General features: G+C 47.4%; 6 protein-coding genes and 1 long non-coding RNA gene across 10 annotated transcripts; 4 read left to right on the top strand and 3 right to left on the bottom strand.

The window, feature by feature from the left end:
* The first annotated feature begins 3498 nt into the window (after positions 1 to 3498).
* Positions 3499 to 35427, top strand: Adora1 (adenosine A1 receptor). Of its 3 annotated transcripts, none has more exons than XM_046463699.2 (3): positions 3499 to 3670; positions 4517 to 4914; positions 33640 to 35427. In XM_046463699.2, exons 2-3 carry the CDS (start codon positions 4574 to 4576, stop codon positions 34277 to 34279), a joined length of 981 nt encoding a protein of 326 aa, XP_046319655.1. In that variant the 5' UTR covers positions 3499 to 3670; positions 4517 to 4573; the 3' UTR covers positions 34280 to 35427. The 3 variants fall into 3 exon arrangements, with proteins under 3 accessions (XP_046319655.1, XP_046319646.1, XP_046319640.1); XM_046463690.2 differs by lacking the exon at positions 3499 to 3670 and adding an exon at positions 3689 to 3837; XM_046463684.2 differs by lacking the exon at positions 3499 to 3670 and adding an exon at positions 3913 to 4183.
* Positions 35428 to 35746: 319 nt separating this feature from the next.
* On the bottom strand, positions 35747 to 43580 carry Mybph (myosin binding protein H). The gene is made up of 10 exons (XM_046463719.2): positions 43209 to 43580; positions 42980 to 43114; positions 42176 to 42343; positions 39744 to 39832; positions 39172 to 39367; positions 38861 to 39000; positions 38156 to 38315; positions 37114 to 37250; positions 36500 to 36986; positions 35747 to 36018 (listed from the first exon to the last, which is right to left on the bottom strand). Exons 1-9 carry the CDS (start codon positions 43426 to 43428, stop codon positions 36702 to 36704), a joined length of 1530 nt encoding a protein of 509 aa, XP_046319675.1. The 5' UTR covers positions 43429 to 43580; the 3' UTR covers positions 35747 to 36018; positions 36500 to 36701.
* Positions 43581 to 47134: 3554 nt separating this feature from the next.
* Positions 47135 to 54412, bottom strand: Chi3l1 (chitinase 3 like 1). The gene is made up of 10 exons (XM_046463673.2): positions 54273 to 54412; positions 53975 to 54004; positions 52876 to 53077; positions 52140 to 52196; positions 51356 to 51506; positions 50512 to 50633; positions 49305 to 49428; positions 48605 to 48784; positions 47707 to 47823; positions 47135 to 47521 (listed from the first exon to the last, which is right to left on the bottom strand). Exons 1-10 carry the CDS (start codon positions 54295 to 54297, stop codon positions 47381 to 47383), a joined length of 1149 nt encoding a protein of 382 aa, XP_046319629.1. The 5' UTR covers positions 54298 to 54412; the 3' UTR covers positions 47135 to 47380.
* A 10322-nt stretch (positions 54413 to 64734) lies between these two features.
* LOC124106103 (uncharacterized) lies at positions 64735 to 86912 on the top strand. Its single transcript, XR_006855989.2, has 2 exons — positions 64735 to 65088; positions 83885 to 86912. It is a non-coding gene; the product is annotated as an uncharacterized LOC124106103 (long non-coding RNA).
* Chit1 (chitinase 1) lies at positions 86558 to 103309 on the bottom strand. Its single transcript, XM_046463656.2, has 11 exons — positions 103171 to 103309; positions 102514 to 102543; positions 99428 to 99629; positions 98816 to 98872; positions 97165 to 97330; positions 96848 to 96972; positions 96026 to 96149; positions 89246 to 89431; positions 88804 to 88911; positions 87547 to 87673; positions 86558 to 86988 (listed from the first exon to the last, which is right to left on the bottom strand). The coding sequence occupies exons 1-11, from the start codon at positions 103193 to 103195 to the stop codon at positions 86744 to 86746; spliced, it is 1395 nt and encodes a 464-aa protein (XP_046319612.1). The 5' UTR covers positions 103196 to 103309; the 3' UTR covers positions 86558 to 86743.
* LOC124106083 (SEC14-like protein 1) lies at positions 91166 to 93536 on the top strand. The gene is given in 1 exon segment (XM_046463647.2): positions 91166 to 93536. A coding segment is annotated over 1 exon segment (2148 nt). The 5' UTR covers positions 91166 to 91388.
* Positions 103310 to 113504: 10195 nt separating the features above from the next.
* On the top strand, positions 113505 to 124960 carry LOC124106063 (uncharacterized). 2 transcript variants are annotated; one of them, XM_058585755.1, is made up of 2 exons: positions 113505 to 114016; positions 118526 to 124960. In XM_058585755.1, exon 2 carries the CDS (start codon positions 118956 to 118958, stop codon positions 123528 to 123530), a length of 4575 nt encoding a protein of 1524 aa, XP_058441738.1. In that variant the 5' UTR covers positions 113505 to 114016; positions 118526 to 118955; the 3' UTR covers positions 123531 to 124960. The 2 variants fall into 2 exon arrangements, with proteins under 2 accessions (XP_058441738.1, XP_046319578.1); XM_046463622.2 differs by lacking the exon at positions 113505 to 114016 and having other exon boundaries at positions 118956 to 123573; positions 124101 to 124960.
* Positions 124961 to 141371: the final 16411 nt, after the last annotated feature.

The raw sequence follows: 141371 nt of genomic DNA, 5'->3' as shown, positions 1-141371 counted from the left end.
GGACAGACAGGTGACAGCCCTTTGGAGGAAGGGCCCCAGGCTTCCTTGCCATCCAGAATCTTTTTTTGGAGGAGGTTATAGGGAATTGAACTCAGGGGCACTCAACCACATCCCCAGCCCTACTTTGTATTTTATTTAGAGACAGGGTCTCACTGAGTTGCTTAGCACCTCGCTTTTGCTGAGGCTGGCTTTGAACTGGAGATCCTCCTGCCTCAGCCCCCTGCTGGGATTACAGGTGGCATGTGCCACCACGCCATCGTCCTCCAGAATCTTTTTGTCCTAAATGCCTGCTCTTGCCTAACAGTTCTCCTCCTGCACTGCCCAGAAAAAGGCTGAGAAGTGAGATGGAGTCTAAAATGTTTCCTGCCTGCTTCTGGAAAGAGATGGAGAATTTCTTTTTCTTCGGGTGCTGGGGATGGAGCCCAAGGCAACATGCGCGCTAGGCAAGTGCTCTCCCACGGAGCCATATCCCCAGCCCCAGAGGAAATTCTTCAAATCTCTTCCATTTGCTGGGAGTCCCCTCAGGAGCTCAGCTAAGCCCCCTTGCTGGAGTCCTGGGGTGTGCAGGGATGACTTCAGGCTCCCGGAGAGGTCCTTCCTGACTCGGGCTGTCTAGTCCCATGTGGGGAGCACCAGGAAGCAGGCAGTACAGGGCTGCTCAGCAGGGTTGCCCCCCACCCCAAGTGTCTTCCCCACACACCAGGTGGTGAGGCTGCTGGTGTGAGGAGCCTGAGAAAGCCAGGATGGGCCTTTGGAAGGAAAGAAATAGGACCCAGAGGTAAAGGGGGTGGGCTATGCTTTCTGTGTTGTTCTCTTGCCTCCAGAGTCATATGCATAATAAAAGCTTTTCATTAGGAGTCCTTCAGGGCACTTAAACCTGGCACCTTTGAGATCCGCCCTCAACTTTAGTGCCACTGACTGTACCGAGCAGATTTCATAATTCTGAATTTTTCACTGGCTTTCCCTTTCCCCCCTGCCCCCTCTAGTAGTCCTGGTGTCTACCTGCCTTTTAGATTAAATGTCTGTGCCACATACCCTCCCCACCAAGCCCATGGGTTAAGTCTCACAGCCCTCCTGTGAGGCGGCACTGATTGTACAGAGGAGGAAACCAAGACTCGGCTGCAGGAGGCAGGGTAAAGCATGGAGGGTCACACGGCTGTGGGCACAAGTGGACCCTGGTGTGGGGATGGTCATCTAGTTGGAGGGTCCTGGGACAGAGAGTTTGGGGCTCGGCATCAGTGCCAGTCACTTTGGCTCCACCGTCCCACCTCTCCCTTCCCACAGTGTCCTCTGCCCATGGCAGACTCTCACCTCCTCTCTTCCCCTCCTTTTCTTCCCCCACAAACCTCCTCTGCAGCCCTGATGTCTGCCCCATAAAGAACCAGGATTTGGGAGGTTTCCAGGGGGAAAGACCCAGTCTCCATCATAGCCTGGCCCTCCCAGCTTGGAATGGATTTTCCAGCCACTGGGGCAGGAAAGGATGAGAGACGTTGCTGGAATGGTGAGTAAACAGACCCGGAGAGGGAAAATGACTCCAGAGGCCACACAGTGAGTGGCAAAGCAGGGCCTAGAAGCCAGCTTTCAGCCCTGCAACTCGCAGTCAAGTGAGTGCTCTTTCCACTACACCAAATGGAGAAAGCTGTGCTCAGCTCTGACCCACCCACTTCCAGCTACAGGCTCTGGGGAGACAACGTGCTCTTCCCATAGCTGCCCTCTGAGAGGGTCCCTGTCTTGTCAGCTCTGTTCTCAAACAGGCTGGTCTGACCCTACAGAAGGCCTGGCCTGGAAACACTGCGGGGGAGGAGGCAGGGAGGGAAGAGAGGCAGTTTGGGGCTTATTTTCCCAGAAGTAGGGAACAGACGAATCACCTACAGGTATGACGCAAATACTTCTACTACACATTGACAATCCAGGGTGAGAACTGGGGGTGGGTGTGTGTATGTGTGTCCACGGGGCTCGGGTCCCCTTCAGAGCTGAAGATGCTGCTGAGAGTTAAGAAGAGTGACCCCTATCACCCACCCGTGACCCAAGCTGGGCCCTCCTGGGTCTTTCTGAAAGCTAGATGAGTGACCTTTCGGAAACTAAGTGAAAACTTAGGAGCAAGCCTTGAGTCACAGAGGACTTGAGTCAAGGGAAGGTTTGAGAGGCGCGGGTGGGTGCAGAAGCCTGTGCTTCTGGGTAGTGGTGGGGGTGGGCTGGCCTGGGTTAGCAGTGTGAGGGAATCTGGAGGGGAGCCTTCTCCAGCCAGACTCTGGGGAATACTGCAGTTTTGTTATCTGAGGCACAGATTCCTTGCTCCCCCTGAAGGCTGAAGTGAAAGTTGTCTTTTCCACATTGGGCTTCTTCTGCCTCCAAGGAAGATTCAATTATGTTTGCTCCCTCCTCCCAGAGGCCCAGGTCTCAGCCCACCCAGGTCCTCACTGCGATCCACCACAACCCCCAGCAGAAACAGCTGGCTCACCCTCATCTGGTCAGAATGCCTCTCTTGGCATCCTGAGGTCCCACATTGGGGCAGTGTGGCACTGGGGACCTCCAGCTGTACTCCCACCCTCTTAGGGTCCCTTACCAATGTGCACAAACAAGGATTTTGGAGTTTTAAATCTCTGCAGGGCACCATGATGAGCGAGGGTTTGCCTGGGTAGGTATTAGACAGCACCAATGGGCTACCTAAACTGGGAGGAGGTGGCAGGGACAGTGGAGAGAGCAGAGTGGGGAACCAGGATCCTGAGTTTTTTTTACGCTGGTCATCTTAGGATTTGTCTTGTGACCTTTTGGAAGTCCCCTCCATTCCTGAGCCTGCTTCTTTATCTGTAAATACCAGGGGACTGCACTAGATATCTTATGGCTTAGGTGTTGTGCTCTGAAGAGGGAAGAGGAGGAAAGAAACGCAGCATGGAGTGGGTGACCCGGGCAGGGATGCTCTTGGAAAGCCAGGTCACTTTCCTGAGCCTCAGCATCCTCATCTGCAAAATGGTAATTGCTAATAGGCTCTGAAAGATGGATGAGAAAGGAATTTAGTGACTCAGTACAGAGTCTGCGGAGTAATGTGTGCAGGAGGATGTGAGTTCCTAAGAATAAGCAGAGACTGGTTTAACTGGGAGAGCAGTTTGAGGATTAGGGGAGAGTGCCAGGGCTGCCAACCCATGGCCGGGCGGGGGGTTGGGGTGGAGGGGCATTCTGGAGCCCTGCAGGTGAGATGTTGCGCTGGGAGGGATGGAGGGGTCTCTGGAGACAGGACTAGGGCTCCCAGCGTGTCGCATTGAGAAAGAAGCGAGTGGTCTTTCGGTCCGGTCCCGAGACTGCGTTCCCATATCAGACCCTTCGAAAAACTCAGGTTTTCCCAGCTTTTCTCACATAGAATCACATTCTTTGTTTAGAGGAGGGGGTGGGGGAGGAGACGGAGGGAGGGGCCCGCGGGTGCCGCCGCCGCCCCCGCCCCCTCCGGTGTGCGGAGCCCGATTGTCACTCAGCTCCCGCGCCGGGGGCGAAGGAGGCGCCGGCGCCCCAATCGAGTCCCCCCTCGCTCCCATCCCCCTGGACCTAACAGGCCAGCCCTGGATTCTCCGGGCATTCCTGGAGCGAGTGGCTGCTGAAGGCGTAGAGGTGTGGGGACACTTGGACAGCAGAGTTCAGGTGGGCGGGAGCTCTGTCAGCTCTGGTGTGACCTTGGGTAAGTCTGTGCTTCAGTTCGTCCCTGAGGCTTCCAAGTGAGGGTCTAGGAGAGGGCTGAATGAAGCGCCTGGAATGCCCCCTTGGGGCAGGCGGTGGGCACGGGTTCCCGGCAGAGCTGGAGCAGGACCAGGAGAATGCTAAGAACGGGCACTGGCAATATCTCAGGTGGGTGGCCGCAGGCAGATGTGCGTGCGCGCTAGGAAGTCGGGAGCCCGCGCTCGGGCACGGTCCTGGCCTCAGTCCCTCAGCCCCACGCCTGCCACCCCAGTCCCAGGTGCGAAACAGGGGCACTACCTCTTTAAAAGCGCCCGGGGCCAGCCTCTGCCGCACCATGTGATTGCTTGAAAGGCCGGGCTGGGAGCGCTGCGGCGGGAGCCGGAGGACGATGAGCTGCCGCGCGGTGCCCAGAGCCCAGCCCTGCCTGGCGCGGCCCCGGAACTCTAGGCGGCACGGCGTGCCGGGAACTTTGGGCACCACCTCTGGGACCCCCTGCTGGCCAGCAGGCAGGATGGTGAGCTCCCCGCATCCTGTTCTGTGGACAGGGGTGGGCAGAGCGGGCAGGGGGACCCGGGCGGAGTGCGTGTGCTGGGAGCTCTCACACCTGATACAAAAGCCAGTGGCAGAGAGAGCGCTGCTATTTTAAGTTGCTGAATAGAACCTCTGGGGATGATAAAGGGAGGGGACAAAGGCTAGGCATAAAAGGGCCTGGGTACATTGGCCAGCCCGGACAGGCACTGGATGTGCCAAGTAGGGCGCATCTCTGCGGGGCAGTGGGAGTTGCGGGGCTGCCTGGCTCCCCTCCTCCTCTAGGCGGGCCTCCCCACCCCAGGCTTCCTGATTACAGGTGCCTGCCTCGTGCCCCGTGGTGCCTGTCTGCTGATGTGCCCAGCCTGTGCCGGCCATGCCGCACTCCATCTCGGCCTTCCAGGCCGCCTACATCGGAATCGAGGTGCTCATCGCTCTTGTCTCCGTGCCCGGGAATGTGCTGGTGATCTGGGCAGTGAAGGTGAACCAGGCGTTGCGGGATGCCACCTTCTGCTTCATCGTGTCTCTGGCGGTGGCTGATGTGGCAGTGGGTGCCTTGGTTATCCCACTGGCCATCCTCATCAACATTGGGCCACAGACTTACTTCCACACCTGCCTCATGGTGGCCTGTCCTGTCCTCATCCTCACCCAGAGTTCCATTCTGGCTCTGCTGGCAATTGCTGTGGACCGTTACCTCCGTGTCAAGATCCCTCTCCGGTGAGTTCACAGCAGTGAAAGGTACTGGCAGCAGCACCCCATCTGCCTGGCTTGAGGGCCATCTAGAGAGGATGAAAGGTAGAACATAAGATCCCAAGCAAGGCAGGTATTCTCTGGGTCATTGCACCCCAGCTCTCACTCTGCCTTTCTGTGTTCTGTGCCGTGGTGTTAGGCTGAGCTGTGGTTGGAGAAGCACGAAGGGGTTGGATGGCTGGAGAATTGTTAACCTGGTAGTGCCCAGGATCCCAGTATGGAAGATGCTGCAGCCAGGGAACCCAAGGCTGCCTGTCAGACTTGAAATGGAGGTGGAGGATTTGGAGGGTACACCAAGACAGGGCAGCAGTGAGTGCTGGGGGTGGGGGTACTAGTTGAATTACACCAGTCCTGGGGAAAAAGAAGAGGAAAGCTCAAAGCTAAGGTGGGGGTGAGGATGTGTGAGGGGGGCACACTAGGGCCAGCTGTGTTGCTGCTTCTCCAACCAGACCCAGGCTGTCTCCCTGAAGGCATTCTTCAGCTTTCACATTCTCCAGGTGTCTCTGTGCCAGCCGGCTCCACCCTCTGGGGCTGTCCTGCTGAACCCAGCAGTCTGATTACCTCTGTCCAACTCCCACTAATGGGATCTCTATTGCGGGCAGGAGGAGGGGAAAATGCCAGCGCCTGCTCCTAATGTTCCTCCTGTTCTGCTGCAAAACTCTCTCTCTCTCTCTCTCTCTCTCTCTCTCTCTCTCTCTCTCTCTGTTGGTTACAGCAGAGGCCCTTGTGCTGCTTCCAGGCTGCAGAGTGGGGAGCCTGATGGTAGCAGTCCTCAGTGTGGGCGTCCAATCTACATTGGGTCTCCCTACCCAGGCCTGCCAGACCATAATCTCGTCACCAGGCAGTGCCTGGGCCACCAAGTGCCAGCAAGTGCCTGGGCACACTGCCAGGAACTGGCCTTGCTAGGGTACCCTTGTGTGCTTGCCCCCTCTTTACATTCTTGTAACCAATAGATTCCTTTTCTAATGGGAAACTCTGGCCATCTCCGGCACCTGCTGTCCCCAGCGTAGCTTCCTAGACGCTCATATCTGGGACATGGGGCCTCTGGTCTCACTTGGCAACTTGCCTGGGCAGGCTTGGGCACTCACCGTGCTCCCTCTGGTCACATTGTACACGTTTAACTTTTCCAAGCCTCTTTTTTGTGCTACTTTTTTTTCCCCTGTTCTCACCATGGTCCTATAAGGGAGGTAGGGCAGGAGCTGGGAAAGGGGAAGCAGGCTGGGGACTTGATCCAATCATCCTGCCCTCCTGCCCTCCTGCCTCCATGCCCAGCACCATGATACCAATCTCTCTGCCCTCTCTACCTCCCTCACCATCACCAGTTTTCTCCAGGAAGGTGGGGTAAAGACTGCTGCTCAGGGGAGACAGGAATGCAGCCCCAAGGCCCCATGAGTTCAGTCTCTGAGGGGCCTGTCCAGATGACGCTGGAAGTTAGATGGGCTGACCCTTGCAGCCCGACTGTTATAACTAAGTGTGGTGCATTAGGAAATGTTTGCAGATGTAGAAAGGCCATTCCTCAATTCTGTCTGCTGCGTGGGTGCCAAGGCAGATCAAAGGCCCTGTCCTGATGTGACAGATGTCACGGACTGTAGAATGTGCCCTGTTTGCCCTGTGGGGCTGGGCCTGGGGATGGCTGTGTTCTTTTAGGGGATAGCTGCTATTGCTTTAGAGCTTGGGGTCTTGCAGGGCTGTCTTCTGAGGGCTGAGACATGGATATGCATAGAATCTAACACAGGTCTGGGCTTGAATCCTTGCTATAAATGTCTGCCTCTGTGACCTTGAGAAAGTCACTAATTTAACCTCTTTAAACTTTAATTTCCTCATCTACAAGAGGGGACATTAATAATAGTACCTACTGCTACATTATGGGAATAATATGAACTCATACATATAAATCACTCGAGACTAGGGATGTAGCTTAGTGGTAGTATGTTTGTCCAGCAGGCTCAAGGCCCAGGGTTTGATCACAACACTGCAAAACAAAAGCAAAACCAAACAAGCAAACCCTTAGTACTATGCCTGACATATTATATGCAAGCCATAAATGGAAGGTTTATGTTAGTAGTTTTATTATCATTATGAATAGGTGGCTCAAAGTGGGACTGGATAGGAAAGCCCTGTCTCCCTACCCCAAATTCTCGTACTCTTATGCAGCAACACACACACACACACACACACACACACACACACACACACACTCTTCCAAGGAGGTGTGAAAGTACTGTTACCTTATATCTATACCTCTTTCTTCTCCCCTGGTGAATCACTGGTGTCTCTAGGGCAGTGACCCTGGCAGTGACAATGTCTTGTCTACTTCTATGAATTGTCCAGAATGTCCACCCAGCTCAGTGTCTAGCCCCTGGCAGACATTTCATAAATGGTGGTTGAATTGTCTGTTTCCAGAACACATTCAGGTGAGCCTCAAGCAAGCCTCTCAGGTATCTAACCTGTAGCTGTCTTGCTGTGGATTAGGTCTGCCCCCCATTCTATCTCAGGGCCTGACCACAGCTGCCCCCCCAGCTCAGCGTGGCTCTTCCACTGCTGTTCACCAGCAGTGCCTGGGAGTGCCCTATCCCATGGAGAGCAAGCAGAGCTCCTGGCAGTGGTGTTGGCCTACTCTAGATCTTTGCCTGACACTGCCCAGGTGTTGTGTAGAACATACAGTGTGCTCTGTTCCCCTCTGGGCAGCTGGAGTCAGTAAGCTGCCAGGTCTGTGAGACCCCTCTCAACCAGAGATCCCCAGGCATCCTGCTCCCTGCCCTGACATGTCAGTCAAAAGTAGATGTGGCCTTGGGCACTAAGAAATAATCCTGCCAGGCACAGGTGGGCATGTCTGGATCATCTGGGTACAGGAGTCGGTGGGTTCTTCCGGAGCAGGGCATGGGTTGGTCAGTCAGCCACAAATCTTATTTTCTTCCACTTGGCAGAAAGCCAGGGGAGAAGAGAGATTCACATCATGTGGTGTGAGCTCCATTTACAAATACAAAAAAAAAACAAAAACGTTTGAGTTGTTGAATCATCAATAACCTGTGGTCATTTGCATGTGCTTTACATGTTATTTGTATAGTGCCTCCATATGTTTGGTAATCGATACCTTATTCCCCTCACTCCTACTTCTAGGGAATCTTCATCATTCATTATTTTCTCACCAAGAGATTTCTTGGTGGCATTCTGTGGCAATGTGGTGCCTACTCCAGGGACCTCCCTGACCAAAGCCCTCTCAGTGAGAAAGAGACCCTAGCAAAGGCTGCCCATGACTAGATGGGTTGGAGTAAAGTGAAGGGATGGTGGCTGTTTGGACTCAGTCAGACTTGAGTTTGAACCTTGCTGTTACCAGTTAGAAGTGCAACCTTGGACAAATTATTCAACCTCTTTCCTGCCATATGTTAAATGAAGGGATTGGATTCAAGGTCACTAAGCTCCTTTTGATTCTTAACTTTGTGGGTTCTTCCTTATCCTGATTCTTGCCAGTGCTGCTTGGGATCCTGGGAGGGCTTTTTATTGTGTTTGCAGCTCCTAGTGAGGCATAATGCTGTCTTTATATGTTCTATCTCATTTGATGTTCGTCATCTCTCAGGAGTGGAGTTTATTGTTATCCCCATTCAATAGACAATCCTGTAGATGAACTGAGGTCTGAAGCTCTGGAGGTTCAGCGGTTTTCCCAGACAAACAGCAGAGGAGTAGAGGCAGGCTTGAACCCAGGCCTATCTACAGATGCCTTTAACCTTCAGCCTCAGTGATCTTGCATCAGCCCCAGAAGCTGAAGGATTTATAGATGAGCTTCCCCCAAGCTGTCTGTGGGGTGATTTTTTTTCCACTGACTTTTGCCAATGGTCTCTGCACTCTGCTCAGCCCACATTCAGCTCCTCCCCTCCTTCTCCACCTTCACTCCAGTGGGCAGTTGAACCCCTGGCAACCTTGCTTCTGTCCACAGCTGGAAGCCTTCCCAACTGGGAGGCAGGGAATCAGGGAGTCTGGGCTTGCTGGGCTGAGTTTGGGCAAGGAAAGAAATCTGGTAGATGAGGGTGTGTTTGCTCTTAGGCACCAATTTAGCCTGGGATTTCTTGGCAACTAAAGTGCCTCATATGCCATTGCACCCCAGCAGGTATCTATGGCCTCTGGGTCCCAGTTGCTCTGAGGTCTCCATCTGCTTCCAGGAGAGATAGACTGTCTCTAGATCCTCTGTCTAAGGATGTATTAGTCATAGGCCTAGAGTGTCTGAGATGAAACAACGGCGGAGAAAGCCCTGGAGCCCAACCCCTTACACTTGCAGACTGACGAGGAAACCGCTCCCCAGGGAGAGTGGGAGCTCTTGCCTCCTCCCAATCCAGACTCTTGTCCTCCTACTTGTGATGTAAGAGGCTAGAGCAGGAAGAGAAATCACAAGCTGCTGGAGGTACAGAAAGAAAAATGAGTGAGATCTGCAAATCAGCCTTAGGCTTGGAGGGGGAATGTGATGGAGGGAAGTCACTTTGTGATGATGATGATGATGATGATGATGATGATGATGGCGGCACTGGGGACTGAACCCATGGGAGTTTTACCACTGAGCTACACTCTCAGTCCTTTTTATTTTTTAATTTTGAGACAGGGTCTCCCTAAGTTGCCCAGGCTGGCATTGAACTTACCATCCTGCCTCAGTCTCTCAAGTAGCTGGGATTATATTATAGGCTTGTGCCACCACCATTAACTGTTCACTTTGTGATTTAAAAGGCCATTTTTTTCTCTGAATTGGGGTATTCTTCGGGTGGGTTATGCCTAGGAGCACAGGTGCTGTGGAATCATCTGGATCCCTTCCCCCACGCATCAGATGGCTTATGGAAAGTCTCTGAGAGCCTAAGGGGCAACCTGGCCAGGTGTCAGCTGCTTGGAAGCAGAGGAATGGCCAAGATGCTCTGGAAACCTCCTTCTACCCGTGGGTCATAGGGGCTGCACCCTGACATTTGATGTTTGTTTCTGAGCATCAAAGCAATCCGTGTGGATAATGAGAAGTATAGAAAGAACAGGGATGATAAAATCACCAGCAATCTGCCACCTACAGAGAACTACTGTTAACATTTTGATGTTCCAGAAAATTTTCCACACACATGAATGTAGATATAGATACATTACTTTTACGTATTGACAGAATCTATCTAAAAATGGTTTTATAAGCCAGGCGTGGTGGTACATGCCTGTAATCCCAGCAGCTTGGGAGGCTGAGGCAGTAGGACTATGAGTTGAAAGCCAGCTTCAGCAACTTAGCAAGGCCCTAAACAACTCAGTGAGACCCTGTTTCAAAAATAAAAACATTAAAAAATGGTTTTATATTCCTTTTTATTCACTTACCATTTCCTTGTGTCAATTAAAATTATTTTTAAGGACTTTATGATGATATAACACTGGATTGTATGATTACTTATCTTTTAGATCTCGTCTGAAATAGCTCCTCTCTAGGGAATCCTTCCCTCACCTCTCTCTGACCAGATTCATTTTCTGTTAGATGCTGGGATTGGGTTTATTCCTTCCATGGTTTACTCCTTCCATGTTACTCACGGCCCAGGGAGTTTCTGGGCTTCATAAGGCCCACAGAGCCAAGGCCAAGTCTGCTTACATACCTATGTATCCCCCATGCCTGGTGCAGAAACTACAAACATTTCTGGAACAAATGAATATTTTAATATTGTATTTATTCATTCTTAAATTGGTGGCTATTTAGATTGTGATCATTTATTATTATTATTATTATTATTATTATTATTATTATTACCAAAAACACTTTGATGATTCCCATTGTTTGTGGGGTCAGAGTCAAGGTCAAGCACGGTGGTTTGTGCCTCCTGGTACACAGCACAGTCTCTCTGAGGATGTTCTTCTGAGACTGTTTCCCAATTCCTTTCACCCCATCACCCCAATTCCTTGCCCACACCCTCCACACTGCAAATCCCTGAGGGGCACTTGATGTTCTTCACCCCAGCTGCCCTTCGGAGCTGGGGAGGACAGGGCAGAGCAGGTCCAAGATCTGGCCCTTATTGCCTGCTCTCTGTTCCCCGAGGCCTTGGCCTCTTCTTGAGGAGAGTAGCCTCCAGACTGGAGGGCCAGTTCTTGGTTGGCCCCATTTGGCAGGGGCACAGATGTATGGAGCAGAGACAAAGGAGGTTGAAGCACACACCACCTCTCCTTGGGCTGCATGAATCACTCCTTCAACCTTGGCCTTGTTAACTCAAGCCCAGGAGAGGTTGCCAGTTGAAAGGATGGAGAGTGGGGGTGGAGAAGGGGAGAGGAATAGGAGGCGGGAAGGTGGGCCTTGGCACTTGTGTCTTCTTAGAAACACTGATTTGAAGGTGGGCAAGGAGATGGGCTTCCCTAACCCTGAAGGAGAAGAGGTGAGGCACCTTCTCTGTCTTGCCCCATGCCCTGACAACTTTTCTATAGTAGGAAAAGAGGTATGGGGCTGGGGACTAGTGACACCCATTTATCTATTTCATGTGCCTGGCATGGCCTGGTAAGGGAGATTCACAGCCTGGTTTAGTCGCTACCTCTGTGAGCTCTTAGCCACTATAGAGATTATGGATGTCTGCAGACCAAGGTGGCCAAGGAGACCTTCCTGGCCCGCCTGTGGTAGGAGTAGGGGACATAGGAGACTGGTACCTGGCAGGTTGCAGTGCTGAACCCCAATCCACATTCACTATCTGAAGCCCAAGTCACGAGGGAGAGGCTCTTGGGGACTGTCTTCCTGCTATCTGCTTCCAGAATTTCTCTGCCTTTTGGGAAAAGAGGGCAACTGATCACCTTCGCTTATCCCCACCCAAGACCTATTGTAGACAGATCTATTTGTTCATTCATTTGAAAAGTATTTTTTTGAGTGCCACATATGTGCTGGGCACTGGTATGGATCCTTGGGAGTCATTCCTTAACAAAACAGATCCTCGTGGAGCCTGCATTGTCACGGGCTGGGGGACAGATGCCAAATAATAAACACAATGCTCAAATTATGTAGAATGCTAGAAGGTTGGGGTATTGAAACAGGCAAGAAGAGCAGGGAAAATGGGATTGGGAGTGCAAGGCCAGGGGGGAGAAAGGGTTGCCACTTTAAATAGGATGGTCAGGGAGGCTCCATGGAGAAGGTACCATTTGAGCAAAACCTGGAAGGTGAGGGCATAGGCCATGCAGACATCAGGAGAATGTGCCTGGCGGGAGAGATAGCTAGAACAAAGGCCCTAGGGTAGGAATGTACTTGAAGTGTTCGGTGACCAGCATGGAGTCCTGTGCCTCTGGAATGGGGTGATAAAAGAGGAGAGTGGCTGAAGATAATGAGCCATTGGTTGGCCCACATATGACCTGGAGACCTCTGGAAGGACATGGGCTTTTATTACGAGGGAAATGGGAGCCATGGCAAGGCTTAGAGCAGAGAAGGGGCAGGGTCTGCCCTAGGTTTTAGAGGATTGCTTCTGTGCTAAGAACATGCTCAGGGCAGAGGTGCAAGCAGGAGACCAGCGAGGAGCCATTACAGCCATTACAGACAATGGGGGCTTGAATCTGAACCATGGCAGAGGAGGTGGTAGTAAGTGGTTAATTCTGGATGTGCATTTTTAAATTTTACCTTTTTATTGAAGTGAGATTTTCATGCAGTAATGTAAATGTACATACATCTTAAGTGTGTAGCTCAATGATTTTTTGTTATATGGATATACCTATATAGCCACCACTGGATTAATACTTACAATATATTCTATACCCGAAAGGGTCCCTTGTGCCCCTTTCAGTCAGCGCTCTCCAAAGGGTAGGCACTATTCTGACATTTATTCCCATAGATCGATTTTGCCTGTTATGAACATTTATAAATGGAATTGAGCAGCAGGTACCCTTCTGTGTCTGGCTCCTGAAGCCCAAATTTAGGGCTGAGACTCATCCCTGTTATGTGAAACAGCAGGCTTCTCCACCCCACTCCTGCTAGAATTCAGCATATGAATGCACTATGATTTGTTTAAATGCTGGATCTATTTTGAAGAAAGAGCCAGAGACTTTGCTTCTGGCTTGGATGTGGGAACGAACCTATAGATTGAATATGAGAAAGAAGAGTCAACGTGACCACTTTCAATCCGAAGCAACTGGGAGGATGGAGTTGGCATCATCCAAGATGAGAAAGGCTGCAGATGGTGCAGGTTTGGGAAGCAAGCAAAGGAGTTCAGACTTAGCTATGTTGCACTTGGAGTCTCACAGATCCCTTAGTGGTGTGTTGAGCAGACAGTGGGATATAGGAGGAGAGAATTCAGGAGAGAGGCCTGGGCTGGGGGATATAAATGTAAGAGCCACTAACATGTACCTGGGGTTGAAATTCACAAGGCTGGGTGAGATCCCCAAAGAGACACAGTACAGATGAAGAAGAGAACCAAGGACCAGGCATTGAGAAGTTGGCAGGAAGAGGATGCCCCAACACATTGAAGACGAACCCCAGATGTAGGAGGAAACCCCAGAGACAAGTGTGGTCCTGGAAGCCAAGTGCAGAAAGTACATCAAAATGGCGTGAGAACTCAGCTATTTCCAATGCCACCAACAGGGAAGTGAGATGAGGACTCAGAGGTACCACTGAGGGAGGCCAGGCCATGAGTGACTTAGATAAGGGCAATGTCAATGTCAATGCGTGTGAGGGCCACAAAGTCTGATTGGAGAAGGTTCAGGAGAGAAGAGGAATAGATTGAAGGCCACTGGTTTAGATGACTCTCTCAAGGAACTTCGTTGTAGAGAGCCAAGTATCAGGGCAGTGGCAGTCAGGACCAGTGGGGAGCAAGCATTTTGCTTTGTGTGTTTTTTTTTTTTTTTTTAAAACATAGAAGAGTGTTTCATATGTTTGTGTGCTGGCTGAAATATCCAGAGGACAGTGGAACACTAATGATGGAACAATAGAGAATTTCTAGAGTGACGTGTAACCTAGCAGGGTGGGGAGCTAAGGTGTACATGGTGGGGTTGGCCTTGGATGGACCCCAGAGGCTCTTCTGTGTGCATAAGTCGAGGTGCAGATGCTGGAGGTGAAGTTCTCTTCTGACTGTTGTGGCTTCCTCAGTGAAGAGGGAAGCAGGGTCATCAGCTGAGAGGGAGGGTGCCGAAGGAGGTATTGGGGGGAGGAGCAAGTGTGAAATAATTCTGTAGGAAGTGGGGAGTGACTAGTCTCGGGACATCTACTCTAATTGGGCGCAGCATGAAGGGCCCACCTGAAGCTCACAGCGGTGAGTTGGAAGTGAGACTCAGCCACACGGCTGTGTGTTTATCACCGGCCATGTTCAACTATGCAGGTGCAGGCGTGGAGAGGGCAGGGGGCTCGTCCATCCTTTGTCGGTTCAGAAGTACCAGATTCCTGCTGCCATTAGGTATCTTATCATGGTCTAGAAGTTGGCTTTGGTCCCTGCATTCATGGAACTTAAAGACTAGTTAAGAGACAGTAAATAGACCTGTCAACAAGCAGGTAGGCACAATTATCATTTGGGAAGAATTTGAGGGAGGAAACCACCTTGGTATTCTCTGTGTCAGTTCTTTGCTGGTGTCTCCAAAACCCTCTGTTGACATCCGGAGGGACCCATAAGGGCTCAGGGCTCAGGTAGGGCCTTGTAGGGCCATGTGGTTCATGGTCAAGAGTTTAGATTTTATTCTAAGTGTACTGAAGCCTCTGAGTGCTTTAAGCAGGGAATGTCATAATTCAAATTACATTTTAAAAAGGCCAAAATTCCTTAACAAAATATTAGCAAATTAAATCAAGTGATATAAAAATGATAATATATCACCGCCAAAATGGCTCTTCCGTGTATGCAAGAGTGACTTCACATTTGAAAAAAAATCAATCAGGGTAATTCACCGCATTCGCATGAGAAGATCAGCCTGCCCGTGTGTGAGGACTGACCGCAGCGGCTAGGAGAGGACCAGAGGGAGGTGGGTTGGGACTGGGGCAGCCGGGGGGGGGGGGCAGTGGCGAGTGACAGAGATGGAGAGGACAGGCAAGGTTTCATACGTGGTAGAGTGAGAGCCAGCTGGGAATGAATGCACTGGCTGTGCGGAGCAGGGAAGGACTCACAGGTGACTCTCTGGTTAGTGGGACAGCCCCTGGTGGAGGACGGTGCCATTTCTGGAGATGGGGAAGGAAGAAGAAATTGAGAGATTTGGAACCTGTGAGGTTCACAATGGAGGTGAGGTAACGGCAGGGTCACTGGCGGTCGTCTTCCTTCCTTCTCCTGCGGGGTCGGGCAGATGGACCCCTCCTGCCTCACATGGTCTCAAGGACAGTGTCCTTCAAACCTCCAGCAACCTTCCTGGGCACCTCCAGCTGTTCCATCTGCTCTCCTCCCCCTCACTTCTCAGGAGGCCATTGGCTTCCTTAGACTGGGGTGGGAGGTCAGGATGTGTGACTCTGGGCTCCACCAAACAAAGGAGACTGCAGAGTTGGGGGTCCTGCCCTCTGAGGGGCTCCAGTCAGCCTGGGAGACAGTGGTTTCTGGGACAGCGAGGGCCCACTCCCTAACCCAAGCCTCCACTCATCCTCAGTAGCCCAGTCCTGGACAGTGTGCCTCATTTCCTCCTGTCCCTGGAACCCACCTGATGGCCTGCGTTGGGGGTTGTGTTCACCCCTGTACAGTGGTTGTCCCTCCCAGCAATCAAGGTCCCCTCACAGCTGCCATGGGACACTGAGTGGCCCAGTTTCTGCTAGTGTAGCAGAGAGGGTGGTCTGGCACTAAGCAGGCAGCTGGAATACCAGCCCTAGTCCATCCCAACGGCATGGCAGGCAGCATGGGGACCCCAAGCCTGGCCTGGGGACACGCTGTGTCCCTGTCACTCCAGCCTCCTTGTAAGCAGCCCTTTCACACAGAAACCACCTCCTTTGCCTTGTGGAGCAGAGAGCTTTGCAGTGCAGTTGGCAGCAGTGGCGTGGGCACCGCCTGCGCTCACCGCCTCCTGGCTTCCAGTTCTCAGCTCCCCGCCCCTGGCCAAGAGCGGCTTCCCAGCCCTTTCTCTGTCCCCATGGAACCCAGGGCTCTGGCAGGCAGGACCAGTAGCTCCCCAGAGATCCTCCTGGGGACAGGAGAGAGGAAGGTCTGTTTAAGAAAACTCCTGTACTCAGATATTTTTAATGATCTGCCTTCCAGAAAAAGCATCTCCCTCCCCCTGTCTTACGAGGGTGTCTAAGTGACATGAGGAGTAAGAGCAGTCTCTCCAGACAGACAGACCTGCAGCAAAATCCTACTTCAGGCACTTAGAGCTGTGTTCTCTCGGATAAGTTACTTAGCACTGTGTGCTTCCATTTCCTCTTCCGTAAAATAGGTTTCTTAATACTTCCTTTCCTCGGCCTGCTGTGAAGCTTAGAGATGATGATGTCCAGGGGCTAGTGCATAGTAGGCGCTCAGTACAGGGGCCATTACTATTGTTAAATAATGCAAAGCTTATTTTTTATTTACCATTTGATGTTCTGTGACTCAACGTTATGTGGCTGTTGTGATCCCCCTGGGTTCAGGTCAGTGTCAAAACAAGGTTGCGTGCACTAGAAGGCTGGGTGGGGTCCGTCCCACTGTCCTGCTCACCAGGACCAGCGGTTAACACATACCTGGCTGGCACTTAGTAAGTATCTTAATTAATGCAGGAAGGAGAAGAGGCTCATCTGGAGGAGGGAGGTAGTAGAGGGGAAGAATGGGGCCAGGTCGGAAAGTCAGTTGGGTCTTCACATTTGCCCACACGGGGCAAGGGCAGGTGACGAAAGGCCACTCGGTGAACATGTCCCTGTGAGTTAGAGGTTGGAGTACAGAAGGCGAAGGGCTCCCCAGGCTCACCCAGCCAGCTAGAGGGTGAGGATCCTGGCCTCCTGGTCCCCAGCTCAGCTTCCCTGTCCCCTGTCATCCCATGATGACTGCTTGTATGAGGCAAAGGGTGGTGAGGGTCCTCTGCCCTCCCCGGTGCCCTCGTGCCCCCAGGAACTCATCCTGGGCAGCTTCTATGGGTGCGGACCTCTGAAGTTGCTGAAGCAAGCGCTCCCTTGGGGTCTGGCAGCTCTAACTTGTCTTGGGCAGGAAATCATTCAGTGTGTTTGGGGACTGGCTGGGCTCCACAGACACACCTGCCAATGGTCCCCTATAAACAACAGTGCCCCACCCCCGCATTAGGGACTGTGATACAGCAAGGCAGACAGGGTGCAGGGCACTGTCGGCCCCCAGGGCTGACCGTAGTCTGGGAGCGAGGGGTATGCAGGTATGAAGCCCCACCATCACCCCGACCTCTGACTACTCCCAGGTGTGTGTTCACACAGGCTCACGTGAGCGTATGTGAGAGTGCACACATGCATGTGCAGGGGGCTACTGCTGTTGGTTTTATGTCAAAGAGTAACTCTAGGCTTCTAGGCCGCCTGTTCAGTCTGTTCACCCACTTCTCTGCCCACCCAGTAACTTGCTCCCTCATTTCCAGGGTCCCAACAAGAGTCCCTGCCAAGCCAATTTGCTTGTGCCCACCCAGCGCTCACCCTCCTCCCTGACACAGAGACACAGTTTGCATGTCCAAGTCCATGAGTACTTCTGATGACTCCGGTCCTGTCCTCAAGGGCCCAGGCCCTAAGTCTAATAGAGGAGACTGACAGGTGCTAGCAGGAGGCACACAGGCCAGTCGGATGCTCAGTCCCACGCCTCCTTCTACCTGTGATCCAGGCTCACTTCCCTGTCCCCTGGCCAGCCACTTCTTAGCCTATCCAGGCCTTGGAGTTGAGAAGAATGAGAAAAGTCTAATTCCTCCTCCTTCTTGAACATGCGCCTCCTCTAGGAAGCCCTCCTGGTTTGTCTTGAAGTTCCCACTCCTCCCTGTGCTCCTCTTTAACACAGCTCTTCCTGCCAGGGACAGTGGTGCACGCCTGTAATCCCAGCTACTCTTGAGAGGCTGAGGCAGGAGGATTGCAAGTTTAAACTCAGCCTGGGCAATTTAGCAAGATCCTGTTCCAGCATAAAATAAAAGGGCTGGGGATATAGCTCAGGGGTAGAGCACACCTGGGTTCCATCTCCAGTACCAGAAACAAAACAAAACGAACAAGAAAAAAAACATGCCTCTCTCAAACTGAGCTGACCTGTGAGCCATGTGAGCTATTCATCTCCGAATCCAGTCCGTTGCTTAGTGCGTTTGGTATTCAGTGAATCCCTGAGTGATATAGGGTGGCTCTCAGCACCCAGGACTTGCTGGGCCTGTGCAGAACACTTGCATGAATGGTCTTGTTTCAGTCCTTGCACAATTTTATGAAGAGGCACTAGAAGTATTTTATATGAATAGTATAACATATCCCCGTTTCCACACATAAATCTGAGGCCCAGGGAGGTTTAACAACTCGCTAACGGTAACGCTGCTGAGTGTGACCAGAATTGGCGAATGAATAACTGCGTGATTGAATGAAAGAACCTGTATTTGAGCCTTGACTTCAACACCTGCTGGGTGACCTTGGGTAAATCACTTACCTCCTTGGGTCTTGGATCTGTGTTTATACAATGGGCATAATTCCAATCCCTGCCACTAAGAGTTGTCTGGGAACAGGAAGGAAGGGTGAATGGCCTCCCTGTTCAGCACTGGCTCTGGGGGTGTGTGTGTTTGGGGGTGGGGTGGGGGGTATGAATCAGGCCTGCAGCCCAGGCACTGCCCATGGGCTGGCCTGATGGCCTGGCACTGAGGGGACAGCAGGAGCTGATGTGGGCCACAGGACTGGGGACATGTGAGTGGAGGAGAGACCTGAAAGACAGAGGAGCTGTTCTGGGAAGATAGGAGGGGAGGGTCCGGAAGCAGATGGCGCTGCCTGCTTGGCAGGGGAGTCGGTGTTTGAGGAGAAAGCTCTTCCCTCGCGTGCCACGCTGCTCACCACCTGCGGCAGCTGTGGACGGCTCCCAGCTGCAGGGAGAGGAGCCATCACGACCAGTGAGCATGGGACCTACAGAAGGACAGTCCTGCCCCGGCGACCTGCACACAGGAGCAGGAGACTGCTGGGGTGGGGAGGCCGCCACTGTGGTGGCCAGGGCAGGCTGGCACTATGCTGTCAAGGACCCTGCAGCTCCGGGACCTCCGTGTAGGGGCTGGGTGTGAGGAGGAAGTCCGCCCTGCAGGGAGGGGAACTTCCCTAGGCCCTGAGCGTCCTGTCGCCGTGTGGCTGGGTCTGCCCTCAGCCCACAGTCAAGACCCCAAGAAAAATGATCAAGAGAAACCCCTGTGAGGAGAATCACAGATAGGGAGCCCCCACCCAAACTGGGGAGGGTCACTTCTCTCCTTGGTACAGGGAGACTTGTGGCTGGGAACCAGGAGGCCTGAATCTGGTCCTGGACTGGCCACCTCGCCTTCTCTGGACCTGCATCCTCATCAGTAAACAGGACTCACTGTCTCTGGATGACTTCTCTGGGTGGATGCTGGCCAGAATCTAATGATGGGGACACGCAGGGTCTGACAGAGGGAGGGAGGCGCAGTGCATCTGGGGGCGGGGGCAACACATGGGCTGTGGATTCGGGCTGGCTGAGCTCGTCCCCTGATCCTGGCTCTGCCATTACTCGATCATTCTTTTGGAGCCTCAGTTTCCACATCTGCCCAATGGAACCGATGACATCTGCTTCATAGGATCATGGAGAGAAATGTGTGTGAGAACAGACGTGTCACCCATCATCTCCCTCCAGTACCATGGAGCTCGTTCCTTCCTCTTCCTGCTGTTCAGTGGGAGGGAGGGGATGGCTGGGTGGTGGTGTGCAGGTGTGTGTCTGTCTCTCTTGTGGTTGGGGTGGACAGTGTGGCTTTGGGAGTTCCTGATCCAGCACGCCAAGCCTGCCATTGGTAGGCTGGCCTTGGGGAAGTGACTTTGGTAGGGCCAGGAGGTGCAGAAAGCCCTAGGAATAGATGACAGTGTGGTCTGCCACTGTTCTGGGTACAATGCCTGGGGCACCTGCCTCCGAAATATCAGGTGGACACCTCCCTTCCAGTAACTGCTCCCTTCAAGCAGGTTGCTGCTTCCAGCAATTCTGGGGGCCCTGAGGCTGGCACCAGCGGGTCTCTAGGAAGGAAGCCTTATGGTCTTGCGGAAGAGGGAGTCCTAGTGTGTTGAGTAGCTCCTTGATGTCAGGTGCAGCGTTGGGTGACCTCTTTGGTAGCATATCTAATTTTACTTAGTCCTGCAAGCCTGGTGCCAACACCCCATTACAAATATAATCATAGAGAACCAGGGATATAAGGTAATTTCAAAGTCATTACCCATTAGTAAGTAGCCAAACTGAGATTTGAATGTGTCCCTGCCACATAACCAGGTGGATGCTATTTGTGCTAGGCCACTGTCCGCAGGGCTTTCCAGATTGTGGAGAACCAGAGCCCCTGTCCTTAGGGATCTTCTAGGCCAAAAGTAAAATCATACAAAATCTTGCAGATAGCAAGAGAAATTGGTGCCCCTAAAGAAGGCTGAGATTTCTGAGAAGTCTGGCCTGGCCTGCTGCCTGGTTTCTTTTAGGCCCTGCCTACTTTCTTTCTAGCCCTAGAGCCTGCGTGTGCTCATTTACACAGCTGCCTCAGTCACAGGTGCAGGAAAAGCTAAATCAGGAGGTGTTGCTAGCCTCACAGAAATAATCCCACGAGGCCCACGGGGCTGAGTGGTGGGGTGGGCTGAAGGGGCAGCCCAGCAGGGTCTTGGGATGGTGCAGCGCAGGTCTCAGGGACACCATGTCCACAGGAGGGAGACTGGGCTCAGTCTTAGCTCAAACACAACCAGACAAGCCATAGCCTTGGGCCTCAATTCTCCTGCCTGTGAAATGGGGAGCACACAACCTGCCCTCCTCACCTTGCCAGCTGATGGGGACTCCAGCAGGAGCATGGTTTGGTAGTGCTTTGCCAGTGGTACTGAGATATGCACTCTAGAGCTGGGGGGCAGCCTCTTGGCCCTCTCTCTTCTGCTGCCCAGCTCCCAGACTCTCTCTCCCCATGTGGGGAGGTGTGAGGGGTTGCCCTGAACAGGAGCTATGCACACACCTTTAAGTCCTGAGTAAAGAGGTCCTGGACTGGTATTGCACCCATTGCAACGCAAGTGGACTTGACCTCCGCTCGGATAGGAAAGGTGCAGCCTGGGAGTGGGCGGTACCCGATGGCGTTGAATTACACCCACCTGTTTCTCATAATCCTACCCTTTTGCCCTTTTATGGATAGAATGTTCCATGGATTAGCTCCCCCGGGAAATAAAAGCCGAGCCTCAGAACGCGCCCCCTCTCTCTCGCCAGCCTCTCGTTTTTCTCTTACCCCCCCTCATCTTTGTGGGAGCTTGAGGCCAGGAGCCGGGAAAGCCATCCTGATGCCCAGAAAAAGGTATCCCGTGTCTGCGTGGTCATTTCGTGTGACCCCAAATTCACCCGACTGACCCTGGTTCAGTAGCCCTCGATGGATGGGGGCTCCAGGGAGGTATTTCTCCATTGGGGCAGTAGGTCACATGGATGGATGTGTGATGGACGCTGCGGGACTCTGCTGTGTTCCTGTTTCCTGCACGATCCGGGACAATGCTGTTGTTTTTCTGGGCTTCCTCCTTCACCCTCCTCCCCAAACAAGGGTTGAGAGAGCTACTTTTGTGCAGATATTGGGCTGTGTGCCACTGGATCTGGCTACTCTGTGTGTGTGGTCAAGGACGAGCAGCCTTGGCATTTCCTAGGAGCTTGTTGGAATTGCAGAATCCCAGCCCCACCCCTTCCTAGGCTTGTTGACTCATAATCTGAATTTTTAAAGGACCCAAGGTGATTCATATGGACACTAGAGTTTGGGAAACTCAGGCCGTAAAGGACACTGGGGAATGGACCCTCAGCTTCCTCACAGCCCCTTGGGAACATCAATGCATGAACACAAAACACCTGCTTTAGGATTCACTTGAACAGTTTCAAATGCAGAGACTTGCTTGTTGCAGAATGCATTCATATATCAAAGATCAGTCGATGGATGCCGTGGCATAATCCCAGCAGTTTGGGAGGCTGAGGCAGGAGGATCGCAAGTTCAAAGCCAGCCTCAGCAAAAATGAGGTGCTAAGTAACTCAGTGAGACACTGACTCTAAATAAAATACAAAATAGGGCTGGGCATGGGGCTCAGTGGTTGAGCGCCCCTGAATTCAATTCAATCCCTGGTTATATATATATATATATATATATATATATATATATATATATGTATCTCCATATACAACCATTGTCAATAAAACTAAAATAAAATAAAGATCATGAGACAAGCTAAAAATACAACAGGAGGTTGGCCTGGGCTGCAGTTGCTGGGCTCCAACTCCAGCCCCTAGGTGCCTGCGCTTGGGCAAGGCCCCAGGTACCTCTGTGCAGAGGAGATGGAGACCTTCATCTGAGGATGGTGGTGAAGAGTGGAGGGGAGACAGTATAAAAGCCACGGCCAGTGGTACCCGTGGAATCACTGGGAGGTGGGTGGGGCCCAGAGCAGCTCTATAGCTGAGGAAACTGAGATTCTTAGAGGCGACGTGATTTGCAGACACGTCAGTGTGAGTCATGCCCAGGCCATCTCTGCCAGTCAAAAGCCGGTGGCAGTATTTTGTTGCCCTGAGCCGTGCCTCCCTGGCCCACCAGTGTGCCATGTTGGAGACCGTGGGTGCCAGCCACATAGGACGGGGACGGGTGGGAGAAGCGTGGAAGGTCAGGTCTTTGTGCAACTTGAAAGCTGGGGCCTTCCAAATGGCCCAGATTGTGATGTTTGTATCCGCTGGGGAGGGTAGCCTCGGCCTGTGTCCCCTGCTGCCACTGTTCACGTGTCCGCCCTCTCCCGTGGCTGTGGCGCGTGTCCTGCTTGAGTCCCCCAAGGCCCATTACTGCTGGCTGTCCGCATTTTCTTTTTCCAGCTCTGAGCACGACACTTTGAAGTTTTCGTGAATGGTGGATGGAAAAAAAAAGCTCTGATTTAATAAGCTTCCTCCTCCCCCACGCACATCATAATGTGAGATTCCCCCATCCAGGGTCGCGGCAGGTGGGTGTGATTTATGGGGCTGTGCAGAAGTGGAAGAAGTGCCTGAAAATGAATTTATTGATCAGCCCTTAGAGAAATTGCCCTGCCAGGCCCCTGCTCTGGGATGCCGCCAGCAGCTACCACGCGGCTCCATTCTCTCAGTTCAAATGACAGGGTACCTCTGAGAAAGGAAAGAAGGAGGAGAAGGACTAGGAGGAGAAGGAAGAGGTGTCGGGTAGGCTGCTCCCTATGGAACCACCCACCCTGGCAATGAGGAGAGGGGCTGGTCCTGCAGCAGGAAGAAGTGTGGTTAGATTCTTGCTAACTGCTTGATAAAATGGCTTGAGATCCTGGGGCTGGGCAAAAGGGCAGGATCTCAAATGGAACTCTCTAGAATTCTATAGCAGGTGCCTCATCTGTGAGGGCTGGGCTGGGGCTCCTCTACCTGATGAGAGGGATATTGTTCAGATGAAGGAGAAGCCTCAGACCGGCTTCCCCTTGCCCTCCCTCCTACCTTATGCACATGGAAAGGGATTGTTGATATAGTTGGCTTAATATCCGCCATGTTTGTAACTGATTTTGATTCATGGTGCTTTTTCTTTGTTTTTTCTCCTCTTTTACTGCCTCTTTGATCCTGATTGAACATTTTATATGATTGTTTCGGGTGCTTACTGTGTGCCAGGCTCTGTGGGAGTGCTAAGAAGATGACACTGAACTGGGCTTTGTCCTTGTCCTGAGGTATTGGCAGTTGTACCCTCAGGGAGGGAAACAGCATTTTTTCTCTGATTGTCCGGTGTTGGGAGGAGGAAGGAGTCGGTCCCCACCACAGTCCAGGGCTCTACTGTGCCATCTCCTGCTGCCGGCTGCCCTGGGAAGAGGGTCCTGAGCCTTGCCTGCATCCACCTGGGTGAGCCTGGGTGTCTTCCCACCTGTTGCTGCATCTGTGCATCTGGGCCCCTCCACCCCTGGAGCTGAGGGCGGGGCTTGAGAAGATGCAGTGGCTGGTGGGGCCCAAGGCCACAGCTGCATGCTTCCATGTGCTCGCCCTGGGTGGCTGCTGGCTGGGAAGAGCTGGTTTCTGGATTGGGCCTAGCCTGGGCTTCATGTAAATGCCTGTCCCTTGTGGGGCTGGGTAAGTGTGCATGGGACACAAGGTAGAGAAAGTATCAGGAGGACTTCACAAGGACAAAACAATCAGAAATTGCTGGGGACCAGGGTTCAGGGGCTGTTGGTTTGTTTGCAGTGTTAGGGGTGGAACCCAGGGGTTTGCCCATGCTAGGCAAGGGTTCTCCTACTGGGCTATGCCCCCAGCCCCCAACTGCTATTATTTGAGTTCTGAACCCCACTGACCTGGCGGCAAGTTGGGGAGAACGGCCAGAAGCTGGGAGAATAAGACTGCACTTTTTCTATGTCCCAGGACTGGTCTCTCCTTGGGTTCAGATGCAGCAGAAGGGACTGGATTTAGATTCTGGGAAGGACTTTCCAATGTAGAAGTATAAGGTCCGGATTGGAGATCCGAGGATGGGTGTGGATTCTTTCTTTGGAATGATTTCCAGGGTGGAGAGCTCTCTCTGTCCTTTCTGTCCTCCTCCCACATCCTGCCATCTGTCAAATTTTTTCCGGAACAGAGGGCTAGATGCTGTGAGCTTTAGGGAGCCTGACAGCCCAGGGCAGTGAGAACAGAGAAAGAAACAAGTCCTGTGAGAGCAGTTGCCTCCTCGCAGTAGAGCAGCCCTGCCTCCCAGGGCCTCCACCCCGGCTGGACTGACTGCTGGGAGTGGGTGGGTTACAGTCCCGTGGTGGGAAAGGGCCTCCAGATGCTCAGGGGGGAGGTGGGGGAAGGACCTGGCTTCCCCTGAGTCTGCCCCCCACCTCCATCCTCCATCCTCCATGCTGGCCACTGCACAAGAGAGATTCCCAGAAGGTGCAGCTGCTTTGGGACGCCTTGGTGCGGGGCGGGGGTCCCAGTGCTGTGCTGAGTAAGTTCTCAAACCTCCACCCGCTGCCACCCTGGACTTCAGTAAGACAGATCAGGGAACTGGCTGAAGCCATAGCCAGCTGGGTGGAAGACCCGGCTGCAAAACAGAAACGAAAGTCCCGAGACTGGCCTTCCAAAGTGCAGCACAAGTCATTTTTGTTTATCTGTGTCCTGTAACCCGTTTGGTGTCTCTTTAAGAGCTGACGGTGTTTCCCAGAGAATCAGAGGCGCCCTTCTGTTGTAATAACCTGGGTCCCTGGCGCTATTTGCTGAGCGCCTGGATAAACTAACAATGCCCCTCCCCCTCTTCTTTTCCCAGTGTGCCCTGGACAAAGCCCAGGCAGGGAGACTCATTCCATGACCAAGGCCACAGCTGCTAATGGGGGGAGCCTTGGTGTGGACTTGAAGCTTCCTCCACAGCACACTTCATTCATCCTTTGTTCACTCAACAGATGTCCAGTTCTCTTTTCTTTCCATCTTGCTCCCCATCTTCCTCATGTGGGACACGACGCATTCCAGAGAGCAGGGGATCCCTGGAGGAGCGCCTGCCTCCTGGGGAGCAGCCCCAAGCTGCACAGTGGTGAGGGGAGCTTCTCTGTGATCCTCCCTCTGCCTGTGCTGAGCTCAGCCCTCCCTGGAGGAGGGCCCACACATCCCAGAATAAGGACAGGTGACCTGCCAGAACCAGGAAAATGTCCTGTCCGATCCCTCATCCTGCAGATGGACAAAGCCCAGGCAGATGACCCCAGATGGGAAGGGTCTCGCCTAAGGCCAGCTCACTGCTGGCAGCACCTGGATCAGAAAGTGTCTCCCACCTGGGCACGATGGTGCACATCTGTAACCCCAGCAGCTTGGGAGGCTGAGGCAGGAAGATGGCAAGTTCAAAGCCAGCCTCAGCGCTTTAGCGATGCCCCAAGCAACTTAGTGAGACCCTGTCTCAAAATAAAACATTAAAAAAAAGGGCTGGGGATGTGGCTCAGTGGTTAAGTGGCCCTGGGTTCAATCCCCAGTACCAAAAAAAAAAAAAAAAAAAAAAAGAATATAGAAAGTATCCTGACTCCTGCCACATTGAGGTGTCCCACGGTAGGATTGCCCTCATTTGGATGTCCTAACTTTGGCAGCAATGGGCCCCCTCTGCTTTGTGAGCTGGGAGAATTCTGCCTCTTTAGTTCCTTCCTGCCCTGGTCTCCCCATGTGCCATCTGGGCTCCAGGATTCTTTGCTGCCTCTTGTAAGAGACTGTACTCAGCCAAAGCCAGAGAGGCCTCCGGGAAGCCAAATGACCCGGCCCACTCCCTCCCCGACGGTGACAGGCCTTTCCACTGTGCTGGAAAAGGAATTTTGCCCTTCTCACCAGCGTGGTCATCCTAGAGAGACCTCGCTGCACCAGCTGCTCACAGGTCACTAAGTCCGTGTGCAGATGAGATGGTTTTTTCCGCCCACTAGATGAGTCAGAAACGGGTCCCCATGGCAGGTGAAACCATTTGGCCTTGATTCTTTCTGCTTCCCAGCCACATCCTGAGAGCTGGAGGCCCGCAGTACTGAAGTCTGGGTCCAATTCTTGAATTTACTGTGCAGGTCAGACACCTCCTCTTCAAGGACCACCCCCACCAGGAGTGGGGATGGTACTTGGCCTTGGGGAAGGAGGTGGTTGCATCTCAGCATCACCTAGGGTTCTCTCTTGACGGTGCCATCCTGGAACATTCTGGTATGTTCTAGACCAGGGGAAAGGAAGGGGGTCATAAGCTATTATACCTGGAAAATGTGCCTTCCCCTTTGAGGTCCCTTTCCCTACACCCTGTCCCTGGTGGCCTCCTCTGAATCAGAACCACTCAGCAAGCCCAAACCTGTTTTTGTGGGGTGGCAGGGCACACCTGGAGAGGAGAGGTGCTTCACCCCAAGGTTTTGCGGCAGAACTCAGGACTTGCTGTGTGAGCTTGGAGTCTGGGGTTTGCTGGTGGCTGCTGGAAACGTGTCACCTCATATGTCACTCGCATGTCAGGCTGGGCCTCCCCCACAGAGTTCCTTTAGGGCTGGGGCTGTGTTTCTTCTTTGTACTCTCAGCACCCAGAGAGGGGCTCTGAATGGGAAGGAGGGAGGACACAGGAGGTTCCTCAGAAAACAGGCCATTTTGGCATCATGTACATAAATTTAATTATATTTCCCACCAGGCTGTGGGGTTGTGTGCCCTCAGCAAGTGACCAGGAGCTCTTTCCAAGGCCCATTACACTAATGACCTAATCAGTTTATTCAGCTCTTTTCTTTCAAGTGGCTCAGAATGCACCCCTCCTCTCAGTGGCCCTGTGGGCTTGCCCTGGCCATGTTGGCCTGACCCCTCTTTGGGGGATCAGTGGACACCAATGTTCGAGATGACGGGTGACGTCACAGGGTCAGGAGTGAGCAGGGTTCTTAGGCCCCAGATATCCTGCCCCCAGCCCTGGGCCCCTGAGCCAGACTCCCCTGGGCAACGTTACTATTAAACATTTGGCCCCTGGAGTGTGCCGAGCGCCTTTGATTGTATCTGGTTTCCTGTTCTCCTTTGGGAGGAAGAATTTCTCTGCAGGAAGTAGTTTAATAGTCTGAAAGCCTTACTTCCGTGGTGTTGAGATCCAAGTTTCCAGTTTCAAGTGGCTAGATCCTTGATAAGAGAGCAGGAAGGAGGGGGACTAATACTGCTCCCTCTCAGCCAAGGGCGAGGGAAGGGAAGATGGAGGCTCTGGTCTCTGACTATCCCGACTGCAGGAAGATCAAGACCCTCTGCCCCGCCCAGGACCTGAGTGAGGAGCACATGGTAGCAAACAGGGGCTATCACCCCAGCCTGGTCTCAGCAGCCAATGGGGCACATTAACCTACTGTCTTCTTCACACACCCACTGTACCATTTCTCTCCTCTGCATCTAGGGGGTTGGTCACCTTGCTCACAGCTCACCCACAGGTCTTTGGAACACCTGGGTCAATTCTTCTGCTGTGACTTCATTCCTGAACTTCCAGGGTCAAACAAGGAACACAGAAATCATTTTAGGTGTTCACAACTTTGATACCAGGAACTGGCTGCAGGGGATGGAGCAGCTGAGATACCAGTTTGGGCAGGGAGGTTCCGTAGAGCCGGACCCCAACAGGAATCTGCCCCTGGGCTGAAGGACCAAAGGAGGCGTGTTGTTCCTGGAGCCTGGATCCATGGTGGGACTGTCTGGTGGGAGGTCAAGTCAATGAGAGGTCCCTCCCTGTTCCTCTAGTGCTTCAATGTTTCCCACGGACTCAGCTGACCCAGGGGCTTGGAAGTGCACCTGCAGGGGTCAGCCTTTCCGTGATATAGTGCAGGGCAGAGCTAGGAAGGAAAGCCGAGGGCAGACAGCTTCAGGACCAGCGTGTTCCAGTCTTGTTCAAGTAGCGACACAGTGGCTCCACTCATTAAGGCCTCCATGCCCACCCTTTCCCAGGGCACCCCCCTCTTTTCCCAATCAAATACCTCTTCACCAGCCTGGGTCCTGTGGTACATTCATCATCTGATGTCCTGTGAGCTTTTCCTATTCTAAGGAAGCTTATTGCTCATGTTCTCAGAGTCAGCCTAAAAATCAGTCCCCAGTGGTGTCCAGGAAGAGCCCTCCTCTGAGGCTATAGACAGGGAGAGGCCACCCCTCTGTGCACAGTTGGGCCTCCAAATGGAAGTGATCTTATTCATGAAAGGGGACTATTCATGAGGCAAAGGACCAATGAGGAGCTGGGGCGGTCTCATTGCTGCTGGGATCTAGCAGGACACAGAGATGTGGCTTCTCTAGGCTGCAGGCTGGAAGACTGGGGAGCCCCTCTGCTGATCTCTCAATATGCTAGGGCTCACAGCTGCTGTAACATGTTGGTGGCTGGCTGCTAGACTGGTGGCACTTGCATACATCTCTCATCAGAGGTCCTCATCACTGCAGCCATAGGTCACAGGACCTAAGCAGGGGACCAGGAGTTATTTGATTCAGCATGAGATCCCCTGCAGCTCCCAGCTCAGTGGGGAATGAGCGAGGGAACTAGCGTCCTCATCCAGCACACTGTAATTGCCTCCGGGGTCAAGACCATGCCCATCTAGCTGACCATCTCCAATTGAGCAGCTATCATTTAGTCCTTTTCTCTGACTCTCTGAGCTGTATCACGTGGCAGAACCTCAGTCAATCATTTCTGAATAAAGGGATGTTTGCATTCATTAATCCATTTTTACAAGTATTTATTCGTTCAACAAATAGCTACTGGGATGCTGAGTTGATTATGCAAAATAAAAGCTCTATCCTAATTGAGCTTTTACACTCTAGTGGAGAGAAACAGATACAAATGCATCAATACACATATAGCGAGCCAGAAAGTGAGATCATCTCTATCAGGAAAATTAAACATGGCATGAAGCCACGGGGTGATGGGGATCAGTTTTACAGGGTGGTTTGGGAACTCTGAGGAGGTGGCATCTGTGCTGAGACCTGAATGAGGGGAGAACTAGCCTCCCAGACACCCTAGGAGATGTGCAGGAGGTGCCAAGGTCCTGAGCGGGGAGAGTGTCCCCTATATGCACACACAGGAGTGTCTGCGTGGACAGTGTGTGTTCCCTGGGAGAGGAATGGGGTTCCACACAAGGGGATGAGGGCAGGGAGACTTGCTTAGTGGTCAGGATAAAAACCCCAGACGACTTGGTTCTTTCCTCTCCTAGGCATTCACACTCAAAGCAAGTCTTATTTCTCCTGATCCCAAATATGTTCCAAAGCCACACCCTTCTCCCTGCTGTCTGTTGTGCCCACTGGGGCTCCTGGCCCTTGTCTCCTGCCTGTGTGGCTAAAATGGCCTGCGTTGGCTTTCTTCCTCTCATTCCCTGCTACCACACATTCTCCATGTGGCACCTTGAGTTTTGTTTTTAAAGCAGAAATTAGATTATATCCCTCCTTTGCTGAAAACAGCTTTCTCCTGCACTCAGAACCTTTTCTGTGGCCCTCGGTGACCATTTCTGCCCAGGTCTCTGGCTAAGACAGCCTCTCTCTTGCCCTTACCCCTGGGCCTTGTCCCCACCAGCCCTCTCTTCCTTCCTCAGCACCTTCACCTGGCGGGAACGTCTGGAAGGCTCTGCCCCGGCTCTCTGCCCGGCTGCTCACTGGTGATCATTTAGCTCTCGGCTCTTGTCTTCTCCTCAGCGAGGAGGGCTGGCTCTCCCAGCCCAAGTTGGCGGCACACTCTGTCTGTCACTCCCTCTCAGTGCCTTGCGGAGCCACTTGATAGATCTTCTCACTCTGGAATGTTCTGGTGCGTCTGTTTGCATGTCTATTGTCTGTCTCTCTGCCTTCAGAATGGTACTTTTATTAGAACCTGTTCTCTTCTGTATTCCCAAACCCTAGCGCCGAGTTCCTGGGCCTGAAAGGTGTTTAAGGAGTATCAGTTTAATGATTGAAAGGGAGAGAGCCCAAACTGCCTGGTTGCCCCAGTGGGAATAGAACAGGTGGCTGAACACCTGGGCAGGAAGTGTGCCTGATGGCTTTGGGGAGGAGGAGGCTCCAGGGCAGGGTATGGTGGCATCCTCAGAACTACTTGGTCCGGGAGGTTCCCTGGAGCAGGCTGGGTTTGCCTTCCCACCCTCACCATGGCTCCCTCCACAGTGTACACCTCCCTCATCTTCCATCTTCCAGAGAGGCAGAGCTGGCTGCCTGGACATGGACACGCCTCAGTCTTAGAAATCCCATCTCTGCTTCTTCCCGACGGAGTAGCCTTGGACACACTTCCCCATCCCTCTGAGTCTCAGCTGTTGTTCTGGGCTGTGCTGAAGAATCTGTGAAATCATGTCTACATGGTCCCCGCCCAGCATATGGAAGGCAGCAAGGAACGTTCTCTGTCATCGGCATGTTATTGATACCTACCAGCTGACTATTGCCTTTCAGCACCCCCCATCCCCATCACTTAGCCTCAGAATCTCCCTCCTCTCATGGCAGCCTGGCCAGAGCTCAGGGAAGAAGCAGTGACCTACAGATCTCATCATAGAGAGTTTCAACAGGAAGCTTCCTTCCACTTCCTTCCTCAGTGGTCCTTTTCCTACTTGGGGTCTTTGCAACCCTATTGCTCCAGGGACCCAACTTTTCATGTTACCCTCAGCAATAAGAAGATACTCACTAATTTCCTATGGTGTTATCTTGCTTTTTTAAAATATGCCTGGAGAAGGCAAGTCTTACCCTAAAGGGACATTTTGTAATGGTGGGACTCTGCATCTCGAGGAAGACGCCTGTATCTTTCTGTCATAGCTTTAAGGAGCTGTCTGCCCTGCTGGCCTGAGGATTGGCCCACTTGGTGTTTTCCTGTCTCTATGGTCTGAGATTGAGCCCTCCTGGGGTGGCCCTCTCTCTGGTTGGTTCCTAGCACAGTACCTGGGATGGGGAAGACTTGGGCCTCACTGGGAAGGGATATCCCCAAGTATTGGAGTCACTTCCACACCCCCCCCACCTCATGGATGCTTCTGCTTCCCTTTCCCACATGTAAGGAGAGGTGAGTGTCTCCCCCGATCCTGGGAGGCAGCCCCCGTGAGAACCTGCCCCACTGAAGCCAAGGTCCTGGGCTCAGCCTTTCCCACCAAGGAGAAAATAGCAAGAAAAACAGATGAGAACTGATACCCTGTGCACAGGGTCGGCTGGGACCTGGTTCTGGAGGAGCCCCAGGAAAGCTTTAACCCCGGGGGCTCTGAGCAGTCGGGGAGGGTGGGGGATGGGGGTGCAGCTCTCCAGCCAGAAGTGGTCGCTTCCCTCCCCCAATCTGGGACACTGTCCAGGTACTCCTCCCCTCTTTCCGTAGGTCATCATTGAGGTCACTGGGCCCACCCTCTGTCTCTCGGTGGTATCTACCTTCAACAGGGTCCAGTGGTTCTCATTTTAAACCTCTTAGGCAAGGAATATTCTGAATCTGTCCATCTTATGGATCAAAATGACCCACAATCAGCCTGGACCCTGGAGGAGAGCTGGGCTTGGAGTCAGGAGCCCCGAGTGAGTGGAGCTTTTAATCTGTTCCACGGGATCCATTATCTGCTGGGCTCGTGGCAGGCTGGTTCCTGGGCTCACCTGAGCCGTGACTGTTAAAGGGCTGCATAAACAATAAACGTGATGTAAACCATAGATGTAAACGGGACAGCACCTCTGGCCTCACTCTTGCAAAGGCTCACCCTGGGGATGTGGCCCTACACTCTACCGGGGGGGACAGACAAGACAATTTTTCCCACAGAATGATCCCTGTTCCTTTGATCTTTGCTCAGAGACTCATGCTTAGAACTTCTTTCACTGCCCCTGAGAGGACATGCAGGGGACAGTGAGATCATCGGGAGCCAGGCCTGAGTAAGACGTTTTGCAGTCCTTAGGCTGGGCTTGCTGAGCATCTAGAGACACTGGAGTTTTTCATGTGCATGTTTGTCTAGTAGCTTGGAGGGGTAAGAACTCAGGCTAAGGATATTGGCAAGATGTTTACAGACATTTGCACATAGAGTATCTCATTCCATCCCCTCCCTCTGAAGTAGGTCTCATTGTACAAAGGAGGAATTGAGGTAGCACACTGCAGACTTGGGTGGACTAGAAGCCCACACATTTGGGACTTCTGATCCAGCGTCTGCCTCAGGCCTGGCCATTCTGCTGAGGATTCAAGGAGGAGGGAATGGGATTCCCTTACTGCAAGAGAGTTAGGCACAATTGAACTGATCAGTCAAGACCCCTGAATGGTTTGGGGACACAAGGATCCTAGGATCACAGAGGAGGGAAGGGGCAGTGCTGCAAAGCCATTGGAGTCATCTAGGGTCCTCAGTTTCTCCACTGGAATGCTGCAGAGATCAGATGAGGTCCCAACAGTCCCTTTTAGTGTTTATTTTCTAGATGGGACAGGGAGGAGGCATCTGGCTTCTCCTGCTCTCCTAATGGTCCCCCTTCCCATCCCCATAGCCTGCACAGAGCAGGAGGGCTTTAGCACATAGTAAGAGGTCTAGAAGAATCATTGCCCAGGGTGAGGGGGCAATCGTCCTGAGAAGGCAAGAGCTGCAGATTCCATAGACACAGGACAGAAAGAAACAATCAGAGGTCCCCCTCCTACCCCAGATTTCAGGAGCTGTTTACGTGCTTAGGAGGGCACTCCATCCCTCTCAGATGCTGCACTGGAAAATAACAACTGGGCAGGCTGCTGCTGCTCGGGCAGCCTCGGCACAGAGCTGGGCGGGCCCCAGCCCTTGGCACTTGTTCCAAGGCCAGTGTGTGGGCAGATGATACGATGACTGGCTGCTGGTTGGGATGGTTTAGAGGCAAGTGGGGAGCCCCCAAGATATTCAAACCCTACCCTCAGTATTGGGTTGGGGACAGGCCATCACGTCTGGACCATGTCTCCACATATCATCCTGATGTTTTACATGCTCTGTGTGTCACAAGGTGAGAAAGGTTGGAAAGCACTATCCCTTGTCATCATCCTGTTCGTATCCTTTAAGGCTCCTATCATGATCTGTAGTGGTCCTGTTTATTGGGTCATTCCCTTAGAACTCCTAAAAGAGGTCCTTTGTTATTTTTTTGATCATTAATCAGAATTCCCTCCTTCTGCAGGAGAAACAAGCCAGTGCCTTGCCAACTTTGCCCTGAATTTTAGATACTGAAGACTCGGCCCTTGGGCAAAAGATCCATCCTTTTCTACTTTCTCTGGACCCTCCTGTAGGAGCCCGCCCTGCCGCCCCCAAGGGGCTGGGTGAGTCTCAGAGGGATCTTCATGGCAGCTAGGAAGCAGTTCCTCATACCCTTCCCTCTTCTCCCACAGGTACAAGACGGTGGTGACCCCACGGAGGGCAGCAGTGGCCATTGCTGGCTGCTGGCTTCTCTCCCTGGTGGTTGGCCTGACACCCTTGTTCGGCTGGAACAACCTGCAGGAGGTGGAGCGGGCCTGGGTGGCCAACGGCAGTGTGGGGGAGCCCGTGATCAAGTGCGAGTTTGAGAAGGTCATTAGCATGGAGTACATGGTCTACTTCAACTTCTTCGTCTGGGTGCTGCCTCCGCTGCTCCTCATGGTCCTCATCTACCTGGAGGTCTTCTACCTGATCCGCAAGCAACTCAGCAAGAAAGTGTCAGCCTCCTCCGGCGACCCGCAGAAGTACTATGGGAAGGAGCTGAAGATCGCCAAGTCGCTGGCCCTCATCCTCTTTCTCTTTGCCCTCAGCTGGCTGCCCCTGCACATCCTGAACTGCATCACCCTCTTCTGCCCCAGCTGCCACAAGCCCAGCATCCTCATCTACGTCGCCATCTTCCTTACTCACGGCAACTCAGCCATGAACCCCATCGTCTATGCCTTCCGCATCCAGAAGTTCCGGGTCACCTTCCTGAAGATCTGGAACGACCATTTCCGCTGCCAGTCGGAGCCCCCCACTGATGAGGACCTCCCTGAAGACAAGGCTGATGACTAGCTCTGCCTTCTGCTCCCACCAACCCATACCCAATGGGGTCCCACCAGCCCTCACCTCCCCGCTGTCCCACTGGTCTTCCTGAGCCCTTCCCCAGCTGGGCTGTGGGCTGTGGCAGTGGGGAGGGTCTGAAGAGATGCCCACGGAGCAGGGGGCCCCTCCACAGGGAGTTAGCCGCCCTGCACCGAGGGGTCCTGGCGGAGATTTGGGAGGGCAGCCCAAGGGAAGGATCTTGTGCCCTGAGGCCAGAGAAAAGTGTCTTGAGCGCCCCCTGCCTGATAGCCCATGAGGCGTCTAGCTGAGCAGGTCCTAGGGGCCAACTGTGGAGGAGCCATTGGGGGCTAGGAGAGGAAGCGCTGGCTCCTTCAGTGAAGCAGAGGAGTCTACTGGTGTAGAGGGTTGGTGGCATGTCCTGGGACCAAGCTTGAGGATAGGAGAGAATCCCCTCTGAGATGGAGATAAGCAGAGAAGGGGCGGGGGGGGGGGGGTGTCCTGGCCTGCTTTCTGTCCTGTACTGTAGGAGAAGGTGGCCAGGAGCAGGAATCCAGGAGCCTTAATCTCTGCCTCCTAGGACTCTGTGCCTGACATGCTGGGCACCGGGCGCCTGTTCTCTTTGTCCTGGGAAACCCAGGATTATACTTGGAAGAGGCAGAAAGAGGGGTCCAGAAGTCATTTCCCAGTTTGTGTATTCCCCACTGGCCGTCCTTTTGGCCCCTCAATGGGGCCTCTGAGCCCCGAGGGTGGTGTGGTAGGTGCCAGCCATGGGCAGCCACCAGGTGGCAGCATCAAGCCCTCTAGGGTCTTGCCCCAAGCTTCCAAGGAGCCTGGATATTGTAACTTCCCATCATGGGTGGCCAAGCTCCAACAGTCCTTAATGAAGATCTGGACCCTCCTAGGTGACACCATCTCTGCTGCTTCTGGGCCCAATAAAGAGAAGAACCCCAGAGACACCACTCTTAGGAGCGTTATGCCTGCCTAGGGAGGATGTGAGAAGCATCTGGGGGGACCCAGGGCTGACTGTGGGCACTCCTGGGGTGGGGTGTGGCAGGCTGGAACAGGCCAGAGAGGGCCACTGTCCTGAGAGGCCTCCAGGGAGGGCCTTGCTGGCATTGAAATATCCCTGGTGACTAATAAAAAACTGTGAACCCTCATGGAGAACACACTGCTGGCACCACCCACCACTGTCCTGGGGGAAACAAGACAGACTTCGCAATAAAGACACAGCGGTGGGGGATGTGGGAGCAAGCAAGGTTCCAGAGAAGGTGTGTCTGTTTCTATAGTTACATACTTGGGACAGCAAGCCCTGAGTCACAAAACAAGGTCCGACCATTCCCATGTCCAGAAAATGCCCTGGGACATTTTGAGACCCTTCCTGCTGGCTCCTTCCTCAGGGTGGTGGATCCACCCACACATGGGGACACAGTACCTCCCCTTCGTGGTGACGCTCACTGCCACAGAGGCCACAAACTGTAACATCACACACCTTTATTTGAGTGCTTCTTGCTCAGGGTACAACTCTGCAGGGTGTTCCAGTCTCTGTTCCTTCCGGGCTCCCTGGTGCCCAGAATGCCTGAGCTGGGGCCTGCCAGGCCCTCTCCTGAGTTCTGAACTCCAGCCTCCGGGGACAGGAGGTCATCAGGTAGGGGCGGTTCCATCAGTTGTTGCTATGGAAATGCAGGTCATTTGGTATCTGCTGAGCTAGATTTTGGACCTGGGGGACGGACCCCTCAGGCCTGCAGGACCTGGCAGAGAACATACTTCTGAGCCCCGGTGGTAGGAGGCAGAGCTGGGCTTCAGAGCTGCAGAGGGGGGTGGGGAAGCAGCCCCTTGTCCCTTCCTAGGCTGCCCCCCCTCCTGTTCCAGGGCTGAACTCTGCCCATCACAGTTCTAGATATTTCCTTACTTATCCAGAGCCTTAGACACACCAGGGGAAAGAGTGCGGGGGCTGTTGTCCCCACTTTCATGTTGAGGAGACAAGCCCCAAGAGACTGCCCCTGCTTGTGGCTCAAAGCCAGGGTTAGACCCCTGTCTAGCGGACCACCGGCATCACCCCCTTGCGGGCCTCACAGCATCACAGCGCCCTGCACCACTTATGCATGTCTCTGGGCAGGCATCAGAGCTGCCTGGGACTGCAGATTTGTTCCCAGAGCTGACTTCTGCCTTCCCTCTTGTCTCCACCCCCTGTCCCCAGAGGTAGCAGAGGGAGTGGGTCCAGTCCTTTACCTGTCTCCTCACACCAGCCTCCTCCATTGCTCCTCAGTGTGTGGCTGAGGCTAGAAGAGATCCTGCAGGTTAGAGCTTAGGGGAGGAGAGGAGGGAACATCGAGGTTCAAGGTCACGTGCTCCCCCCCACTGGGTCATCTTCCCCCTTGGAAAGTCATTCAGAAGGCCTGATCTGATCCTCACTGTCTCCTTCTCTCCTGCTTTAATCTTCAGCTCTCAGTGGCATCCAATCCAACTCCAAAGAGGGAATGTCTCCTATTGTCCCATCCATGGTGTGGTCCCCAGAGAGCAATCCCTTACCTTTGACTTCCAGCCGGCAATCCACGGATGCCTCCCCCAGCACGTTGATGGCCTTGCAGGTGTAGACCCCGGAATCAAAGGGGCTGGGTTTCCTGATCTCCAGGGTGCAGACCCCTTGCTCAGAGAGGGCACGATATTTGGGGTCCCCCTGGATGTTCATTTTGTTTTTCATCCAGATGATCTTGGGCTGGGTGGCATAATCAGAGGAGAGCTGGGAAGGATGCTCTCAAAGGGCCATTCTCAGGCCCCTGGGGAGACACTGGGATCTCCCAACCCTACACTGCCCCCTGTCCCACCAGCCCCGGGCCCCTCACCTTGGGCGATGCTCTGACGCTGCAGAAGAGCTGAGTGCTGTAGCCGGGGGTGGAGGTGTGGTCAGCCAGGGGCTGGGTGAACGAGGGGGCTTCCGAGAAGTCTCGCTCAATGAACCCTTTAGGTTTGGCAGCAATATCTGGGTTCGAGGGAAAATTTGAGATTACAGAATTTGAGGAGAATACATAAGGTTGACTTTATCCAGGATTTTTGAGAAGCCTTGCTTTTTTGTGGGAGCTTAGAGAAGAAAAGTCAAAGAAGCCAAGGAAAGCCAAGAGGGAGTCAGGTGGGTTGGGGTGGTAAGCAGAGAGAAGAGTGGGCAGCAACACAGAGCAGGGGAGCAGATCTCAGCGGAAGGCGGAGACCAGTGACACGGAGTTACCGTGTTTCATTCCTGTCTTTGGAGACCTCATTAGTTTTCCTTTTTAAAACAGAAACTTTCTCCTAATTTTGTGCAGGTCAGGCTGGTGTCAAAAAGACTGTGCCTTCTGGAGCCCACACACACCCTGGGTGGGGAAAAGGCCTTGGACATAGAGGGTGACAGGGAGAAGGGCCTGGGATTTAGCATTTGACCCAAGAGGGCCAGGCGCCCTGCGGAGATGCTGTAGTGATCTCGTCCATCTGTGTGACGTTCTCGTTAGGCGGTGAGTTTGCTGCTTTTACGAACTCGCTGGAGTCTACAAATCACGTACATATTGCCCTTCAGGGTAGGTCCCTTGGGACGCTGTGCATGAGACCTAATGGCTGCTGTGACGTTCACAGCCACACACATCTTTAGAATAAGTACACAGCCTCCCAAGGGGCAGTGCTCATTTGCATGGGTTTGCTCTGATGTGTTTGTTAAAGCCCATCAGCCACATCCCTTACTTTATAGCCACTCTGTGTGTGCACACACACTCATGCACACACACACAGCGGTGGAGTCAAAGGAGGGCAGAGAATGGTCCAGGAAACAGGCACCCAGGAGAAGTCCAGAGGGAGGGATGCAGGGACGCGGAGGTAGAGGTAGAGAGAGACAGGGTTTTGGGCCTGAACCAAACCTACCCGCCTTCCGGATGTGGGCGAGCTCCTTGGTGGAGGTGGCTGAGTCGCTGAGGCCACACAGGTTTTCTGAGAAGACCCGGAAGTAGTACGAGTTGCCAACGATGAGGTGGGAGATGGTGCAGGTGGTTGGGTGGTAGCGCTCCAACACTGTGAACCATTGCTGTGGGGACCCCGGCCCCGTCACACTCACCCCTCACCTTAGTCCTCACCCTCCCGGTGGCTGCCTCCCCAGAAGGGTTCATTCTATGTCTCCAACCCTGGGAGGTGAAACCATCCAGCTTTGGGTCCCAAAGGACTTTGAAGTGGGAGAAGGGGCACCTGGGTCACTCAAGTGAGCTCTCTGGGACCTCAGAGAATTCTAGAGCCTTTCTATTTTGGATGTGATTGCAACCTCATTATCACCTGGGGACTTCAGGATTCAGTCCCAGCCAGGATCTACTGAATCAGAATCTGCATCTTAGCAAGATTTCTAGGTAACTAATATGCTCATGAAGATTCCAGAAACACAGCTCCAGAGTTTGAAAGGCCTCTGACAGCGCGGGCCAGCCCTCCTTGCTGTCTTAATGGGGAAGAGTCCTGCCAAGGGTCACATAGGGAGTCAACAGTCACTGCACTGAAACTGATCCTGAGACTCTTGGTGGGATGGGCCTTTGCAGCCACCTTAGGCACTTCCTCCCCACCCCACTCTGTCCCGGCAGGCCTCACCCCTGTCTTTTTGTCTGCCTTCTGCACCGTGTAGCCCAGGAGCTCTGTGTTGCCCGTGTCCTGGGGTGGTGTCCACTCAAGGGCAGCATTGCAACCCCACACGTCCAGTAGCTTGATGCTGCTGGGGGGCCCAGGCTTCTCTGCAGGACCACAGTGGAGGGGAGTGAGCATGAGGCTGAGCCTGCCACAAAGTCCCCACACCCGAGTTTTGGTTCCTGCCGTGCTTCCTCAGCCTGCCCCCACCAGCCATCAGCTCCACGGGGATGTTTCTACGTCCCTGAGGACCAATCCTGTCTCCCCTGGCCCCTTACCAATCACCAGGATGTCGATGGCTGCCTTGGCCTCCAGACCTTCCAGCCTCACAGTGAGTTCATAGCGGCCTGAGTCAGAGCGCTGGGCTGAGCGGATGAAGAGGATGGAATCCTGGTCCCCGCTGTGCACGTTTACCCGCTTGCCGTCCAAGACTTGGCCATTGTGTGTCCATGAGGCCTGAGGCTTGGGCTTCCCCTGATGGGAGGGAGCCCTCAGGGTGAGTGCAGGTCAGGCTGGCACCCCCACTCCCTCCAGCTCCGGGGTATCTGGAACTGTGTCCTTGGAAGCCTGTCCCTTGGTCCTTCTCAGGAGGGGCAGCAGGGGCTGGAGCCATAGGTGCTGCCCCAGCCTTGTCCTCCAGATGTCCAGCTGCACTGGGGATCCACCTGCTAGTCCACAGGCTGGGGGTCACAACTGAGTCATGTGTGTGATCAAGGAAGGACGAGGCCTTCTTGGTGGATCCTAGTCAGAGCCCTTGGGGGAATCCTGATTTTTCCTGGGCTTCTGCTGTGGACCTGGCTGGGACTCTGGTTTCCACCCAGACTCTCCCTCTAGGTAGAGGCATACCCACCTGGAAGGGGATTTGAAGGTTGATCGACTCTCCCACCTGGCGGATGTAAGTCTGCCGAAGGTGGCGGGGGACACGGATCTTGGGGGGCTCTGCATGAAAGCAAGAGTCTAGGCTTAGCACAGCAGAGGGATAGCTGAATGGGGGCTTCTGACACAGGGATAGGGGACAGCTGGCTCTGGCCAGACAGCAGCGCTCCTGGGTATGTTCTGGCTGCTTCCTTGTGGGAGAGGCAAAGCTCTTACTCGTGAGATCGTGGGGCTCAAATCCTATAAGGCCCTTGGGGAGCTGAAAGCCGGGAGGTTCCAGAGAGGTCAGGGCCTCCATGGTGTGAAGTGGTAGGCATCCCAGGCACTCTCTTGGCACCTTGACCCTGCCAGGCTGGGATTTGCCCTGCAGCCCAAGCATTCGAAATCTCCAGATGGGCCCTGCTGGCTCTCTGGCTCCCCCTGGAGGGGAGCAGGCGCTGCACCTGTCAGACTGTACTCCCAGGACAGAAGGCAGTACTTCTTCCTGCACACCCTGCATCCCGCACCCCCCAACAGCCTAGGATTTTCAGAGAAGCCCTTCCTTGTTCGGTCCTAGGCCTCTCGACCCAACCCGGGGGACTAGGGTCTTTCTCTGCTCAAATGAGGCCAGAGCAAGTATATCCCTTCTCTCTTTGTGGCCCCTCTCTTTAAACCTCATGGTTGGAAAGTCCTTCCCGAAGTCCTGCCTCTGCCCCGCTATGGCTTGTAACTACCTTCCCAACCTTCCTCTAATCAGGTGCAACCAAGGGAATCACTGGACATTCCAAGGGAAGTTGCCACAACCTTGTCCCTGGGGTGGAGGTGGGGGTGCATGTGCTGGGCCTGGGACGGAGGCTCCTCAGCAGCAAACAGGTGGCAGCAGTTGGTCGGTGGCATGAAGGGTGGCAGAGAAGGAGGAGACAGCCAGAAGGAACACTGTGTCTCCAAGGATTAGCTGAGCGGGCATTTGGCTTGGGAGCAGCAGGCGAGGAATGCTCTAGGGGCAGCTGCAGGAGGTCAGGAATGCTTGGCAGCTCCAGGTGGCCAAGGAAGGACAGCTGAGCAGCTGAGGATCCTGGACAGGGTCCCCACCCCAGCCTGCTCTCCCATAAGAAGCCTGGCTGTCCCCTACTTGTTTGTGGCCTTCTCCTCCTCCTTTTCTCTCCAGGAAATTCCCTCCTCTCCCGCCAGTGGAATTTTAATGGAGAAGCAGGTCTGAGTCTGGCTGAGTCTGGCTGGCTCCTGAGACACCAGGCCTCAGAGGCCTCTGAGTCTGACCTCCTTGGGGCCCTGGGGGAAGGTCGGGACTCCCCCAGGCAGGAGGCCTTCCTGGCACCTCGGGGCTAGAGTCAAACAGCTATCCTGTAGTTGCCACGTAGGGCCACGTCTCATCCAGACTCAAAGGCTGGGAATGTCCCCTGTAGCTTGGTGGGGCATGAATGGCCTCCTGTGGGCATCAGTATCTGGGAGCACCATTGAACAGTTGGGTGACCTCCAGATTGTCCCTAGGTCCCTTGGGATCTGCTTGGCTTGGATATGTGAACCATGACAGTCTGGTTCTATTTCTTTGAATCCAAACTTGACCCGTCCTGTGGCCTTGATACCCTTTCCTTCTGAATGCTTGGTCTAGAAGGGTGGAGTTCTGCTCTCAGCCTCCACCAGGAACCACTGTCCGCCTGGTGGAAGAACTAGAAGGAAGATGGAGAAGGCCTCAGGCCACCTGTTTGCCTGCCTGTTTCTCCACCCTGGGGCCCTGCTCTGTCCCCAGGGACCTGAGATCAGACCAAATGACTCATTGCCATTAACAGACTGAAACATGATCAGCTCTGGGAGGGTAGTGAGGGTAGGATTGGGCTAATGCACCCTGCAAATAGAAATATTAGCAATGGGGACAGCAGCTGGCCTTCAGGTCCCTAGTGAGGCACTGCCCCTTGGGGATGGAGAAGCCCTCACAGGCCTTTTGTGGACCCCCTTCCCCTTCCCACTAGGGCTCTGGGAGAACAGGGGCAGCAGGCTTTCTCTCTGTTCCAGAACCTTTGGGGGAGATCTGGAACCCAGGCTTAGGAAATGGGCAGAAATTGAGCCTCCATGGCCACTGGAGGGATTAAGATTGGCTAGAAGGAAATCAGGTGGTATCTTAGCACTGGGACTCTGAGACAGGTGACCCAGGGACCTGAGCTTTCCTTTCTGGACATCAGGAAACCTCTCCCCAAAGCTTTGGGGCTGGACTACTCAGGGAAGTGACTTCTTTGACACCCCCAGAGACCCCTGGAAGCTAAGAAGCCCGGAACTTTCTCAAGTCAAGATGGCAGGAGCACGTGGCTTGTGCATGTGAGTGTGGGGTGGGGAGAGGGCTTCGTGGATCTCACTGCCCATGGCTTCATTTCCTCCATTAGATGGGGCTGGGGAGCAAGAGGTGAGGTTTACCTATGATCTCCTGGATGTGGACAGGCTGGTCCAGCACTGCAGGTGGACCAGCCCCCGCGGAGCTCACTGCGGCCACACGCAGGAAGAACTTGTCTCCTAGAGCCAGGTTCCGCAAGATCTGCTGGGTCACCATCATGGGCCGGGCGTTCACAGGGACCCACTCTGAGGCTGCGAGGAACCGAGAACCTGTGAGATCTTGGGACATGGTCAGGGCCACCCTTTTCAATGGGGTGTCCCTTCTCAATGGTGGTCTGGGGACGTTGACCTCCCTCTCTGGGCTCATTTTCCAGTTGCTCCACTTTCCTGAATTCTTCATGTCCAGTGTGGCATCAAAAACATGGAGCGGGGGAGGGTTAGACCACTGGAATGGTGACCAGAGATGGGGTTGCTGAAGCCCAGTGAGGGGTAGACACCTTTACAAAGTCACACAGCAAGGTGGGGGCAGAAGTAGAGGCCCAGATGAGGGTGACTGATGTGGAGGGGTACGGAGGCAGCAGGAATGGAGCCCAACACTCCCCATTCTCTGTTTCTCCTCATCACCTCCCTCTCTGCACGGCACCTCTCTCCTCCCCAGAGCAGTGCTCTGTTCTGTTATTCAGAGGCTCCTTGGAGCTGAAAGGTGAGGCTCCTGAGGTCCCTGCCATCCCCCTGCCTTCAGAGGGCCCCAGTGCAGCTAGAAGTGGGGGCGGGTTAAGGAAACTACTACCTGTCCTCCTCCCTCCCATGCCCCCAGACTGGGACTGGAGGTGTCCCTGCTGCCCTCCTGGCCACTCATGTGGGGCGTCTGCTGGGCTGAGAACTTACTTCCCTCTCTGCAGGTCTCCACCACGTAGCCCTGGAGCCCCAGCCTCCCCAGCTTCTCCGGGGGCTCCCAGCTCACAGTCACAGAGCTGCTGCTCACATCCTCCACGGTCAGCAGCAGCGGTGCGCTGGGGACATCTGAAGAGAAGCCAGGATGAGATGAAGAGGTTCGTGGCCATAAGGCCCCCCGGCACGCCTGCTGCCCTCCTCCACCTGCCTGGCCTCGGCTCACCTTCGCTTGGGGGTGCAGGCTTAGTGACTGTGGGAGCTGTGGGGGCCAGTGCCTGAGAAGCAGGGTCCTGGGGCTCCTGGGGCTCCTCCGCCTGATCTTCTCCTTTGGACTCCGATGCTGCCACTTCTCCAGAAGGCTCTGTGATGGGAACACTGACAGACTCAGATGCCGTCTCCTCTGGACCAGAGGCAGTGGCCTCGGAGGTGGCCTCTCCTGTCATTGTTGGGCTGTAGAGGGTGAGGCTGGGGTGTGCAGGGGTCAGCAGTGGAGGGTCTGAGCCTCCAGGGTGTCTGGGACACCTAGGACCAGGCTTATATAGCCAGGGGCTGCCCCGCCCCCAGCCAACGATTCCCAGCTGTGGGGTCAGGTCAGGCAGGGGGTGGGGGGTGGGGAGGGGAGGTGCCCAGTCCAGGAATAGCTCTGGGGGAAGAACCACGGGGCCCCTTGAGGAGTGCACTACCTTGCCGTCACCCTGTTTGGACCTCACAGGGTGCTAGTGCTTGGCTAGGAGCAGGCACAGATAGGTGAGCTGGGACACCATTAGGACCAGTGCCCAGGTTTGGGGCAACGGGAGACAGCTGCTGTTTAGAGAAGGAAGTCTGGTCAGCTCTGGGAGTCTGGCTTCCGTGAGCCACTTAGATGCAGGTCTTTTCAGACCGGGGTCTGGGGCCCAGACAGCCTGCTCCAGCCTCCCTGGTGAGCACTCACTCCTGGCTTTGCCCCTGGGGTCCTCTCTGCCCTGGGAACTCTCCCTTGTGCTATGTGAGGTCAGGGCCCTACCTAGGCAGGGAGTTGAGATGCTCAAGACGGAGCTGGCCAGAGAAGGTCCTCCAGCATTGGGACTCCAGGAAGAAGAACTGTCCCTGTCTATTTTCTTGTGCTCTAACAGAATATCACAGAGGGGTAAATTATGGATAGATGTTTATCTGCTCACAGTTCTGCAGGCTGGGAAGTCCAAGAGCATGGCACCCACATTGGTGAGGGGCTTTATGCTGTCATCACGGGGCAGGTGGGCAAGCGAGACAGTGAGAGGAACTTGGCTGAACCCATCCTTTTTATCAGGGACCCATTTTGAGATAACTAACCTGCTCCCACAATAATGACATTAATCCATGGGTGAGGGCAGTGCCCTGGTGGCCTGATCTCCCCACCTCTCATAAAGACCCCTCCACTTATACTGTGACAATGGCGGTTGAATCTCAATGTGAGTTTGGGGGAGGCATTCAAACTGTAGCAGGGACTAAGCCCTTCAGTTCCTGTCTCTGCTGGGAGGTTGATACAGATCCGCCTTCCCTCCCTGCCTGGGGCTTCCGTTTTCCATGACCAAGTTGGGTGTGGGATGAAGTTGTGGGCAGACTCAAAGGAACCCTTCTGGAGGGCATCTCCGAAACTTCCAGCCTCTCAGAACAGTACGTGGGCATGGACCTGCCCAGTGTGGGAAATGATGAAGGTATGGCCCAATTCCTAGTCACTCACTGAATAAAATGTTGGTAATAATTTAAATGCCGTGTGCAGGAGCGGGAAATAGTGACTTCCATTGCTGCAGGTGGGATAGTTGGGAGCAACTTTGGGAAGAGTGGCACAGAACCTGGAGATATGAACAAAGCGCCTGCTCAGTGACCCTGATGTTCCACTCCTGGAAACACTCACCCGGGAGGCCAGGGAGGCCCGGATGAGAATGTTCACAGCAGTATTACTTGTACTAGCCCAAATCTGGGGTGGGGGTGGGGGACAGCTCTCCTTCAGCAGTGGGACAGATAAACCACTGGAGAACATTTATGCAATTCAAAAGCAAAATCCGGAATAAAATGAACAAACTTCAGTCTCAGACAACACCATGGCTGCTCTCACAGACCTAATGGTGAGGAAGGGAGCCAGGCACACAGAAATGGGGCCATCTCAAATGCTCTAAATCCAAACACAGGCCACACCAAGCTACTTCTTCAAGGTGCACCCATAGGTGGTAAAGCATGCAGGAAAGCAGAACACAGTTAGCATGGAAGTCCAGGTAGTGGGTCAGGGTTGCATGTGATTGGGAAGGTCCTGGGGTGCCATCAAGGTTTCATTTCCTGCCCTTGGTAGTGGTTACGGGAGTTTTCATAGTTTTCATGCATAGTGACTGTAAATTAAACAAATACATTTATACACTGTTTACTGTGTATGATGTATCCCACAATTTAAAAATAAGCAAGCATGTTATTTTTTGAGGGCCCTCATCAACATGCAGACTGTACCCCTTCCTCAGAACAGGGGGCATTAGAGTGTGGCCGCCTCTCAGCCCTGGCTGTCCTTGTGGGGAGTGGAAGTGGAGAACCCAGGGTGCCTTGGATGCAGTCCTGTCTGGGTGCTCATGTCCTCTGCCAGTTGATTCAGTGTCCTTCTGGGCAGGGAGCAGGCCCTGGAGACCCGATCTCCATCCTTGGCCTCTGACTGTGCAGCTATAAGCGAATGTGACTAACCCTGCAGGACCCTGAGTCAGCCCTGCCGAGCCGTCCCAAGCTGGGGGGAGGGTTGCCCTTGGGGCTGCTGTGTGGCTGCCCAGAGAGCCCCTCAGCCCTGGGGTTTCAAATACCTTTGTGTGACAGGGCAAGCAGTGGCAGGGTTGAGGGAATGCTTGGCCACTGGCCAGCCCTGAAATGCTAGGTACCCCCTAAGGCTCTGGCCAAGTTCTTTGCCTTTAGCAGAGCTGTGACCTTGGAATCAGCTGCATCTGCCCTGCTCTGCTTGGTTCGGATTTCAGGGCCACAGATAAGTATTTTCTTCCCTACACCTGAAATCAGAGTCACAAACCATCAGGCCAACTCGTGATTATCCCAAGTCACAGATAATCCAAACATGAGGAAATCCATGAATAAATTCTCTTTAGTTTTGGAGGATGTATCTGGACTCTCTTTGGATAAAGTCATTCCAGGGCCCTGGAAATTCACAGAAGGCTGGTGAGGGCATCTCCCCCTCGTAAAGCATGGGAAACTGGCTGCTCTTCTGGGTATCTGATTCCCTCAGCCTCCACTGGCACCACGGCCCCAGACCAGCTAGGCAGAGGTCAAGGGATGAGTGTGAGAGGAGGGACTGCAAGGACCCTGGGCTACAGACAAGGTCATCCTTTGGACAGACACGGCTTTCAGCGCAGCAGTGCCCCTGGGTTACTGACATGCAGGTCACTGAGAATGTCAGAGGCTAAAGGCCATCCTTCAAAGCCCTGCAGAGAGAGGCTCCTGCCCTGGAAGGCAGGGAAGGTACATGAGAGGACACGTGTGTTTCCTTCTGGCGCTGAGGGTCTAGGGTTCAGGGCTCTCCAACCCCATCCTATGATGGGATCCTACCACCTTCCCGGGAGCCAGGAGAGATGAAAAGCTGGGATTAAAAGCATTCCTTCCTGGTGTCTGCTAGTCTTCAGGAAACAAAAATGGTTTCTTTCAACAGAAACTTAATTTGGAAGTCTGGATGGCAATGGCTTTCGTATCTGAAAAGCCATCAGCCACGCTTGGGTGAAGTCCAAGGCAGGAGAATCTAAGGAAGCTACCTTCCGCTGGGGTTTCCTGCATCCTGGTGGTGAGGACGTGGTAGCTTCATCTCTGCAAACTCAGGGCTCCCAAGCCTCAGGGAGAGGAATCCAGAAAAGATAGGGGGAAGTGAGCGCGATGGTCCAAGGTGCCACCAAGACAGACCAAGCAAGTGCGATGCACCGCTAAGCTCTTGTACTTTACTGAGCAGCTGTGGGATTAGGAAAGGGAAATGGCATAGGAGATACGATTATGGATTATGTTCCTAAACGAAGGTTTCAAATTGAGCTTTGCAGAGGGTATAATTAGTATGGTAACTGACTCTTAGGATGTTTGGCTACTTGGTGCTAGAGCTTGCCAAAATGGTGTCCTTTCATTAGGAGGGTCGGGGGTAAGCAAGTTGAAGAATTCCCCTTGCCAGGCTTGGGGGTCTATGAGCAGTTTTATTCATCAGCAGGTATGAATTGATACTGGGTCTGACATTGTGCTGGTTCCTAGACCCTCACTGACCCCACAGCCCCATCTCTGGTGTTGCCCGTGGCGCAGGCTGTGGGGAAGAAGACGGAGGCTCAGATGGGAGATCAGCAGTACAGGTGCTCAGGCTCCCGGCCAGCTGGAGTCAGAGGGTGTGGGGCGTCCTTGGACCCCACGGTATACAGAAAGACAGGGCTAAGCGGCTGAGAGTGCATCCTTGATGGCATTGATGAGAGGGAAGGGTAGATTCTGGCCACAGAAGGAGCCCCGGAAGTCATCCAAATCCAGGGCCCACACCGCGGCACCCGCCAGTTGCTTCTGTTTCAGGTACTGCACCTGGGGAGGGAGGTCCAGAGGGGGAAGGGTTGGGTTCTCCAGGGCAGAGTGCGTATGGGGATACCAGGTACCTGAGACTGACCCCCCACCAGCAGCCCAGACCTCAGGGCAGGAGGCTGACTCTGGCTGCTTGGAGCAGGTCCCCCCTCCCTCTTTGTCCTGGGGGGGTGGCCCGGTGAACTTACCTTGCTTCTGACGCTCTCCTGGTCATCGTATCCCACCCATTGGTTGCCCTTGGTGGCGTAGGGAACCAGCTGGCTGGGAATTCTATGGACTGTGGCTCCGTGGAGGAATTCACAGATCTGAGCAGAGAATAGGACATGGGTAGAACAGGGAGACTTTGCAGGACACCAGGAGAAGTCACTCCCCAAGTCTCTGTCAGCCCCTCATTTCATCTTGCAGCCTCATTCTCAGGGGCTTTTCGAGCTGTAGGCTTCATGCAAATTTATGTAAAACAGATGCAAATGTCCCCCCCAGTTCAGCTGCCATAGTCTGAGGGCTTTAAGGGATTCTGATTGGCTCCTCCATCTTTTTATTTTTTGGAGATTGAACCCGAACCCAAGGGTACCCTAGCACTGGGCCACATCCCCATCTCTTTTTATTTTATTTTGAGACAAGTTTGTGCCCATCGCCCAGGCTGGCCTTGAACTTGCCATCTCCTGCCTCAGCCTCCCAAGTAGCTGGTATTATAAGCATGTGCCATCGTTTGCCTTCTCCATCTGAAACAGGGATTTGAGAAGGCGTGGGTGGACACCGAGTACTAGCCCCTGGCCACAAGAACATCAGATGCTAGACTGGAGACCCTGCCTCTTAGCCATTGCACTTTGCTGGGCTGGAAGGAAGACCCCAGCTCTGTAGCCAAAGGAATGTTCCAGGGGTTGGTGGTGCAGACTCATGCCTGCTGGAGACTTTGGTAGCAACAGGCCTGACTTGTCTCTTCCTCCTCCTCAGGGATGTGAGGTCAGCTGGATCTGATTTTATTCCCAAATGAGAGAAAAAGTGGGGGTGGGGTGGAAGGACCCCCCTCCCCCATGGCTGTAGATAGCTTTGGGACAATCTTAGCTTCTCCCCCAATTCTATTACCTCATAGTAGGCGAGGAACCCTTCTTCCTTGGTGAATCGGCCTGGTATTCCCGGCCCTGAGATGGGGGCTCCAACACCCGTCTCGGAAGAGGACAGAGTGAAACTCCTCCCAAAGATGGGAATGCTCATCACCAGCTTGTCGGCTGGGGCCTGCCTCAGCATGTACCCCACAGCATAGTCCTGGGTGGGGATAGAGCGGGGACAGGAGGAGCAGTTAGCTGGGCTGGTGGCGCAGGGATCTGAAAGGGTTACAGTGAACACTGCACTGCGACAGGCAAGGTTGCGGTGGCACGGTGCGTCTGGGATTCCCCATTCCTCTGGGAACTGATCATGTCAGTTTAAAACGAATTTTAAAGTTCCATTCTTGAAAAGCTCCCTTTACACATAGGAAGGGATCATTATTATTTGACAGATGCAGAAATCAGGTGCCTGGCTCAGACTGCACAGCTAGCAAATGGCAACTTGAAGACAGACACCCACCTCCTAGCCTCTAGCCTCTCTCTATTCTGCACCTGCCTTCACTCAGTCCACCCCACAGCCATGAGGATGAAGGATTTGGGCCTCAGGGTTCTCATCTATAAAATGGGTCTTATAACCCCTGCCTTGTGGGATTCTACTGAAGATTGGAGGGGTTGGTGTGTGAGCCCTGGCAGGTGGCAGGACTTTGTGACCCCCTCCTTCCCTCCTTCTGGGTACCCACAGTGTTGCTGTATCTGTAAGAACGGGTATCCTTCTGGCCTCGAAACAGTGGGCTGTGATGTCCTGTGGACCCGCGCCAGGCTCCATGGAAATCGTAGGTCAGGGTGCTAATGAAATCCAGGTGTCTAGAAGGAAGGGGATGGAGGGTGAGGTGGGAAATTAGAAAAGCTCTTGGCCTCACATCCAAAGCCCCAGCAGGATGTGATCGGGGAAGCAGGCAATTGACAGACAGACCATTAACCCAAAGCCCAGGAGTTCCTGGTGACCACTGTCCTGGCTGCTGGCCCACCTCCCCTGGGCCATGCCAAGGTGTGAGCTCAGGGTCCCAGGAGTGTACTCAGGGCCAGAACAGTCCTCTCTGTTACCTCCCGCCCCAGCACATGGCTGGCCTCTATCTCACCCCAGCCTCTGCTCTCCTGCCAGGCTCACGTGGGTGAAGCAGGGAAAGAGCCCAGTGGGGAAAGAAAGAGGCCCCACCCAAGGAGCCCTGGAGGGAGGAGGAAGTCCCCTGCAGGCATGCTGGTGAGGGAACTGTAAGTGGATGACAAGAATATGAGCTTCAGAAATTTGGGACAAATTGTTGAAAGCCACCTCTTTCCCACCAAGTGATCACTTGAGACACCAAGTCTACACTTGTAAGATTCTAAGGGAGATTCTAAAAGTGGCTGGAGAGTCACTTTTCTTTCCTGCTGGGTTTGCCACTATCCTGCCTGGGCTCTGGGGAGAGATCGCGCGAGGCTTCCTATGCGGACAGGATGGAGGGGCGGCAACAGGAAAGGGGGCCGCCTGTGTGCACAGGCACGGGGGTACCTGGAGACTCCCAGCATTCTAGAAACAGGGTATTGCTGCTGCAGGGCCTCCTCCCCCAGGCCCAGCACCCTGCTCTGCTGGCCACGGGAAAATACTCTGTAATGGTTGGTGGCTTTGTATATTTTTTCCTATTGCCTTTCCCAAATACACCTAGAGAAATGCTCTCAACTGGTTAGCAACATGCCAAGTGAAAAAAGAAGGTCAGAACTCATGTTCCATTTGACAGATGGGGACATTGAAGCACAGGGTGGGAAGGTGACTGGCTCAAGTTCACATATCCAGATTTGGAAAGAACTGGGTCTAGAAGCCTGGTCTCCTGGGTCTTCATTGAATTCTAGGGTAGAGGAAGGAGTGGTGTGGGCAGAGGCCTCTGGGGGCTGGCTGGGCAGGAGACTCACTGGGATATCTGGTTGATGTCATAGCCGCTGTCAATGTCAATCTTCCCCGGGGACACAGCTGCGCTGAGCAGGAGCTCTTGTGCTCCGGACTGGGCTTCCTTTGCAAATTCGGCCTTCAACTCCTGGATGGGAGATGGGTGGGTGAGTGAAAGAGACCCAGGCGGCAGGAGGGGGAGACTTGTGGAGGGACGCCAAGCTCTCTCGGCACCTCATGGACCTTCCCTATCTGCTGGGACCACCTATCTGGCTAAGAGGCCCATCATGGGGCCACCCATCTTTTTTCTAAAAAACTGGACCAATCTCATCCTCAAACCCCATGCCCACCCAACAACACTCCATCACTGCCTGTCCTGGGGGGACCATCAGAACAGTGGGTGATGTGGTTGGCAGGCGTGTTTGCCTTTCAGTCTGTGCTTTGTTTTAGCCGGTCTGTGAGATCCTAGGATCAGGTGGTGTGGACCATCGCTCTGCCCCTGGGAACTGGAGATGCTTGGGCTGCCCCAGGTGGAGCTGAGTGCCCCTGGCTGCAGTGAATGCTGGGTAGTGGGGGGCATCCGTTTGGGACTGAACCATGGACAATGGATGCTCCATGTTCACTGACAGTGGCAGTGAGGGGTGGAGACCCTGCTCAGTCATGGCCTTCTGCCTCTTAGGACCCCACGCCCACCTCCCACTGGGGTCACAAAGTGTCTTGCTTATTCTCTAAGAGTTCCAGGGCTCAGAGGCCTTGGATCCTAGCCAGGAGGCTGAAGTCCCCCTGCCTGTCCTCAGGAGATCCTCTGTGGTGGACGGAACGGACCCACCCCTGACACCCCCCCCCGCCCCCGGCCAACCTGACCAGGACCTTGATTAGGGTGGTGTGAAGCTGCTTGTTTCTTCGTCCGGGGGACAGCCAGGCTATGTCCAGCCCATCAAAGCCATGCTCCCGCAGAAATGGCGGCACTGACTTGATGAAAGTGCGGCGCTTCTCCACGTTAGAGGCTATTTCCGAAAATCTGGGACGAAATTCACCCCCCCCAACCGTGTGTTCTCAGCATGAATAGGTCAAGTGCTCCCGGTTTCTACTGGGGCTCCTGGGGCCTGGGGAGCAGGGAGCCTGGACTGACGCAGCCCTAGGAGGGCCTGGCTGGGACAGTGTGCACCTCCAGCATTAGAAAGAGCCAGGCGCCCCTGGTTTCCAAGCCACTTACTCACCAGCCACTTCAGACAGGGCACAGCCCAAGTCTCAGTTTCCCCATCTATAAAATGGGATCATTATAATACCTCCTGGTGCTGTCATGAGGGTCACATGTGACGGAGGTGGGAAAGGGTACCTGACCCCGTGAGCATTAGGTTCCTTCCAGGCCTCGTGGCAGTAGCCCCCAGAAGTTCTTTGCTTTCAGGTCAGAAAGGTAATAAAAAGAGGTAGGGAACCAGGAGGTATACTGTGAACATGCTGTGTGACTTCTGGTAAGTCCCTCTCTCTAGACTCTGGTTTCTTGGCTATACATGAGGCAGGTCCCTGACAACAATTTAGGCCTCTCTGCCTAACCCGTCTGGGGCCACTGTACCCTCCCCCCCATAGTGGGTGGAGAGAGCCAGGCCTCCCCACTCCCATCCCTTCCTCATGCTCCAGTAGTAGGTCCTACCTTTGAGAGCCAAAGTTCCATCCTCCAACAGACAGAAGGGTCTTCAGTTTGGGGTTCCTGTGGGGCAAAGAGGAGGGATGATGGTGTGGAGTGAAATCTTGGTGACACTGAGGATCTCTGTGTCTCTATCTTTGAGTGAGGGGCTGCACTGGGCCTCTGATGACCTCCTGCCCCTGAGACTCAATATTCTTTTATGTTTTGTTTTTTGGTACCAGGGATTGAGCCCAGGGGCATTTAATCACTGATCCACATCCCCAGTCCTATTTAAAAATATTATTTAGAGATAGGGTCTCACTGAGTTGCTTAGGGCCTTGCTAAATTGCTGAGGCTGGCTTTGAACTTGTGATCCTCCTGCATCAGCCTCCCAAGATGCAGGGATTATAGGCTAGAGGTCATAGACTTGGTGGCCATTACTCTGAGATAATGCTGTCCCTTCTCGTTGCCCCTGATGGAGAAGCCAGAGAATGGCCAAGTAGGGTCACAAGCACTTTCCAAGCTCCCTGGATAGGCACCCCTAGGGGAGAGAGAGAAGGCCCCTTTCCCAGGGGAGCTACAGTCTGCCCGTCATCACCCAAATACTGCCCAACCCCACTTCACACCTCCGCTCACTGAAGCTGAGGACCCTTTGCTCTCCATCCAGAGGTGGTCCTGGGGGCCTTCACCATTCTCTTGAGCAGAGTAGCCCTACCCTGGAGCCAGCCGGCTACTCCCCCATCTTCCTCCTGCCCTGGCCAACCTGATTTTGAGTGCGTTCAACATGCCATAGAGTGTCTCGTCGTTCCATTCGAAGATGTCAATCTCATTGTTGCTTATGTTGGCAAAGCTGTAGATGATGTGGGTGCAGAGGGAGGGGCCAATGGCATCTGGGAAGCAGCTCCCGTCACCTTCCCGGTACTGGGACCAGTTCGTGTAGTAGCAGACCAGTTTGTATGCAAAGCCTGAAGGAGAAATCTAGGGTGGGACCTGGGCCGGGATTTAGCCAGAGACACTCCCGTTGAGCTCAGAGTTGAGCACCAATGGGGCGTGGGAATGGGTGGGGGGAATGGGCCAGAATCCTGAGCAGAATGAAAATTCTGACATAAAAGAGCTGGTGCACGCCCCTGCCTCTGGGGGGTTCCCTATGTGATAAAAACGAGGCCCGTTTTGAAGGCACTTGGAACAGGTCAAGTGCAGCACAAGACCACACTGCAGGCAGAAACAGGCCACGTGGAGGTCAAGGTGAAATGGGCCTCCTGTGCAGTGCAGGTCCAGGCTTCCTGGAAGCAGTGGCCTTGAGGGAGGGCAGGGACCCGGCTCAAGACAGCCAGTGTCAGAAGACACCCTGGCCTTCCTGCCAGGACCCTCCATGAGTCTTTAATGCCAAAGGGGCTCTGACTGTCTCTTCTCTCTGTCCAGATGGAAGTGTCCCTAATTGTAACCCACCCAGAAGGGCGGTCCCCAAACTGGTGTACAATATCACAATGTCCTCTCATTCTAATGACCCCTACAGCAAATGATGTCCTTTCTGGCCACTTGGTTATGGAAGACAGTGGGCATCGCTTGTCCACGTGGTCCCTGGGCCCCTGACAGTGGTGGGTCCCTCTGTCTCCTAATCACTGAACGTGAGCTTTTTAAAGTTTGTTGTTTTGAAAAAGTTCAAATCTATTGAAGAGTAAATAGTACATATCCATAACCCCAGCCCCTTGGTTTAACGAATGCAAATAGTTCTAAGCCTTTGGGGTCACTGAAGAAACTGCAAGAATGTTCTCTGGCCCAAGACCTCCTTCTCATGGGTGCTACACCTTCACCAAATGCTAGGACACAAGGTAGGGGTGGGGTGGGGGCGGGGTACTTACAGCACTGCAGCAGCACCAGGACCGCAAAGCCTGAAGGGAAATTCAGGGTCAGACTCCCTGCAAGTACATCTGAACCTTCCTCCTGCCCCCTCCCCAGACAACCAAGGCCCTACCATGAGCCTCCACACTCGATCCCCACCCCCCCACACCCCGGCTCTGCTTTGTCCCTGCTGGTCTCCCCCACCCCAGAGACAGGAGGCTGGGACCCTGTGCAATGGCTCTGTGGGGTGTCTGGGCCCTCCCACCTGAAAACCCACAATCCCCACTTGATCCAATCCCCCTTGGCTGGACCAGAGACCTGTCTGAACCACCCTCAGACCCATCCTGGCTGCAGCAGAGTAGGACAGGGGTGGCCTCTTCCCAGTGCTCAGCAGCTCCTGGTGCCCAGCTGCCCAGACAGAGCCTCTTTCCCAGGATTCACACTTCCTATTTATACTGGTCCTACTCTACTCCCCACACCCCCAAACCATCCCCTTTACAGGAACTAAGCTTGTATCAATGACGGAAGCATCAGGCTCGTGAGTGGGGGTGGGGGAGCCTGCCCGCTACTAGAGGAAGATTGAGAAACTGTGGACTTTTGAAAACTTTGCACCAGTTCTTCAAGATGCACCTGCCAACAGAAGAGCCACCCTGGAGATGACTGGGGGTTCCCAGGGTGTGACTCAGCTGCCTTTCCAAAGCCTGCTTCCTGTTATCCTGCCACAACTCGCTTCTTTCCAGCAGTTTCCGGGCTCTTCTGGCAGCTTCTACCTCTGACCAGGCCCTTGGCCAGGTTGAAACAGGGCACAACTGCATTGTGTGAGCCTCAGCAGCAGAACAAGACTGTGTTATCACCTTGCCTGACCTCCCCCCTCAAACTTTCTGTCTCCTGGCTGTACCCACAGCTGACCCAAGTCTAGGCCAAGGCCAGAAAGCCTTGAGGGTAGGTGGGGAGGGGGTCCCCCACCTCTTCCTTTTAAGCAATTTATATGCTGTTTGTTGAATGGGGGAGCCAGGAGAAAAGAGAGACATTTCTGAGAATGCTCTGAGCCCTGACACTAATTTTTTTTTTTTCCCTTTCTGAAATGCCAACAGTGATGTCTGCCAAGGGCCTTTGTAAGCCTGCGGGAAGTACTGTGGAGTAAGCACGGGAGTAACTGTGGGCCACTCGTGATGTCCCCCAGGAGCAGCGGCTCAGAGACTCTCAGAGAATCAATAATCTCTGCTCCTCTCTCAGTGATGCTTTTGAAATCCCAGCCCAGTGAGGCGGCTCCTCTCTAAATCCTTCAGTGACTTCCCATCACTTTCAGCAAAAGAACAAGTGTAGCTGGGTAGTCAGATGCTGTGTTAGCATGCCCCAGGGCCTGATTTCCACACTCGAGCCACCCAGAACAAAACAGAACAGAACCACAACACTCACTGCTTAGTGAGGCTCTGCATGGTTCAGCCACTGTTTTTTGGTCAAAGATGCAAGACAACTGCACTCTTTGCAGACTAGAACTTAGTTAATAGGCAGCCAGTGGAGAAAAGTTCAGAATTCTAGGAGTCAGAATGGGTCCGAGAGCTTCCCAACCCAGTCCTTCTATTTTTACCATACCTTTAGGTAACTGTCAAATGCCATCCACTTGGCCCCGCAGCCTCCCGGGGAGAGGCCTCTCCCCATCCCTGCCTCTCGTTTCTCTTCCTTGGAAACTCCAACAGCCCCTCCCGTTTGCTGTTGAGTCCATTAGCAGTGGATGTTCTGCATGGTACTTGGTGAGTACTAAAAAGTCACCACCTCTTCCTCTAAGGTGACTGGCTTCTTTTGTACTGATGATTGACAGCAATGACAGACCATGAGAACTTTTCCCTGTTCTTTTGGAAGCACGGACGCGGGGACTTCCTTGCATCTCTGATGGAGATAGTATACAGCAGACTGGGCAGGCAGACATTTCCCCCACAGAGGATAGGATGTGAAAAGAGCATCTTCTACCATTACTCTCTGCTTTTGTTAAAAATCATCTCATATGTTCCACTGGCCATTCCTGTTGTCCTGTGGGCCTTCGGGCTCAGTTTGTTGATTCCACATTCTCCATGGAAATAGCATTGTCACAACCAAGAGTCCAGACACTCCTTGGCCTGCCGCAGCAGGACTGGCCAAGGGTCCCATAGTATATCACCTGCTACTTCATCTCAAGCCATGCTCCCCCAACCCCTGTACTCCTCCAAGCATGGCTCCTTCTCAAGCCGTGTGCTTTTTCTTCTTTCTCCCACCACAAGGCCTTTGTGTATACCACCAACTTGCCTGTGCATAACTATGAAGGGCCTGAGATTTTATGCTCTTGCAAATTAATGAAATAGGCAGCCACAGTTTTATGAATGCTGACAGATTCTGCTCCAGGGACAAAGGACTTTTTAATCCTTTGGCAGAGCAAGCAGATGAACTTCATGTTTGGGCCACTTGCCCTTGGCCCCCAAGTCCCACGAGCGTGACGCTGGAGCAGCCGGGAGGATGCTGTGCTTGCAGCGGTTCCGTGACAGCAGAGGGACCCATAGTTTAAGGAACTTAGATCTACAGCGAGCAGGAAGCCTGCCTCACCTTGACTTTGGAAAGAGATATTATCTTTATTATTCTAGACAGGAAACAACTCCAGAGGGAGATACTGTTTCCATCTCCAAGGCTGTTTGCTCTGCAGACATCATTGAGAAGAGCTTGCTCGGCAGACAGTGCCCTGTGGGGGACACCTGCACTAATGCAGGCAGCCCTGGAGATGCCCCCAGTACCTGCCCTTCTTCAGCCAGTTTATCCTCTTCATCCTTCAGACTGAAGCTTGGCCACTCCTCCGGAGAGGGTGGACTCCCCTGGAGCTGTCAGATGCTTCCTGCCTCGATCACTAATACCCAGCCCAGCCCAGCCCAGCTCTAATCATACCCCCACCCCATTTTTTTTTTTTTGGTGTGTGTGTGGCAGGAGGAATAGAAAAAATCTTGGGCAGGAAGAGACTGTCATGGAAGAATTCAAGAGAGGTTGAGACGCCAAGCTTGGGGCACGGTGCTTGATGCAGGATCAGGAAGGAACTTGTAGGTGGACATTGCCACCCCTCACAGGACATGTTCCCGGGACCCCTGACATGGCTTCCCAGGCATAATCATTTTGAGGCTCTCTTCCTCTTGTAAGGGGTGTCATTGCAAACAGGTAGAGTTAATGCTCCCCCAAATACCTGAGCAGGGAGGTCTCTTTTCTGCATGGAGTTCTCTCCTTCCAAGTGGGGAGTAGCTGCCAAGTAGGAATTGAAATTCATTTCTAAGTCCTCAGCTCCATCTTGGTGTCGGCCCAGAGTAGATGCTGTCACAGACTCAGAGGCAGAAATATTTGGATGAGAAAACAATGATTTAGGAAGGGTGAAGGGGAGTGACATTTCCTGAAGACAGGCTCATCAAAAGCAGAACAGCAAATACTTAGAGGGAAAAAAATGATGACCAAGGTTACCTTGCTCATAGCGGAAATCTGTAGCCTTCTTATGTGTTCCTTATAGTCAGCCAGCGTGGCAAAAATCAGGATAAAACCGTTTTTGTCAATGACTCCATACTTATAAGAAATAGTCAAGGCTTGTGATTTTGGAGTCCATACCCCACCTAACAGCCTAACCTGTTATTTTTGGGTTTTCTCCAGTTTCGGGTTGTCCCACCTCCTCCCTGCAGTGGTTCTTAGTCATGAGTGAAAGAGACCAAAGTGTCAGGTTTTGCTTTTACTAATCCCTCTTCCCGGTGGGCAAATTCTTGTCTTTGATTCATGGATTTGACCATGTAAGTTGCTTAACAATTTTCTGACTCAGTTCTATCCAATTGATATTTTTGTTTGTTTGGCCAAGATTTATTTCAATTGGCATAAATGTATTGTCCATTCATATGTAAATATTTTCTTTTAATATGGTTAGCAAAACCAGAGTCAAATGCTAGTTAAAGCTTTACAGTGGGGCTGTGGCTGTGGCTCAGTGGTAGAATGCTTGCCTCACATGTGTGAGGCACTGGGTTCAATTCTCAGCACACATAAAAATAAATGAGTAAAATAAAGGTCCATCGACAAATAAAAAAAATATATAGTTTAAAAAAGACTTTAAAAAAGCATTACAGTGAACTTCTGTCTGGAAAGCCCTTATGATTGGGAATTATAATAATAATTATTATTTTGTAGTACTGGCTATTGAACCCAGTGGCACTCTACCATTAAGCTACATCCCCCCAACCATTTCTCAATATTTCTTAATATTATTTAAATATTTTTCTTAATATCTCTCAATATTTTTTAAATTTTGAGAGAGGGTCTTGCTAACATGCCCAGGCTGGCCTCCAACTTGTTGGAGGCCTCCTGCCTCAGCCTCCAGGGTAGCTGGGATTACAGGTATGCATCTCTGGGCCTAGCTGGGAATTTTATGTGTGAAGTATGGGAAGTCCTTATCAACACTACTTTCTCTAAGATCTTCATGTTCATTAATATTTCTGGCCAGACAAGAAGTGAAATTGTCTGTAACCCATAAGACTGGAATTTCATAAGTCATATAGCTATACCAGTGTCTTCTCAAATTTCATAGGTGTTCTTTTGACATGTAAAGTGTGGCCTTTCTTTTTTAACCTTGAGCTTATCCTATGACAGTAGATTCTTTGCTTAACCAAACTGTAGTCAGGCTTCCGAACCTCCTCCCTTCTGTATTCCCTTGTAAAATCCAGTTTTAGCAAAAATCCCTGCCAAGTCAGTTAGCAAGAACCCCCCACCCCATCCTCACTACCTATCCAGGATTCTCCTTCTCCACTACCCCCCAGGTAACATCTGATCACCCTGACAAGTCAGAATCCCCCAACCCCTGCCATTTCCTTAAGTCATTTCCCTCCACAGACCCCCACCCTGACCCTTGGCTATAAATCCCCTCTTGATCATGCTCTATTCAGAGCAGAGCCCACTCTGTCCCCCCCACTGCAAGACCCTGCAGCTGTGGTCCCCATACCCATTGTCATGGTCCTGAATAATGTCTGCCTACCCGTGCTTTAGTAAGTGTCACTGGATATTTTTTTTCTTTAACACATATTTAATTAAATGGAATTTTTGGCACAGTCAATATCTAATTATATTCTGGTAGTAAAAATGACAGTTTCTATATAAATAACCTACGTGATCACAGTCATTGGTTCCATCTAGAGGTGGATAAATTACACCAGCTTATATAGTTACATTTTCCCTTTTGAATTTATAGAACCATGCATTTGGGCATAAAAAATAAAGAAACTTGTGAAGGTACTTTCCTTTTATACTTGGTTGTCATCGGTTTGTAAATAAGACCCATCCATGTGAGTTATTATAATGTGCACAATTAATTGTTTTTAATGTTCTTATCCTGATGATATATTAACTTATAAGCTATATTAAGATCTCATGGATTTTCTTTTTAATTCTGAAATTTGAAAGTTCCACTTAAAGGGCATTTCAGTGTGCTATAAGTATAAAAATAAACACTAGAGAGCTGGGGCTGTAGCTCAGTGGCAGAGTGCTGGCCTAGCATGTGTGAGGCACTGGGTTTGATCCTTAGCACCACATTTAAAATAACCAAATAAAATAAAGCCATGCTGTCATACACAACTACAAAATTTAAAAAAAAATAAACACTGGATTTAAAGAAATAAAATGAAAAAGGTAAAATATCTGACTAAAATATTTAATTGAAATATTAATCTTGTAGATAAATTGGGTTAAATAAGATATTGTTAAAAGTTTTGAAAATTTTATTCCAGTTTGTATAGATATGTTAATTGATGTGAATCATAAAGAATTCCATTTATTTCATCCATTTAGTCCTAAGATGTTAATTTTTATTTTGTTGGTCTTGCATAAGGTATTCCACTCCTACAAAGTTGTATGCTTTTTGATCAGTCTCTTGTTCAACTCTGTCCTTGTAGCAGGAAAGCAGTCATAGATAATAGTGACCCAAAGAACATGATTGCGTTCCAATTAATTTTCATTTAAAAAACCTGACAGCCAGTTGGATTTGTCCTAAGAGCCACAGTTTGCTGATTTTTGTTCTCGAATCCAGACTACAACCACTCTAGAATTCTGACTCAGTCACTTGGTCTTGCGTAAGGTATTCTTGCGTAAGGTTCAATCTAAGGTCCATGGTCAGCTCACAGGGCAACCTGGACCCGGGGTGCATATCCTGGTATACTATAGTCAAGACACCAGATTCAGCTCTTTGTTGATGTTCTGTTGTTATTTCTTCCAGAAGACTGCATTCCTGATCTTTAGCTTGGAGTCGATGCAAGGCAAAAAGAAATGTCATCTGTGTATAATGAGATCAAATGGTTCTAGTTAATCAACAAGAATGGAGGAGAGTGGAGTCTTTTACTAAGGTATAATTTGCAGTCAATTTGTGTGAGGGAAAGAGGACATTAATAAATCTCCAGGGCCTTCATTGTCTCCCAGTCAGAATCCAACCAACTGTTTTTTAAGCCTAGAGACAAAATTTAAATGAATGAACATCTTGAAAATTATTGTGTCAGTCTTTGCACATGAACATTTGAAAAACGTTTCTTTTCAAAGTGAAATGTGAGTATGACTATTTTTCAATAGAATCATTGAGAGATTTAAGTTAATACATTTTGCTTATAAATACTTGGTAAAGCTGAATGTTTCTTCATAAATAGGATGGCACTTATAATTGTGTTGAGATAATCAATCATTTGAAGAATGTCAAACATAGCTGGTTATTTTTAAATCTCTCTCCTTTTATAGGGTGAAAGAATAAATCTCCGTGTTACCCATGGCTATCTAAACAATCTGTAGCAGCTGGGGGTATGGCTCAGTGGTAGAGGCTTACCCAGCATGCATGAGGCCCTGAGCCCCAGCACTGCAACATAAAATAAAATTAAAAATCTGTCGATTGCTGCAAAAAGCATCTTTAAAGTCTTACTATTCTGAATATGGGGCCTGAATTTGGGCAAGGTAAAACTCGAGATGTAAGATGATATAAGATATGCATATACATAAGTATTAAAAGGTAAGAAAAAAGAAATATTTATAAATATTATTATAAATAATATTTTTGAAACATATAATAATAAAAAGCAATAATTAATAAAAATTAACTTTATCTAAAAAATAAATTTTTGTTAAAATATAAAAATATGCCAGACAGAATGCAGTAATGAATCATAATACAAAATTTTTTAAAAATCTAATAGAATATACTCCTGTTGTTTCAAATGGCTTTTTTTCTAAATGTGGTATTGTCATTTAAGTATTTACACAAATGTAAAAAAAATTAAATTTCTAAAACATTTTTTTCCATTTTCATTCTTTAAATCTGTTGATTTAAAAATAAAAATTGTTTCTCTTGCTAAAACTATAATTTGGGGTTGGGAAAGGATAAGGCTTTTGACTGCAGATTTAATTAATGAACTTGGTGATTAGGTTACATGATAAGAGGAAAACGGGATTGCTAAACAACTTCAGAGTTTTGGGCCAGGTGTGGAAGTGACTCTTGATGACTTGGGAGGCTGAGGCAGGAGGATCACAAGTTCGAGTACAGTGTCAGCATCTTAAGCAGTCCCTATCTCAAAATAAAAAATGTAGGCCTGGGGCTGTAGCTCAATGGTGGAGTGCTTGCCTCACATGTGTGAGGCACTGGGTTCGATCCTCAGCACCACATAAAAATAAAATAAAGGTATACAAAAAAGTGTTTAAAGGGCTGGGGAATGTACCTCAGTGGTCAAGGTCCCCCTGGGTTCAAACCCCAGTAATTAAAAATAAACAAACATCCCAACTAATGTGTAATTGTATAAGAAGAAATATTTATATATTTGTAACTGAGATGACTGTTTGGAAAAATTAAACTGATTTAATAATTTTGGTTTAAAAACAAGTCTATGCCTTCTTGAGTTTAGCACCTGCTGACGTGAGCACCATGTTCTAGTTTATACAACTCTTTATTTTGTCATGAAAAGCTCAATTATTTTGAATTGCCTAAATTTCACTTACTGTTTTTGCTGATCATATAACCTAACACTAATTTATTAGACATTTTGAAATTTCAAAATAAAGTATCCAGCTAAATTAATTATCATAATCAATATCTTATATAGGAGACACATTTTTAATAATACTAAAGATCACATGGACTTAATGTGTCAGCGAAAATTATAATTTCTTTTTATATATATATTTTTAATTGTTGATGGACATTTATCTATTTACTTACTTATATGTGGTGCTGAGGTTTGATCCCAGTGGCTCATACATGCTAGGCCAGCACTCTACCACTGAGCTACAACTCCAGCCCTAAAATTGTAATTTCTAAGATAGGCACTGTGGTGCATGCTCATAATCCCAGCTACTTAGGAGGCTGAGGCAGGAGGATCGTCAGTCTCTGAGACTCAGATGCTGTCTCAAAAGGAAAAACATTTTAAAAAGGGCTGAGGATGTAGCTCAGTGATAGCTCTGGGTTCAATCCCCACTGCTGAGAAAAAATTGAGATTTTCAGATCTTTAGTTAACTTTAAGAATTTAAACTAACATTTATTTGGGTAAATAATCAATAATGTTTGGATATTTGAGCAACATAGTTCTAAAATACCCCTGCTATTACTTAATAACATATAGCAGAGGGACCAGTAATAGGCTGGATAGCTTCTATAGAAACCTCTGGATTACGTTAGTGTATATACTAAATTTTTTCTAGAAAGGTGGGCACATATGCAAGATAATCAATGTTTTGTTTATGAAAGGGAAAATGGAATAATTTTGTCTTAAACTAAAAATGTTCTTGGTAAGCCAAAACATAAGAGAAAATAATAAAAGACAAATTTGAAGTTGTACCATAAGTTCAGGTGGCCTAAAGAGACGTAAACTTTAAAATAGCTACAAATAGTGAGTTTAAAAGGAACAATGATCTGCTCCCTGGTGCCATGTCCTGAGCTGCTTTCCTCTGCCACATCCTTCCCCTTGATGTTCTGCCTCACTCAGGCCCCAAGGAATGGAGTCAGCCATCTACAGACTGAGACCTCTGAATAAACTTTCCCTCCTCTAAGGAAAAAAAAAAAAAAGAAAGAAGCAATGACATATGTCAAATTAGTTTAATAAAGTTGGCTGGACATTGATGAATTTATTCATTCGTATTATATTCCTTTCTACAATCATTAGTATTAGATTCTTTATATCATTTGCACAAATGATTTACACCAAGAGTCGAAATTGAGCTCTGGTTGTTTATAGAACCTCTTCTCAATTAACATAAGACCCTTTTATCATCCACATACATGATTCCCTCCAGAAATGGATCAATTGTATCAATTGATTTGCTCAAAGTCATTTCATTTTTGGAGAAGAGGTAATTTTATCACTTCTTGTGCCTTTTTGGAGGAGCTACGATGGAGCAAAAGAATCTAAGGCAGAAGTGGGCACCACCTGCATCTGTTCAGAAGGTTGATCCAGGCCTGGACTGTCGCTCAGTGCTAGACCACTTGGCCAGCATGTCCAGGGCCCTGGGTTTGATCCCCAACAGGTGTATCCTAACCCCAAGAAAACCCCAATACTTGATTAGTGAAGACAGATAATTAAACACTATTAGGTCTTTTTATTTTATTTTAGTTCTACTTAGTTATACATGACAGCAGAAACACCATGAGGTCTTTTGGAGGGAAGTATCACTTGAACATCTGAGTAATTTGGAGATTTTCTTTTTAATTTAGCAAGACAATCCCTTAATATCCCTAATGCTTCCTAACACAATGTCTCCTTTTTAACTTTATATTTAAAAAAAAAAAATCCACAGGGACATTACTGCTTGAATCATTTGATTAGGGAAATTAAATAAAAGCTGATTTGTCTCCTTTCATCTTTGGTACAGGAATTTCACCTCTGTAACTATCAACAGCTATTGGGACCACAGGGACTTTAAAAATGAGAACTTTGGGCTGAGGAAGGAAGCTCTGAGCTGAGAATAAAAGGAAAGCTCCTGTTGGCCACGAGACATGTAATGCAGAGAATTCTATGAATTATCCTAAAGACACCAAACAAACTTTTAACCTTGTATTCTTAGATGCAGAGAAGTATCAGAATTCTCAGAAAAATACATTCACCCATAAAGACTACTCAGGGGAATCAGATTCCAGAAACTTGGCCCGCTGCCCCTGACGGAAGTCACTTAAAGCCTGGTCATTGCCTCAAGCCCAGGTTCCACTCTTGATGCTACCCACGTGGGCCCCTTGGCCATGTGCCACCAGAGCCATCACCAGGAGCAGACTTGAAAATCATTGGATGAGCTGTCCTCAGAGGAGTGAGAGGAGGGTGAGCAGGGCTTCCCAGGGGCCCAAACATAGAAGGGTGCACTGTGGGTTCCATGTGTCTGTTGACTGCATTGGTAGGTGCCAGGTGGCCCATAGCTAAGAAATAAGCTATCAGAGGAGGACCAGGGACTAGTGCATTTAGAAAAGGAAAGAAAACATTCACTCACAAAGTGTGAACACAAGGAGTCAGTGGGCTTTCAGATGGAACTAGTTTCAAGTACAAAGAACAAGTATTTAAAGGGAAAAATCCAAAATGGCCACGATTGTCATGTTTACATTAGTAACGCTCTTTGGGGTGGAAAACAGCAACTCGTTCCCGTGCTCCTCCTATCCACTACATATCCTCAGACTACAGCATAGCTAAACTCAGGTCAAACTGCTTTTGTTAAGGAATCACATTTCTGGGAAATATTCAAGTCTTCTCATTTGGGGGACTAGAACCAGTCAGGATTGGTATAAAGTGATTGACACGTATTATGCCAGCACCTCATGCTGCATCCTGGAATGGAAATATTGGTCGTTTCTCTTAGGAACAACAAACTTAACTTGGAGAAGACTAAGAACTTGCCCAAAGCCATGCAGATTTCACGTGGTAGAACAAGACTTGAGCCAGACTCGGTTCTTTCCACACTGAACAAGTGGGTTGCATAAGAAAGGCTGCCCTCGTGGGGAAGATAGAGGAGGAGAAGAGGGACAGAAAGACTATATTCGAGCGAGATTCACAAGGCCCAGTCAGACAATGGAACTCAAGAGTTGAAATCGCTGCTGTCCCAGATAACTGTAGAGATCTTGCCAAGAAAGGAAGTCAGGAGCTAACTATAGATCAAGGTAGGAAATCGGTGGGTCTCTGGACTCTGCCTCTTCTGGTCAGTTATCTTCCATTCTTCCTATTGTTTCCCTGCAGTGCCTGGTGCTTAAACCCCAAAACGGAAAGGGACAGGTAGGAAGTGGGTCGCCAGCCTCTGTCCAGTTCTGCAACTAGTTCAGGAGGAGAAAGAAATACCACAATATGGTGTTGGTGTGGGTAGTTTTGAGAAAATTTAAAAATAAGGGAGGAGGTGGATAAATTCCTGCTGCCATTAAAAAAAAGGAGAAAAAAATGTTCTTAGAGCTGCCTGAGACCAAGGGCTGCCACACAGATTCTTCCAGGAAAGGGTTACTGAGCCCCCATTAGGTACCAGATGCTGGGCTACGCCATGTCTGGTGAGAAGAGGGCAGGAGGACCCGCTTTAGTTTGGAGGGTCAGGGGACCTCTCCGAGGAAGTAGGCTTAAGCTGAAGTCTGATGAGGGGGAGCGAGGCAGGCCAAGAAGCGGGAGTCATCTAAATGGAGGATATCACGTGCAAGGTCCCAGGGAGGGCCAAGCAATGTGGCTAGAGTAGACTGAGTCAGGCAGAGAGAGGCAACAGGCGGGTGCAGAGAGTGGTAGGGTGCCGCAGTCTGGCTGGGCACAATCAGGAGCCACTTGTCAAAAGAAACTAACTTTATTTTTAGAACCACACACGACAAAGAAAATAGTCTCTCAGGAAAAACCCTCAGAGCCTCAACTGCCACCACCGGCTTTCCCCAAGCCTCTCTCTCCCACACAAGCTTCTCACCACCTCCCACAATCCTCCTGCTCTTGAGGCCGATTGGCTGGGTCACGTGGGCGGAGCCAAAAAAGTCCCCCAATGAGCAGCTCCGTGGTCTGAAAGGGCAGGGAAACAGTCCAATGAGCATCACCGCAGAGGAGCCAATCAGCTAGATGTTGCTGGGGCTGCTGTGAGCCAATCGTCAGCCGGCAGCTGGAAGTTTGCTGGCAGCTGGAAGTTTGCTGGGGCCCCTTCGGCTGTGGCTCTCAACATCTCCCCCTCTCTGTTTAAACAACAAGCATGTGGCTTAGGGACCGTGCCTGTTAGGCAGTCCAATTCAACATATGGTCCTTACCCGTCATCGGATGAACTGACCTCTAGGCGTCAGCCTCCTGTCTTAGGTTGGTACCACTGCAATTGGATCATACCCGTCACTGACTACCGGTCCAGCATACAGCCATACTTGTGGATAAGCCTTTGCACCTGTGGGGGGGTGAGGTTCTTTGCCTCACCTCTGTTGGCCCCCAAATTTTAGACCATCACTAGTAGAGGAGGATGCAAAATGCCATGACATTAAGCCAATTGAGGGCTCCTTTGAAAAATTGTACCACCGGTGACATCATCAGCAAAAATACCCCAACACTACCATAAGTCGCTGCACCAACAGATAGTTCACAATGCATACAGGTGAGCTCACAATGTGTCTAGGCAAGTTCTGCAAGCAGTTCAGTGATGGCTATTGTAGAAGCTGTAGATTGGTTTTATCTTTGACTTCACCAGCACTGGGATGAAGATAGGAATTCTGGCAATAATGGCTAAAGAAAAAATTATGTAACATTTCAGAAGGCACTAAAAGAAAACAATTTTCTTAACAATTTACATTGTCTTCACCGGCACTGGGATGAAGATAGGAATTCTGGCAATAATGGCTAAAGAAAAAATTATGTAACACTACAGAAGGCACTAAAAGAAAACAATTTTCTTAACAATTTACATTATCTTTAAGAGAATTATTAAATATAATGAAAAGGAAAGGTAAAAGTAAACAAACAGATCTGTTAACCTTCTTTTTTGTTTACATATTAAAACAATCCTCAACAGTTGTTTACCCAATTTAAATTAAACCATATAAATCACGTGAAAAAAAAATATTTGGATCCATTTTATCATGAGCGCTCATCATATATGATATATGGACATACGTACATTCAAACATATAACACAAAACACAAGTGTGCACACATAATATAATACATACAACACATAACATTATAGTAAAGGCCTTATAACATTTTACAGGTGAAATCTCCATTGCAATGTTTAAAAACTCTATAGTCAAAAAATAGAACTGATCAGCAAAACATTAACCTAGGTCTGTATGAGCTCAAAAAACAAAATAGAACTTCATGATATGGCAAAGGGCAATAATAAAATAGATATTGAAAAAAGCATCCTGGTTCTGTTGCAGATGTAAGAATAGCCAAACTGGAGTTTTGGATATCAGTTGTTATGGATTTGAGCCAAATCATCTTCTTTTTGGTCTGTAGAAATCGCTTTAGTTAATCTTTCTGGAATCCAAATCGGCTGCTGTTCTCCCTGTGGAAACACATAAACAGACCCCCGACTCCAGACAATCACTGGGTCAGGACCTTGGTTAATCTCTCTGGAATCCAAATCGGCTGCTGTTCTCCCTGTGGAAACACACAAACAGACCCTCGACTCCAGACAATTACTGGGTCAGGACCTTTCCATTGTCCTGTTAGAATATCCTTCCAAAGTACCTTGGGCTTATGTACATTTTTTGGACATATATGCCTTTCCGCAGCACTAAGTCCTGATGAATCCAAATTTAAAAAGTTTAGAGTAAAAAGGGTTATTTTACATTTATCTTTGGGCAATATATACCCCTTCCCAATTCCTTCTTTTTGCTTTAATAAGTACATTTTAATAGTTTGATGAGCTCTTTCAACTATGCCTTGTCCCTGTGGATTGTATGGGATTCCTGTTATATGAGTAATGCCAAATGTTGAGCAAAATTGTTTAAAAGAGGTAGAAGTATAACCAGGGGCATTATCTGTTTTTAACTGTTTTGGAACACCCACAGTGGCAAAATTTTGTAAGCAATGAGCTATAACATCTTTAGTTTTTTCTCCGGCATGAAGGGAGCCCATCAAAAATCCAGAAGAAGTATCAACTGTAACATGCAAATATTTTAATTTTCCAAATTCTGGCAAGTGTGTGACGTCCATCTGCCAAATATGGTTAGGTATCAATCCTCTAGGATTGACTCCAAGATTAACTTGTGGTAAAAAGGTCACACAATTTTGACATTGTTTTATTATTTGTCTAGCTCGTTCCTTAGTTATTTTAAAACGCTTTTGTAAAGTATTAGCATTGACATGGAACTTTTAATGAAAATTTATAGCTTCTTCTAGTGTAGAGAAAATATGTATGTCATGTGTAGTTTTATCTGCTAAATCATTGCCCAAACTAAGGGCTCCAGGCAATCCTGTATGTGCCCTGATATGTCCTATAAAGAATGGATCTTTTCTGTCCCAGATTAGACTTTGTATAGTGGAAAGCAAAGAGAAAACAGTAGAAGAAGGGGAAATCCTACCAGCATCTTCAAGAGATACTATAGCATTAACTACATACTGACTATCAGAAAATAAATTAAATACAGAATCTTTAAACATCACAAAAGCTTGTAAAACTGCATTAAGCTCTACCTTTTGAGCTGATTGTTTGGGTACTAAAAATGTAAAAGTTTGATCAGGGGTAACTACTGCTGCTGTACCATTATTTGACCCATCAGTGAATATATTTGGAGCATTTATGATAGGTGTTTTTCTTGTCATTTTTGGAAAAATTACAGGATGCAATGACCAAAAAGACAATAAAGGATTAGATGGTAAGTGGTTATCAAATGAAACATTAGATTTACACATGATTATTGCCCAAGTACTTAACTCATTAGCTAACTCATCAATTTGATTCATAGTATATGGAGTAATAATTTTATTGGGAGAAATTCCAAACACTCCCTTTGCTGCTTTTATTCCTTTGAGTATTAATTGTCCTACAGCCTCAGGATACCTAGTAAGAATAGTGTTAGGAGAATAAGATAAATGTATCCATAATAATGGACCTTCTTGCCAAAATACTCCTGTAGGAATATTTTTTGTTGGTAGTACAATAAATAATAAAGGCAAACTTATATCAATTCTATCCAAATGCATATTTTCCATATATGTTTCAATGATTTTTAATGCCTTTCTTGCTTCAGGCGTTAACATTCGGGGTGAATTTGGATCTGATGGACCTTTTAGGATATCAAATAAAGGTCCCAACTCTCCTGTTGGTATACCTAAATAAGGCCTTATCCAATTTATGTCTCCTAATAACTTTTGAAAGTCATTAAGTGATTTGAGTTGATCTACTCGTATTTGAATTTTTGGTGGACGGACCATGGTTGAGGATAATAGAACTCCTAAATAATTAATTGGAAAATTTAATTGTACTTTATCTATTGCTATCTCTAGATTATAATTTTTTAATAAGTTTGTAAGTGTGGCATAACATTCTAGCAATGTGTTTTTATCTTTGTGTGCTAATAATACATCATCCATATAGTGAAATATTTGTAGTTCAGGATTTTGATTTCTAAGTGGCTGGATTACTTTGTTAACATAAATTTGACACATAGTTGGGCTGTTAGCCATCCCTTGAGGGAGTACTTTCCATTCATATCTCTGATCAGGACCTTCATGATTCAGTGCAGGGATAGTAAATGCAAAACGTGGACTATCCTCAGGATGAATTGGAATTGAAAAAAAACAATCTTTAATATCTATAACTAAAACATACCAGGTTTTTGGCAAAGCAGACAACTGAGGAATCCCTGATTGAGCAGGTCCCATAATAACCATCTCATTATTAATGGCTCTTAAATCTTGCAATAATCTCCATTTACCAGATTTCTTTTTGATGACAAAAATGGGAGTATTATGGGGAGATACAGAAGGTTGTATATGTCCTTCTGCTAATTGTTGTTTGACCAGGTCGTGGGCTGCTTGTATCTTTTCTTTAGTCAGGGGCCACTGAGGAACCCATACTGGTCTTTCTGATTTCCAAGTAATTTTTATTGTCTCAGTGGCCCTTTCTGAAAATCCAACCCATGTCTGTCTGTTCCTTGATCTATTTGTATTGGTGCTGCTATACCTTGTTCTTGTTTTTCTAATCTTTTTCCTTTCCTAAAACCTTGTCTAGTCATAATAGTGGGTGCATTTTGGTTGATGTTATTTGTTAATGTCAAACCTAATTGATCTAGGACATCTCGTCCCCATAAATTTACGGGAAGATGATCCAATACATATGGCTGTATAGTTCCTTCACATCCTTCAGGATCCTTCCAATCTAATACCATTGCACTTCTATGGGGATTAGTCGCCACTCCTAGGCCTCGAAGCGTTTGAGTGGCTTCTTGTAATGGCCAATGTTTTGGCCATTCTTGACGAGAGATGATGCTAAGGTCTGCACCTGTATCCAGTAGCCCATTAAATTCATGTCCTTGAATATTTAGTTTTAGCATGGGGCGAGAATCTAAATTTAAAGAAAGCATAGCCCAATCTACACCTGTGGAGCCTAATCCCTTGGAACCTCTTTCTACAGTACGACTGGAAAATTTATCATGTAGGCTGGGTATTATTAGTAACTGTGCTATTCTATCTCCTGGTGAAATTACTGATATACCCTTTGGAGAACTGGCTATAATTTTTATTTCACCTTCATAATCGGGATCAATTACCCCAGGACTTATCATAAGTCCTTTTAGAGTAGAAGAGCTGCGTCCCAATAATAAGCCTACTGTTCCTTTGGGAAGAGGTCCTTTCACCCCTGTGGGAATGATTTGAACTCCCATCTCTGGAGTTAGTACTGCTCTGGCAGAGGCGCAGATGTCCAACCCTGCGCTCCCTCTGGTTTGTCTGATGAGGGATCTGATGGACAATGTGTCCTGGGCACTACCCTGATGGGGTTGCTGGGTTCCTCCAGTGCTCCGTATATTTGTGGTTTTGGGCCCCGGAGCATTGGGCCCCCCTGTCCGTTTTTTGGCAATGGAGCCCGATGCCTTTCTCCATGATATCGTGGATAAACACCTGGTCCTTGTTCGTTTTTTGATAATGGAGTACCCTCTATGGTGGTTTGAGAACGGCATTCATTAGCCCAATGTCTCCCTCTACGGCATCGTGGGCAAATACCTGGTATTCTACTCCTTTGATACCTAGTTTTGTTAAACCCTCCTCCAATGGGGCAATTCCTTTTAAAATGTCCTGTTTGTTCACAATTGTAGCATGTTCTTGGCCTGGCATCTAAAGCCTGTTTTACTGCAGCTGCCACAATTTGCCCTTGTTCATTAATGTCTCTGGCATCTAAAGCCTGTTTTACTGCAGCTGCCACGACTTGCTCTTGTTCATTAATGTCTCTACATAATTTAATATATGTGTTTAAATCTTCATGTTTCCATGGTCTAATGATATCTCTGCACCAACGATTCGCTTGCTCATAAGCCAGGTGTTTTAGTAATGGCATTGCTTGTTCTGTATTCCCAAAAACTCTGGTAGCTGTTTGAATAAGCCTATCTACAAATTCAGCATAAGGTTCATTAGCTCCTTGTATTACCTTAGATAATTGACCTTGTAAACCTCCATGTCCTTGTAAAGTCTTCCATGCCTTAATTGCATCTGCAGCAATTTGTGCGTATACGCCAGGATCATATGCAATTTGTTGCTGCTGATCCTCATAAGGTCCCTTTCCTAACAACATATCTAGATTTCTCTGAGGATAACCAGCTGCTGCATTTCGCCTAGCCGTCTCCTTGCAAAATTCCTCATTGGCAACCTTCCATAACAGGTATTGTCCTCCATTTAGCACAGCTTTACACATATTAGCCCAATCTGCTGGCGTCATGTTCAAGTTGTTAATGGATTCGACCAAGCTTACAGTGAAGGGTGCTTGAGGACCATAGGTTGTTACAGCCTCTTTTAGCTGCTTCACTGTTTTGAAATTTAAAACTTGGTAAAATCGCTGCCCTCCTGCCTCAAATACAGGGCATGTTAATATTTGAGATCTTGTCTCAGGATCCCAACTATCAACTGTGGGGGTTGGGGGCCTCCCAGCATATGGAGGTGGCGCTGTTGGTTGGACACTTTCGCCCTCTGGTGATAGAAAGGTGTTAGTAGCAGTCTCCTGTAGAGGTGGTGCTGTTGGTTGGACACTTACACCCTCTGGTGATAGAAAGGTGTTAGTAGCAGTCTCCTGCTGTACCTTTCCCCCTGATGGCTTTTTCTGTTTTACACTTTCTTTCTCTGTCTGACTAACTTGAGAGACCTTCTCTTTTACTTGAATCAATATGTCTTCTCCTTCCTCTACCATTGTCTGAACTGAAGGCTTTGGACTAAGCAAACAAGATATGAACGTCCACAATGGCAATGTGCCAACTGGCAGAGTCCCTGGGCTTTTCTTTTCTATTCTTTTTAAATCTTCACCATGATGGTTCCATTGTGATATATTTAACAACAACTCCTTAAAAAGCCATGGGCTACATTTTTGTATTGTATCAACGTATGCCCTGACTGCTCTTGATTTTACTGGGATGCCTCCTTCCTCTAACAATTTACTTAACACTCTTTCAGTTTGTTTTTTACTAATTTCTGATCCCGTATTTCTACTATAATACAACCCAACAAGATGACGCCAAACAAAACCGAGACAGAATGAAATAAAAAGGGAACAACAAAAAGTCATTATAGCCTTTCTATCCTCCTGACATGGGCATCCGTCCTTTCTCCCTATCTGTTCCTCAGACGTAAATAGTTTTTCCTCAGATGTGAGCGGTTTTTCTTCCGTCTCACTCATCTCCAGGGACAGGCAACTTAAAACAAAAGTGAAACAAAATAACAAAAGAAGAATCTTAAAATGGCTACCCATCCTCTCGCCCTGCCCTCAGGGGCGAGCAGTTTCACTTACCCTCAGTCGCTCCCCGTGCGAGCCACCAAATGCCGCAGTCTGGCTGGGCACAATCAGGAGCCACTTGTCAAAAGAAACTAACTTTATTTTTAGAACCACACACGACAAAGAAAATAGTCTCTCAGGAAAAACCCTCAGAGCCTCAACTGCCACCACCGGCTTTCCCCAAGCCTCTCTCTCCCACACAAGCTTCTCACCACCTCCCACAATCCTCCTGCTCTTGAGGCCGATTGGCTGGGTCACGTGGGCGGAGCCAAAAAAGTCCCCCAATGAGCAGCTCCGTGGTCTGAAAGGGCAGGGAAACAGTCCAATGAGCATCACCGCAGAGGAGCCAATCAGCTAGATGTTGCTGGGGCTGCTGTGAGCCAATCGTCAGCCGGCAGCTGGAAGTTTGCTGGCAGCTGGAAGTTTGCTGGGGCCCCTTCGGCTGTGGCTCTCAACAGTAGGGTCTGGGTCAGGGGGCCCTTGTTAATCACGGAGGGGTCTTTTTAGTTATAGATGGACACAATACCTTTATTTATTTATTTGTATGTAGTGCTGTGGATCGAACCCAGGGCCTCGTACATGCTAGACAGTTGCTCCACCACTGAGCTACAACCCCAGCCCCACTGAGGGATCTTATTCTATGTGTGACTTGAATCTCCCTGAACATTTAAGCAGGGTACAGGATAGGACATACGTTTTGGAAAGTCACTCTTGCTGTTCTGTGGCAAACAGACATAGAGGGAGGCAGATGAAAGAGGCCACAGTATGAATAGCCGTTTTTTTGTTTTTATTTGTTTGAGATGGGGTCTTGCTATGTTGCCCAGACTGGCCTCAAATTCGTGGGCTAAAAGGAACGTCTTGCCTCATCCTCCCGAGTAACTGGGACTACAGGTACGAGCCACCATGCTCAGCTAGGAGTAGCTATTCATGAGGTCCAGACAAGAGATAAGGTTGGCCTGCACCAGGCCCATGGGACGGAAGTGAAGAGGAGGGAGCAGGCTGTAGACGGTCACTGGAGGGAAAGTCAACCAACTTACTGGTGAGAGGAGAAGAAGAGGAGCAAGGAACCACCTTGGGGTCCTACCTTTCGCAACGGGGACAGGTTGGGGAACTTCCTAGAGCAGAGCACCTGTGGCGGGGGTGGGCTTTATTGTCCTGGGTCTGTTTGGGGCATATTCAAGGTGAATTGCTCGGGCTTCACCTGAGCTCTGGAGCTCAAAAAGAAGCTGGAGGCAGGAGGTAGATAAATGTAGGACTCATTAGCATAAAGGTACTATTTAAAGCTGTGGAAGCCATGATCTCATTGAGAAAGGAGGGGCCTAGGCCCAGGCCCAAGCCTGAGGTCTTCTGACATTTAGAGACCAGGTGGAGGAGACTGAGGAGGTGTGACTGCGGCTGCTTCTTTCAACTCCCCATATACAGCTCCTGCAGGCCCCCTTCCATGTGCTGAGCATCTGGGTATCTGGGTGCACTGGGGAGGGGAACAATGTCTTACCCCTAAGGGTTCACCCTCCATGCAGGGAAGGAATAGTATGAGTCCATAATAACATTACGACATGGTCAAGTATTTATAGAGAAGGATCTAGAAGAAAATTTTGTGGTCCCTGGTCCTGGAAACTGCGGGTATGGGCAAGTCTGTAGCAGGGGACAGGGGCCTCAGAAAGATGGAAACCAAGGGTGTAGAGGCTGGAAACAATTCCATATGTGGCTTCCTCCCTCAAGACCCCCTGAGTCCCCTGGCACCAAGATGTACCTTCCTTTCCCCTCCCCCAGCAAGTCCAGTTTCCATTGTCCCCACACAGCCTGGTCTTCTTCCCCCTGCAACTCCCACTGTCTGGCCACCTGCCCATCCTCATTTCCGTCTGTCCCCACGACTAGACACCCAGGCCCACCCCTTCTCAGTCGGGCTAGCCTCCTTAGGAGAACTGTTTACTAAAACCAGGATTAATGTGACAGAAAAATGACCACAGTCTGGGGCTTTGCCCTCCATCAAGGCGGGTTGTTTTCTCAAAAAAAAAAAAAAAAAAAAAATGGTTGCTTCATTTCCTGCTGTTGAGAAATCAGGCATGTTGACCTGCTTAGATTTCACACCACTTGAAGAAAAGAGAAATCTGCTCCTACTGAGCCTCTCAGAGAAAAACAAGGTTAACCCCCTCATGCCCACAGGAGAGGCCCCCACACGAGCACCAGCTCCTGACGGGCTGCACCTGCTGCCTGGGTCATGCCAACCCCCCTTCCCCAGGCTCGCTCTCTCCTGAGGCCAAGTGCAGTCCTGGAACCTGCCTAAAGCTCTCTGTATCCTTACCTTGGGCTGCTTCCCTCCTGGATGCACCCCTCCAGGCTGGATGTGCCCTGGGGGTCCTGGCTCTGAGTCTCCAGTCTGACTACCTGAGACTACAGTGAGGCTTGACCCTTACTCAGGGCCCAGGCTTTGTGCTGACACCCTAATGCTTTAACCCCTACTGTCACCAACCAGACAGCCTTTCTCCTTCCTTTGAAATGTCTGGTTTGCTTCTTTTTCATTGCTTATGGCTCATTTCATCCAGAATTATCATACTTCGCTGGCATGCCTTCTCCCTGCTTCTAGATTCCATCCACTGCAGAAGATCAAGCCTGGAGTCTGGGGTCAAATCTCACTTATGTCCATCCACAGCCTCAGCTGAGAGCTTGGGCATGCTTGTGAAAGGAATGAATTTTGATTCAAGCTGATATAGGAAATGCAACCGAGGACTTGATTTATTGGTTCTCGGTGAAAATACTCCTCAGACAGCTAAGAACAGAGTCTATAAAGGGCTAGAGAGCAGTTTGCTTTTTCGATCACTCAATGAGCATATTTCAGGCATTCACTGTGTTCCAGAAATGGTGTTAGGAGCTGGAGATAAAGTAATAAACATTCTGAGTACTGGAGATTCTCTTCTAGTAAAAGGAAAGATCATCGGAGATGAGGAAAACGTCGCAGAGCGGTAAGTACCAGAATGAAAATGTCAGAGAGACGTGATGGCATCCTGGGAGGTGTTTGGAAGGGCTCTGAAGAGGAGAGCAGGAGGATGAGCTGATGGGCTGAGGGGAGGTCTGGGCGGGGGCAGTCCAGAAGGCAGCAGCTCCCTTAGAGCTGGAGGTCGGGGAGAGGAGATGGGATGGGTTGATCAAGTCCACAAAACACAAGGGAGGAAAGAGTGGCTGCAGCCTGGGGAACCAGGGACATGAGCAAGGACGGGGGGCAGTTCAATAGAGAGCTTGAGGTGAGGAAGCCAACAAGAGATGGCCCATGTGAAGGGCAGGAGCTCTGCTCTGAGTGAGGATTTGACTGCTGATGCTCAGTATCAGTGGTACGTGAACTTGAGCGACTTTTCTGGGTCTTATTCTCCTCATCTGCAAAATACCTACTCTTTGAGTTCTTGTGAAGATTAAATGATATAATATTACAAGTAAGCACCTATCCACGCTGACTCTACAGTGGGCACCCTGTAAGAATCTGAAAGCCAGCATCACGTGGTCAGGGATGGCCAGAAGCATGGAGCCCACGGAGTGGTGAGCTAGCAGTTGGCCTAGAGGAACTGTTTGCTCTCTCCTCTTTCCTCTCCCTTCCCCCCACCCTGCCCTTCACCTTTTTCTTGTTTTTTTTTTCTTCCATCATGATTTTTCACTTTCACTTTCCCTTATATTCTTTCAAGTCAGTTCGACTGCCCCAAATTTAAAAGATATATTTTAAAATCCTGTCTTGCTCATGTTCATTTCAGATGGTTTCTGTCTGGCTTGAAAAAAAAATCAGGTGTTTTTTTCGTGCTTTGTGCACCTCTCGTAATGAAAAAGAAAGAACAGCAGCGTCGACACCAAAATAAGTAATTTTATACACTGATCTGGCCTTGGATGATTAGGTTTTTCCACTGAAGTCACTGTCCTTTAATAGAAAATGGTTCCCACAACTGGATTAAAGGATTAGAGAGAGATTGTCTCGAGGCACTTGGGGCCTGCTGTGCTGGGAGAAGGTCTCTCCACCAGCCAGCTGAGGAGGGGCTGTCTGGATGCTGTCCAGAGGCCAATGAGTCACTCCAGGGATACTCTGGACACAGCTCTGCTGCTGTCTGGCTGCCACTGCAAGGTAGCACAGGTGGACTGGAGGGAAAGGAAGGCCTGCTGGGGTCAGGTGATGGAGATTGGGACCCAGCGTAACCTATAGGGACAGGCCCTGGCACTGAGTGGAGTGTCAGATGTGTACCCATCCCCCTGCCCTGCCCACCCGCTGCTACAGGCCCTTGTGCCTGACCAAGAAAGGACAAGGTTCCTGTGTGCGTGCCCATGTGTGTGGCAGCACCACAGGGAGGAGAGAGCAAGTCCCCATATCCAGCTCGAGGCTCATACTGACAGGGGCCTTTTGTCTGGGAGAGCAGGATGAGGGGCAGCATTTGGCGCTGACTAGAGGATCGGCCCTGCCTTGCTTTCTTGTTTCGTGATCCAGTACAATGGTTGGCAGCAGCTGTGGCCAGTAGGTTACCTCGTCCAACCTGCCCACTGTACAATAGGAACCTGAGGACTCCAGATGGGAAGTGGCTTGCTCAAGGTCACACAGGGAGGCAAGGCTAAAGGCTGCCTCAGAGTCTAGTAGGCTGACATTCTTGCTCTGACTGTGGGGTCCCAGATGAAGAGCATGAAGCCCTCCTTCCCTGGCTCATGTAGGGGAGTCAAATCCCCTCCTACTCAACGGCTGCCTTTCTGCGAGGCAGGTGGAGAGAAGGAGGCCCAAGCCACACGCCAGAAGGCAGTGGAGGACTTCACCACAATGCAGAGAAGCCACATGGGGTGCACCAGAAAACCCACTTCAAACCTGAAGATGGTGGAGAGTTCCACCCCTAGAGATGCCCAAATAAGGTCATATGAACTACTGCTACAGTGTGAGGATCTCAAATTAGATGCCAGGAGGGAACTCAGGGAAAACAAGATCACTAGCTGGTGGGTCTGGGCTTGTGGGGATGGGCTGGCTCCTTGGTGGCCCAGCTGCCCTGCTCCAGAGGAAGGTCAAGGACAAGTAGTGTTGGGGCAGGACAAGGAGAGATGGGCACTGGGTCCTCGTGGACTTTTCTTCTAGATGCCTCCCCTTCTCATGCAGCTGTCTTACTGTCCCCCAATGGAGTGTGGTCTCCGAGGGATGGAGGGACTCATAGGGTGGGGGACTGGAAGACAGGGAGGGTGGGTTCTGCTAAGCCCCGGCTTCTGGCTGCCCAGCGTGTCAGTTTATTATTGGCCTGGGTAACAGCTGGGAATGACAAGGACACCCTGGAGAAGGGAGTGGAGTGAGATCGGGGCCATCCTAAGCTCCCAAGATCTTCCAAAACGCCATCTGGTGGGGCCAAGGAAGGCAGGGGGGTGACAGGAATGCCTCTGCGCACCCCGCCCCTAAGCCCTGAACAAACCTGGCAAGTCCCAAAAGAAAGGACCCTGGGCCTCTGAAGGAGCATTTCTGTCCTTCAGACGTGTGTGGGAAACATTTGTTGCCCAAATGCCTGGACACGGGGGAGTGGGAGAAAGCTGAACCAGCACAAAGAGGGCTTTTTAGTGGTCAATCCACCCTGGACCAGGTGGTGGCTTGCTCAGAAAAAAGCATGACAAGGACAGAGCAGTAGCTGGGGACCCTTGAGCCACATTCCACTCCCAATAAAATATGCCTCATGATCCTTTCAGCCGTGGCTCTCTCTGAAATGCATTGCCACCTTCTACATGACATTGCTCCTTCAGCCAGGGTCCCTTATGGTTCACCCAAATTGAGTGACAGTAAGCCCTAGAGCCAAGGACACAGGTGCCTTTCCCACTTGAGAAGAACCTGTAATGTAAGGGTTCTTCTCATGGTGTGGGGGGGGGGCTCAGGACAGGAAGGAAGGAAGGAAGGAGGAGTTAGGGAGCTGGTTTACTGAGCCTGGATCCTCTGGAGATCCCTGAGGAAATGCGTGGATCCCTCCAGTGGGAGGAGGTGAGGTGCCTCCAGATGAACCATGTTGCCAGAAGTTTCTTAGCTTCACCACGGGACCTTCAAAATCTGCCTCCATTGCCGTCACCTCTGGGGAAGCTGCTGGTTTGTGGCATCTGACTCAGTCTTCTTCAGAGACTCTTGGAGATGGGGTCAGACTGAAGAGATAACCAGAAACCTCTCCATCTTTATCTCAAATGGGAGCTCCTACTCAGGGAACTCAGAGGTACTGAGTTCTGAGTAAAACAAGAGGAACAAGAAGATCTTTTGCTTAGAGAGGGACAAGAGTTTCAGCTCCACACCTACTCAGGGAAAAATAGAAAGTGCAAGGATCCTGTAGCCACCAAAGACATTGACTCAGTTACAAGTCATCCTCAGAAATAGCCAGCCAAGATGGCTTTACCGATGACTGCTACCAAATGTTCAAGGAACAGATAAGTCCTTTAGACACAACTGTCAGAAAATGGAATGAGCCAAACTCCCCAGCTCGTTTTTATGAGGCTACCAGAACCTTGATACCCCAGATCAGTTTATCATCAGCCTGGGCAACAGCTGGGGTGGCCAACGGGTCACCCAGCTCAACCTAGAGTGTGGCAAGGACACCCCAGAGTGTAAGAAAGCAAACTTGCACCCCCTTCTTGCTCATTAATAAATGGAAAAATGTGAAAGAAAATATTAACCTAATCTGGCAATGTACAAAAAAGATATGTATCATGATCAAGTTGGATGAATTCTAGGCGTACAAGATGCATTTAATCGGGGAAATTGATTAATATAATTTGCTTTATTAATAGAATAAAAGCAAAAATCTATAAATAAAAAATATTTGATGAAATTTGCATCCATTCTTATGAAAACTCTAAGCAAACCAGGAATAGAAGGAAACTTCTTTAATTCCAAAAAACCCAAAATAAATAGCATATTTAATGCTGAAATATTGAAAGCATTATCTTTCAGGTCAAGAACAAGGCAAAGATGCCCATATCACTACTTACCTTTACCACGGTATTAGAGGTCTTAGTGGAGTTGGCAAGAAAAATAAACAACAAGTTTAAGGTTTGGAATGCAAGAAGGAAAACTTATTTGTGTAGGTTCTATGGTTGTCTACACAGAGTACTTGTCAGGATTTGCAGAATAATCATCAACATTTATAATAGAGTTGGGAAAATAATGGGATTCAACATCATTAGATGAAAGTCACCATACAACAGCAATAGTAAATTAGAAATTTTAGCTTTTACAAAAGATACAATTTTCAGTAGTAATCAAAAATAAAAATAGATTTAGGAGTTAGTCTAATAATTAATAATCTTAAAGATATTTAAGAATAGTATCAAACAATTTTATTAAAATCTATTGTAGGGAGGAATAAAAGAATTTTAGATAGGGCAAAGGGGAGGGAGGGGAAGGGAGGAGGCAAGGGAGTAGGAATGATGGTGGAATGAGTTAGACCTCATTACCCTAAGTACGCGTATCAAGACATGAATGATGTGAAAATACTTTGTGTACAATCAGTGACTTGAAAATTTGTGCTCTATATGTGTCACATAAAATGAATTGCATTCTGCCGTCATGTATAACAAATTAGAATAGATAAATTTTTTTAAAAAAAGAAAAATAAATAAATAAAATCTACTTAAGAAGACAACTAAATAAAGAAATATGTCTGCCAGGCGTGGTGGTGCATGCCTGTAATACCAGTAACTCTGGAGGCTGAGGCAGGAGGATCAAGCCAGCTTCAGCAAAAGTGAAACTCTCAGCAACTCAGTGAGACCCTGTCTCTAAAAAAAATACACAAAATAAGGCTGGGGATGTGACTCAGTGGTAAAATGCCCCTGAGTTCAGTCCCTAGTAACCCCCCCAAAAAAATAAATATGTCATGATTTTACATAGGGAGACACAATATCAAAAAGATGTTGATTCTTCCCCAAATTAACCCATAGATTAAACCATAGATTCAATGCAATTCTAATCAAAACCTGAGCAGAATCTTTTTCTTTTATTCTCCTCTTCTTCTTTGCATGTGTGTGTGTGTGTCTATGTGTATGTGTGTGTCTATGTGTATGTGTGTGTGGGGGGAGGGAGTAGGTGTGCACATTCCTGTGCATGAACCCAGGGCCTTATGCATGCTACGAAGGTGCTCTACCACTGAACTACAGCCTCAGCCTTGACCAGAATTTTTAGTAGAAATTAGCAATATGATTCTAATATAAATATGAAAAAAATAAGCTAAAAGTACCCAAGACATTTCTGAAACTAAGCACATAGTAAAAGGACTTGCCCTACTAGACATTAAGATTTGTTATAAAATTTTAGTAATTAAGACAGTGAGTTACTGAGGCAGTGAAAGAAAAGTAGACCAATGGACTAAAAAGGTTACTCGTGCATATATAGAAACTTCTTATTTCAGTGGTGGCATTGCAGGTTAGGTTAGCATGAAAAGAATAGATTGCTCACTAAATAGTGCTGGAATAACTGTTTATCCATTTGGGGAAAAGTAAAATTGGATCCTAACCTTCCAGCATTACTCAAATGTCAATTTTAGAAGGATTAAAGAGGTAAAGGGAAAAACAAACCATAAATCACTTAAAAGATAATATAGGAGAATGTCATTTGACCTAAGACTAGAGAAAGTTTTCTTTATTGTTTTATTTTGTTTTTGTTTTTAAACCCAGGAACTATTTTATTCCTTAGTTTGGATAAGATAGGGTGTGTGTGTGTGTGTGTGTGTGTGTGTGTGTGTGTGTGTCGCGCAGTACTAGGGATTTAACACAGGGGTGCTCTACACTGAGCTGCATCCCCAGCCCTTTTTATTTTGAGACAGGGTCTTGCCGAGTTGCCCAGGCTGGCCTTGAACTTGAAATCCTCCTGCGTGAGCCTCTGGAGTTGCTGGGGTTCAGGAAAATGCCATCACACCTGATTGGGGAAGGTGTGATGTAGTGATGGGGAGAATAAGTCCCAAGAGAAATGGGAGAAAACTTACACAACCACTGAGGGAAAACCCATTGCCTGTACGTGGTAAGGCTGAACGCGGCCACACCCACTTCCCATTAATTCCACTCCTAGCAAATCCTTCCCAGATGCACCAGGACCTCATTCAGGAGAGTTCAGGACAGTACTGTCTGCATTCGCCCCATACTGGAATGTTTGCCCACATGACTGTTTGCCACAGTGGAACGTGTCAGCGGTGGCCTGCTCGGGTGATGGAACACTGTTCAAGGTGAGAATGAGCTACAGCTACAAGGAGCACAGGACTGGGCTGCTGGAGACACCACAGTGTAACTCTATTTACATAGCTGTCAAAGCAGGCTAAGCTAAACTGTGGCGTGTTTTGAAATGTACACAAAATTTGAAAAACTAAACAACAGAGTGAAATCCAAAATGTAGCTTGAGGGATCAGGGAGGGGACCAGGGAGGGGCATGTTAGTGGCTTCCAAGGTGCTAGTAGTGTCCTGCGTCCTACTTGAGCCATAGGCTTATGGGATCCATTCACATATATATTTTGAACATGCTTCTATATGTGATATATTTATAATTGGAGTTAAATAAAAAATAATAAAGAGTTTCAGCTCTAGATAGGGTGTGGTCCATTTAGAAATCAGAGAGAGACCCTCTGGTAGCCTGCAGGTGGCCAAGAGAGCTGGGTCCCTCATCTGACAGGTTGTGGGGGTCAGAGGGAAATTTGCCTGGGGTTCTAGCAGGAGCATCAGATGTGGTGTTTAATTCTTTTAGGGAGAGGGCCTCAGAGACCTCAAAGAGTGTCATCACCATGAGGGAGAACAGCTGGACGTTCTTGGGGACACCACCAAAGTGTAAATACCCCCGCATTCCTTTCAAACTGTATTTCTGAGTCAAGCACATCCTAACAATTCAATCAGCCTTTGTGCCTGTCTTCAAAGGTCACACTAGGTCGCATCACCTTACTAATATGTTCAAGTGTTGTGGGTGGTAAGGGAAAGTCTTGTTTAAATAGTGGTTTTTGCTTGTGGCTGGGGCCCAAGCTTAATAAAGGGGATTGTCCTGCACGAAGAGAGTGAGAAACCCACACCAGCTAGAAGCAAAGGGGCGCCCTATATGTGGAGAATTTAAAAATAGGCCTGTGCTTTATTATCCTCATGAGCCTGCAGCTCCAGAGTGTTCGTGAGGAAGCCCCCACCCCCTCCCTCGAGGCCACCTTCCCGTCCCTTGGCGATGCCAGGACTGGAGTGCCCCACCAGCAGCTGGAACTGCGGTGAGGCAGGATTCATCTGCATCCTACTCTGACCCAGCATAGCTCCTGGAACATGGCAGATGCTCAGGAAATGCTTACTGGTTTAAGCATTATTAAATTTCATGGCCAAACTATGAAATTAGATATTATATCTGTGGCATAAAGGAGGGTGCAAGGCGGGGGGAGAGTAATGGAGACCATGGGGGGCCTGCAGCCCTGCTCCACTGCTGGCTTGGTTTCTGTGTGTTTGATCCCACAGGACTGACGTCAAGGACTTGTTAATGTGCACACTGAGGCGTGGCCAGGCCCAGCAGAAATATCCAAAATATATGGTCTGAGGAGATAAACAAAATGAACACAACCTTAACTCAGCGAGGAAAAGCTTGCAGTGTTCTGGAAGGGGCTCTGGGCATGGGTCTCATTCACACCAGCCTCTCAATCCTGCTTTGCCAGATATTGCCCATTTAACTGGAGGGAAATGAGATCACGATACTTACTTTGGAGGGACACAGTGAGGAGTAAATCACATGGGTTCATTCATTGACCACCCACTCAGCAAATATTTATTGCATGCCAAATGATGCTAGTATGGTCCCTGGTCATGCAAGAAATGTTAATTTCCTAATGACTGGACATTAACATTAAGAGGGCAAATGATATTCAATAGAAAGGCTTGGGAAAGTAGTAATCTTCTCACAAAATGAGATAAGTACTTAAGTCTGGAAATTCTCTACCCTGGAGACAGAACCAATTTCTGCACCTGAGGACAGAAGAAGAAGAAAATCAGAAAGGGAATGGTTCTGTTTTTATTGAGCCTCAAATGAGTCATGGAAAGGAAAAAACCAACTAAGATGTTGTCCTTGCCCTTAGGTGCTTGAAACTAGGGGGAAGATTGTAGCCTGCACCCAGATAACTGCAGAAGCAAGTGGGCTGGCCCAGTGCTGCCGGTGAAGAAGGGCATGTGTCCTGTAGGAGGCAACCCATGAGCTGACTTTTTGAAGGTGACTAGAGGAAGTCTGGTGCGGAAAAGAAGAACAGGAAAGGCAGATGCTCAAGCAAGGATGGGATCCACTGGGACACACCCACCACCCAGGATATGGCTACAATGCATGTGGTTTCCAGGCAGCAGCCTGGAGCAATGAGGAGTGGACCATGCAGAGCCCTGGGCACCAGAGCAGAGCAGTCACCAAAATCTGACTCTGAAGGTGAGGTCACACTGGCCAGGAGCAGTGACCTAGGAACCCTGACCTCAGTTGCTATTACTAAAAGGCCACTGATCAGGTGGGAATCAAGGTGACTGTTGACCTTAGGGACTGGGGACAGATATGCTCTGGGAGACATGCATGGAGCTATGATTACAGGCACTGGACTGTAGGAGGGACCCCCATTGAGGGTGCTTTCAAGGCACAGTGTGCCACTGTTCCCCCACCCCCCCTTTTTCACTTTTTACCTGTTTACTGTGGGTGTCCCCCCTCTATAGCATGGCAGCCCCAGGAAAGCAGAGCCGCTGACTCTTGTCCAGCTGTGTCCACCAAACATCAGGCTGGCATGTCACAGACACTTGGTCTGTGCTGAGAGGACTGAACTAGAGCAGGAAGACCCAGAGAACTTTTGGGGCCCATAGGCCATGTTGGAGGCAGAAGGGATGCAGTCTAGCACAGATGGCTTTTGGGGCGCAGTCATTGTTCCTATCTCAGGAGGATTCATTCAAGAAATGAGGTGGGCCTGAGCTAACAGGGTGACAGCAGCAACTGGGGGTTCCACATTAGGAGTCAGAGTGGCTGAGCTCCATGCTGATAGCTGGGGCACCAGGGGACCACATTGGAGTGGGGATGACAGGAGACATAGGAACTTTATTCTTTGGGTGGGGGGAAGCCGTTGGTAGTTTTTAAGCAAGGAAAGTGACAGGACTGAATCCCTAATTTAGAAAGAGTCAGCTGGTTGCAGTGTGCAGGCTGGATGGGAGGAGGCAGGATCAGGAAGTGGAGAATCCAGGGAGAAGCCACGTCTAGAAGAAAGGTGACCAGCTGAGGACTGTGAGTTTGGGGAGGCGCAGGGGCTGTGGACAAGACTTCCTGAAGATAAAATTGGAGCAGATGCAAGAGTCAGTATTCAGGGGGACTTTGGCTAACTGGACAATTGTAGAGGCCTCATTCTGCTAGACTATGCTAAATCTTGACTTATCCAGCTCATAGAAGGCAAGGGAAGGGCCAAGAGGCAAAGAGGGAGTGCTGGCCACCCGTCAGGCATACAGTACTCCTTCAGTCCTCACGGCCACCCTGGGAGGAGGACGGCCCCATCTGACAGTAGTGGATTTCTCTGCCTAGAGCCACAGGGCTCCATCAGACAGAAGTCTCCCCTGTGCCCCCTGGGCTCAGGCACTCCCCATAAAGAAACCCTCCACTGGACTTTACTGGGAACAGCTAGAAAGCTCTTACTGGGATGTAGATGTGATCTGTTCCCTTCTGGTTGAGAACGCAGAGGATGGGAATGGGTGTAAAAAGCCTGCTCTGGCCAGCAGAAGAGCAGGGCAGAGGAGTGGAGAAGGTCTTGTCAAGGCCATCTAGTGCTGAGTGCACTCAAGGGAGGGACCTGGTCACTTCCTCGTCTCAGCTGTGCACCTGTGCCTCACCCCAAAACCAGCTTTGAGAGTGACAGGCTGGACTATTAGGTTATGTGCAATTTTTCTTCAAATAGAACTACCAAGATACAACCCAAAGCTACAAGGGGTATTTAGATTACTCTTTACTCAGCGATGCTGTGTGCGCTTGCTCTTCTGGCCTGTCTTGGCCCCTTTGAGGCCTCCCCCTGTTCTAGACTCAGAGCAGGTTAGAATCAGTCTACAGTTAAATACCTACAGTTAAATACCTACACGGTAAGGAAAATGATTACTCCGGTGTCATCTAAAGAATGGGAGCAGTAGGTGAGATGAGACATGTGAAGGGTTTATTTCAAAGCCAGCACTTGGTCCTGGGAGTCAATTCGTCCTCTAACGCAAAGCGACTGCAAGCAGAGCACCTAAGCTGCAAAACGCTCTTCTCTGCTGCCATCTAGTGTTTATCTTGGGAATAACACCCTAGTGGAGGTCAGCAGAAAAAGTGCTTTCTCCAAAGACTTCTGAGCCCGGTTGAATCTACATATGTATATTTCCTGACATTTTGTTCTCATAAATCAAAATGTTTCTGTAGGAAGGCCAAGCCATATTAGTTGTATTCCCAGTTTTGAACCAAACTGTGATTAAATTCATCTTTCCTTTTTATATTTTTCTCTCTCGTTTCTGATGTAGGTAGGTGACCAAATCCAGTTAGTTGGGACCCCAGCAGCCTCTGGCCTAGGCTCCAGTAACAGGGTAACTGAAGGTGGGTTCATGGAGGTGAGACCTGATATATAGGAGTTCACACATCCTAAACGGACTGTCTTCCCACCTTGTTCTGACCTGGCCTGCCTTATGCCCCCCTCCCCACTGGCCTCCCCAGGGCAGTTTCTGAATCAACAGTGGGCTTTAAGAACCACTTTGAGTCACCACATCTGGGGAGAGAGGGCTGCAAATTAGATATTTATTTTTCAAGTAAAAGACGCAATCCAGAAGTCACAGGGAAAAGAAAAGGCAGTCAGCAGGAAGCCTGGTTATGGAAAGACCACAGGGAGGCCCTAAGAAAGACAGCGAGGCAGGCTGAGACGTGATCCCGGGCCCCAGCTTTGGCATGGCATTGGATGGGTCCTAGGGACTCATTTCCAGGTGCAGCATTTGCAGGAGGCACTGAACACCAGGCCTTGGGGGCAGCTTTGCTGGAACAGCCAACCCTCTGCACAACTGTAGTAGCTGGACGGATTCTGAGGGTTGGGGTAGAGCCCGTTGGGTTTGCCCTGGCAGAAGTTGTCTTTTCCAGGGCTGGGGCTCTGCTCAGGTTCAGAGGGATGACCTGGTGCAGGAACTCCAGGCTCTAGGGACCTTGGAGGCACATATGGAAGACCTGGGAAGACAATGAAACTCAGCTAAGGTTCAGTCAAAAAATCTCAAACCCACAGGCGGAGCACACAGGCAGCCGCTATAGGAACCCAACACTCCACACCCCACAGGTGGAGCACAGCTACACCTTGAGCTGGGCACAGCTCAACAGACCACACCTGGGCTGCACATGTAATGGCACTCAACAGCCATATACCACTGCAAAGGCCAACTGTATACTGACAAGGGGTTCCGGGGGTCCCACACAGCAGCTGGGCACAGACTTTCCTCTTGACAAGAGAAGAACAAGGGCCCTATGAGGGCCTGTGGAGGGAAGCCCTGTCACAACACCCTGGCAGGCATTGCCACAGCAAGGAAGAGGAAGAGGAAGAGGAAGAGGAGAGAGAGTGCAAAAAGAAAATCCTTTCAACTGTCTCCTCAGCTCCAGGGTTGCATGAACTATGCAAAATCACAATGTTGGGGCCCAGTCATTTTCTCAGAAGGGCCCAGCCCCTGTGGTTTGAGATGCAAGGGTTTGTAACCCACTCTGAATCCCCCCTCTGGCCCCCGGCCCCTTACTCACTCAGCTCCCACCTCAGGGTCTGGATGAGGGGGTATTGGCCCTGGTTGCAGAAGGAGCCCGCAAAGTCATCCAAGTCCAGGGTCCAGACCATGGCCCCGCCCAGTCCCTTCTGCTTCAGATAGCTGACCTACGTCGGGGAGGATGGGAGTGCAGGAGCCAGCCAGGCCAGTCCCAGAACCCAGGGCCTTTGGCGCCCAGGACCCTCAGTCCTATGGGCAGTGGGGGTTTCTGGAAATGGCCCTGGGGTGACGGCCTGGGTAGTTGAGACCTGACCCTACTGGGCACAAGCATGGCCTGGGAGGGCCTGGGGGCAGGGGTGAGGAGTGGTGATGGTGGGTGGCCCTGCCTCAACATCCTGGTCATTTCGGGCTGAGCTCCTGGTTGTGATGTGTTCAGGTACCAAAGAAAACGCTTAAGCTTCCCGAAAAGTCTGCATGGAGTTTTCTTGCCAGTTCATACCTTTGCCCTCCCTGAGGTTCCTGAAGGAGCATAGTATGGCTGTTCTCTCTAGAAGAGAGGGCTTCCCTATCCCCTCACCTGCCAGGGGGCAGGGTGCTCACCCCTGGAGTGTGGCTGGGGGCTGGTCTGAACCCTTGCTGGCCTCAACTCACTCTCCAGCCACCTCCCCTCCCATCTCAGCCATGTCCCACAAGAATGCCTACCTTGTATATTTCAGGACTTGTCTCCCAGCACCTGCCACCACATCCCTTCTGCCATCTGTGACCCACTCCCCCCTGGAATCTCCCAGAGTACTTTGTCTGTCTACTCCTAGAAGAATTTGCTTCTGTCAACTCTACATCATAATTGACGTGGGATATGCGGACAAGCAGTGTCCTCTTCAGTAGCTCACGTCTCAGCTGGAGAGGGGCCTGGAAACATGTTGGGCAGGAGGAAGGGGTCCTATAGGTAAACCAAGGCCCATGGTTTGAACATGCTCCAAATGTTTCCATGGACTGAATAAAATCATAGGCCTAATTATGCATATATCTCCTCTTCATGTGTCTGCAGAATTTGGTTGTATTTAATAAAATCCAAATCCTTTTAAGAGAGCTGATCCATGTAGGGAGATTTTTTCATTGTGCCTTAATCAATAGGTGGTAAAGGTACAAAATGCTATCCCATGGGGATTTGTGAAACATTGGGACATCGACAAGGAGATTCGTCCTTGAAGAGGTTCTGGATGTTGTCATATGATATTACTGACAGGTCTTGGGGTCTGCCCAGGACATCCCCCCTCCCAGCAGGGCTGGGCCTCACCTTGGCTTTGAAACTCTCCACATCACCAAAACCCACCCACTGGTTGTCCTGGAAGACGTAGGGCACCTTCTGGTCCTCGATTCTATGCACCCCCTTCCAGGAGCACACCTGCAGGAACAGAAGGCTGTGCTGGGAAGGAGGAGGGAGACCCCGGCAGGTGCCTGCCCTTCCCTCCAAGGAGGAGGCCAGAGATTGGAAAACTCCTGTCAGAGGAAGTCTGGAGAACATAGGAGCTTCTAGAGTGAGCGACCTGGAAGCATGAATTTAATCTTTTAGCACTTGGACTTAAGGATAAATCAAAGATGGTGGGGATAGGATAGAATTCACCAGGCCAGAGTTCTCTGTGCCTGCATCCTTACTCAAACTGTGGGGGAAGCAGCCCTCTAGTTCCCAGGCATGCCCCTCCCCCCCAAATACTCAGGGTAGTTATGAGTTTTCCTACCTCATAGTAAGCCAGGATCCCTCCTTCCTTAGTGAAGGGGCCGGGAGCACCAGGCCCTGTGGCTGGAGCCCCCACTCCAGTGTCTGACAAGGAGGCCAGGGTGAAGGATCGTCCATAGGTGGGCATGCCAAGAATCAGTTTGTTGGCGGGGGTCCCCTTCTGCAGCCACAGTTGTACAGCAGCATCCTGGTGGTGGAGAAGGAGGAGCCCATTAATCTCCTCTGCCTTTGGCCTGGTTCTTTTGGGTCCCAGAAAGGGCCTGGAGGCAGAGACTCCTCAGCTGGAGATCCCAGGGTCTATAGCAGTGTTCCAAACCTGACCATCTACTTCAGATCTTGTCTCAGGCCCTCGGCCCCGTGAAAGAAGCTGGGTGGCAGGAGAGCCAAAGAGCACGGCTCTGGAGCCAGACAACATTCACGTCAATATTGATCGATGGCCCACTGTGGGCCACTCTGTTCTAGATGCTTGGCGTACATCAGTGAACAAAGAAGACAGAGACCCCTCCCTGCCTTCCCCAGCAATTTATTTAAATAGAAATAATAAAAACAGCCATCTCTAAGGGCACCGTGTGAATTAAAGGGTATAACACAGGGGCAAGGTCAAGGACAGAGCAGTACAGGGGAGCCAGCACGGTCGTCATTATTACTGTAGCTGTGAGTTCCACCTGAGCACAAGAGCAGGGAACTGGGGCTATTTACTTATCTCTGCCTCCCCGGGGCCAAGGACAATGCCTGGCACTTGGATGTTCAAATAGATCAATGGTGTAGGCAGCCTCCTTACTCACCTCTGAACAAGACTGTCCCCCAATCATGAATTACTAGATGTCAGACCCCAGGCCTATGACAGGAGCAGGTTCCAGATGGAAGCACATTGGATAAATGACTGGTGAAGATTCTTTCCTTACAGCTCACATTCCCAAAGAAGCTGCTCTAGGTGACTCAGGTCTCATTACTTGCACCCTCAGCACTTAGGAAATGGGGCAGTTTCACTGTATCGATCCTCCTTCCCTCCCTCCCTCCCTCCCTCCCTCCCTCCCTTCCTTCCTTCCTTCCCATACTGGGGATTGAACCCAGGGGTTCTTAACCACTGAAACACATCCCCAGCCCCTTTTTATGTTTTATTTTGAGACAGGGTCTCACTAAGTTGCTGAGGCTGGCTTCAAACTCGCGATTCTCCTGCCTCAGCCTCCAGAGCTGCTGGGATTCTAGGTGTGCACTTCTTTTTATTGGTCTACATAGTTTATCTTTGACAGACCCTGCTAATGCAGATGGTACTTTGGCACAAGTTTGGAAATATCACCCCTCTGACCAGAAGCAATCCCCAGATGCACAGTGTGGTGCATAGAAGGAAGAAAAGGGCCTCCCGACCTGCCTCCACACAGGGCATGAAACCTAGAGAACACTTGGAGCTCACTCGCTTCTGAACTGAATGTCTGTGTGTGTCTCCTCACCATGCTGGGGGATCCTTAGAGGGACAGCTTCCTCTAAAACTCACATGGTTTCCCAGATGGGACAAGACTCAGGGTCAGGCCCAGGGTCAAACCTGGACACCTGACTCACCAGCCCACAGAGGGAGCTTCATGATAGAGCCACCAGCAAAAATGTCCCGCTCCATCTGAGAAGCAGAGGTGTGGGCTCTCCAAAAGTAAACGGCATTTTGAGGCTTTTGTGGTCCTGTGTGTTTAAGAAAGAGAAATAATATGACTACTCTTGACTTTTAGGATACAGAGTGGGGCCTGGAGCAGTGGTGCACACCTGCAATCCCAGCTACTAGGAAAGCTGAAAGGCAGGGGATTGCACGTTGGAGGCCAGCCTGGGCAATTTAGTGGGATCCTGTCTCAAAATAACAATTAAAAAGGGCTAGGGGTGTACTCAGTGGCAGAGAGCTCTGAGTTCAATCCCCAGCATAAGAAAAATAAAAAAGAGGCTCCCGCCTCTGCGACGGCACCGCGGAGCCGCCGGCATGAGCTCCTCCCGCCGCCCCGCGCCCCGGGCTCGGCCTTTCTGACAAGAGCTAGACTTTGGGATCCTTGAGGCTATTCAGCTATGCACTTTTGAATATCCTCTCACCATATTCAACATAACATTCTTAATGATTATCCTCAGCAGGACAGGTGTGAGAGGATTGCTATTGTACTACAATCATGGTGCAAAAATACCAGTCACCAGTGAGGGTGTATAAACACCCCTTTGAATTAATTATGGCTGCCTATGAAAGGAGGTTCCCTACATGTCCGCTGATTCCCATGTTTGTGGACAGTGACACTGTGAATGAATTCAAGAGTGAAGACGGGGCCATTCACGTCATTGAAAGGCGCTGCAAGCTGGACATAGACGCACCCCGGCTGTTGAAGAAGATTGCAGGAGTTGATTATGTTTATTTTGTCCAGAAAAACTCTCTCAATTCTCGGGAGCGCACTCTGCACATTGAGGCCCATAATGAAACGTTTTCCAATCGGGTCATCATTAACGAGCACTGCTGCTACACCGTTCACCCTGAGAACGAAGACTGGACCTGTTTTGAACAGTCTGCAAGTCTAGACATCAAATCTTTCTTTGGTTTTGAAAGTACAGTAGAAAAAATTGCCATGAAACAGTACACCAGCAACATTAAAAAAGGGAAGGAAATCATTGAGTACTACCTTCGTCAGCTTGAAGAAGAGGGCATCACCTTCGTGCCGCGCTGGACCCCACCTTCCATCGGGCCCTCTTCAGAGACGTCCTCGTCCAGCAAGAGTCAGGTGGCATCCACGGCTGTTGTGGTCCCAGAGGCTGCCCTCAAGGAGGGGCTGAATGGAGAGGCCCTCAGCAACCCTGGAGGGACCCCTGAGCCCACGGTGGGAACCCCTGATGACAAACTCGATGCCGATTACATCAAGAGGTATCTGGGTGACCTGACCCCACTCCAGGAGAGCTGCCTTATCAGGCTTCGCCAGTGGCTCCAGGAAACCCACAAGGGCAAGATCCCAAAGGATGAGCATATTCTTCGGTTCCTACGCGCTCGGGATTTTAACATCGACAAGGCCAGAGAGATCATGTGTCAATCTTTAACATGGCGGAAGCAACACCAGGTGGACTACATCCTGGACACCTGGACCCCACCCCAGGTGCTTCAGGATTACTACGCGGGAGGATGGCACCATCACGACAAAGACGGACGGCCTCTCTACGTGCTCAGGCTGGGGCAGATGGACACCAAGGGCTTGGTATGAGCCCTGGGCGAGGAAGCCCTGCTGCGATACGTTCTCTCCATAAACGAAGAGGGCCTGAGGCGCTGTGAAGAGAACACGAAGGTCTTCGGCAGGCCCATCAGTTCCTGGACCTGCCTGGTGGACCTGGAAGGGCTGAACATGCGCCACTTGTGGAGACCTGGCGTCAAAGCCCTGCTGCGAATCATCGAAGTGGTGGAGGCCAATTACCCAGAGACACTGGGCCGCCTTCTCATCCTCCGGGCACCCAGGGTCTTCCCTGTTCTCTGGACGCTGGTCAGTCCATTCATTGATGACAACACCAGAAGGAAGTTCCTCATTTACGCAGGAAATGACTACCAGGGCCCCGGCGGCCTGCTGGACTACATCGACAGAGAGATCATTCCAGATTTCCTGAGCGGGGAGTGCATGTGTGAAGTGCCAGAGGGTGGACTGGTCCCCAAATCTCTGTATAGGACTGCGGAGGAGCTGGAAAATGAAGACCTGAAGCTCTGGACCGAGACCATCTACCAGTCTGCAAGTGTGTTCAAAGGAGCCCCTCACGAGATTCTCATTCAGATTGTGGATGCTGCTTCTGTGATCACTTGGGATTTTGACGTGTGCAAAGGCGACATTGTCTTTAATATCTATCACTCCAAGAGGTCTCCGCAGCCCCCCAAGAAGGACTCCTTAGGGGCCCACAGCATCACCTCTCCAGGCGGGAACAACGTGCAGCTCATTGACAAGGTCTGGCAGCTGGGCCGCGACTACAGCATGGTGGAGTCGCCCCTAATTTGCAAAGAAGGAGAAAGCGTGCAGGGCTCTCATGTGACCAGGTGGCCAGGCTTCTACATCCTGCAGTGGAAGTTCCACAGCATGCCGGCGTGTGCAGCTACCAACCTGCCCCGGGTGGACGACGTGCTGGCCTCCCTGCAGGTGTCCTCACACAAGTGCAAAGTGATGTACTACACAGAAATGATCGGCTCCGAGGACTTCAGAGGCTCGATGACCAGCCTGGAGTCCAGCCACAGTGGCTTTTCCCAGCTGAGCGCCGCCACCACCACCTCCAGCCAGTCTCACTCCAGCTCCATGATTTCCAGGTAGTGCTGCGAAGCCTGTGTCCACTGTGTGGAGGGGATGGCCGCGCCTCGACAGCCAACTGTGCCGGCCGCCCACCGACGTTGAGCAGCCTCCTCTCGCCCTCTAGGTAGCTCTAGCCATCCAGATGGTAAACTAGCCACGCCGTCCCAGAACTGTCGACAGGTAGTCTTAACTCTGACCCTGACCTTAACTCGATAGCCATAGATTTTATACACAGCGTGCACAAAATCAAACCAGAGCGCAAGGGCTCTCTCGAAAGAAAAATGGTTTATATTGCCAGTTAAGAGATTGACTTCGTCTCAAATATTGATGCAAAAAATTTTTCCAACAAGCTCCACCTTGTCCATTAGTGAATGACTTCCCATGACGTCTTCAGAGCCAAGCCCACCTTCTCCCAGGGAACAGAAGCCCCCAGCTGCTTGCCCTAAGCTGCACCGCGGTCCTTGTGGCTCCCTGTTAGTCGAGATGGTTGGTGGATCCGGGGGAAGCCCCCGAGTCCTTTCCTCTGGAAGACTCGGGCAGTCTGTAGCAGCACCTAGTCCTAGGGCCGAACTGCTGCTGTTCCTGAGTGGGGCTGGTGGCTCAGGAAGGGTTCTTGGGGGCGCCCACAACTCCGGGAAAATGCCACCATCATTAAACATTGCTTTCTCTCTCCTCCTTTTCAAATCTTTCGATATTTTTCAGAGTAGAATTTTTCTGTGAACTTGGGTGGAGGTGTTCTCCCTTTTCCCTCTGGGTGCCTCTCTTCCCACTGCAGGGAGGGTGCTCTGGGCTCAGTGCCACCCCTTCCGCGTACTCTAGCAGCTCGCTGTGCTCAGCCACTTCTGCTCCGGCCATTCTTTAGAGGGTGTTCTGGAAACAGCCATGTTTGCTGTTTGGAAGCTGTGGCAGTGAGTGTTAGCTGCCAGCAGGGTCACTTAAGGAGGGCATGGGGCTGTAGGAGCCCTTTGCGTTTGTAAGTGGAAACTGGATGCATGTGCAGGTGCTTGTGGGTGCGCGCAGCAGCCGGGTGATGGTGCAGGTGGACAGCTGGAAGCTCAGTTTGAGTCGCAAAGGAGTCCTCGGGAGCAAATCCGAGTATGAGATCGGTTTGCTTTTTACATTTTCTTTTTGATTTCCAACTACCAAGCCTCTTTACCCTCTTCCCGCCCTTCACCAATTTTTAATGAGAAAGGCACGTTATTTATGAACCTGTCCAGGAGTCACATAGGGTTGGTTGTGTGATAAAGACGTGCAATGTGTGTTTTGTGTGGCAGGGGTTTTTAAAATGTGCACCACGCCACACAGCCTTCACAGTCCTAGATCACGGTGCTCTGACTCAGCCTGGGCATTGGGTGAGCGGCCATGTGACCAGAGAGCTGTGTGGAGGCCAAGTGTGCACCCCATGAGTAGGTCGGGTGAGCCTGGGAGAAACTGACTGCCCCGCTCCTGGCCAGAGGAGGCCTCTGGCTCCTGTGCCTGTGCACCTTGAGGCACACGCGGACCCCCCGGGTCCCGCCTGCCCTTGCCCTATAAGGCAGCTCGCTGACACCGAAACCTCGTTCCCAGAGCATGGCAGGGCTGGCCAGCACATCTGCGCTGTCAGAGCTTCCCATCTCCAGTTACAAGGACCTGAGGATGGTCCCTCTTCTCTCTCTTCCTGTCTCTCTCTCCCTGTCTCTCCTGTCTCTGTCTGTCTCTCTGTCTCAGATGGCGATTTTGCTGACAGCTGCCAAGAAAATGCTTCACTCACCCGTCCACACGTGCCCAGAGGTGTTTCTAGAGCATTTGACTTGCAGCCATGCCCCACCCCAGGCTGAAGACACGTTCCTTTTAGTTGGTTCAGAAGTGGCACTCTTTTATCCCCAGAGAGCTGACTGTGTCGCTGAGACTTGAGAGCAGCATAGGACTGCACAGTGCCCGTGGCCCCCGGGAGCGTGGTGGCCCTCGGGAGCGTGGGGCCCCTCGTCTTGTGAGGGATTGGGCACAGGGTTCCCTGTGCAGCTGCGCATCTCTTGACGTCTCGTGCCCTGCCGCTCTTGAAATGCTGCTGTCATCTCCCTTTTACGCTCCAATGATTCTGTTGGTTCTCCCTTCTATTACTAGTGTCTTAACTCACTTTCCTAGATTCATTATTTGCATATCAGAATTCCCTGAATGTTTTGTAAACATATTACCTCACTCTTGGTAATACAATACTGATAGTCTTTAAAAGATTTTTTTATTGTTACCAATAAAAAATGTGAACTGTTTAAAAAAAAAAAAAAAAAGAAAGAAAAATGAAAAAGAAAGCCTACTACCCACCATGATGCTGCACGGAAGGGAGGCTTCCCCTTGGCAGTGGCAGAGAACATGAAAATAAAAACAAAAAGCAAGCAAACAAGCAATCCTGATTTCTTGGCGCTCTGCTTGGTTTTCCTGTTTTAATTTTCCACCAGGACCTTGAGGTTCAAAGGTCACTGGACCGGGCCTGTCCCACAGGGAAGTCCTGCCTCTCCTCTCTGGCCACTTACCACGTTGAATGTGGCGGCTGCACCGCTCTCTCCCTGCCTCTTGAAGAGAGGGCTGTTGTGCCCTGTGACCTTCTCCCAAGAACCATGGAAGTCGTAAGCCATAAGGTTGATGAAATCCAAGTTCCTGTAGGAGGTGTGGGAACAGGCACAGGGGGTGAGATAGGCATCAGGGTGGGTCCCTCTCCTCTTCTCCCTTCACAGCCAATGACCTGGGGTGGGACCTGTGGTCAGAGGTGGGGGTGGCAGGCTCCCCCAGCTCTGTAGATAGCACTCCCCAACCACTCCCCCTAGCCCCTGGGGCCATTTTTGTTCTAACTGTGAGGTTGGAGTCTTGGAAACTTCTCCTTCCTCCCCTCAGCACCCTCAGGCCCTCCCTATTCCACGCTGGAAAATTGATGCCGTTTTGATATCTTGGAGGGGAGTCTAGCTCGGTGTCTCTCAAACTTTAATGCATATTAAAATCCCAGGAATATCACTAAAATGCAGATGCTTGCTCAGCAGGGGTGGGCCTGGGAACCCACATTTCTAACAGGCTCCCAGGGGTTGTGGGGGCTGTGGGCCCCACAGAGGAGCCAGGAGCCAGATGCTCGTTCTTTTGAATTTGCTTAAAGGCATCATTCTCTGCTCCCCCGCCCCCAGGGGCATTTTTACTTTCAGACTGAGGTCCCCAGGAAGAAAGCACAGATCTCAACAGAAGGACCTAGAATAGTGGAGTAGCAGACCCGGATAGCAAAGCCTTCCAGAATACCTTGTATGTCCCAAAGCCATATCTTGCAGAGGAAGACATGGACCCCCGTATCCAGTAACCTGCCTGAGACTCACCGAGTGATTTTGTCCACCTCGTAGCCAGCATCCACAATGCCTTGCCCTGCCGGGACGGCTGCACTCAAAAGGAGTCGTTCCATCCCTGAAGTCGAGGCTTCCTGCTGGAAAGCCTTGGCCAAGTCCTGCAGGGACAGCTCAGAGTAAGCCCAGCAGGCCCTGAGGGCCCTTGTGGGTGTTCACTCCTGGGAGTCTGAAAACTGACCCCAGGGCTGGTCTGAGCATGGGACCCTGAAGCCAGAGCAGCACTCATGGGCTGGGGGACCACTTCTCTGCATCCCCTGGCAGGCTGGGTGACCCTTGCCCACCAGCCATACCTGGACCAGGGCTGTGAAGCGTTCCTTGTCCACAGCAGGGCTCCCCCGGCTTCCTGGGTATTCCCAGTCAAGGTCAAGGCCATCAAAGCCATACGTGCGCAGAAACTTGATAGCTGAATCCACAAAGGTCTGCCGATTGCTAGCTGTGGCCACCATGTCTGTGAACCTGTGAGGTGATGGCGGAGGTGTGGGCCAAACAGGAGACCACCATCTCCCTCAGGTGAAACCCCCTCAGGATGCTGATGCTTTGGTGCCTAAAGCCAGGAGGGGGTCTGGGAAGGCTGCTTCAGGGGCTACTGGGGAGCTCTGCTGGGGGGTTATAGGCGTGGTTAAGGGAAAGGGACAATAGAAGTGCTTCCTACCCCCACACTGGTGTGTCACTAGGGCACACAGACGTTACTATACACTAGAGCTCATGAAGACGAGGCATGCTGAGATGCGGAGGAGGGGAGAAGTGCAGCCAGGTGAGCCAAGTTCCCTGGCGGGTTAACCTGGTCACCTTTCTTCTTACCAACAGGCATTTGAAGAGTGCTTCGTGCTGTGACTATGACAGTCCAGAGCTCTTTGAAACCCCCAGGCCACCCCAGGAACCCCTTCTCCACATCTTCCTTCCTCAGCAGCCCCTTAAGGAATCCATGAACTTCATGAGGGTCTTAAAGTTCCTTGTAACTGATCCTTTTTAAATTTACTTTTATTAATTTGTCATTTAGCTTAATTAATAGCATGTTTTAGGTGGGGTCCACATGCCTGGAGACGCTGGATTGAAAACCCCTGTGTGTAGGCCAGGTGTGGTGGCGTACGCCTGTAATCCCAGCAGCTTGGGAGGCTGAGGCAGGAGGACCTCAAGTTCAAAGTCAGCCTAAGGAACTTAGTGAGGCCCTAAGCAACTTAGGGAAATCCTGTCTCTAATAAAATATTTAAAAAGGGCTGGGGATGTGGCTCAGTGGTTAAGTGCCTCTGGGTTCAATCCCTAGTACAAAAAAAAGGCCCGGGGGAGGAGAAAAGAAAACCCCGTGTGTCAATGAAAACTCTCAGTATTAGCATTACCTGGGGAAGATGGCTTGTAACATTCATCTTATTCTCAAGAGGGTTCATGATCCAAAAAAGCTTTAGGAAGACCGTTTACAGCTTTGGGAACCCCAAATTCTGAATTTTCTAGAAAAAGTCTAGTTCCAAATATTGTCTTAACTATTATCTTCATAGACTTTCAAAATTTTCCCAGAAATGCCAATCATTTGGCATGCAAGTTCCATCTCATGGACTGCCTTTGATATCTAGAGGTGGGACAAGCTGTCCCACATCAGAGCTCAGAAATACACACCCTGCACACCGTCTGGGGTCAGCTGGCATCCTCTCTCCCCATTTCAGGGAAGGAAAGACTGAGGCCTGGAAAGGTCAGAACCCTCCTGGCTGTCTTAGATCCTACGCTTCTGGCAAGACTGGGTGGATGACAACCTGTAGCCAAGCCCGGTCTGCTGCCCTCCCAATGGGGCACCAAGAACTCAGAAGGAGAGTCAGTTCCTATAAGCTCAACCCCCCTCACCATGGACACACTTTGGCCTGGCCGGACTTCCTGACCAGTGCTCTCTTGGCCAGTGCACCAGGTCCCCCTACAGAGGCTCTCCCACACGGGTGCCCACAGTCCACTCACTTCTGAGTGCCAAAGTTCCATCCCCCGATGGCTAGCAGAGTCTTGAGCTTGGGATTTCTGAAAAGACAAGAGATAAGTGAAAATCTGCCCCACCACCACCCCATCAGGGCTTCCTGGTGGGGATGATGGGGTGGGGACGGACCGGGAGGGGAGAAGGGTTGCATAAGTCCCTATGCACAGAGGCTGTACTGTGGGAAAGCTGTGGGTGGCAGAGACAGACATTGTTTGTGACTTGAAGAACCTCCTATCTAACTGGGGAGACACTAGGAATTCAGGAAACAAGTGATCAGAGGTCCTCAGAGCAGCTTTGTAAAGTGAACTTGGATTGAAGGACCCATTGATTTTGGGGCATTCCCCAGAGGCAGGAAACGCCTGGGAGAGGGAAGCTGTTTCCCAATCCAGCTCCTACTTGGACCCAAGCTGGAAGGGCCCTTTAGGGTTCCCTAAGGCACCCCCACCTCTTCCATATAAGTGCAGGAAAGTCCAAAGAGGTGATGTGACTTGCCCAAAGCCACACAGCAGTTCTATGGCAGTGATGGGGGAGGTTGGTGACTCTGAGAGGAGGTATCTGCCCTCCTCACCACCCGTGACCCCTCTTCCCCAGTGGCTCACATCTTCTTCAGGCCATTGAACTCCTGGTAGAGAGTCTTGTCATTCCACTCTATGGAGCTGAGCTGGTGGCTGCTCATGCCAGCGAAGGCATAGATGAGGTGGGTGCACAGGTTGGGGTCCACATCCTTGGGCAAGAAATGAGCCGCCCCCTCTCGGTACTGGGCCCAGTTTGTGAAGTAGCACACCAGCTTTTCAGCAGAGCCTGAGCAGTTGGGGCAAAGGCAAGAAATGACTGTCAGAAGGGCCTCTGAGAACAGGAGCTCCACCCCCACCCGGGAGCAAACAGTGCTCTTGCCTATCACACGCCCAGAGTGAGGGTCCCAGCAGAGACGCTCCTGCTTTTGCTTAGGCAGCACCTCACAGTTAGGAAGGCATTTTCAGAGGCCAGTTTCAGGCCCTCAGGACACCTGAGTGGACAGGACCATGGCCACCATCCTTATCTCACTGTGTGGAAGCTGAGACTCCTGAGCTCAGACTCATCCCAGTCTAAGGACCGAAGTGTCCTGACCCCTGACATCCCTGGAAGTCCCTAAGCTCAGAGCCCAAGTCCCCAGGGTTGGGGACTGGTGGGCAAGCTTCCCTACCCCCATTTACACTCTCTCCTCCAGGGCCTGAAATGTCACAGAAGGTAGCCCCAGGCAGTCCCAATGTCCAGCCCACAGGGAATTAAACAGGGCATATTGATCTGTCCAAGGGAGGGAGGCAGAATTCACTAAACACAGTTTGGAATATTGCAGAGTGTTGGTTAAAATGCAAATACATGGAGTAGCAGAGAGAAAGCCCCAGTTACAGGTCAGGGTTTATTTATTTATTTATTTTTAATGTTGCATTAAAGCTATTTGCATTTACTTATGTCCCTGGGAGAGAATCTACATTTATAAACATCACTGTGAAAGTACTAATGAGCTTATTTTATCTAAGAAAAGACAGTTTGTCTCCCTGGCATCCCCTAGAATGGGGGATGTGGGAAGGCTTTGCAGGGGAGTCTGCGTTCCCAGTGAAGTCTCATGGGGATGGCCACCTCAGAGGCCAGCCCTATGCTGGATGGACTAGGACATCAGAAAGCAAGAGTGCTGCTGGGCATGGTGGCACATGCTTGTGATCCCAGCAGCTCAGGAGACTGAGGTAGGAGGATTGCAAGTTTGAGGCCAACCTTGGTACTTAATGAAAACTTTTCTCAAAATAATTTAAAAAAAAAAGGACTAGGAGTAGAATTCATGGTAAAGTGCCTCTGGGTTCAATCCCTAGATATTAAAAAAGAAAAAAAAAAGAAGATAAAAAGGAAAGGAGAGAGAGAGGTGGAGAGGGAGGGGGAGGGGGAGGAAAGGAAGGATAGACGAGGGAAGGGGTGCTTGTCTTCATTCCTGCATCTACCAATGGGCATCTCTTCTTAGGGTTAAGGCCCCTCTGAAATGACTCTGAGGTTCCTTCCTGTCCTGAGCTCCAGGATATATGGGGGACATTCTGTGTCAGGGACTTGATGGAATGGTGAGTTTGAACAGGAAGGAGCACATTGGCCATGTTTAGACCCAGGAATTTCCCTTGTCCCTCTCAGCTCGCCCTCCAGTCCCCCCGGGGCCTGTGAGAGGGTGGAGTACAAGGTGACTATGAGAGAAAGCTCAGGCCTCAACTGGATCCCTGGGAGCAGAAGGTCTGACCCGACCCTGGACACAGGATGGCCCTGGAAGAGGAGGAAGAGGAGCTGGGGTGGTCCCTGGCCTGACACAGGTCACCCAGGAATGGAGCGGGTGACAGAGTGGGGGTGTAGCTTACAGTGATCTAGAAAGAGGATTGGTGAATTCCCCCAAGCAAAAGGAAGAAGGAAGGGATTGACCCACAGAGCATGTCCCCGGAGCAACGAGGAGGGAGCCGGGGACGCTGTCAGCCCATCCTGCTCTCCTACAGCGAATGCTCTGTATGGCTTTTTGTAGATAGAAACTGTCAAGTGTGGCAGGTAGGAGCAGGACCCTGGGATGCCAGCCCTGGGTTGAATCCCAGCTCTGCGAGTCACTGGTCATGGAACTTGGCTTCCTTCTGAGATGGTATCCATCGTACCTCACACACAATGTGCCTCATCGGACATCTGTTTGGCCAAGAGTTCACATATGTGAACCCCCAGAAAGCACCCAGTGAGCTCCGTTCAGGGTGCTTTGCATTAATTAACTCGAGTCTACACAAAGTCCTACTTTTTTTTTTTTTTTTTTGGTACCAGGGACTGAACTCAGGGGAACTCAACCACTGAACCACATCCCCAGCCCTATTTTGTATTTTATTTAGAGACAGGGTCTCACTGAGTTGCTTAAAGCCTTGCTAAATTGCTAAGGCTGCCTTTGAACTTGAGATCCTCCTGCCTCAGCCTCGGGAGTCCATAATTAGAGGCATGTGCCACCACAGCTGGCCACAAAGTCCTACTATTTTTGTTATGGTGCAGGAAAGACCAAGAGCAGCTCGACTCCAACTGTTTGAGAGGTCTCCAGCATTCCTACCTCCCCATACTTGTTATTTCTGTGGCCCCTGCTGGTCCCCTCCTGTAAGACCAAGAGGGAAAATGTGTATCTGATGTCACCAGCAGCTTAAGGTGAACAGTCTCAGGATGGGGGTCTGGGGCCAGATTCTTGGGCTACCGACGCGCAGGGAGTGGGTGGGATGGGAAGGAGACCTGGGAGTGTGAGTTGCTAAAAATTCCCCCTCTTTTCTGTGACACAGGAGTCCCCTTCTGCCTCTCCCAAACTCCAGAGCCATTGACAAACACAGGAACAAGTGTGTCATTCTTGCTGAACTCAGAGGCTGAGGAGGCAGAGTGGGTAAGACGGGGTTCCTCAGCTCCAGGGGCTCAGAGTTGGTGGGGAGGCACCTAAACTGATATGCAGGGCAGGGGTTCAGTTAGTGGGTAAGGAGGGAAGGCTCCTTCTGGGCAAAGGAGCCACAGGGCTGTCAGGGGGATAAAGGCTGAGCATTGGAGGACAGTCCCTCTAAAATCTGGCAGGCGCTCTTGGTGTGTGTGTGTAGAGGCTAGGGTGGGGTGCAGCAGAATCCAGGAAGCGACTGAGAGGGCCAACGCCTGGCCTGAGAAAAATGCCACTTACCCCACTGGGTCATCAGCAGAGCCATCACACCTGGAGCAACAGAGAGAAAGCAGAAGTCACATGGTCATTCTCACTGCCCCACACGCTGGGGGCAGGGGTGGTACAGGTGGTCAGGGGGGCCTGGTTTTACCCAAATAAAGCTTTCTCCTTTCTGAAAAGACCCACAAGGGCACCGTGTCCATCCTTTCGCACAAGCCAGACACTAGGAGGCTAGGAATCGCCCCAGAAGCCAATGGAAGGTTCTTCCTCCAGAGCCTCAGTGGAGGACCATGTGGATTTAAGAAGCTCCTGGGAAAACTACTGACATTGGACATATTCAGAAAGAAAGAAGAAAGCCTGCCCGGGGCAGAAAGAGCCTGGGGGAAGGGCTGGGGGCGGCAGATCCTCTGTCCCTGCAGGCTATGGGGCCTCTGCTCGGTTAAGGATCCACTCCTTGCAAGCCAAAGACTCTTGAGCTGAAAGAGAAGCACCCACAGGAAAGGTAATCAAGGCGCTACAAGCCAAGAGGCAGGGGGATGAATGGAATGACCTTCCAAAGTTCTCTGGAGTGCTCCTGCTTCCTGGCAGACAGTAGCAAGGAGTCACAGGCCATGCACACCTCCTGAGGGGTCCATGGCCCCTGAGGTCCAGCCCACTCTCCCTTCCGTGGACACGTACCTGTCCAGATCATGGACCACACCATAATGCTGGCTCAGCGGCAGACCTCTTCAGTGCAGACCAGATTTCTGGGTCTTGCTTTTATCTGACTGCTTCATCCCACGCTGGTCAGGAATGTTGAAATCAGGCTCTGGAGGGAGGAGAGAGAGGAGGCTGCGGGTGGTGGCAAGTGGAAAAGTAGGGTGTCAGGTAGCATGGATTGAGCAAACATGACACAATGGCCTTTAGTAATTTTTGCTTTTTCTGGAACAATCACGGGGTGTAAACTGAACTCTTAATGTTGCCAAATGGGGAGGCTAAGAGGAAAGTAGGAAGTGTTTGTAAACTTCCTGCTGGCTGAGCATGACTCTGATCTTTGTGTGGGTCGACAAGGACCACAAGTGGCACCAAACCTTTTGGGTTTTGGAGAGGAGAAATGATTCACAAGCCTGGGTGGCTGAGTTCTAGATCTTCTGTCTCTCTGCAGCCCTCTCTTGAACTCAGTCTTTCCATCTGAACTCTAGGGGTGGCAGGGCATATTCCTCTGGAGGCTCTAGGGGACAATCCTTCCTTCCATCTTTCATCTTAGCGTCTGGTGGCTCCTGGCCTGCCACGGCCTGTGGTAGCATCCCTCCAACCCTGTCTGCATGTGGCCCTTCCCTTTGTCCATGTCTGTCTTCTTTCTGTTTCTTACAAGGATGCTCTAATCCATGAGGACCTCATCTTGACATCCTTCCTTTTGTGAAGACCCTTACTCCAAATAAGTCATTTCACAATCTGAGATTCTGGATGGAGATCTTTTGGGGGACACCGTCCAGCTCATCTCAGGACCTGTGTGAATGCCTGTTATTCATCCTGTCTGTAGACAGGATCTGTTGAGTGCCTGAACTCCTGGGTCCTGGAAAACCCTGCAGCATCTAGAGGAACTGCCCCCATCTAATATGGTGAGAATGAGTGGTCAGAAGGCCAATGGGCTTGTCTGGTGGCAGCAGGCTCTGGAGTCATGTCCTTGGGTGTGAATCCCAGTTCTGCCACTGACTACTCGTGTCCCCTGAGTGAGTTCCTTAATTTCCCCAAGCTCCAGTGTCTTTACCTGTGACGGGGGCTCTTGGGAGGAGTGCGGTGGAGGCACCACATGTGGTGTCATTCCTGGTTCCACCCAGGCTGGCACTTCTGACCAGTCTCCTGAGCATCAGAGATCCATCAGATAACCTCTCTGAGGTCCCCGAGAGGGTCGCCTTGGTACCCAGAGAGACTGACTCCGTGTCCTCCCTTCTTGGCCAAGCTCAGGGCCTTTGCTTCAGGGCTTCTTCCTGACTCAGTGGGGACCCTGGAAAGAGGCCTGGTCGGGGTGGCCTGCAGTTGGCTATGGTACCTAGGTACCAGGGTAGAAGGGGCTGGGTGGATATAGGGAGTGAGGACTGGGAGCTCCTGAGCCCCCAAAACAAGAGGCTGTCTGGAGAGCCTGGGAGCCTTCTTATCATGAACTAAACCAAAACAACCAACCAACCAACAAACAAATAAGCAAACATCTGAGAACTTTAAGGAGAAATAAACATATACACTATTATGGAGACTTTAACATCCCTATCAGTAATTGATAGATACAGTAGGCAGAAAATTAGTAAGAATGTAATTGAACTGAACAGCATCATTAAGCAATTGAATCTAATTGACAATTAGTCCAACAAAAGCATAATCCTTATTCTTCTCAAGCTTACGTGGAATATTCACCAAGACAGAGCACATTCTAAACCATAAACACCACTACACACACACACACACACACACACGCACACACCCATGTAGATATATATATTTTCTTTCTTTTGTTTTTGTTTTTGTTTTGTTTGTACCAGGGCTTGAACTCAGGGGCACTTAACCGCTGAGCCACATCCCTTGCCCATTATTATTTATTTATTTGGGGGGTATCTGAGACTGAACTCAGAGGCACTTAACTGCTGAGCACATCCCCTGCCCATTTTTATTTATTTATTTGGGGGGGGGGTATCGGGGATTGAACTCAGGGGCACTTGACCACTGAGCCATATCTCCACTCTATTTTGTATTTTATTTAGAGACAGGGTCTCATTAAGTTGCTCAGGGCCTCTCTAGCTTCCTGAAGCTGGCTTTGAATTTGCAGTCCTCCTGCCTCAGCCTCCTGAAAGGCTGGGATTACAGGTGTGTGCCACCATGCCCAGCCAATTAACATATTTAAAAGTATAATCATCATGTGAAGTATGCTCTTAGACTACAATGGGCTTAACTAGAAATCAATAACAGAAAGATCACTGGAAAATCTACAAATATTTAGAGATTAAACAGCACATTTGTAAATAACACATGGGTCAGTAAGTCTCAAGAGAAGTGAAAAATATATAAAAGCTATGGAAAAATGAAAGACGCAATATATCAAAATTTGTGTGATACTGAGAAAACAGTTCTTAGAGGGAAATTAACAGCATTGAATGTAATAAAAAAAAAAGATCTAAAACCAGTACCCTTAGGCATCTACCTTAGGAAAGAAAGAACAATGTAGGCCTAAAGCAAATAGAAGAAAATAGATAAAAATTATGGCAGAAACCAACGAAATTAAGAAGAGGACATCAATGGAGTAATGAAATGCAAAATTTGTTTTTATTTTTTTAATTAATTGACTAATTTATTTTTGTGGTGCTGAAGATCAAACCCAGATCTACCACTGAGCTAATCCCCAGCCCCAAAGCTGGTTTTTATAAAAGATTAACAAAATTGATAAACTCCTAGCCAGGCTAACCAAGAAGAAAGTGACTCTGTTAATTAGATCCAACTCCACGCCCATGAATTTGGTGCCTTAGATCAAGTGAATCAATGTCTTGAAAGATATAAACTACCAAAATTCACACATGAAGAAATAAATAATACACACAGGCCTATATATATTAAAGTAGTTAAATCAATAATTAATAATGTCCCCAAAAAATCTAGGACAGATGAGTTCCCTGGTGAATTCTACCAATTTTTTCTGAGGACTTTTCAGAGATTGAACCCAGGGGTACTTTACCACTAAGGTACATCCCCAGCCCTTTTAATTTTTTATTTTGAGACATGGTCTTGTTAAGTTGCTGAGGCTGGCCTCAAACTTCCAACCCTCCTGCCTCAACCTCCTGAGTTGATGGGCTTACAGCATATATCACCACACTCAGCTGTGAATCCTACCAAATTTTTAAATAGGAAATGATACTAATTCTCTACAGTTTTTCCAGAAAATAGAAGCAGTATAAATGCTTCCTAATTCATCTTATGAAGTTATCATTGTCCTAATAACAAAATCATATAATAACTTCACAAGAAAAAAAATTACAGACCAATATATCTCATGACCATAGACATAAAACTCTTAAAAATATAGACTCAAATAAAACCCAAGAGTATATAAAAGTAATTACAAGCTACAACAAATTGAGATTTATTACAGGTATGCAAGCCTCGCTTGACATCTGAAAATCAATTAGTGTAATCTATAGTATCAACAGACTAAAGAAAAAAAACCATATGATCATATGATCATACAGAAAAAGCATTTGACAGAATCAAATATGCATTCATTAAAAAAAAACTCTTAATGAAGTAGTGTTGAAAGAGAACTTCTCAACTTCATAAAGAACATTTATAAAAAGCCTAAAGTTGTTAGGTGAGGTGGTGCACACTGGTAACCCCAGCAGGTTGGGAGGCTGAGATAGGAGGATTGCAAGTTTAAGGCCAACCTCAGCAACTTAGTGAAGCCCTGAGCAACTTAGTGAGACACGGTCTCAAAATAAAAAATAAAAAGGGCTGGGGATGTGGGTCAATGGTTAAGCACCCCTGGATCCAATCTCCAGTATTCCCCCACCAAAAAAGGCCTGAAGTTAATAAAGTTAACATGTGAATTATAGAAATTAGAAGCTTTTTATCTAATAAGGGGAAACAAGTTGGGGGAAAGCAAGATGTCGTCTCTCACCATTCCTATTCAACATTGTACTGGATGCCCTAGCTAATGCAATAAGAAAAGAAAAGGAAATACTTATTGAGCATTTCCTCGATTGAGAAGGAATAACTATAACTCATGATTGTCTATGTTGAAAATCCCACAGAAACAACTATAATGAAATTGTGGAATTAATAAGCAATTATAACAAAGTTATAGGATACAAGATTAAAATACAAAAGTCAATTGTTGGGCTGGGGATGTGGCTCAGTGGTAGAGCATCAGCCTGCCTTGAGTGAGGTCCTGGGTTACAGCCACAGCTTCACAAAAAAGAAAATGTCAATTGTTCTCCAAATGCCAATAATGAACAATTAGAATTTGAAGTTAAAAACACAAGACCAAAGTGCCAATAGGATCCGTGTCATCTAAGGCTATGTGCTGCTTCCAGGATGCACCTTATTGTGTGTACTCACTTGGTGTAAGAAATGGAAGGATAAGAAATCGCTTCCTTCAAACTTGAGCCCTTTTATAAAGGCGCTAATCCCCTCCCAGAGTTCATGCCTCTTAATACTGGTGCATTGGGGATAAAATTTCTACGTGAATTTTGGAGGGGACACATCATTTGAACAGTAGCAAGAGGTACTGAAGTTAAAAAATATTTAACAACGTGGTTTCTTTCTGTTGCAGGTATTTCATGTTCCTCTTTTATCTCTCTTGCCTACTTTTGGACTAAGCATTGTTATTACTTTATTTTTTCTTTCTCTCAGTTTAGAAGTTACATAATCTTTTATAATTCTGAAAAACTTTGCTGTTCATACTAAAGTGAATTGATACTTCTCTCCTTTTTTTCAGCAATGCTTGTGTAATGATTTAATTCATTCTAAGCCTCTTTTAATCCATGAAATTCCTCCATATTTTGCATCCTTAAAAGAGTTATTTTGTCACATATACAATATTAATCTAGATTTACCTATGAATGTAGACTTTTGGTTGCTCTAAATCCTTTATCTATCTCTAGCCTGCCATCTGGGATTATTTTCCTTCTGCCTGAAGAATATCCTTTAGGATTTTCTTTCATTTTCTCTTTATCTGAAAATGTCTTTATTTTATATTCATCCTTAAAGCAAATTGCCTCCATGTCCCTGTTGAGACATTGCCTATTAGTCTATATTTTGCTCCCCTGGATAAATTCAAGATTTTCTCTTTCTTTTTTTATGCTATTTTATTTATATTTCATATATATATATATATATATATATATATATATCAGGGAATTTCCTTTCATTTGTGTTTTTTTTTCCTCCAGTGCTGGAGATCTAACTCAGGACCTTGCACATACTAGGTAACTGCTCTACCCCTGAGCTATGTCCCCCAATCCTCACTTATCCTTCTTGAGTTTCATTAGATTCTTGAATCTTTGGACTCATCTTCCAACCGTTTTTAAAAATTTCTCATTCATTCTCTCCTCATACATTCTTTTCTTACATTCTCTTTTATTCTCTTTCCTAGTCTGCAATCAAATGTAGGTTAAATTTTTCCACTTACTATGTTTTCTATTTTTTGTACCCTCTTCTATTCATTTCCATTTCTTGCCCCTCTGTGCTCCACTGTGTGCAATGATCTAATTTTCTCTTGAGCTGTACCTAATCTGCTAAATTATTTCTTGGAATTCTTAAATTCAGGATTCTACTTTTTAAGTTTTACAACTTATATTTGGGTATTTTTCAAGTAAGCTTTTTTTCTTTAGATAGTTTCCAGTTCTCTGCAAAATTATACATCTTGTCTTTTACTTCCTCAAAAATAGTAAGCACAGTTATTTCAAGGTGTGTTCTGATTACTCCAATATCCAAAGCCTTTATGGTTCTGTATCTGCTTTCTGTTATTTCTACTGATTTGCATTCATGTAGCTTTGTCTCAAGTGCCAAGTTCAATTTTATATTGATTTTTCTTTTTCATTGAAATACACTTTATAGAGTATAATTTTTTTTTTTCAGTGCTGAGTGTCTAACCCAAAATTTCACAGATTCTGGGCAAATTCTTTACCAATGAGCCTCACACTCAGCCCTTCATGTATTCATCTTAAGTGAACAGTTAAATAAGTTTTGATATAGCCCACATCTCTATCAAGTTACAGAAAAATTTTACGACTCCATAAAGTTCCTTTGTACACTTCCTTCTTTTTTAAACTGCAAACTCCCACATCCAAACAACTGATTTTATTCGATCACCATAGATTGGTTTTGTGTTTTAGAATCAGATGTAAAGAGTCATAAAGTCTGTGCTCTTGTGTCTGGCTTATTTCCATCAACACGGTGTTTCTGACACTCATCCACTTCATTGTGTATCAGTAGGTTGTTTCTTCTCATTTCAAGAAATGATTCATTTTATAAATATATCACAGTTTATCTATTCTCCTGTTCATGGACTTGGCTTGTTTCCAGATTGGAGTTTTTATGAATGTAAAGTTTCTGTGACTATTCATGCTTAAATCTCTTCTTGGACACGTTTCCATTTTCTCTGAATAAATATATAGGTGTGAAATTACAGAGTCATTGGTGAGCGGCACATTGAATTTTATAAGAAACTGCCAAGCTTTCCCAAGTAGTTGTTTGTACCACTTCACACATTTAAGAGCAAAGTCTGAGGTCTCCGTTATGTCAAATGCTTGCCAAGTGGTGCTACCAAATCATTCTAATTTTAGACCTCCCAGTGGGCATGTGGTGGTTTGTCAATTCTTCTTTCTCTGCTGAGTAATGATGGTGAGCATTTTTCATGTGTTTATTGTCCCCTTGCATATCATTTGTAAAATGCCAGTTCAAGCGTGTCATCCATATAGTCAATGAGTTGCAAATTGAATTGTGGGCATTGTAATGGATTCTAGGTAGAAATCCACCTTTAGATGTATGTGCTGGGAGTGTTTTTTACTGGTCTGTGGTTTTGTTTATTTTTCTTATCATGGTTAAAAAATGATATAAATTTTACCATGTTAACCATTTTATAAGTTCCCTATATTTCTATGAGAGATCTCTAGAATTTTTCTTTTTTTGGATTTATCTTTATTATTTTTCTTTTTTATTGAGACATCATATTTGTACATCTTTATGGGATACGGTATGATGATCTAGTACATGTGTACAGTGGATATGGTCAAATCAGGGTACAAGCCCTTCCGTCTCCTCCAATGCTAATCATGTCTATGTGTCATGAACTTTTATATTCTTCTAGTTATTTTGAAATATATCTTTCCATCCCTCCTACCCAGGGCCCTTCCTAGTCTCTAGTGACTATTATTCCACCCCATTCCTCTATGAGATCGACTTTTTGGCTTCCACAAATAAGGGATAACATGTTTTTCTGTGTCTGGCTTATTTTGCATAACATAATGGCCTCCATTTCCAAAGGGCAGGATTTAATTCTTTTCATGGCTGGATAATATTTCATCATAAAGCTTTTTCTTCTTGCAACACTGAAACTCTATACTCACTAAACACTAATTTCCCCCTCCAAATCTCTCCCAGCTCTTGACAACCATCTTTTCACATTATGTTTCTGTGATTTTTGACTCAGATACTTCATATTTCATTATTGTATAATATTTGCCCTTCTACGACTGGATCACCTCAGTGTACTTGAGGTGCATTCATGTTGTGGCATATGACAGGATTTCTTTCTTTCTTTTTTATTTTTTTGTCACTAGGAACTGAACCCAGGTGTGTTTAACCAGGGAGCCACATCCTCAGCCCCTTTGATCTTTTGTTTTGAAACTGGGTCTTGCTAAATTGCTTAGTGCCTTGCTAAATTGCCTTCTCCTTTCTCAGCCTCCCAAGCTGCTGGGATTACAGATGTGTGCCACCACACCCAGCAACAGGTGTGATGTTCTTTTTTTTATTTTTTATAAATATAAAAAAAAATTAGTTATACTTGGGCACAATACCTTTATTTTATTTGTTTATTTTTTATGAGGTGCTAAGGATCAAACCCAGTGCCTAGCACATGCTAGGCAAGTGCTCTACCGCTGAGCCACAACCCCAGCCCCACCGTGATGTTCTTTTTCAAAGGATGTGTATATATCACATTTTCTTTATCTGTGTGTTTGTTTGTTGCTCCCCCACATCCTTTTTTTTTGATGGGGGGTACCGGGAATTGAACTCAGGGGCACTCAACCACTGAGCCACATCCCCAGCCCTATTTTGTATTTTTTATTAGAGACAGGGTCTCACTGAGTTGCTTAGTGCCTCGCTAAATTGCTGAGGCTGGCTTTGAACTCATGATCCTCCTGCCTCAGCCTCCTGAGCCACTGGTATTACAGGCATGCTCCACCACGCCTGGCCTCTTGGTTTTTATGAGTAGTTCTCTGATGATCATGAGTGTGCAAATATCTCTTTGAGTTTTATTTTGGAGGAAGTGAGATTCCTGGATACTATGGTAATTCTATTTTTAATTTTTTGAGAAATCTCTGTACTGTTTTCCAAATTGATGCACCATTTTATATTCCTACAAACCAATTACATGAGGGTTTCAACTTCTCCACCTCTTTGTTATTTTCTGTTAATAGTGGTTGTCCTAAGGCCATCTGTGAAGTGATATATCACTTCCCTTTGTTTATATTCTCTAGATATTTTCTCAGTTATTAACATTGAAATTATATAAAACACACAAAAGCCTCAAAAAATAAATCTAACAAAAGAACCCACTAAAGAAAGAAATTGAAGAAGACCTCAGAAGATGGAAAGATCTCCCATGCTCTTAGATAGGCAGAATCAACACTGTCAAAATGGCCATACTCCCAAAAGCATTATACAGGTTTAATGCAATTCCTATTAAAATCCCAGTGACATTCTTCATAGAGCTAGAAAAAGCAATCATGAAATTCATTTGGAAAAATAAGAGAGCCAGAATAGCCAAAGAAGTCTTTAGCAAGACGAGTGAAGCAGGAGGCATCACAATACCAGATCTTAAACTATAGTATAGAGCTACAGTAACAAAAATGGCATGGTATTGGCACCAAAATAGACACATAGACCAATGGTACAGAATGGAATCACCAAGACAAACCCACATAAATACAGTTATCTCATATGAATCTCATACTAGACAGAGGCGCCAAAAACATACATTGGAGAAAAGATAGCCTATTCAACAAATGGTGCTGGGAAAACTGAAAATCCATATGTAGCAAAATGAAATTAAGCTTCCATCTCTCACCCTGCACAAAACTCAACTCAAAGTGGATCAGAGACTTAGGCACTAGAACAGAGACCCTGTGCCTAATAGAAGAAAGAGTAGGTCCAAGTCTTTTTTAAAAAATATTTATTTATTTATTTTTAGTTTTAGGTGGACACAATATCTTTATTTTATTTTTATGTGGTGCTAAGGATCAAACCCAGTGCCTCATGCATGCTAGGCGAGCACTCTGCCACTGAGCCACAACCCCAGACCCACAAATCTTAATCGTTTAGGCTTAGGAGCTGACTTCCTTAACAAGATTCCTAAAGTGCAAGAAGTAAAATCAATAATCAATAAATGGGATGGATTAAAACTAAAAAAACTTCTTCTCAGCAAAGGAAACAATCAACAATGTGAAGAGAGAGCCTACAGAATGGGAGCAAATCTTTACCACATGCACCTCAGATAGAGCACTAATCTCCGGGATATATAATAAACTCAAAAACTTAACACCAAAAAACCAAGTAACTCAATTAATACGTGGGCTAAGGAACTGAACAGACACTTCACAGAAGAAGAGATACAATCGATCAACAAACATATGAAAAAAGGTTTAACATCCTTAGCAATTAGAGAAATGCAATTCAAAGCTACTCCAAGACTTCATCTCACTCCAGTCAGAATGGCAATTATGAGGAATACAAGCAATAATAAGTGTTGGTGAGGATGTGGGGGAAAGGTACACTCATACATTGCAGGTGGGACTGCAAATTGGTGCAACCACTATGGAAAGCAGTTTGGAGATTCCTCAGAAAACTTGGAATGGAACCACCACTTGACCCAGCTATCCCACTCCTTGGTTTATACCCAAAGGACTTAAAATCAGCATACTACAGTTACAATGTTTATAGCAGCTCAATTCACAATAGTTAAACTATGGAATTAACCTAGATGCCCTTCAACAGATGAATGGATAAATAAAATGTGGTATATAAAAATAATGGAACATTACTCAGCATTAAAGAAAATGAAGATTATGTCATTTGCTGATAAATGAATGGGGCTGGAGAATATCATGTTAAGCAAAATAAGCCAAAGCCAAAAAAACAAAGACCAAATGTTTTCTCTGATAAGCAGATGCTGATCCATAATGGGGCAGGGAGGGAGGGAAAAATGAAGGAACTTTGGATTGGGCAGAGGGGAGTGAGAGGAGGAGAGGGAGTGTGGGGTGGGAAGGTGACAGGAGTAAACATCAAGGATGAATAAACAACATGAATCAGCAAAAGGACTTGTTTTGGACTTGTTTTGGACTTTGCAGTGACTAAGTGACTTTTTAGTTGTAAACATGTTTTTGGTTATAGGATGACTAGATAGTATGCCCATGTTAGATAAGTTGATGATGTAACTAGGTAGTGTGCTTATGTTAGATAAGTTAGACACAAACAAGTTTGTTGTAAACATATAGAGTATATAAGCGCGAGGGAAACTCCATGTATTTGCTCACAATCAACTCTCATCGCCTGAGAGTAAGATCGTGCAGTGTGAGCCAGCCACCTCGTGTATTGCTTTGTGTGGTGTGCGAATAAACCAGCATTTCAAAAGGCAATCGAGTTCGTGCTTGGTGTTCGCGTACGTCGCGGTCCGGGGTCCAGTGCAGATATCCGGAAGGGAACTCCTGGTAACCAGACAAGGCTGAGAAGCTGCTCGTGACAGTTGGCGTAGTCGGCAGGATACGGAAGAAGAGCTCCGGAGCAGGTAAATATAACCCACATGGCAATGCACAATTTCTTCTACTGAAAACCTAGAATGACCGTGATCGTCCGGCGTCTAGGCTGAAGGTGGAATGAAAGGGGAGTGCCCCCACCAAAATCCTTAGGAGGACGGTGGTCCCTGTGCATGGGGTGGCTTAAGGAAAGGATAGAGAATTGGGCACTATATAGCTGGCATCAGGGAATAAGTCAGATACCTTATAAGATAGAAACAAACGGGTTTATTGCTTGGAAAATTCATATAGCTAAACTGAGGATCCTCTTAAAAATAGCAACATGGGCTTCAAGGAAGTAATAAAAAGATTTAGGCAGAAATGTAGAATAGGAGAACTAAAGCTCGAGCAAAAGGAATTAAAATCTCAATCGCCATGGCGAGGTATTGAAAGAATTGTTCAGGCAAAGATGCCTGAGTTCCAGAAAGGAACCACAGTTGAGGTAACATTAAGTAATCCTCAGACCGTCAAGCCCATAATGGAACGGGCTGACAAGAAAGAAATCCCGGGAATATTATGTAAAATTATAGATGATATAGATGATGACAGGCTAAGAGGCAAAAGGTTAGTAAAAGAAGCCCTTAAAAATGGAAGTAATAACCCATTTTTGAAAGATATATTGAACCAACTGGAAGCTCCTGATAAGGCCAGCATGCCAGTTTCAGTAATTAAAACATCCACACCCGGACGGGGACGCCCAGATGGGTTGGAACAAGTTATTGAAACTAGGGACTTAACTAGACCTGAAATGGTTCAGTTAAGGCAAGATTTTTCACAGAAAGGTCAGACCGACGGAGACTTTTTGTTTACAATTCATAGTAAGGGAGGCGAGTCTATAAGACTCGCAGGCAAGGAGATGCAGGTGGTTAATATCCAGATAGACAATCCGAGTGTTGCGGACACTTTAGCAAAGATTATACAAGAGGAACCTGACAGGGTACGCACACTTTGGGATTGGATTGCAATAGCCTGGGCAGAGGCCATCCCACATATAGATTGGGGTGTCTTTGAAGGCCAGGTACAGTGGAAGAATCCCAGTGAAGGGATTAAGATAGTAAAGAAGTTAGCTATTTTTAGCAAAATTTATAATCAGTTTCAAGGATCCCCTTTAAGTGCTCACTTAACAGCCGCGCTTAGGAGAATAATTATAAAAGGGGCACCAGAACAGCATAGAATGATGTTGGCAACCATGCTAGCTGGAGCCAACACCCTATGGGATGTAGTTGAGTTCTTAAAGCAACATCGAGAATTACAACAAGAGCACAAAATGTCATTTCAAGCTGCAATGACATTTCAAGCTAAAGCCCGAAACCCAGTCTGTTTTCCAACAAATGGTAACGGAAATATTAAATGTTACCAGACAAAAAACTTCCGTTTGGGAGGCCCGCCTGGCCAGCGGAGCCTCCCAAGAAACAGAAATATGTTGGGAAATGGCAAAGACTGGAGAAAGGTGCGACCAGGACAAGCCTGGACACAAGGAAATGTTGCTGTAAACAACAGACAGATAGGAAGGAGAATGAACCCACAAAGGCCGGTACCGCGAGGAAGTCAGGTGCAGGGCCAAAGAAGAAGGTTTGGTTTAACAATGCAGAGGTTTGGAACACCCAGATGGCAAAACGGCCAGACACCCGGCCGTTCATACAATTAAAATTTATAGTTGATAATCAAGAATATACAGACTCCTTCCTGATAGATACGGGAAGCGAGGTAACAATAGTCAGAGATGATTTTGTAAATAATAAACCAGCTAAGGAAAAAGTTATAGTACAAGGAGTATCTGGACATAGTGCAGAAATGAGAAAAGAATGGGTAACATTTAAAATATATGATTTGGATTATACAATACAAGTATTGGTAGGCAAAGTTCCACATGGAGTATTAGGAATTCAGGAACTCAGGTTATTATATGGTGAATGGTTACCTTTGAAGAGATTGAAGTGTTTTGAAACAAAAATTTTAAGTCAAGTAAAGATTGATCCAGTAAAATTGCCCCATACTCCACCAGTATTTACTAAACAGTATCCTATTAAAGGAGGACATGAAGAGATTAGCACCACAATAAAGGAAATGTTGGAAAAAGATATAATAGAAAAGGCATCATCATTTAAATATAACAGTCCAGTATGGCCTGTTATGAAACCTAATGGCAAGTGGAGATTGACGGTAGACTATAGGAATATAAATAAAGTAACCCCCTCTATGCCAGGTACTCTCCCAGATGTAGAGTCCATTTATGCTCAAATTAGAAATTTTTCACCTACTTGTTTTTGTGCTATAGATTTGAGTGATATGTTTTTCGCTATCCCATTAGATATTAAGAGTAGAGAATTGACTACATTCACTTGGGAATCAGTACAATATAGGTTTAAGAGGTTACCACAAGGATATAAAAATAGCCCAATTATAGCACATGTAACTTTACAAGAAACGTTAAAGGATTTTCAAGATAAAGGAACTACTAAGTTATGGTCATATGTAGATGATATATTAATTGCTGGGAAAGATATGACCGAGTTAAATAAGGTAAAGGACGAGGTAGTTACATTATTGAAGTCAAAAGGATGGTCCATCAATCCTGATAAAATTCAGGGTCCAGCCACGTCAGTTAAGTATCTGGGGGTGGTGTGGACTACAGAAGGACCTAAGGTTCCGGATGCAGTGATAAATAAGATTTTGGCTTTACAGTCACCAAAAACCAAGACAGAGGCTCAGCAGGTGATGGGCATTTTGGGATATTGGAGATTACATATTCCATATTTGCAAATGATTCTGGCTCCAATACACAGGGTATGCAGGAAAGCTGCGGACTTTGTATGGGGACCGGAACAGAAAAAGTCATTAGAATTAGCTAAGGAATATGTTCAGACATATACCCAATTGTATGTACCTCAACCTGGTGAAGAAATTATAATTGATATAATATATGCCAATGACTTTGGAAATTGGGGCATATATACTAAAAGTAATAGTCAGACTAAACCAGTTGGGTTTTACTCCAAAAGATTTCCTTTTTCCGAAAACAAGTACTCTTTCTTTGAAAAAACAGTGTGGACAGCTTATACGGCGGTACAGAGTCTAGGTTTTGTTTTAACTAATAGAGTAGTTACATTAAGAACTCAGATACCAATTTTGGATTGGGTACGAACTAAGGAGGAAGACTTTAGAGGTTTACCCATGGAACAAAAAGTGTTGAAATGGAAATGGTATTTGTTAACTATAATTAATGATGCAACAGTGTCAGGGAATAATAAGACATTAAGGTTATCAGAATTAGTTTTTGCTCAGCCTATGGTAGAAGTACCGGTAGAGGTTAAACAACCAAAGACACAACCTATTGGAAGATGGGGGGCAGTTGCTTCTCATAAAAATGCATGGTTCACAGATGGATCAAGTAAAGTAGTAGGAAATATCACTAAATGGAAAGCTGTGGCATATCGACCAAGTGATAATAAGATCTTAGTGAAGGAAGGCTCGGATGCCTCAGCACAGTTAGCAGAACTCTGTGCAGTAAAATTAGCCGTTGAACAATCTATCCATGAAAAGAAAAAGTATATACACGTTTTTTCGGACTCATGGGCAGTTTGTAATGGTATTGCCATATGGTCTGCAAAGTGGAAGGAATCTGATTATAAAATTAATGGAAAAGATGTATGGGGAATACATATTTGGAAATTTCTTGCGGAGGCACCTATACATGTAAAGATAGCGCACGTTGATGCTCACACAGGACGTACAGATGAAATATCTAAATTTAATGATGTGGCAGACAAATTGAGTAAATTTGACTCCGAAGGGCTAAAATTGGTGAATAAGGCCCCTTGGAATATATTAGATAGAACAGATACAAAGATTCGGTTGAAACGTGACCCAAATTGGCATATAAAACTTCCTGAATTGAATGCTGATATTTCGGAGGATGAGATCCGACAATTGCATAAGGAATTAGGACATATTGGAACACATGGAATGTTCCAGTGGTTTCAGGGCAGAAATATAAAAGTTACCTGGGGAGCATGTAAGCGTGCGATATCTGGATGTGAACTATGTGCATCCTCGGTGCAACGTTTCCGGAGAGACCCACCCCACAATAGACCATCCCCTAGAGGATTTAATGAGAAGGTACAAATTGATTATATTGGTCCTTTGCAGAATGGAAAATATGTGTGTACTATGGTAGATTGTAGTACCGGATTGGGACATGCATGTGCAAGTAGACATGCAGATCAAAGCTCTACTATGAAAACTATTTGGAGCTGGTGTGCAGCATATGGATGCCCTTGGAATGTGACTTCTGATCAGGGTTCTCATTTTACTGGTAGAAATGTTCAGAAATTAGCTGACGTTTTAGGAATTAATTGGGATTTTCATTTGGCCTATAATCCACAAGCAGCAGGAAATATTGAAAGGTTCAATGGATTATTAAAGACTAAATTGTGGCAGATAGGACAAGATGTGCCATTTGACAAGGCAATACTGATTGCAGTTTTTGAACTTAATTCTAGGCAAAGACTGCACAGGAGATCACCCTTTGAGGAAACATTCCAAAAGGACATCGATGTGCAGGCAGACGGGGACCCAAACCCAGATAATATAAGACCATATAAGGTGTGGATACGTAACAGAAAAGATAACTCTGTGATTAAAGGTGAGATTGTATCACACGGACAAGGAAATACCCTATGGGTATCAACTGGAAAAGGGGACCTCAGATTAGTAAAAAGCCAGGATGTTGTCACTAGGTAAACGTTTGTGTGTTTGGTTTAACATATGCTTTATTATCCTGATTGTATATTCTTGCTTGTTTTTGGGTGGATATTTTTATTGTAACGAATGGCAGACAGCTCTTTTGAATGGTTCTACTTGTTTTATTAACGTGAATCATAAATTGTTGGCACGGGATTTGCTACCCTGTTATGTACTTAATTATACACTATGTTTCTGGTAATGGCACCTAGGACTTTGTTACTTTTGCTATTTTTGCTACTTTTGATAGCCCTGCAGTTCTATTCAGTAATGGGAAATCAAACTACAACTCCCACTACTTTTACTACTATAACTCCATATTATTTTGGTATCAGGAACATTAACCTGACCAAGCATTCTTACAAAGATTGGATCTTCAATTATATTAATTTCACTCATTCACTTCAAGAGTGTAATAATTCTTGTGCAGTAATACCACAATATTGGAGAAGTAACAAATTCCTACAAAATTTTACTGCTATTAGATACTTGTTTTATCATAATTATGCATTTTGCCACCATTATAACAAATACTCCGCACCTAAGGGGTGTGACCATTTTTGGGACATCAATACAGTTGGGGTATATAGCCCAATGTTTAGATCTAGTGCGGATGGAGGATATTCTAATAAATATGAAACTAACCCCCTCCGATGTCATCTGGTACCTGGGATTATGGATATGTGGTCTTATAAGCCACATTTTGTGTATTATTATAGGAAACTTGGAGGCAAACCTTTAGTTAAGAGCTATAATGCTACAGCAGCAGTGCTTAATAATCCAAACCTTACTGTATATACTTTTGAGGAGTCTACAGAAGAGGATGAATTTACATGTATCAATGCAGCAGAAAAGGATGTTGCATCACTGCCTTTTCAGGTTTGGGTGTCCAACAAACAGAATGATTATAATTTATTCGATTATGAATATGAAGAATATGACTATTCTTCATATGATGATGGAGAGGAAGAAGGTTCTGATGAATTTACAACTACAACCCCACGAACAACTACGTTGGGGATAAATTTGTTGCCATATAATGATTCTAAGAAAATGTTGGATGAGTGGAAAGGATTGCCTAGACATTTACAAGGAGCTAGGCCATTGCCTAGATGGCCGCAAGTTTTAGTTGAACCCTACGGGACATGGTGTCCAAAAGAGTTACAGCAGTATCTAGATTCCATGAGCACTAAACAAAGGAATATGTCTATATATATTGAAGATGTGCAAAGCAGAACTCATTTGAATTATACCCATTATGTATCTTGTGTAGCGGATTTTCCTAATTTACCTATATATGGAAAGTTCGAGATTCTACAGAATCCTGATAGATCCTTAGAAATACGGAACCAATCTTATCTTACTATAGATAATTGGTGGAAAGTCAATACCTTAGGTACCGCCACTTGGCGATCACCTGTTGTGTTGACCGACCCTTTACCACAGCCATTTACCCATAACTTGGTTAAACCCGTGGCCACGCCTCCTAAAATAAAGGATAAAATCGGGTATGTTTGTATCCGTAGCATTTTTGGAGATATGCTTAACCGAACACAGGGACAAGCATTTATTGGTAGAGTTTGCTTCCCTGTTGATTCAACCTTCCTTAAGTGGTGCCAATATAGATATTATTATAAAATTGGTAATTATTCATCTGTAACTTATAAGATTCACACACAGGCCTGTAGGCTGGGTCCAACTTACAGGACGACTGGGGTATTACATCCTGAATTTGGAATGTTTAATCACTCTGGATGGCTATTATTTGAAAACAAAACAAGGAGGTATGTCTTTAAAAATGCCAATAATGAATGGGACCTCTCAGAGATTGTGGATGGCCCGAAATTGGGACAGAGAGTGCATAGTCCAGGGTTACATGATTATAAATTCACCGTGGACGAATACATTGTTAACCAGACAGTGTGGAAAAACTACACACAATATTATAATATATTTAATTGGACATGGTGTTATAATTTTAGCAGACAAAATTGTGTACAGAATCCTCTTCATGCTGTATATTTGAATGCCTCTCATATGCATCTTGAGGTGAATAATACGTGGCATAGGTTTGATAATCAGTCCTGGCAACCTGTATTGGTTGTCACACCTAAGGATATTTTGGAAAAACACTTTTATAATGTTACATTTCTGCAGGTAGATTATACTTATAATGGATCTAAAGGAGAATCTTCAAAGTGGCCTTATTATAAATGCGAAGACTGTACATTTAAGTTTTATGATAATTTCTTTGGGACTTTGATTCCCGTGTTTAATTTGAGTGATGACAAAATCAGAGTGAATATCCATAATATGTCAATCCCGATGGGAGTTGATTCTAATTATGTGGACACTAAAAATGTTAGTTTAGCTATGGAAAGATCTATTTGCAGATGGTTTCCACATTCATGGCAATATGTGATTGGTATTCATAGGTCTATTATGCATAATGATTCCACGTACTATGATATTCCTCTTGATGTAAATATAACTGGAAATGTTTCCAAACATTATGAAGGTGGTAATGTTGTATTAGGCAATGAGGAAAAACAAACGAGGGATTATACTTTACATCCAACAGTATATTCTCTTGCATTTGTACCACCAGATTTGGATGAAGTTACTTTAGTGAATCACAAAACAGAAACTTACCTGGTAAATGCTGATGACTACTGGTCATTGAAGACTGGGTGCCCTAGAGCACAGCTCTGGGATACTATAATTAGATACCATGTGGATGTAGCAGATAGAAGAACTCTGAAATGGTGGTTGACACAAGGAATGGATTTCTCTACTTGGTCTAGTAAAATATATCCAGGAAAATTACCTTATTACTGGTATATGTTATTGCCAGGAAGTAATAATGAATGGAATCTTTATGATATTGTAACACATGATGTTTTACATAATAATACTGATGTGTTTGATGCACATGCAGGTAATCATATTATATATAGTACAAAGATGGATATGCAGAAATGCTACATGGAACCGACCTCTTTGAATCCTTGTTTAATCGATAGGGGAGGATTTAATGAAACCAAGGGATGGGTTACTGCCCATTTCCCAAGAGCAGTCCTCTTCCCACGCAAGGAAAAGGACGGTAATTTTATGAAGACTTTAGAGGCTCCAGGATTTTTACCTTTACTACATCAGCCAGTTAGATTTTTGATACAACCACAAGTACAGCCAATTGTGTTACGTTTGTCTGTTAGTGATTTGTTGAAAGGTGAAACTGTATGTCCTTCTTTTGAGTCTACTGTGTTGCCAGATTTGTTTTATTCAGTTCAAAGAAATGCAGCAGGACGGAGACCTTTGCAGTTCGCAGCGATTGGCGCTTTCCTGGCCGGAGCAGCTTTGGGGGCAGCAATCGCTGGAGCAATGACGGAGGAACTTCGAGTGGAAATTTCAGCTCTGCGAGGACTTCAGAATAAACAGAACTTTGTTATCTCACAATTATCTAAAAATCTGCACTCCGCATCTTTACTTATGGAAAGACTTTCTGCAGAACAGGAACTTTTGAAACATCATGTTGATTCATTAAGTAAGGTGATTGAGACCATGGATGCATCATGGAATGTACGTATGAAACAATTGGAGGCAACTCAGGAGTGTGAACATCTGCAAGCAATGATCACCGCGGGATTAGAAGAAATAAGACTGTTATTTAGAACTGGCATAGGCATGGAAACTGCATCAGCTATAACCATATTAGATCCTACAAAGGATTCTTGGTGTGAAACTGGTGTTTGCATGATTAATTTATGGCAAATGTCGACATCTAAGGTTGTAATAGGATATCCAACTAAGGCTATACCGAAGAAAATTGGTAAAGATTGGATAATACCATTTGATAAGTTTTATTGGTTAAAATGGAACAATATGTCATATTATGTGCCTAGTGAAGCCACTTATGCTATAGGTAAAACAACTGTTATAGCCTATGATCTTTTCTCAGATGAACCTAGGACTTCTGATATAACTATATCTATGCCTCAGGCTACTTTGTTAGATCTTGGGAATTTTAATATGTTGTCTTGTTATCCTGAACCGTACATGGTTCAACGATGGCAAAACATTTCTTATAGTGATTCTTTGAGTCTGAATGCTGGTTGCCATATACATACTAATGTCATGATGATGGAACATATGAATTTGACCGTTCAGAAACATCTGTTTAGGAGTTTGAATTTTACTAACACGAGAAATGTACGAGTCCTGACTCAGGTGGTTTATTTGTCTAATCATACTTTTGGGTTACATACTTTTGTGCCCCAGCCACCTCTGTCGGAAGAATATAAACATATGATGAAGGCGACGGAGGCAGCTAAGTCCATTTATGCTTCATTGGGAAAGGAAATTGAGACAGTACATAATCAAACTACTGAACTTCTCCAAAGATTCTCAGGAGAAACTCATAAAGTTAAAATGTTAGTTGATTCCGGATACTTGATTCCGCGTGACTTTCAGTATACTTATGATTGTAGTTTTGTAGGTTTCTTTAGAAAATTAGTTCATGCAGATATTAGTTGCATTATGAGATGGAACCCTTTCCATTGGCTTAAGGAAGGATTGCTATATGTATGTTGTTTTGTATTATTTGTATTATGCATTAAGATTTGTTTAAAGATTAATAAGTCAGCAGGAAAGAAAACTTACATTAAAATGGATAAACTTCAACATTACAGGGACCATGAAGCGAAAGGCACTAAGAAAATCAAATCCAAGAAGGAGAAGGACGGAAAGATCGAGGAATTATTCTGAACAGTTGCACTATGCAAATTGTCATCTTTGCATCGAATTTCATGTAAATACATGGTTTTTATATAGTGCATATACACTGTTTGGGCAGGAACGTTTTTCTCTTTTATGTAGACTAGTAACCTTACGCAGTGGACCATGGTGTCCACTGGATAGGACCTTGGAAGGCCAAGTGCCCTCTTTGTGTGTGTTTTTGAATCATGTTTGGAATTGTATTTCTGATAATAATTTGCATTGTGATGTTTATTGTAGATATAATATACATTTGTGTGTTAAGACTTTATTTGGATTGTTCACTGAAGTGATGAAGTCTGATCATGATTTATTAACCTTACACTCTAATGCAGGTACTTTTTATGTTAATGGACTTATTTCACTTAACTATAATAGATCATTATTATTTGGTGATGCTGTATTGTGTAGAATCAATTCGCAATGCAGACAAAGGAATACATATGTTCCTAGATCTTTATTTGACATATGTTTAAGAAACATTTGTAAGCCTTACTTTATTAAATTATGGACTTATGTGGATTGTCATCAACACTTACCTAAGATTGGTTAATATTGTAGAATTTCTTGAGGAACTATGTCTGTGGACCAGATAATCATCAAACGGATATTAGGACGCAAGCTGAGGAACGACCTATTATTCAGGAAGGACCGGATGACTCCAATTCCGATGTTCTCTGAAAAAGATGTTAATTATCCATTTATGATAGTTCACAATTTGGTGATAGATTTGGATCTAGTAAAGGATTTGGATTTGGACATTTATTTACGATTGAAACAACTTTTCGTTCCAAGAGTGAAAGCTCCCTTCTGCTGTGAGTTTCGTGCTATGCTTCAGCCTTTTCTGCACTCCTGTGTGGTCGGGGGCTGCATGGATGCCGTGGATTGCATCTTCCAATCTGAAGATTGGTTTGCAGGGCCGCGACAGCCCATACGTTTCCCCGAGGACGGGCAACTTCCGAATGGACGACCTAAGACAGGGGACCGTACTTGTCGCTTTGATACATCGGCACCATCAGTACCATCGGCGCCTCCGTATCAAGGGGGTGGAATGACAGGAGTAAACATCAAGGATGAATAAACAACATGAATCAGCAAAAGGACTTGTTTTGGACTTGTTTTGGACTTTGCAGTGACTAAGTGACTTTTTAGTTGTAAACATGTTTTTGGTTATAGGATGACTAGATAGTATGCCCATGTTAGATAAGTTGATGATGTAACTAGGTAGTGTGCTTATGTTAGATAAGTTAGACACAAACAAGTTTGTTGTAAACATATAGAGTATATAAGCGCGAGGGAAACTCCATGTATTTGCTCACAATCAACTCTCATCGCCTGAGAGTAAGATCGTGCAGTGTGAGCCAGCCACCTCGTGTATTGCTTTGTGTGGTGTGCGAATAAACCAGCATTTCAAAAGGCAATCGAGTTCGTGCTTGGTGTTCGCGTACGTCGCGGTCCGGGGTCCAGTGCAGATATCCGGAAGGGAACTCCTGGTAACCAGACAAGGCTGAGAAGCTGCTCGTGACAGAAGGACAGTGGAATGAGATGGACATTATTACCCTATACAAATGTATGACCATGTTTCGGTGTGACTCTGCACCATGTGCAGCCAGAGGAAGAGAAGTTGTGCTCCGTTTGTGTACAATTTGACAAAATGCACTCTACTGTTATACATAACTAATTAGAACAAATTTAAAAGTTTAAAAAAAGAAACTACATGAAATAAAACATCTTGATGTTAAAGCAAACTATTTTTTAATATTTATTTTTTAAGTTGTAGTTGGACACAATACCTTTATTTAATTTATTTATTTTTATGTGGTGCTGAGGATCAAACCCAGGGCCTCGCACATGCAAGGCAAGTGCTCTAACGCTGAGCAACAACCCCAGCCCCAAAGCAAACTATTTTTTATGGATACAATGTGGTGGTTTCTTGTTTAAATTCCCTTGCTTTGGAAATCCTGCTTGTTCACTTGTTTGCCTGTGTGTGTGTGTGTGTGTGTCTGTGTGTGTGTGTGTATACACATATACATACATATATATTTTTAAAATCTTTGTCGAGATAGGTCGCTGAGGCTGGTCTTGAACTTGTGATCCTCTTGCCTCAGCCTCTCCTATCACTGGGATTACAGTCATGTGCCACCACACCTGTTTATGGCTTAAAACCACACTTTTATTCTGAAACTTCAAATAAGTAATTTCAACTGTGGAATTCATACACTTATCAACTATTTGCATGTTTTCTTTAGAGAAATATCCGTTTCAGTCTACTGCACATTTTAAAACCAGTTTTGTTGTTGTTGTTTTACTTCTTATTTTGTGCCGCTGAGTCTGAATTTCCTTATATGTTCTGGATATTAACCCCTTGTTAACTGTATACTTTGAAAATATTTTCTCCCGTGCTCTCAGTTATCACTTTAGTCTGTTGATTGTTTCCTTTGCTGTGTAGAAGCTTTGTGGTTCAATGTAATCCCATTGGTTTATTTTTGCTATTTCTTGTGGGTTTTTTTTTTTTTTGGGGGGGGGGTCTTTTCCAAAAAAGACTGAGGATGTAGCTCAACAACAAAACACCCTGGGTTCAATCCTGCCAAAAATACAAAAGGGTTTGGGAATGTAACTCAGGGGTAAAGTACCCTTCAGTACTGAAAACAAGCAAGCAAACAAACAAAAAAGAGTGTTTCCTATATAACTAAATAGTTGCTGAAGTGTTGGCATTATTTCTTATTCTTCAAATATTTGATAAAATTTGCTGCTGAGACCATCTGCCATCTGTGCTGAGAGCTTTTTCCAGAGGAAGGTTTCAAATTAAACATTCAATTTTCTTAAAATATATTAAACTATTCAGATTTTAATATATTTTTCTGTTTTTAATAAATTTTACTTTTTAAGGAAATTTTTAGTTTCATCCAAATTATTGATTTTATTGGCATCAAGTTGTTCATAGTCTCTCCACGTGGTCCTTTTAATGTTTGTAGGATCTGTTGGGGTGTTTGTTTTCTCTCTCTTTTTCTTGATAGTCTTACAAGGGCTTAATTAATTTTATTAGTCTTAATGAAGAACCAACTTTAGGCGGGTGCAGTGGCACATGCCTGTAACCTCAGCAGCTTGGGAGGCTGAGGCAGGAGGTTTGCAAGTTCAAAGCCAGCCTCAGCAACTTAGCAAGGCCCTAAACAACTGAGCGAGACCCTGTCTCAAAATAAAATATAAAAAAGGGCTGGGGATGTGCTGCGGTGGTTAAGCATCTCTGAGTTCAATCCTTGATACCAAAAAAAAAAAAAAAAAAAAAAAAAGAAGAAGAAGAAAGAAAGGAAAAGAAAAAACTACTACTTTCAATTTTGTGATTTTTTTTCATAATATCTACCCATTTTCAGTGATGCAGGCTCCTGTTTTAAATTATTTCTTTTCCTCTGTTTCCTTACTTTACTGTTCTTCTCTTTTTATCTCCTTAACATGGAAATATAGATCTTTGATACACTTATTGATTTTTCTTTTGGAACATTGCCATTTAAAAGGACAATTTTCCCTCTAAGGACTGCTTTAGCTATATCCTCTATTATTTTATTTCTTTTGATATTCACTTTGAAATATCTTTTTCTTCCTTGTTCATTTTGAAATATCTTAAATTTTCTCTTGCCGTGTATTTTTTTGATGTACATATCATTTAGCAGTGTGCTGTTTAATCTGCAAATACTCAGAAATTTTTGTGCTATCTTGCTACTGTTTTCTGGTTTAAGACTGTCACTAAAGAAAAGAGACTAAAACAAAATATGTGAGATAACTAACTCATAAAATGAAAAGGTTTATCTGAGCTGGTTCACAGTTTTGGACCTTCGGGTCTCTGATCAGGTGGACCCCTGGCTTTGAGGCCTCTGGTGGGGGCAGGGGATGGCAATGGTGGGGACTGGCGGCAGAACACACCGCTCACCTCATGGCCAGGAGACCAAAAATAGAAGAAGGGCCTGAAGTCCCACCACCTCCTTTGGGGGCACACCTCCAGTGACCTCAGTGACCTAAGGACTCCCACAAGGTGCCACCTCTCACAGGTTCTTCCACCTCCTAACAGTGCCACCCTTGGGACCAGGCCTTTAACATGTGGGCCTTAGGGGACGTTCAACGTCCAAACTACAGCAGTGCAGGAAAGAACGGTAGAGGCTAAGTCAGTCAGCCTGTGCCTTGAGGAGGGGCAGCCATTACTCCTGGGGTGTCAGAGTGCTGGTAGCAGGCCCGCCCTGGCCCCTGGGGACTCAACCCCCAGTTCTTTGTTATGCACGTCAATGTGGCCAGCTCACAAGGCGGTGACCCGGGCTTGCGGTTCCCTGTTTATCTGCCTCCAGCATATGTGTCTCTCGGGAACATCTTGACCTGTTTGAGCCTCCTGATAGGGGACGGTGTCGTGACAGTAACCCAAGGACTCAGTTATTACTCTTCCCTCCTCACTTTTGAGTGATTTCCCGCAGCTGTTAAAAAGATATATAAGGGGAACAAATTTGGCAATAAAGCGCGCACATGCTCCCTCCTGGATGAAGAACCTTGGTGTCCTGTGTATTTTTTAACCCCGCCGTCCCTCGACGGACTCGGCTCCGTTAGCCGGACGCGGCATCAGAGTGATGGGCAGAGCCACTCTGATATGCCATTGAGCTGAGACTGGGCTTTTGGAAGCTTTATTTGGATTCCACTCACAACTAGTTTCAAGTAATTTGAGGGCAGGATGAGCCCCTTCCCTTTGGCAGATACCAGGAGATTCAAGAAACTTCTTCGTGCTTTACAGTCTAACGCCTAGCTTTTATTTTCTTTCTTTTTTGGGGGGGTGGGGTGGGGTGGGTACCGAGGATTGAACTCAGGGGCACTCAACCACTGAGCCACATCCCCAGCCCTACTTTGTATTTTATTTAGAGGCAGGGTCTCATCAAGTTGCTTAGTGTCTCACTTTTGCTGATGCTGGCTTTGAATGTGCCATCCTCCTGCCTCAGCCTCCTGAGCCGCTGGGATTACAGCCCACCAAACTTATAGTTTTTTGAACTAGGGGAATATACCACTTGGCTTTAAAGACTGGCTGCTAGCTTTGAGATCTTTGGGGAGCTTTCTTCCCTCTGTAATCCAGATCCCCAACCTTTTTTTTTTTTTAATTTTTTATTGTTGGCTGTTCAAAACATTACATAGTTCTTGATATATCATATTTCACAATTTGATTCAAGTGGGTTATGAGCTCCCATTTTTACCCCATATACAGATTGCAGAATCACATCAGTTACAATCCATTGATTTACATATTGCCATACTAGTGTCTGTTGTATTCTGCTGCCTTTCCTATCCTCTACTATCCCCCCTCCCCTCCCCTCCCCTCCCCTCCCCTCCCCTCTTCTCTCTCTGCTCACTCTACTGACATTCGTTTGTCCCCCTTATATTGTTTTCCCCCTTCCCCTCACTTCCTCTTGTATGTACTTTTGTATAACTCTGAGGGTCTCCTTCCATTTCCATGCATTTTCCCTTCTCTCTCCCTTTCCCTCCCACCTCTCATCCCTGTTTAATGTTAATCTTCTTCTCATGCTCTTCGACCCTACTCTGTTCTTAGTTACTCTCCTTATATCAAAGAAGACATTTGGCATTTGTTTTTTAGGGATTGGCTAGCTTCACTTAGCATAATCTGCTCTAATGCCATCCATTTCCCTGTAAATTCTATGATTTTGTCATTTTTTAATGCAGAGTAATACTCCATTGTGTATAAATGCCACATTTTTTTTATCCATTCATCCATTGAAGGGCATCTAGGTTGGTTCCACAGTCTAGCTATTGTGAATTGTGCTGCTATGAACATCGATGTAGCAGTGTCCCTGTAGCATGCTCTTTTTAGGTCTTTAGGGAATAGACCGAGAAGGGGAATAGCTGGGTCAAATGGTGGCTCCATTCCCAGCTTTCCAAGAAATCGCCATACTGCTTTCCAAATTGGCTGCACCAATTTGCAGTCCCACCAGCAATGTACAAGTGTACCCTTTTCCCCACATCCTCGCCAGCACTTGTTGTTGTTTGACTTCATAATGGCTGCCAATCTAACTGGAGTGAGATGGTATCTTAGGGTGGTTTTGATTTGCATTTCTCTGACTGCTAGAGATGGTGAGCATTTTTTCATATACTTGTTGATTGATTGTATGTCCTCCTCTGAGAAGTGTCTGTTCAGGTCCTTGGCCCATTTGTTGATTGGGTTGTTTGTTCTCTTATTGTCTAATTTTTTGAGTTCTTTGTATACTCTGGATATTAGGGCTCTATCTGAAGTGTGAGGAGTAAAGATTTGTTCCCAGGATGTAGGCTCTCTATTTACCTCTCTTATTGTATCTTTTGCTGAGAAAAAACTTTTTAGTTTGAGTAAGTCCCATTTGTTGATTCTAGTTATTAACTTTTGTGCTATGGGTGTCCTATTGAGGAATTTGGAGCCCGACCCCACAGTATGTAGATCATAGCCAACTTTTTCTTCTATCAGACGGCGTGTCTCTGATTTGATATCAAGCTCCTTGATCCATTTTGAATTAACTTTTGTGCATGGCGAGAGAAAGGGATTCAGTTTCATTTTGTTGCATATGGATTTCCAGTTTTCCCAGCACCATTTGTTGAAGATGCTATCCTTCCTCCATTGCATGCTTTTAGCCCCTTTATCAAATATAAGGTAGTTGTAGTTTTGTGGATTGGTTTCTGTGTCCTCTATTCTGTACCATTGGTCCACCCGCCTGTTTTGGTACCAGTACCATGCTGTTTTTGTTACTATTGCTCTGTAGTATAGTTTGAAGTCTGGTATCGCTATACCGCCTGATTCACACTTCCTGCTTAGCATTGTTTTTGCTATTCTGCAGATCCCCAACCTTCTGGAGATCTCTCTCCACCCTGTAGGGCCCATACAGCAGACTCAGGGCGTGACCAGAGCATGCCTGGATGCTCAGCGCTCCTTCCTGCTCCCAGCCCTAGCAGACGCTGCCCGTGTGATCCTCAGGGAGGCCTCTCGGCTCCCCTGCCTCCTCACATCTCGGACAGCCTCTGCTTATTCCTCTGTGAGGCCCAGAGTCCCTGGGAGGGTTTTCCTCAGTTAATCGCCTGCACTCAACAGGCCCTGGGTGCGTCCCCTGAGGAGAAGGGCTCTCAGCTCCCAAGCTCTCCGCCCCTCCTTCTCTGGGGAGGCCCATGGAGAGTCCCAGGGAGCAGGGCAGACTCTCTCTGAAGCTGGGCTCCTTGAGGTTCTCTCCCATCTGGCCGCCCACACTGGTTTCTTCTCCCCCTTATCATGGCGGCTTCCTCTCCCTCCCCGGAAAGCACTGTGGGACTCATCTTATGACTTTCTAGAATTTTAATTTATATTTGTTTTGTTCTGTTCTGTTTACAGCCTCACTTCTGCTCTCTGATGGGCTTTTATGTTATGATTTTTATAGGTGTCCCAGCTAGCACATGATGTTATAATGGGAGGGAGGCTCTCTTAGGATTTTCTGCCTCCTAAGTGGGAGCAGAACGCCCCCAGCTGTGGTTTTTTTTTTTTTTTTTTTTTTAATCATGTTCAGCACATTGTACTTGCAAAACTGTTTGTAGGAATAATGGAGACCTGAAATGATGTCATTTTTTTTTCCCTGAGAAAATTATGATTGACTTCTTCCAAGCCTAGGGAGCTAGGGGGGCTAGCAGTCTGAAATATCTTTAATCCAGTTTCAGAAATTGGAGTTTTTCTAGGTCATCCAGATGACCTTTGCTTCTAGGATGCAGCCCTTTAGGATTTAAACCCAAAGTGTGTCTGTATGCATGTGGCGGGTATAATCAGGCCTGTCATCTCGGAGGTTTTAGATCCCACCTTTTGTCCACTGGCTCCATGGGCTGTCAGAAGTTGTGCTCAGGCTCTCCACTGCCCATTCTTGATTGCTAAACTCTGAGAAAGGTGAGATTGCTCACCTATACTGGATTGCCATACAATCCCCCAGGTGCCCAACTTGCATCTGTTTTCTTCCAGATTCTGGCTTGTGAATCTGCACACGTTGTTAGTGTCTCTGTGCTTCCCAGTGGGTGCTTTAAACTTTTGTTCAGCTCATCTTGTCCTTAGTGGGAGGGCCAGTTCAAATTACCTAGTCTGGGCACCAGGTTCAGTGGCGAATGTTTGTAATCCCAGCAGCTCAGGAGGCTGAGGCAAGAGGATTGCAAGTTCAAAGCCAGCCTCAGCAATATAGTGAGGCACTAAGCAACTCAGTGAGACCCTGTCTCTAATAAAATACAAAATAGGGCTGGGGTGTGGCTCAGTGGTTGAGTGCAATCCCCGGTACCAAAAAAAAAAAAAAAAAAGAAAAGAAACAAACAAACAAACAAAAAGAAATTACCTAGTCTGGGACTGGAGATAGAGCTCAGTGGCAGAACACGCATGAGGTCCTGGGTTCAATCCCCAGTACCACAATTAAAAAAAAAAAAAGCCAAATTACACCTAATTTACTATACCAGAAGCTGCCATCATTAGTTAATTATTTGGTTTTTTCCAACTTTCAAAAAACTAAGAGTGATATTTTGCCAGGCATGGTGGTGCACACCTATAATCCCAGTGGATCAGGAGGCCGAGATAGGAGGATCGAAAATTCAAAGCCAGCCTCAGCAACTTAGCAGGACCCTATGTCTGAATAAAAAAATAAAAAGGTTGGGCATGTGGCTCAGAGGTTAAGCACCCTAGATTCAGTCCCCAGTACTTCCACCCTCTGCCGCAGTCTGGCTGGGCACAATCAGGAGCCACTTGTCAAAAGAAACTAACTTTATTTTTAGAACCACACATGCCAAACAAAACAGCCTCTCAGGAAAAACCCTCAGAGCCTCAACTGCCACCACCGGCTTTCCACAAGCCTCTCTCTCCCACCACCGGCTTTCCACAAGCCTCTCTCTCTCCCCCAAGCTTCTCTCCACCTCCCACAATCCTCCTGCTCTTGAGGCCGATTGGCTGGGTCATGTGGGCGGAGCCAAAAAAGTCCCCCAATGAGCAGCTCCGTGGTCTGAAAGGGCAGGGAAACAGCCCAATGAGCATCACCGCAGAGGAGCCAATCAGCTAGATGTTGCTGGGGCCGAGGAGCCAATCAGCTAGATGTTGCTGGGGCCGCTGTGAGCCAATCATCAGCCGGCAGCTGGAAGTTTGCTGGCAGCTGGAAGTTTGCTGGGGCCCCTTCGGCTGTGGCTCTCAACATCTCCCCCTCTCTGTTTAAACAACAAGCATGTGGCTTAGGGACCGTGTCTGTTAGGCAGTCCAATTCAACATATGGTCCTTACCCGTCATCGGATGAACTGACCTCTAGGCGTCAGCCTCCTGTCTTAGGTTGGTACCACTGCGATTGGATCATACCCGTCACTGACTACCAGTCCAGCATACAGCTATACTTGTGGATAGGCCTTTGCACCAGTGGGGGGGTGAGGTTCTTTGCCTCACCTCTGTTGGCCCCCAAATTTTAGACCATCACTAGTAGAGGAGGATGCAAAATGCCATGACATTAAGCCAATTGAGGGCTCCTTTGAAAAATTGTACCACCGGTGACATCATCAGCAAAAATACCCCAACACTACCACAAGTCGCTGCACCAACAGATAGTTCACAATGCATACAGGTGAGCTCACAATGTGTCCAGGCAAGTTCTGCAAGCAGTTCAGTGATGGCTATTGTAGAAGCTGTAGATTGGTTTTATCTTTGACTTCACCAGCACTGGGATGAAGATAGGAATTCTGGCAATAATGGCTAAAGAAAAAATTATGTAACATTCCAGAAGGCACTAAAAGAAAACAATTTTCTTAACAATTTACATTGTCTTCACGGCACTGGGATGAAGATAGGAATTCTGGCAATAATGGCTAAAGAAAAAATTATGTAACATTACAGAAGGCACTAAAAGAAAACAATTTTCTTAACAATTTACATTGTCTTCACCGGCACTGGGATGAAGATAGGAATTCTGGCAATAATGGCTAAAGAAAAAATTATGTAACATTACAGAAGGCACTAAAAGAAAACAATTTTCTTAACAATTTACATTGTCTTCACCGGCACTGGGATGAAGATAGGAATTCTGGCAATAATGGCTAAAGAAAAAATTATGTAACACTACAGAAGGCACTAAAAGAAAACAATTTTCTTAACAATTTACATTATCTTTAAGAGAATTATTAAATATAATGAAAAGGAAAGGTGAAAGTAAACAAACAGATCTGTTAACCTTCTTTTTTGTTTACATATTAAAACAATCCTCAACAGTTGTTTACCCAATTTAAATTAAACCATATAAATCACGTGAAAAAAAAATTTGGATCCATTTTATCATGAGCGCTCATCATATATGATATATGGACATACGTACATTCAAACATATAACACAAAACACAAGTGTGCACACATAATATAATACATACAACACATAACATTATAGTAAAGGCCTTATAACTTTTTACAGGTGAAATCTCCATTGCAATGTTTAAAAACTCTATAGTCAAAAAATAGAACTGATCAGCAAAACATTAACCTAGGTCTGTATGAGCTCAAAAAACAAAATAGAACTTCATGATATGGCAAAGGGCAATAATAAAATAGATATTGAAAAAAGCATCCTGGTTCTGTTGCAGATGTAAGAATAGCCAAACTGGAGTTTTGGATATCAGTTGTTATGGATTTGAGCCAAATCATCTTCTTTTTGGTCTGTAGAAATCGCTTTAGTTAATCTTTCTGGAATCCAAATCGGCTGCTGTGCTCCCTGTGGAAACACATAAACAGACCCCCGACTCCAGACAATCACTGGGTCAGGACCTTGGTTAATCTCTCTGGAATCCAAATCGGCTGCTGTTCTCCCTGTGGAAACACACAAACAGACCCCCGACTCCAGACAATTACTGGGTCAGGACCTTTCCATTGTCCTGTTAGAATATCCTTCCAAAGTACCTTGGGCTTATGCACATTTTTTGGACACATATGCCTTTCCGCAGCACTAAGTCCTGATGAATCCAAATTTAAAAAGTTTAGAGTAAAAAGGGTTATTTTAAGTTTATCTTTGGGGAATATATACCCCTTCCCAATTCCTTCTTTTTGCTTTAATAAGTACATTTTAATAGTTTGATGAGCTCTTTCAACTATGCCTTGTCCCTGTGGATTGTATGGGATTCCTGTTATATGAGTAATGCCAAATGTTGAGCAAAATTGTTTAAAAGAGGTAGAAGTATAACCAGGGGCATTATCTGTTTTTAACTGTTTTGGAACACCCACAGTGGCAAAATTTTGTAAGCAATGAGCTATAACATCTTTAGTTTTTTCTCCGGCATGAAGGGAGCCCATCAAAAATCCAGAAGAAGTATCAACTGTAACATGCAAATATTTTAATTTTCCAAATTCTGGCAAGTGTGTGACGTCCATCTGCCAAATATGGTTAGGTATCAATCCTCTAGGATTGACTCCAAGATTAACTTGTGGTAAAAAGGTCACACAATTTTGACATTGTTTTATTATTTGTCTAGCTTGTTCCTTAGTTATTTTAAAACGCTTTTGTAAAGTATTAGCATTGACATGGAACTTTTTATGAAAATTTATAGCTTCTTCTATTGTAGAGAAAATATGTATGTCATGTGTAGTTTTATCTGCTAAATCATTGCCCAAACTAAGGGCTCCAGGCAATCCTGTATGTGCCCTGATATGTCCTATAAAGAATGGATCTTTTCTGTCCCAGATTAGACTTTGTATAGTGGAAAGCAAAGAGAAAACAGTAGAAGAAGGGGAAATCCTACCAGCATCTTCAAGAGATACTATAGCATTAACTACATACTGACTATCAGAAAATAAATTAAATACAGAATCTTTAAACATCACAAAAGCTTGTAAAACTGCATTAAGCTCTACCTTTTTGCCGCAGTCTGGCTGGGCACAAATGCCGCAGTCTGGCTGGGCACACAATCACGAGCCACCACACAGCTTGTAGATTCAAACAGCAACTCTTTATTCCTGAACTCACACCAGCCGTCTACAATCACGTTCTGGGGAAATCCACGTTCTCTTCCCAAATCCTCCTTCTCTCCCAAATTCACCTCCACTGGGCTTCTATCTCCAAAATATACTGTCTGAATCCCGTGAGAACTCAAGGGGAACTCAGGCAGCAGGATACGCCCTATTCCCAGCAGGAATAATCTTAAACCTTAAACCTGGAACCTAAACTGGGAACGCCCTAAACAAGATTATCTTAAAACCGGGAACACCCTAATCTGCCTTGGTCCTTGAGCAAGGTTAAGTACATTCAATGTCACTGCAACATGGGGTACGCTGGCAAGGAAATTGTCATACTTACTTGGCTAATGGCTCCCAGCATCTCCCCCCTTCTGATTAATTAAACAACAAGCAATGTGGCTTAAGGACCGTGCCTGGTAGGTTGTCCAATTCAACATATGGTTCTTACCCGTCATCGGAAAACTGACCTTTAGGCGTCAGCCTCCTGTCTTAGGTTGATACCACTGCAATTGAATCATACCCGTCACTGACTACCGGTCCATCATACAGCCATACTTGTGGATAGGTCTATGCACCAGTGGGGGGGTGAGGTTCTTTGCCTCACCTCTGTTGGCCCCCAAATTTGGCCTTGGTGCCAGTGGGCGAGTGAGGATAATGTGGCTTATGGACCGTGCCTGGTAGGTTGTCCAATTCAACATATGGTTCTTACCCGTCATCGGAAAACTGACCTTTAGGCGTCAGCCTCCTGTCTTAGGTTGATACCACTGCAATTGGATCATACCCGTCACTGACTACCAGTCCAGCATAAGCCATTGGCCCCCAAATTTTAGACCATCACTAGCAGAAGGGAGGAGGATACAGAAATGCCACGACACCAAGCCAATTGACGGCTCCTTGGGAAAAATTGTATCACTGGTGACACCATCAGCAAAAATATGTCAGCACTACCACAACTAACATGGGGTGCACTGGCAAGGAAATAAAAATTACATCACTGGTTAATCACTGTCGCAGATGTAAGAATGGCCAAGCTGGAGCTCTGGATATCAGCTGTTATGGATTTGAGTCAAATCATCTTCTTTTCGATCTGTAGAAATTGTTTTAGTTAATCTCTCTGGAATCCAAATGGGCTGCTGTTCTCCCTGTGGAAAAACACAAACAGACCCCCGACTCCAGACAATCACTGGGTCAGGACCTTTCCATTGTCCTGTTAGAATATCTTTCCAAAGTACTTTAGGCTTATGTACATTTTTTGGATACATATGCCTTTCCGCAGCACTAAGTCCTGATGAATCCAAATTTAAAAAGTTTAGAGTAAAAAGTGTTATTTTAAGTTTGTCTTTGGGGGATATGTACCCCTTAAAGATCCTTTTAAATTTAAGTCTTTTAAAAGCATTTGCCTTAGTTTTTAGAATTACTTTAGTCCTTTTAATTGTTTGATGTGGTTTTAAACCAATTTCCTTCTAGTTAAATGTTTTCTAAATTGGCTCTTGTCTATAAATTTTAACACCCTTATCTGAGACTTCTAATTTCTGCACCACCAGAAATTAAAGTTGATGGGCTTTTTGAAAAAATTACTAATAATCTCCTTGTTCTTCTATTTTATCCAATATTTGACTGTAAACTTCTCTCTTGTACCTTTTTCTATCTTGAATGTCTGTATCTAATAGTTGTCTTAGCTTTTTGCATTTTCTATCTGAAATACCTTACTTGACATTTTCAACCATTTTCTATCTTATTTCTATCTTCTAGTTTTTTTTTTTCCTAAGGTTTGTATTTTTACCCTTAGTTGCTTATTTTCCTCCTAGTTTTTTTTCTTTTCCCTATTTTGTGGGTTTAAAATTCTTGTCTTCCTACATTTTTTAATCTTTCTACATCTTCTTTATCTTTTTTCTTTTTAACTTTCTATACTTCTGTCTTTAAAGTTTTTCACTTTAAATTTTTAATCTTCTTTATCTAAATATCTTTTATCCTATTATCTTCCCATTTTTTTAAAGTAATGCCTTTAAGATTAAGCTTCTTTCCTCCATCATGAAGGCATTTTAACCACCTTCAATTTAACCTTTTAAAGCCTTTTAATTATCATCTATACTGTACTTTTAAATGTACTTTTTCACCACCTACAGCTTCACTCTTTTAAACGAGGCTTAGATTCTGTTTAAATCACTTTAATGTTAGTTTACATGGCTGCCCTTCAACCAAAGGCTTTTTTTTTTAACTCCATTGAGAAGCTTTGTCTCAATCTGCCATGTACAAATACCTTTTTCTTCTTTCTTCCTTTCTCAAGCTTTTAAAGTAAGTCTAGTTTCCTCAAAATCTTTTTAAATGGCATTTTACAACTTTTTACTTTACCACACAGAGATTATCTCATCTAGAAACATTTCTTTTTCCTTTAACCTTTTATATTAAAATATATTTCCACATCTTGAATCTTTTTCTCTCTTTTTTAACTGTTAACCCTTTTTATAAATTCAAATTTTGAAACAACTCTTATAAAATTTCTGATTTAGACGAATTACTCCACTTTAATAAGATGAAAGACTTTCATGTTTTTATGATACTGTAATACTATAATTGAAACCCAACTGAAAATTTTTCTACTCTTTGTATATAAATTACACATGATAGAATCTTAACACTTAGTAACCTTGTTTTAGCAAAGACACAGACCAAAGCAATATTAAACATTTTTCCATTTACCAATTTATGAAAACACACATAATGTTTAAATATATTACCTTATGGAACTTAATAAGTAAAGAGTGGTTGCTGTTTCAACATTTTAGCTTTGTAAATTAATCAGAACTTTGTAGAAACCAAGATCTTAGACAAGTGTAGCAAACAGAACTAGCCATCTCTTTCTTGTTGAAGAAAAATCCTTCTACAGGATACCATGATGGTCCCATTGATATACTTAATAACTCATCTTTAAAAAGCCATGGGCTACATTTTTGTATTGTATCAACATATGCCCTAATTGTTCTTGGTCTCACTGGGGTGCCTCCTTCCTCTAACAATTTATCTTGCTCGGAGGCGAACAACTTCAAACCTTGAGTCAACCATTTTCCCCAGTTTGCCTGAGAAAGTTCTAGGAACAGGCAACTTGAAATAAAAACAAAATAAATCAAAACAATAACACATTGTTTTTTGAAATGTTCACCCATTCTTTCTCTCTTCCTCAAGGGTGAGAAATTTCACTTACCTCTAAGCTTCAGAAGTTCCCCGTACGGGCCACCAAATGCCGCAGTCTGGCTGGGCACAAATGCCGCAGTCTGGCTGGGCACACAATCACGAGCCACCACACAGCTTGTAGATTCAAACAGCAACTCTTTATTCCCGAACTCACACCAGCCGTCTACAATCACGTTCTGGGGAAATCCACGTTCTCTTCCCAAATCCTCCTTCTCTCCCAAATTCACCTCCACTGGGCTTCTATCTCCAAAATATACTGTCTGAATCCCGTGAGAACTCAAGGGGAACTCAGGCAGCAGGATACGCCCTATTCCCAGCAGGAATAATCTTAAACCTTAAACCTGGAACCTAAACTGGGAACGCCCTAAACAAGATTATCTTAAAACCGGGAACACCCTAATCTGCCTTGGTCCTTGAGCAAGGTTAAGTACATTCAATGTCACTGCAACATGGGGTACGCTGGCAAGGAAATTGTCATACTTACTTGGCTAATGGCTCCCAGCACCTTTTGAGCTGATTGTTTGGGTACTAAAAATGTAAAAGTTTGATCAGGGGTAACTACTGCTGCTGTACCATTATTTGACCCATCAGTGAATATATTTGGAGCATTCATGATAGGTGTTTTTCTTGTCATTTTTGGAAAAATTACAGGATGCAATGACCAAAAAGACAATAAAGGATTAGATGGTAAGTGGTTATCAAATGAAACATTAGATTTGCACATGATTATTGCCCAAGTATTTAACTCATTAGCTAACTCATCAATTTGATTCATAGTATATGGAGTAATAATTTTATTGGGAGAAATTCCAAACACTCCCTTTGCTGCTTTTATTCCTTTGAGTATTAATTGTCCTACAGCCTCAGGATACCTAGTAAGAATAGTGTTAGGAGAATAAGATAAATGTATCCATAATAATGGCCCTTCTTGCCAAAATACTCCTGTAGGAATATTTTTTGTTGGTAGTACAATAAATAATAAAGGCAAACTTATATCAATTCTATCCAAATGCATATTTTCCATATATGTTTCAATGATTTTTAATGCCTTTCTTGCTTCAGGCGTTAACATTCGGGGTGAATTTGGATCTGATGGACCTTTTAGGATATCAAATAAAGGTCCCAACTCTCCTGTTGGTATACCTAAATAAGGCCTTATCCAATTTATGTCTCCTAATAACTTTTGAAAGTCATTAAGTGATTTGAGTTGATCTACTCGTATTTGAATTTTTGGTGGACGGACCATGGTTGAGGATAATAGAACTCCTAAATAATTAATTGGAAAATTTAATTGTACTTTATCTATTGCTATCTCTAGATTATAATTTTTAATAAGTTTGTAAGTGTGGCATAACATTCTAGCAATGTGTTTTTATCTTTGTGTGCTAATAATATATCATCCATATAGTGAAATATTTGTAGTTCAGGATTTTGATTTCTAAGTGGCTGGATTACTTTGTTAACATAAATTTGACACATAGTTGGGCTGTTAGCCATCCCTTGAGGGAGTACTTTCCATTCATATCTCTGATCAGGACCTTCATGATTCAGTGCAGGGATAGTAAATGCAAAACGTGGACTATCCTCAGGATGAATTGGAATTGAAAAAAAAGAATCTTTAATATCTATAACTAAAACATACCAGGTTTTTGGCAAAGCAGACAACTGAGGAATCCCTGATTGAGCAGGTCCCATAATAACCATCTCATTATTAATGGCTCTTAAGTCTTGCAATAATCTCCATTTACCAGATTTCTTTTTGATGACAAAAATGAGAGTATTATGGGGAGATACAGAAGGTTGTATATGTCCTTCTGCTAATTGTTGTTTGACCAGGTCATGGGCTGCTTGTATCTTTTCTTTAGTCAGGGGCCACTGAGGAACCCATACTGGTCTTTCTGATTTCCAAGTAATTTTTATTGTCTCAGTGGCCCTTTCTGAAAATCCAACCCATGTCTGTCTGTTCCTTGATCTATTTGTATTGGTGCTGCTATACCTTGTTCTTGTTTTTCTAATCTTTTTCCTTTCCTAAAACCTTGTCTAGTCATAATAGTGGGTGCATTTTGGTTGATGTTATTTGTTAATGTCAAACCTAATTGATCTAGGACATCTCGTCCCCATAAATTTACAGGAAGATGATCCAATACATATGGCTGTATAGTTCCTTCACATCCTTCAGGATCCTTCCAATCTAATACCATTGCACTTCTATGGGGATTAGTCGCCACTCCTAGGCCTCGAAGCGTTTGAGTGGCTTGTTGTAATGGCCAATGTTTTGGCCATTCTTGACGAGAGATGATGCTAAGGTCTGCACCTGTATCCAGTAGCCCATTAAATTCATGTCCTTGAATATTTAGTTTTAGCATGGGGCGAGAATCTAAATTTAAAGAAAGCATAGCCCAATCTACACCTGTGGAGCCTAATCCCTTGGAACCTCTTTCTACAGTACGACTGGAAAATTTATCATGTAGGCTGGGTATTATTAGTAACTGTGCTATTCTATCTCCTGGTGAAATTACTGATATACCCTTTGGAGAACTGGCTATAATTTTTATTTCACCTTCATAATCGGGATCAATTACCCCAGGACTTATCATAAGTCCTTTTAGAGTAGAAGAGCTGCGTCCCAATAATAAGCCTACTGTTCCTTTGGGAAGAGGTCCTTTCACCCCTGT

This window comes from Marmota monax, unplaced genomic scaffold, assembly GCF_021218885.2.
Source record: "Marmota monax isolate L192 unplaced genomic scaffold, Marmota_monax_Labrador192_F-V1.1 WCK01_AAM20220418_F8-fsc00099, whole genome shotgun sequence".
NCBI classification, from domain to species: Eukaryota; Metazoa; Chordata; class Mammalia; order Rodentia; family Sciuridae; genus Marmota; species Marmota monax.
Note: the sequence above shows the minus strand (reverse complement) of the source record. Positions and strands in the feature narration are given on the sequence as shown.

Excerpts from the sequence above, each read along its gene's own strand:
- Adora1 (XM_046463699.2), top strand. The coding sequence starts at position 4,574 with ATGCCGCACTCCATCTCGGCCTTCCAGGCCGCCTACATCGGAATCGAG. Across the intron at positions 4,915-33,639 it reads CGTGTCAAGATCCCTCTCCG|GTACAAGACGGTGGTGACCC; the intron begins GTGAGTTCACAG and ends CTTCTCCCACAG.
- Mybph (XM_046463719.2), bottom strand. The coding sequence starts at position 43,428 with ATGACAGGAGAGGCCACCTCCGAGGCCACTGCCTCTGGTCCAGAGGAG. Across the intron at positions 43,115-43,208 it reads GCCTGCACCCCCAAGCGAAG|ATGTCCCCAGCGCACCGCTG; the intron begins GTGAGCCGAGGC and ends GCTTCTCTTCAG. Across the intron at positions 38,316-38,860 it reads AGGCAGACAAAAAGACAGGG|CAATGGTTCACAGTGTTGGA; the intron begins GTGAGGCCTGCC and ends GGGTCCCCACAG.
- Chit1 (XM_046463656.2), bottom strand. The coding sequence starts at position 103,195 with ATGGTGTGGTCCATGATCTGGACAG. Across the intron at positions 98,873-99,427 it reads TTCAATGGCCTGAAGAAGAT|AAATCCCAAGCTCAAGACTC; the intron begins GTGAGCCACTGG and ends TTGTCTTTTCAG. Across the intron at positions 96,150-96,847 it reads GAGGTGGACAAAATCACTCG|GAACTTGGATTTCATCAACC; the intron begins GTGAGTCTCAGG and ends CACCTCCTACAG.
- LOC124106063 (XM_058585755.1), top strand. The coding sequence starts at position 118,956 with ATGTTTCTGGTAATGGCACCTAGGACTTTGTTACTTTTGCTATTTTTG.
- Chi3l1 (XM_046463673.2), bottom strand. The coding sequence starts at position 54,297 with ATGGGTCTGAGGGTGGTTCAGACAG. Across the intron at positions 52,197-52,875 it reads TTGAACGCACTCAAAATCAG|GAACCCCAAACTGAAGACCC; the intron begins GTTGGCCAGGGC and ends TTTGCCCCACAG. Across the intron at positions 50,634-51,355 it reads TTCACACCACCCTAATCAAG|GAGTTGAAGGCCGAATTTGC; the intron begins GTCCTGGTCAGG and ends TCTCCCATCCAG.